The 144,179-nt window shown below is 45.9% G+C and overlaps 4 protein-coding genes across 11 annotated transcripts; 2 read left to right on the top strand and 2 right to left on the bottom strand.

Moving 5' to 3' along the window:
• Positions 1-16,574: 16,574 nt before the first annotated feature.
• Positions 16,575-26,332, top strand: LOC142301608 (acrosin-like). The gene is made up of 5 exons (XM_075342637.1): positions 16,575-16,722; positions 17,000-17,198; positions 18,183-18,448; positions 25,695-25,840; positions 25,948-26,332. Exons 1-5 carry the CDS (start codon positions 16,641-16,643, stop codon positions 26,236-26,238), a joined length of 984 nt encoding a protein of 327 aa, XP_075198752.1. The 5' UTR covers positions 16,575-16,640; the 3' UTR covers positions 26,239-26,332.
• Positions 26,333-44,250: 17,918 nt separating this feature from the next.
• On the bottom strand, positions 44,251-85,418 carry RABL2B (RAB, member of RAS oncogene family like 2B). 3 transcript variants are annotated; one of them, XM_075345432.1, is made up of 9 exons: positions 85,347-85,418; positions 83,147-83,355; positions 76,239-76,268; positions 71,254-71,333; positions 59,171-59,250; positions 58,580-58,691; positions 57,304-57,401; positions 49,876-49,959; positions 44,251-44,337 (listed from the first exon to the last, which is right to left on the bottom strand). In XM_075345432.1, the coding sequence occupies exons 2-9, from the start codon at positions 83,251-83,253 to the stop codon at positions 44,257-44,259; spliced, it is 672 nt and encodes a 223-aa protein (XP_075201547.1). In that variant the 5' UTR covers positions 83,254-83,355; positions 85,347-85,418; the 3' UTR covers positions 44,251-44,256. The 3 variants fall into 3 exon arrangements, with proteins under 3 accessions (XP_075201547.1, XP_075201544.1, XP_075201546.1); XM_075345429.1 differs by lacking the exon at positions 85,347-85,418 and adding an exon at positions 85,146-85,338; XM_075345431.1 differs by lacking the exon at positions 85,347-85,418 and adding an exon at positions 85,191-85,338.
• Positions 85,375-125,797, top strand: NME6 (NME/NM23 nucleoside diphosphate kinase 6). Of its 4 annotated transcripts, none has more exons than XM_075345433.1 (7): positions 85,375-85,561; positions 102,344-102,411; positions 102,695-102,800; positions 107,921-108,023; positions 110,105-110,144; positions 111,733-111,893; positions 122,075-125,795. In XM_075345433.1, exons 3-7 carry the CDS (start codon positions 102,714-102,716, stop codon positions 122,221-122,223), a joined length of 540 nt encoding a protein of 179 aa, XP_075201548.1. In that variant the 5' UTR covers positions 85,375-85,561; positions 102,344-102,411; positions 102,695-102,713; the 3' UTR covers positions 122,224-125,795. The 4 variants fall into 4 exon arrangements, with proteins under 4 accessions (XP_075201548.1, XP_075201550.1, XP_075201549.1 ...); XM_075345434.1 differs by having other exon boundaries at positions 85,542-85,561; positions 102,358-102,411; XM_075345435.1 differs by lacking the exon at positions 102,344-102,411 and having other exon boundaries at positions 85,515-85,561; positions 122,075-125,796.
• On the bottom strand, positions 122,573-143,120 carry CIMAP1B (ciliary microtubule associated protein 1B). Of its 3 annotated transcripts, none has more exons than XM_075345426.1 (7): positions 142,983-143,120; positions 129,141-129,295; positions 127,423-127,626; positions 126,848-126,949; positions 125,920-126,041; positions 125,698-125,838; positions 122,573-124,721 (listed from the first exon to the last, which is right to left on the bottom strand). In XM_075345426.1, the coding sequence occupies exons 2-7, from the start codon at positions 129,247-129,249 to the stop codon at positions 124,629-124,631; spliced, it is 771 nt and encodes a 256-aa protein (XP_075201541.1). In that variant the 5' UTR covers positions 129,250-129,295; positions 142,983-143,120; the 3' UTR covers positions 122,573-124,628. The 3 variants fall into 3 exon arrangements, with proteins under 3 accessions (XP_075201541.1, XP_075201542.1, XP_075201543.1); XM_075345427.1 differs by lacking the exon at positions 142,983-143,120 and adding an exon at positions 133,631-133,677; XM_075345428.1 differs by lacking the exon at positions 142,983-143,120 and adding an exon at positions 133,444-133,489.
• Positions 143,121-144,179: the final 1,059 nt, after the last annotated feature.

Below are 144,179 nucleotides of genomic sequence, written 5' to 3'. Positions count from 1 at the left end.
GATGTTTGTGTGTGTGAGATCACTGCAGGTCCTCCCGCTCGGCGTCTGGTGAGTGTGATTGTGGGGTGTCCGCTGTCTATAATGAAGTGTCCTGCAGTATTCTTTAACTTTTTTAGATGAATGGACACTTCATTATTGAACCGCGGCTAGGGCTTATTTTTGGTTTAGGGCTTATATTTAAGCCTTGCTCCGAAAATGCTGAAAATCCCTGCTAGGGCTTATTTTTGGGGGAGGTCTTATTTTTTGGAAAAACACAGTATTCAGTCTAGCTCTAGAGACAGGCTAGGCCACTCAAGGACCTTGAAATGCTTCTTACTGAGCCACTCTTTTTTTGCCATGGCTCTGTGTTTTGGGTCATTTTCATACTCGAAGACCCAGTTATGACCCATCTTTAACCCCTTCTCGACCCTTGATGTACCTATATGTTATAGAAGACGATCCGTGCCTGACCAATGATGTATAGGTAAGTAATAGCGATCGCAAGGATTCCTGCACTGTACCCCCGGTGTCTTCAGCTAATGTTACAGGTGAGACCCTGCTGTCACTGCCAGGAACGGTGCCTGTGTTGATCCTGGCAGATTAACCCTCTAAATGCTGTAATCAATGTGATTGCAGCATTCAGGAGGCAGGGAGAGGGATTGCTTACCTCTCGCAAGCGATCGAGTCCCCGTAATGCAATCACAATGACCCAATCACTGCCATGGTAACCCTGGGTCATCACCATGACGACCCCGGCTTACTGAGCTACGGATCGCCTCACAGACCATGTCAGATGCACAGTGTGGGAGGCGAACTGTCAGTGCTGCGAATGCAGCACTGACAGATATAATCCACTGCAGTGGATTAGATCAGTGATCAAAGTGTTAAAAGGTGATGTCTCATAAAGGGACTAAGTAAAAGAAAAAGTTGAAAAAATTGCTAAAAATATTAAAAAATCTGAAAGTAAAGAAAAAAATAAATATTCCAATAAATATGTAAATTTATGTAAAAATATAAAACAAAAATAAAAGACAAACTACACATATTTGGTATTGCTGCGTCCGTAATAACCTGAGCTATAAAACTGTCACACCAATTAACCTCTTCAGTGAACACTGTAAAAAAAAAACAAAAAACTAGCAAAAACTATGTCTTTTCATCATACCGTTGACAAAAGCGCAATAAAACGTGATAAAGTCATATACAGAAAAAATAGTACCACTGAAAATGTCATCTTGTCCCACAAAACTCAAGCCACCACAGCTTCTCCTCCATCAGAGGAAAAATAAAAAAGTTATAGCTCTCAGAATACAGCAAGGCAAAAACTTTTTTTTTGCAATAAAATCGTTTTTATGGTATAAAAGCGGCAAAGTAAAAAAAGAAACTATATAAATGCGGGCCTAAACCAGAGTTAGACTCCACATGTTTTGCTTGTGTTGCGGTGAGCAGAGCCCGCCTAAAATGTACAGGGCTGCAGTTTACAGAAGCACAAGCTGAGCACAATGTATGGGCACTACAATGTACTGGGCACAACAAGGACTTCTTTGCAATTTTTAATTCTGCAACATTCACTTTGTCTTCCAGAGACTAAATCGTCACTATACCCATAGATGAATTCCCAGAGGGGTGTAATTTCCAAAATTTGGTCACTTGAGGGGGATTTCTTCTGTTCTGGCACTTATAGGCTTTGCAAATGGAGTCCACAAACTATTCTAGGAAAATCTATGCTCCAAAAATCAAATGGCACTTTTTCTCTCCCAAGCCCTGTGGTACAGCCAAACAGTACTTTACAGTCATGTGGGATATTGCCACGTTAAGGAGAAATTGTGTAACACATTATGGGGCCTTTTTTTTTACCTATTCCCCTTGTGAAAATTGGAAATCTGGAGATAAAACAACATTTTAGTGGTAAAAATGTAATTTTGTTTTGTTCACTGCCCAAAAGTATAAAATTTTGTGATGCACCTGTAGTGTCAATATGCTTACTGCACCCCTGAATGACTTCATTGAGGGGAGCAGTTTGTAAAATAGGGTCACTTGTGGAGGGTTTCTGTTATTCTGCTGGCACCTGAGGTGCTCACCAACTATCTAGATAAATTCCTTGAGGGGTCTAGTTTCCAAAATGGGGTCACTTGTGGGGCAGCTCCACTGTTTAGCACCTCAGGAGATCTCCAAATGCGACATGACGTCCACTAATGATTCCAGCTAATTTTGCTTTTAAAAATTCAAATGGCGCTCCTTGTCTTCCGAGCCCTGCCATGCGCCCAAAGAGTTGACTTCCACCACATATGATGTATCAGCAAACTCAGGAGAAATTGCACAATAAATTTTATGGTGCATTTTTTTTCCTGATATCATTGTGAAAAAAGCTATCTGCTTGAAGTAACAATTTTGTGGTAAAAATGTATTATTTTATTTTCACGGATGAACATAATAAACTTCTGTGAAGCCCCAGGGGTTCAAGGTGATCACCAAACAGTTAGATAAACTCCTTGAGGGGTCTAGTTTCCAAAATGGGGTCATTTTTGGGGGAGCTCCACTGTTTAGGCACCTCAGGGGCTCTCCAAATACGACATTGCGTCCGCTAATGATTCCAGCTAATTTTGCTTTCAAAAATTCAAATGGCGCTCCTTACCTTCCAAACCCTGCTGTGCGCCCAAACAGTTTATTTCCACCACATATGAAGTATCCGCATACTCAGGAAAAATTGCACAATAAATTTCATAGTGCATTTTTCCTGACACCCTTGTTGAAGTAACAATTTTGTTGTAAAAATGTATTTTTTTTATTTTGATGGCTCAACATTATAAACTTCCGTGAAGCCCTTGGGAGTTCAATGTGCTCAACCAAACATCTAGATACATTTCTTGAGGGGTCCAGTTTCCAAAATGGGGTCAGTTGTGGGGGAGCTCCCCTGTTTAAGCACCTCAGGGGGTCTCCAAATGTGACATGGTGTCCGCTAATAATTCCAGCTAATTTTGCTTTCAAAAAGTCAAAGGGCACTCCTTCCCTTCCAAACCCTGCTGTACTCCCAAACAATTGATTTCCACATCATAGGAGGTATCAGTGAACTCAGAAGAAATTGCAAAATACCCTTGTGAAAGTGAAAAATGTTATTGCTAAAGTAACATTTTTGTGAAAAAAAAGTAACATTTTCATTTTTTTCTTCCATATTGCTTTCGTTTCAGTGAAGCACTTAAAGAGTTAATAAACTTCTTGGATATGGTTTTGAGCAGTGTGAGGGGTGCAGTGTTTAGAATGGTGCCATGTTTGAGTATTTCCTGTCACTTAGGCCTCTCAAAGTCACTAAAAAAATGGTTTTGCAAATGTTGTTGGAAAAATGAGAAAATGCTGATAATCTTTAAACCATTCTAACTTCCTAGTAAAAAAAAATATTTTTCAAACATTGCACCCATGTAAAGTAGACATGTGGCAAATGTTATTTAGTAACTATCTTGTGTGACATAACTCTTGGATTTATGGGCAGAATATTTAAAAGTTTGAAAATTGCAAAATTTTCTAAATTGTTGTCAATATTCCGATATTTTCACAAATAAACTAATAAAAAATCATCCTAATTTTACCACTTTCATGAAGTACAATATGTCATGAAAAAAACAATCTCAGAATCACTGGGATCCGTTGAAACGTTTCAGAGTTATAACCTGTCAAATTGACACTTGTCAGAATTGCAAAAAATAGCCTGGCCATTAGGGTCAGCACACACAGCAAGTAATACGGAGCGAGTGGAATGCGATAAAAAATTGCATTCCACTCGGATCAATATTACTCTATGGGATTGATCGAGAAAACATTCGCAGCATGCTGCGCGTGGAATGCGATCTTATTCCACTCGCACCCATTCAAGTCTATGGGGTGAGAGAAACATCGCATTGCTCTTGCGTTACACTGGTGGAATGCGAGAACAGTGCGATTTTCGCATCAGCTGGCAACAGAGGAGATAGGGAGATAAATCCCTCCCTCTCCTCCGCAGCACTGGCCCTCACTTTCGCAGCGCCGGCCCTCCCCTCTGCAACTGTGGTCTGATCGCACTATCGGACCACAGTCGCATGACACTTGCATGACACTTGGCTCCCGCTGTGCTGCGAGCACAAGCTGAGTGTCATGCGAGCACTCGCAGTAATCCCCGTGTGGCCTCATCCTTAAGGTGAAAATAGGCTTGGGGGTAAAGGGGTTAATGCTCTCAATGAGAGAAGGAGGTTGTTGGCCAAAATCTCGCAATAATGACCCAATCCATCCTCCCTGCAATATGGTGCAGTGATTCTGTCCCCTTTGCAGAAAAGCTCCCCCAAAGTATGATGTTTCCACCCCCATTCTTTAAGGTTGATGGTGTTCTTGGATTTGTAGTCATCCTTCTTCTTCCTCAAAATACGAAGAGTGGCATTGATACCAAAAAGTTTTTTTTTGGTCTCATCTGATCACATGACCTTCTCCCATGCCTCCTCTTGGTCATCCAGATGGTCATTGGCGAACTTCAAAGGGGCCTGGACATGTGCTGGCTTGAGCAGGGGGACTTTGCATACCCTGCAGGATTTTAATCCATGACAGCTTTGTGTGTTACTAATGGTAATCTTTGAGACTGTGGTCCCAGCTCTCTTCACATCATTGACCAAGGTCTTCCATGTAGTTCTGGGTTCATTCCTGACCTTTCTCAGAATCATTCTTACACCACGAGGCGAGATCTTGCATGGAGTCCCAGACTTAGTAAGAGTGACAGTCTTCTTGTGTTTCTTCCATTTTCTAATACGGTAATTGCACCAAATGTTGTTGCCTTCTCACCAAGCTGCTTGCCTATTGTCCTGTAGCCCATCCTAGCCTTGCTCAGGTCTACAATTGTGTCCTTGGTGTCCTTAGACAGCTCTTTGGTCTTTGCCATGGTGGAGAGGTTGGAGTGTGATTGATTAGGTAGTGGACAGGTGTCTTTTATATAAGTTATGAATTAAAACAGGTGCAATTAATACAGGAATATTAATATTTCTTAAAGGAAAAATAACAGATCTGTGAGAGCCAGAATTCTTGCTGGTTGGTACAGTGCTGGCCAAAAGTATTGGCACCCCGCAAATTCTGTCAGATAATACTCAGTTTCTTCTTGAAAATGATGGCAATCACAAATTTTTTGGTGTTATTATCTTCATTTAATTTGTCTTCAATAAAAAACAAAAAAGAATAATGTCATAAAGCCAAATTGGATATAATTCCACACCAAACATAAAAAAGGGGGTGGACAAAAGTATTGGCACTGTTTGAAAAATCATGTGATGCTTCTCTAATTTGTGTAATTAACAGCACCTGTAACTTACCTGTGGCACCTAACAGGTGTTGGCAATAACTAAATCACACTTGCAGCCAGTTGACATGGATTAAAGTTGACTCAACCTCTGTCCTGTGTCCTTGTGTGTACCACATTGAGCATGGAGAAAAGGAAGAAGACCAAAGAGCTGTCTGAGGACTTGAGAATCCAAATTCTGAGGAAGCATGAGCAATCTCACGGCTACAAGTCCATCTCCAAAGACCTGAAAGTTCCTGTGTCTACGGTGCGCAGTGTCATCAAAAAATTTAAAGCCCATGGCACTGTGGCTAACCTCCCTAGATGTGGAAGGAAAAGAAAAATTGACGAGAGATTTCAACACAAGAATGTGCGGATGGTGGATAAAGAACCTCGACTAACATCCAAACATGTTCAAGCTGCCCTGCAGTCCAAGGGTACAACAGTGTCAACCCGTACTATCCGTCAGCGTCTGAATGAAAAGGGACTGTATGGTAGGATACCCAGGAAGACCCCACTTCTTACCCTTCTTCTGACATAAAAAAGCCAGGCTGGAGTTTGCCAAAACTTACCTGAGAAAGCCAAAAACATTTTGGAAGAATGTTCTCTGGTCAGATGAGACAAAAGTAGAACTTTTTGGGAAAAGCCATCAACATAGAGTTTACAGGAAAAAAAAAGAGGCATTCAAAGAAAAGAACACGGTCCCTACAGTCAAACATGGCGGAGGTTCCCTGATGTTTTGGGGTTGCTTTGCTGCCTCTGGCACTGGACTGCTTGACCGTGGGCATGGCATTATGAAGTCTGAAGACTACCAACAAATTTTGCAGCATAATGTAGGGCCCAGTGTGAGAAAGCTGGGTCTCCCTCAGAGGTCATGGGTCTTCCAGCAGGACAATGACCCAAAACACACTTCAAAAAGCACTAGAAAATGGTTTGATAGAAAGCACTGGAGACTACTAAAGTGGCCAGCAATGAGTCCAGACCTGAATCCCATAGAACACCTGTGGAGAGATCTCAAAATGGCAGTTTGGAGAAGGCACCCTTCAAATCTCAGGGACCTGGAGCAGTTTGCCAAAGAAGAATGGTCTAAAATTCCAGCAGAGCATTGTAAGAAACTAATAGATGGTTACTGGAAGCGGTTGTTCGCAGTTATTTTGGCTAAAGGTTGTGCAACCAAGTATTAGGCTAAAAATGGCTTTACATGCTACGAGATCACTAAAGCGATCTCGTTGGGGTCACGGATTTTGTGACGCACATCCGGTTGCTTTAGCGATGTCTTTGCGTGTGACACCTATTAGCGATTTTGAATCGTTGCAAAAACATTCAAAATCGCTAATTGGTGACATGCCCCCCTCTTCCCAAATATCATTGCTGCTGCAGTAACGATGTTGTTCCTCGTTTCTGCGGCACCACACATCGCTACGTGTGACACCGCAGAAACGAGGAACCTCTCCTTACCTGCATCCCGCCAGCAATGAGGAAGGAAGGAGGTGGGCGAAATGTTCGTCCCGCTCATCTCCGCCCTCCGCTTTGATTGGGCGGCCGCTTAGTGACGTTGCGGTGACGCCGAACGCACCTCCCCCTTGAGGGAGGGATTGTTCGGCGATCACAGCGACGTCGCAGAGCAGGTATGTGCGTGTGACGCTGCCGTAGCGATAATGTTCGCTACGGCATTGATCACCACATATCGTTACAACGACGTAGCGTGTAAAGCGGCCTTAAGGGTGCCAATACTTTTGTCTGGCCCATTTTTGGAGTTTTGTGTGAAATGATCAATGATTTGATTTTTGCTTCATTCTCTTTTGTGTTTTTTCATTGCAAGCAAAATAAATTAAGATAATAATACCAAAGAATTTGTGATTGCAATCATTTTCAAGAAGAAACTGAGTATTATCTGACAGAATTGCAGGGGTTCCAATACTTTTGTCCAGCACTGTAGGTGATCAAATTCTTATTTCATACAATAAAATGCAAATTAGTTATTTCAAATTCATATAATATCATTTTCTGGAATATTTTTTGGATTCTGTCTGTCACAGTTGAAGTATACTTACAATAAACATTACAGACATCGTCATTCTTTGTAGGTGGTAAAACCTGCAAAATCAGCAGTGTGCCAAAAACTTATTTTCCCCACTTTATGTGTGGTGCTTTCATGAGGACTATAATACTGCGGTAAATAACAAATAATGAGGTTGGCACTGCTAGATAAAACTATTATCTTCAAATAACAATAGATACATATGTTTTGGTATCTTCATTACCATAATAACTCATACAATAAAGTGTTATTTATAGTTGACAATTAATAATGTAAGTAAAAAAGAGTAACTTAGTGGTGAGGATAAAATTGTAAATACAGGAGTAGTGAAGGTATAGCAAATAAACGTTAAAAAGGTTTTTGTCATGCGATGTTCAGCTCTGCACACTTCTGCTGGTACTTTGGTGTCAAACTCTGTTCACACCACAGATTCTGACAAGCAACGTGAGGCTTCTGGACTGTTCAGCCAGAGGTGGGCGTCAACTGGTTCAGGTTCTCTGGTCTTCAGCTCTGCAGGAATTAATCCCTGTAGACTGGTGAGCAGGACGTAAGTGCTCAGGTTGCTGATTGCAGTGTGCAGCTGTCTCCTCCCTATATTAAGAACACCTTTCTTCCTTTTTGTGCAGATGATAGCTTTTGCGATCCTGGTCTTGGTGGTTATCCTGTTTATGGTGAATTGTGCTGCTCTTTTGAGTGGTGTGAACGTTCCCCTGTTGTGCATTACTTCCTCCCCTTTTTTGTTACTCCCCAGTACACAGATTGTCTGTCTCTTCTGTGTGTATTGAGTGCTGTGTGTACGAGTTTCCATTCTCCCTTGTCCGTGTCATTTTGTGGGGTTTTGTCTTAGTGTTTTCTGGCCCACCCTAAGAGTGTGGGAGAGGAGGAGTTAGATCAGGGCCTGGACCGGAGTTAGAGTCAAGCTGGAGACTTGCACCTGGTTACCATCAAGCCTACCTTCGAAATAAGGGACAAAGCAGGCTCATGAGTCTTAGGGCTAGCCTAGGTGCCACTGTCCTGTCTCCATATACCCCATTGATCATGCTGTTTTTTCCTTTGTCCTGATGAAGAAGGCGGACATGCCTTTGAAACGCGTAGACCTGGCCTAAATAAAGAAAATATAGCAAAGAATTCATCACATCGTTTGGCTTCATGGTTTTAGCGCAGTGTTAAACCCGACTTTCTTATCCATTCATGATTCCCCATATACCCCATGACAGTTTTCCAGGTATAACTTTCTCTCCTCTGGCATGTGCAATGTCGCGCCCTGGGGCAGTCGAGCTGCTCGGATCCGGGCGGTCCGTAGCTCGAGGGGTCCCAGATCCGGGGGCACCGTTGAACAGTTTTACATAAAAGAAAAATAATAAAAATAGTCTGACTACGCCACTCGCGGTGCGCGGCCAGGGATGGACACACCCTAGGGGCACCCTAGGGACACACCCAGGTTTCGCGCCCTTTATTGTTGGCGCAGCAATTTTACAGTCCAGAAAATGGCGGCAAGTTCAAATTTTAGCGGTAAAGTCCAAAAAGGCGCGTTTGTCACCTGTTTTGGCGGGTCTAGTCTGAATCCTGCCGACTACGCCAGTTTTTAAAAGCTGTCGTGCCCTGGGGCACCCGAGCTGCTTGGATCCGGGTGGTCCGTGGCTCGAAGGGTCCCGGACCTGGGGGCACCGTCGAACAGTTTTTAAATAAAAAGAAAAGAAAAAGAAAAATATAGTCCAACTACGCCACTCGCGTTGCGCGGCCAGGGATGGTATGGACGCCGCTGCCGGTCCTTCTTGGGGATGATGGATGGGGTAGCGTGGATGGTGAGGTCCTCCACGAGTAGGGCTTTTCTCCAGGGGCAGGTAAGGGTTAACGTAGAGGCGCAGTGAAATAACTCATTCCAGACAGGGGAGTGCAGTTTGGTCGCTTTACTTACAGCTGGGTTCGCACCCTGGAGACGTGCTAGATCCCAGGTGTGCCCGAGTCCTGTGTCCCTGTGCCAGCTGACCTGGTGCCACTCGCCCACCGATGCACTCGTGTGTGTGTGGGTCCTCCCTGGTGTCGAGCACTTGGAGGTCCTCCTGATGTCTGGGTCCTGCTGCAGGCAGCTTGGACTATTTAAGGGAATATGTCCCGGTCCTCCCTTTGCTGCTGATGCCTCAGACGTTAGTGGTGGCAGATGAGTACTGGAAACCCACCGGCCTGGCAGAGTTAACAGATGGCTTGAAGTCCAGGTCTGTTCTGGGATCTGCACCCCTTGCGTACAAAGTACTGGGATCCCTGTATTTCTACTCCCACAGGATTACACTGTCCCTGGAGCTTGATATTTCGCTCTCCAGCTACTTTCTCCCTTGAGTGGCTGCTGTTTCTACTCAGGTCTTGGCGGGGTCTTTGCTACTTTCACTGTGTCTCAAGATTACTTTGTCTGTCTTGACACCTTTACTGACAACTCTCTCTTTCTTTCTCCTCTCACCTCAGACACTTTACTCTCCTACACTTAACTGGCTGTTCCGCTACCCACACCTCCCAGGCCACTCACTCCTCCCCAAGGTCTGATCTCTTCCTCCCCAGTTGGCTGCCTGTTAGCTCACAGTGCCCAGCGCTGTCACCTGGTTCTATGGGAGTCTCCCGCCTTGGTTTTGGAGTGTAAGTGTCCTGGTGTGTGTACTGCAAGGAAAAAGAGATGCCGGTCTAATGGAGCGCTATATCTGATTAAAGGAAACCAAGGGATGTTTTTTTAAAAATATTTTAAAAAACAATCCTTTTATTAATAGTCCCTTATAATCACAACGCGTTTCAACAACAATGTTGTCTTCCTCAGGTGAATAAGGAGACTTTAAAAGTAACAACATATATATATATATATATATATATATATAAAAAACCCTTTAAAACAATTGGGTGTGTTAATGATTAATACTTAATTATTTAAATTCAGTCTAAAATTAACCCTATGTTATCCTGATTAGTAAAAAGTAATAATAAATACATACATACATACACATATTAAAAATTCCTAACATATTTATATAGGTGCAAGGTGTTTATATATGTTCTATTATTCATAGTATAATGCTATATCATGGAATTTTTACAATATATTACCAAGGGGACAGGAAATCGATAATAAAAATATTAATATTGTGTTATTTTATTATTATAACACTATTTCTCAGCCTTCATTTACTATATATCACTATTATCAGGTAATTGATTTATTTAATATCCCTGATTTTCTAGTGTTTGGCAACATTATCTAAGGTGAGACATTAGCTGCTGCCACTGTTGAGGAAGGGGGCTCCATCTGCACTGGTGAGGCACTGGTTCGCCAGGGCTCGGAAACAGAGTCTGTGGTTGCAGGGGACTGCAGGGCTTTTGTAGTTCGGTCTTTTAAAACGTCAAAGTCCAAGTTTGGATGTTCTAGGGCCCACAGGCGCAGTTGTTTGCGGTCCTCCACGGATTGTAACACCGACAGGAGTTGTTCAACCATCATTTTTTTTCCTGCCTGGTTGTCAATGGGATCTATGTGTTTCAGAGCCCGTAGTGCAGTTTGCAATCTTAGCGCATAGTCTCTCATGTTATCCTGGGGCCACTGCCTGCAATTATAAAAGTCCATTTGCAGCTCTGCTTCTGTGCGGGTCTCAAAAGCAGCCTTCAGTTTTTCAAAGATGGTGGATGTGAAGCCCTACAGGTGCGGTGCAGCAGTGTATTACCCTTAGGGACTCCACGGGATGAGACGGTCTGGTCACAGGTAGGGAACCTTCGTTTTGGGATTTGTCGTGACGCCACTCTCAGAATTGCGGTCAGTGAGGACCACCACTGCAGGTTAAGGGATGCCTGGGGCTGATGGTGGGTGCAGTCAGTTGTAATAGCCTCCTGAGAGTGAGGCAAGCCCCAGGCCCCTGTGTAAGTGTGTGGGACCACAGGTCGCAGAATGACTCAAACACAGTCCAAGAAGTCTTTTAACGTGTTTACTCACTGTTTAGAGGTCACGGTGAGATGCCCAGGCGACACTGTGATAACCAGGTGGAACCAGGAATTCCAGGAGGCCGTTCTGAGGGTAGCTGTCCGCTCGCCCTCCTTGCACTCTTTTTGTTTGGGAGGATCCCTTGCTTGAAGCGTGGTAGGACTCCTCCAGGGAAGCTGTTACTACCCTGCTCCCCTCTCTCTGGCCCGTCTGCCGGCAGCGTGGCCTTGGTGGGATAGCTTCTGGCCCTGTCCCCTTATGGGCCTGGTGATTGCTGCTTGGCTCGAGCTCTGTGTAGTAGTGGTGAGGGCATAAAGTACCCCCCACCTGTAGGTTAAGCAGCTCTGGATGATTTGCTGCCTGTACTGGGGATCTGTTTCCCCTTGCGTGCTCGGATACCAGGATCTCCGTACTCAGCCACCCCTCTCTCTGGATGTCTTTCAGGCCGACCCACGGTACCCTTTCTCCCCCGCTTTCAGCTACTGCACTCCTCAGGACCTGGCTGACACGAGAGACCCTCTGCTCCCTTCCACACACTTCAACCTCCAGCTCCCGACTCCTTCCACTTCCTCTCTGTCCGGCTTCCTAGCAACCAGCCTCTGAACACACCCCTTGCTGGGAATTGAAAGTTAACCCCTACTGGTTACCCAAGGGTCCCTTCTAGTTGTGTGGGAGACCTGGTCACTATGTGTTTGTGTGTGCACCTCATCCTGGCCTTTGGAGATTACCTGGAAGCATTGTCCCCGCATGGGTGCAATACTCTGTGGTGCCTGACCAAGTCAGGGGCGCCACATGGACACAGATTCCCGATCCACATCTGACCAGGTTTCCACCTCTAGTTCTGCTGTACCCGTCAACTGTCCCAGCACAACAGATGCCCGCTGCTTACCGGTCATTACATACATGTCCAACATGGTGCATATTTTCTTTTTAAACCCGGGTAAGGCGTCCGACTTGCCTTCATATTGGGGCAGCCATGCCGCTCTGGGGATATATGGCAGGGTGATCAGCATGATTGGTGCCACCGCTCCGGCTCCGGGTGCTGCCGCCTGGTCCACCTGGCCGGGCCCCGCTGCATATACGCTATCAGGCAACTGCATTTTTCCAGTCCCTCTTGGTTTTTCTTTACCGTTTTCTTTACCACTCTCGCCGGACTGGAGCACCTCGGGAATTTCCGGGTCAGGTTACTGCCCCCTTCCGCCCGCGTTTACAGGAGTCGTGGGCTGGTTTTTCTGTTCGCACCTTTTAGTCTGCTGTGGTGCAGTACTTTTTCACAGCAAAATGGCGGCGATTTTTCAAACAATAAAGTTCAGTCCATATAATACAACTGTTAAGGCACATGTCACCCGGTTTGACCAGGTCCAGATCAATCCTGTTTGTGACGACAGGAAAAGGGTTGTAGCACCAGGGATATGGGGTACTCGGTTTCGGGCAGTGTCTCTATTGGGAATGTCACGATGGTGGCCGTTACCCGATTCCGTGCCCTGGGCCCTTTTTTAATGGGGATATTTACAGGGGATTTGTGAATAAAGTTATTCGTGACGCCACTTGCGGTGTTGCGGCTAAGTGTACGGAGCCGCCGCTGCAGGTTTTGCTGGGGCTGAAGGAATGTGCAGTTCTGATGACTTGGGCCCTCCGCAAGTAGGGTATTATCCCAGCAGGTGTATGGTGCGGTGGACGTCGGAAGAAGGAGTCCAGACAGGTATTCAGTGCAACTGGTTTCCTCGCTTAAGATGTTAACTGGTTGCCCGAGGCCAGCTGGTTTCGCCTCCAGGTCCCCTTTGTCCCAGTGCCAGTCTTGTTCTCTGGTACCTTCTTCCCCTGCAACTGTCTCTGGTAAGTGGGTCCCCATGGTATAGAACACTGGAGGTCCCCGGTTTGTGTTTTGTCCACCTCTGTCCGCCTGACGGTAGCGTGAACCCTGTGGGGATGGAGTCTCTGGTTCTGTCCCAGGCTCTCACTTTGCTACTGAGTCTTCGTATTTTTTAGGGTCAGCAACGTCCTTGATGGACCCCTTTGCTGTGCAGGTGTTAACAGGTCAGCTTGAAGCTCTTTCCTGTCCTAGGGTCCTGTACCCTGTCGATGCGTAATTCCGGGAGTACTCCACCGGCAACCACCTCTCCTGGGTACCAGGTCACCATTAACCCAAGTGAGGATGCTCCTCAGTCTCACCCTCCACCTTCACCAGACTTACACTTAGTTAGACTGACCACTGACTTCCTGTGTCTCCGACTACTCTCCACAGTCTGCCCCTCCCACCTGGTCAACTAGTGGACTGGAGTGGCTCCACCTCTAGGCGGCCATCCATGGTCCCACCCTAGCTGGGTACCATTGTATGGGGGGGAATGTTGGGGAAAACTGGGATTACCTGGGTTTTTGGTGTTACCGGCATTGGGGTTCTGGGTCTCTAGTCCTGGTGGGGATGCATAACCTTGTAGCACCCTGATGGCTTCAGGGGCGCTACATATACTGGCATCCCTGCAGCATGTGAAAGGCACTATAGTGTAGGGACACTGGCATTACAACACGCCTCAAGTCAGCTTATGTTGCACAAAGAGAAATCATGGTGTTCATGAGATTTCTATACAGGTAACTGCAATACTCTGCATTTTCTACAAAACAAAAATACACAAGTTGAGAAAAAGGAACCAAAACTCATTGTGGGAACTTGGCCTCAGTGTTACATGTTTTTTACAATGTTGTGGTCATTGTTGTATATGACATTCCCAAAAATTATTCCATTTCAATATTTTTGAGAGGTTTCTTGAGTGTTAATATATTGTTTCTTTTTCTTTTCTGCGGGAGTAATGGAGAATGCCGTAACACTCGTTAATTTTGGCTGTTTGACAATACAGTTTTTGAAATATCCGTTTTGTACAATTTTTATACAGAAAGTATTGGTATTAGCTCTGCAGATATCTTATTTCCTTATATTCTAAGTGTTCTTTCTGAGAACTGCACAAACCATGGTCTGTTTTGCTTCCTACACTTCCAGATGGAAAGCCAGCATGAAAGGACATTTACATTAGAAATATTCTAGTTCAAATGAGAACAGAGAAGGGAGAATTTGGAACATTCACATTTTGGGACAGATTCTGACAGTTAATATTTATGGACGAGTGGATATCAGGGTCAATATTTTCCGTGATTCATGTGATTTCATATCACTTGTGTCAATTGTGTCAACTCAGTATTAAAGTGGATCTATCAACAGATTTTTTTTTAACACTGCATTTATTCTTATTTCTCATGATGCTGGGGTAAATACTTAAAAAATATATGTCAGAATAGCTGTAATGATTGCAAGTTTAAACTAAGTTTCTTCCTAACTGGTTTGATTAACATCTCCCTCGTGTCCCTCCTCCCTGATTGAGATCTCACATGGCTCAGTACATGCCGCAGCTGTCAATCCGGCTCGGTGAGTGGAGACTGAATATATCTGGACTCATAAACTGTCTTTCTTTAGTTGGAATTATAAAAATCTAATTTTAATATCAGGATTATACAGCTATTCTGAAAATATTTTCAAAGTATGTACACAAGCCTCATTAGGTCCAAGAGACCTACTTAATAATGCATGCAGTTTGTATTGTAAAGTCTGATGACAGATCTTTAAATTCTTTCAAATTATAATTTTTTGTTTAATTAAAGAAAAGTGCTTTAAGTACAGGGGTTGCTATGGTACTTTTATTAACAACTAGCTGTACTACCCGGCTTCGCCCGGGTTAATAACTGCTGTTAACAAAATAGAATGTATTAACAAAAATGTATTCTGCACACAAAAACCACAAAACAAATAGATAGAAATGTAATTATAATGTCTGTCTCCCCCTCTGTATATGTCTCTCTATCTCTTTGTCTGTCTGTCTCTTTCCCTGTCTGTCTCTGACTGTCTCTGTCTCTTTCTACATCTGTCTCAATCTCTTTCCCTGTCTGTCTATCTATCTCTTTCCCTGTCTGTCTATCTATCTCTGTCACTTTCCCTGTCTGTCTCTTTCCTTGTCTGTCTCTTTCCCTCTCTTTCCCTGTGTCTCTTTCCCTGTCTGTCTCTTTCCCTCTCTTTCCCTGTGTCTCTTTCCCTCTCTTTCCCTGTCTGTCTCTTTCCCTCCCTTTCCCTGTCTGTCTCTTTCCCTCTCTTTCCCTGTCTGTCTCTTTCCCTCTCTTTCCCTGTCTGTCTCTGTCTCTTTGTCTGTCTCTTTACCTGTCTGTCTCTTAACCTGTCTCTCTCTTTCCCTCTCTTTCCCTGTCTGTCTCTTTCCCTGTCAGTCTGTCTCTTTGTCTGTCTGTCTCTTTGTGTCTGTCTCTTACCCTGTCTATGTCTGTTTCTTACCCTGTCTGTGTCTGCCTCTTTCCCTGTCTGTGTCTGTCTCTTTCCCTGTCTGTGTCTGTCTCTTTCCCTGGCTGCATTGTGACACGCCAACATTCCATATAAGGGCGTGGCTGCGCATTCTTCTGAAGTTCTGGCTGCACTGTGGCTCCCAGCTCCATTCGCTTTAATGGAGGCAGGTTTTTAGGCGAATAACTGTAAAGCGCAGGGTTAAAATTTCCCCTCAAAACATAGCCTATGACACTCTCTGGGCCCAAACGTGTGAGTGTGCAAAATTTTGTGGCTGTAGCTGCGACGATGCAGATGCCAATTCCGGACATACATACATACCTACATACATACACACACACATACACACATTCAGCTTTATATATTAGATTTGGCTTTTTGGGGTTTCCTGGTCAATTAGTGTGTGTGTATATGTGGAAACGTTGCAAAACCACTACACAAGCAATTAAATAAAAAAAAGAGAACAATAATGTCTCAGTCATAAATTGTGTCTCTAAATTTCTTACAAAATATGTCGTTGTCATGTGCCAATGAAAGACATAATAGTACATACTACATCGGGTTACCATGTATGGAGTAGGCTCAGGAGCTGAGCCCGCACCATATCCGGCAGATGCTGGCTGGGTTAAACCTTATAAAGGGGTTTTCCCACAAAGTGCATTTTTATTATTAGATCTTGGAATAATAATTAGTTCCACAATTGGATGTGTTAATAAAAATGTTCCTGTGCTGAGATAATCTTATATATGTGCTCCTGCTATGTCCATATCTGATCATACAGGGACGTGGTCAGCACATACCACAGCTTCTGGCCAGGGGAAGAAGCACAAGTCATGAAAAGTGAGTATATACAGATTAAATAACAGGGGCTCATAGAAGGACAGTTCCAAGTTCTATCATGTTGTTCTACCAGGCAACGGTTTTCCACTTTATGATGTCACAAGTGGAAGAAGAGATAGAACTATGGTTGAGAACATTTCAGAGGAAGGATAGACTTGTTATTTCTAAGCCATGTAATATTGTCCGATCCTACTGAAATGAATTAACAATGACCTCATATGCCTACTCCTCAGTCATCACATGTATTGTCACGGCGCTTATAACAGTTATCAGTGGATACAATCGTGATAGTAAGTCCAGTAGTAAAAATATTGGAAAAAATATGTATTCAATGGTGAAATCACGCTGGTGTAAGAAGAAGCATGCCAGCCCAAGGAATGTTTTATATGTTTGAATAAACTGAGAACAAATGGTTTGAGCATTTATCTGACTGTCTATGGGAACATAATGCTTAGCTACCACTGGCTGACATTTCTTGACATGCTTGAGAATATGGATGTTTATGTGAATTGTGGTAACATTGTATTTATCACTGCTTTCTGACATGAAAGTCATTCTTCCTTCAAGCCTGTGGCGCCCGTCCCCTGGTTGCAGGATATGGAGGCATGCGGATTGTGGGTGGAGTAGACGCTCAACCAGGAGCATGGCCATGGCTTGTGAGCATTCAGGTCCCAAGTCGAAGTGGTCATCGGCACTCCTGTGGAGGAACACTACTTAATCATTTGTGGGTGTTAACAGCCGCACATTGCTTCAAAGCCAACAAAAGGTAAGGAGGACTCCAAAGAAGCTACGTATTTATAGCGGAAATAATATTAGGGCTTGAAAAGTAAATTCATATAATCATCTATTAGCAGAAAAGGTCAGTATGCTGTCTGCACCACTACAAGGAAATCAGCTGTGTGCAAAAAGATATTTTGATGAATTTACAGATTTTGGTCTCTCCATAGCAAACCCATTATTGATATATGAATATAATTCATTAGAAATCAATGGAAATGTGAAAAAGTGAATTTATACATATGATTTCTTTAGAGTTTTCACCCTGCTTTGCGTAATATCACTCTGGATTGCAGAGTTAAAGGGGTGATTCACCCATATTCATTATTCACCACAACGATATTAGGGTTGAGAAACAAGGTCAAATACCTTGTGTTGCCAATAGTGCCTATGAGCAGGCATATTGCAGTCCGCTCTTCCCCATCGCGTTACCCCCGGGCTCCGTGACCTCAGGGATCCGGTGATGTCACGTCAACTTCCTGCTCACATCACCACGGCCAGTCCCAGTCTCCGTGAGTCACTGGGTTGTGGGCGGAGTTTCCCCACTCGTCACAGCGTAGCATCTATCCTGCTCACTCCTTTGTTTGCAGAGCTCGCAAGCAGGAGCAATGCTGGGTTGTGATGAGCGGTGACACTCCGCCCACAGCCCAGTGACCTCACGGAGACTGGGGCTGGCCATGGTGATGTTAGGTGAGCAGGAAGGTGACGTGACATTACCGGATACCTGAGGTCACGGAGCCCGGGGTCAGGCGATGGGGAAGAGCAGACTGTAATAGCACCACTCACAGGCACTATTAGGAACACAAGGTATTTGAGAGAAACCTTCTTTCTCAACACAATATCATTGTGGCCATTAATAAATATGGGTGAACCATTTCTTTAAGACTTCCAGTTAAGAAGTCCTACAATAAAGGCTAGCAACGTATTGTAGATATATGTATGTAACTAAAAAAACTTTTTTTGAACTTTAAAGGTCTGTGCCCAAATGGAAAATAGTCATAGGAGGTCATCAACTGTCTGAGCCTTCCGAAAGTGTGCAGATACGTTCAATCAACTCATATATTGAACATGAGAACTACAACCCACGCATAGAGGCCTCTGATATCGCCCTTATAAAACTAAATACATCAGTGGAGTATAATGACTATGTGCAGCCAGCCTGTTTACCTACTACTGCCATGAACATCACAAGCTTCCATCCATGCTACATAGGTGGATGGGGAGTGATGGCTGAGAATTGTAAGTAATAACTATCACATATAATGCTTTGGTAGAATTACTGTGGGACCTAGTTCACCAAATATGGGACAATTAACAGTATTTATTTAGTTTGGCTAGCATAGAGAACCCATTTTCATGTACCCTTTTAGGAATTAGGGGTTACTAGAGAGTGGTTCTGGGTTCAAGATGCTTATGTTTTTGCCAAACTGTTGTATGGTTCTAAACACCTTTTCTTTCTCTGGAGGATATGTATTCGACGCACAAACTATTGATTTGAATGTACATTATGTAACACTTAATTTTCACTTTGTGGCACTGTAAGGAGGTGGACTGGTTGCTGTCACATTCCTTTCCCCGAAGACACCAATCGTGTACTGATTTGTAGTTTGCATTGTGTTCTGCATCTTTTGTAAATATTGCGCTATGTACATTGTGATGTAATGTGTGATGTATAACTCTTTTGTATGTAGTTGCCAGACTGCAAGACAGAAAGTAAAGTGTTGGGACTAGCCCACATTGGGAGTGTTTATCTCATAGGGAAAAAGACGGTTCTTTTCTAGAAAGGTACTGAAGACCTAGCATGTGACAGAAACTCTATGTTGTCAAGGCCGTAAGTAGTGGGTGACTTCTGACAGAAGACTGAGGAAGGAGACTGAATTAAGATAGCGTGATCTTGAAGTGTTGTCCGAGACACAGAATGCGAGACAACGCTGAGGCTACAGACTGACCTTCTAATGAAGTGGTCACAGGTAAAAGTTAATGGGTTGGGATGGACTGGTAGGTGAATTGACTTTCCTGGGCAGAGTCTCCAGAAGCATCTGAGATCACTAGGTTCTACTCAGGCACTATTGGCTACCCCCTTACCCCCTCCTCTACGAGGAGTAAATACATGGATAAGGAAGCATATTGGAGCACAAAACTCTACTCTGGCCATAGTGATCAAAGTCCCCTACCATCCCTCCTCTAAGAGGAGAATAGACGTGGAGTCGCAGAGATGGAAAGTTACTGTCACAGATTAGACTGTTGTGCTGGGCTGGGTTGTACTGGGACTCACAGAATCAGTAAGATTGGCAACATCGCAGAGGGAGCTGAGAATCTGTCTGAAGATATGTTGGTAAACTGGAACGGCCTAGGAGTTTTGTGCCCTCTATCTAATGATTAAAGTTGTTGTGGAACAACTATTAAGTAAGAGTTGTTGTCGAAACTGAACTGCTGGTCTCCTTGCAGAAGTGAGTTGCCATCTGGTCCTGACCAGCCAAAGCCAACAGTACATGTACACACCAGCTCATGTGCAGCATCGGCAAAATCATCAGCTGGTGTCAGCTATGTATCGTAGCTGACACTGTGACGCCCTGGGCAAGCCAGGGGTCACAGGTCATTGCACCCACACACTCTACACCCCAGTTAGGCACATCAAAGCTAACCAAAATCCTTGTTGCCTTCCTCCAGAGGCTGATGTTCACACCAGGGGGTGGGCCAGGCGGTTGGCTCCGCCCACCGAGGAGGACACAGCTCTGGAGGCGGGAAAACCCAGCAGTTGAGTTTAGGAGGTGAAAGTGAAAGGAAGTGAAGTGGAAGTGGTAAAGGAGGAGTAGGAGAAGTGGAAGAAAGGTGAAAGGTGACAGAAAGAAAGCTGAAGAGAGAGTCCAGCTGTGTGCAGGACAGGGTCAGCAAAGTCAGCAACGGCGGTGACTGTCTGGAGGGGGACCATTTGGAAGTTCCTGGAAGGACCGCGGACGGGTAGTGGCCCGGCGGTCTGGAGCAGTGTACCAAAGGACAGTCAGCACCAGGGCAGGGGACTCTCGGACCCCGGCAAGGCTAGGAGTCGCCATAATTTGCCAAATCCGTCAGTGAAGGGGACGCAGATCCCCCAACAACCAAGTCCCGATTGAAGGCAACAGCCCAACCATTGTAGTAGAAACACCGCCACCGCCAGGGCACCAGTTTCTCAGGGCCAGCGCCTGCGGGCAAAGAGTAGAGCTCCTCCGGTCCAGCTTGAAGCTGGGGAGCGGGTGGGAACCCATCGCTACCAACACAGAAACAAAGGTGCAAGGAAAAGGGACATCACCGTCACCTACTGGGAGAGCAAGTGCAGCCGTCCGTGGGAACCGTCTTTCCAGCCGTGTGGTTTACCGTAAAACTGTGTCAACGTCTCAGGCTGAGTGAGTACCACAGTGCCGCAAGGCACAGCGCTGCCCCCGCGTCCCTGCGCCCACCAGGCCCTGCATCTCCCATCTCATCACCGGGCCCCGGGATCACCAACCCCTACCCACGGAGGGGCAACACAACAACTAGCTGCTCCCCCACCATCACTCCCGGGATCCCCACACCGACCAGCGGTGGTGAAATCACCACAACCGTGGGTGGCGTCACGGACAATAAACAATCCCCACACCCAACAACCCCCCTTTCACTCACGGGCGAGGAGTGCTGCTCGAGAACCCCCGGGATCCGGCCCACCGCTCGAGCCACCACTGAGCAGCAGCCACCGGACCCGAGCAGAAGGGGTGAGCGTAGTGTGCTGACACCCTCCTCCCCGCCCGCGACAACACCCTGCTGTAATGCCCACGATTGGTTCTAGGTCTCCATCATTTGCGGACATATCATTAGTGCTCAAAGGCCCAAGAGGTGAGGGGGATCATTTCTACCTCTAAACTAAGTATAATTGTGCATTATGATGAGCTATTGTATTGCAAAGGGCCCAATTACTGTTCTTGCACAGGGGCTCCCTTCCTTCGGTGTCCGCCATTGGTCTCCATGGTGACCCCGGGACAAATAATGGCCATGGGGTCAACCAGGTACAGAAGTCTGTAAGAACATGCATTGAGCAAGAACTGACACACCTCCTGCCTGTATTCAACTCACTGATCTAATGCCCTGCAATGTAAAAGCATTAAAAACAAAAAAACAAAAAAGTGAGCCGGAGTATGAGATGGTATACATGGAACTTGTGAGACAATGTTCACACTGGCCATGAGACAAAGAGAAACCAAGGAAAAAATTTTGAAAACATACCCTGCTGTAACTAAATAAAAGCATAGTGCATATAAACATAGGGTACTTAGTGAACACTGTTTTTGATCAAAAAAGCATAAAGCTATCCCACCAAACATCAAGGTGTACCCAGTTGGGATAGTACCTACACTCTCTAATATTAAAACCTTACCATGGGTCTAAAATAGGCCTCAATGTGGCTAAGGGCTGAGAGTGCCCTGAGAATGTAAAAGCATTGCAGAACATTAGATCAGGGCATCGACAGAAAAATAAAAATTATTTTTTCTTTAAAAATGTTTTAATTCTGTAACAGCGGAATAACATAAAAAAAGACATAAATGTGATTTTGCTGGAATCGTATTGACCCTAAGAATAAAGCTGTCTTAGGCTATGACCGCACGTTGCTTTTTACCTGCTTTTTACCTGCTTTTTTGCTGCTTTTTCAACTGCAGCGTTTAATGCCAAAATGGTTGTGTTCTGCTTTTCAAGCAAAGTCTATGGGAATTTGGGTTTCTAGACCGCACTATGCAGTTCAAACTGCAGCCTTTTTGTTGAAGAACTTTGGTCAAAAACTCAGCTTTGCAGTGCAAAACCCAAATAGCAAAAACCGACGAAGCGGTAGCGAAACGCGTCGAGGTGCAGGGTGGTGTGTCTGTGTGGGGGCTGAAGTCTTACCCTGGTAGGTTATCATGCCTACATTTCCAGCATGGGTTACCCCCAGTGGTCTGTAATGGCACCTGGTCCTCGGCCATCTGGCCTTCCATGGTAGTACAGGTTTATGGATTTGATCCTGTTGTCTGCAGCACTTCCTTGTAACCTGCATAGGTCTGTTTATCTGTTTGATTCATGTACCGTTCCTGTGTTATTATATGATTAACTAATATGCTATGAATTCATGAAAGTGGCTGCTGTTGTGCATTTAGACTAAGGCCGGTTTCACACATCCGGCTTTTCGCCGGTTTGCCGGATCCGGCGCTCTCCCGTACAGACAATACAGTACAGTGACAGCGCTGTAACTTCTGGGTCACATGCGCCGGTCACATGACAGCACGTGACCGGCGCTTGTTGCGCTGTCACTGTACTGTAGTCACTGTATGGGAGAGCGCCGGATCCGGCAAACCGGCGAAAAGCCGGATGTGTGAAACCGGCCTAACCTGACTACGTGGGCTGGTTATATGTTTTTGAGGACCATTCACATTGTCTTATCTAATATGTGTGATGCATTACAGAAGGCTGGATACCTGTAATTCTAATGGAACATCTTTTATATATTTATCCATTGAGTCTTCTGACCTGTTTCTTCAGACACACCTCCCTGGCTGTGATTTTACAAGCACCACTGCACTTTGTGTTCCCATGTGACATCCCTTTATTAAATTTGTATATGCATGATTAAATTTGCACCTTATGGTCATGACTTGGAATACTCCTGTAATTATTAGGATATTAGTGCAATAATCATGGTTTGTGAAGGTCTTTCTCTCTCTTTTAAACAATTATATCGCCTGAGGGATAAAACTACTGAATAATCCAGTAATGCCCGAAAGGACAGCATTGTAGTGCCAGCGAGATCCATGGCCTGGGCAAACTGTAATGCTCACGGGTGCGAGTAGGGAGAGGACACGCTAGGCTGCAGCACGCAGAATACCCGAGGGGCTTCACTAGGTTCACACCAAGTTTTCACCAGAGCCTTCTATTGTGAGGGTGTTGCGCTGCAGGTAGATACCAGGTGCCACACAGGGATACTGGTGCTGTGACAGCTGATCCCAGGGGTATGGACATGGACCATCTCTAATAAGGCAGGTGCAGGCTGGACAGCTGATACGGCAGTGTTCGGTAAAGCAGGCTTGGCCGATATGGTACGATGTAGCAGTGGCCAGTATTGCAGACTTGGTCAATAGGGTGCGATGCAGCAGCAGCTGGTATAGCAGACTTGGCCGATAAGGTACAATACAGCAGCCGCTGCTATAGCAGCCTTGGCTGACAGGGTACAATGCAATGGCGTCTGTTATGGCAGACTTGGCAGACAGGGTACAATGTAGCAGCAGCCGATATAGCAGATTCAGCTGGAGTGGATAGATGCAGCAGTAGCGAATACATCAGGTACTGGAACACAGACCAGTGTATCATATTAGCAATATGGAACAGCACTAAACAGCAGCAGCACTTAGGGACCTGACAACTAGCAACGTATAGACCACATTGACCAGGTACCTTCCTTAAGGGGAGGGTGTGTTAAATACCTGTGGCCTCTGAGCCATAGCCTGAGAGGCACTTCTGGGTTAGGGCATACTGGTCCTGTAAGAAAAGGTGAGCGTGTGCCGTAAGAGCACTCCTAGGAGGCCTGAGCGGCTTGCACAGGCCCCGGGAGATGGCAGCTGACACAGCCACCTCTGAGCGGCCGGGAAGGTGAGTGTGCCGGCGTCCTCTCTGTAGTTTCCAAAATGGGGTCACTTGTGGGGGCTTCTGCTGTTTTGGCATTTCAGGGGCTCTTCAAATGTGATATCGTGTTCGCAATTAATGCCAGTCAAAATGGTGCCTTCCCTTCTGTGCCTGTATTGTGCAATTTCTCCTGAGAACGGCCATACTCCTTATCCCTTTCATTCTCACAGCTCAACGTTATACAATTCTGTGAAGTACCTGGGGATTCAAGGTGCTCACCACACATCTAGATACATTCCTTAAGGGGTCTAAATTCCAAAATGGAGTCACTTGTGGGTGGTTTCAACTATTTAGGCACATCAGGGGGTCTGTAAATGCAACATGGTGTCTGCTATTAAGTTTTGTGTTTCAAAAGAAAAATGGTGCTCCTTCCCTTCCTAGCCCTGCTGTGCACACAAACAGTAGTTTTTCCCAACATATAGAATATCACCGTACTCAGGAGAAATAGCCTAAAATATTATATGGTGTATTTTTTCCTGTTACCCTTGTGAAAATGCAATATTTCTGATTAAAGGAACATTTTTTGTGGGAAAAATGTGATATTTTTATTTTCACGATTTAATGTTGTAAAATTCTGTGAAGCATCTGGTGGTCAATATACTCAGCACAGATGTAGATAATATTAAGATTCCTTGAGGAGTCTTGTTTCCAAAATGGGGTCACTTCTGGGGGGGTGTCCACTGTTAAGGCACATCAGGGGCTCTGCAAATGCAACATAACGCTATCAATTCCAGACAATTTTGCATTCCTAAGGTCAAATGGTTCTCTTTTCCTTCCGAGCCGTTCCCTAAAATGGGGGGGAAAATAGGGGTGTGTTTTACAAGTCGAATATAGCTCACAGGGGGGAAGCGTGGTGGTGGTGAAGCGAGATCAGAGGAAGCTGGTAACGGCACAAGTGGGGCAATTCTGCATGCCCTGGGCTGGGAGGAGTGGGTGTACTGATGGCACGAAGTACCCGCCATTGAACTCCTGACAACAGATGAGATGGACTTCAGGAAAATGGAGCCAGAGGTGGCGCATGCGTTGATTGAGATTTTGACCCTCCGAGATCTCAATCTTCACATGTGCTGCCTCAGGCACCATTTTTCTGAAGTCCATCATGTCCGTTGTTGGGAGATCCATGGCATCTGCCTCATGCTGCTGAAACACCCCCTTCTCCCAGCATCGCCCATTTGTGTCGCTGCTGGCTTCCTGTGACCCCTTGACCCTCCCTCCCCCGGTAAGCTTCATTTGGCCTATGAGACAGACCATGAGAGTAAAAGACGGACACCTATTTCAACATTAAATTTTTCCTATTTCCCTCCTCTAAATTTGGGGTGCATCTTATAGTCTGGTGCGTCTTATAATCCAAAAAATACAGTATTTATCAACTTTTTTTAAAATAACTTTTTAATAAAAATTGCTACATTTTCACCAAATTACTAATATTTTCACAAATAAATGTAAAACTATTGTCCTAGGTTTACCACTAAGTACAATATGCCATGAAAACAAATCTCAGAATCCCTGGGATCCATTGAAAAGTTCCAGAGTTATTACCGCATAAAGTGACGCAGGTCTGAATTGAAAAAATTGGCCTGGTCAGGAAGGTGAAAACAGGCTTCAGACTGAAGGCGGTTAAACGTTTCTACAGTATGATATGCATGATCAGATCCATTACAAAGAACATTATTATGAGAAAGGGCGACTTGCTGTGTTTTGAAGGAGATGATGAATATGTGAACTGTTTATATAATTCATTGATATTAAAAAAAAAAAATTCCAATGGTATATTGTGCATAGAAGCATCTCAGTGCAATAAGATATAAACTATTATATCATTATACAGCTGTAGAAACGGCAGATATTCTGCAGGAGGCTAAAGTGAACCTGGTTAATCCCCAAAGATGCAACAGCTCTCGTTGGTATAACGGTGGGATTTGGGACTACAACCTATGCGCTGGATATGAAGAAGGTGGAATTGACAGTTGTCAGGTAGGAATTAAAAAAAATCAGAATGTGTACCTATTTTTTTAATTCCTTTAAATCACATTTTAATATTAAGGAGAATTAAATACATTTTAATATCGTTCTAATTACAGGGTGACAGCGGAGGACCCCTAATGTGTCTGGATGACGTTACTTCTAAATATTATGTGATTGGGATCACAAGTTGGGGGAGTGGTTGCGCCCAGTCAAGGAAGCCAGGCGTGTACACGAACACCCAGTACTTTTTAGAGTGGATCCATGTAAAGTTGTCAGGAATCATATCAACTCTAGCAACATCAAAACCGAAAACTACCACGAATCCTGATGTTCTTAAGGGAAAAAAATTGCTCAATAAATGTCGAGTTCAGTTATTGCAACAAAATTACACTAGGCCAACTCCATGACAAATGCATGTAAAGCAAATGATAGCAATATCAAGTGCAGTAAAAGGAAAGTCGTAATACTGGTCAGCTACCATCAGATCCAAGTCAAGTATATTTTCTGAAAAAAGTTATCTGATAAATACATGATTGTTGCATTCTGTGTGTTGAGTGGATCCTTTTAGAGTAATCTATATCTCTGGCCTCTAGGCTTAGATATGTCGCTTTTGCCTTTAACAGATGACAGGGAGCTGTACAGTGCTTAATAAAAATGCTTTAAGGGAAACTGTCACATGTACAGTGTCTTGCGAAAGTATTCGGCCCCCTTGAATTTTTCAACCTTTTCCCACATTTCAGGCTTCAAACATAAAGATAAAAATTGTAATGTTATGGTGAAGAATCAACAACAAGTGGGACACAATTGTGAAGTTGAACGAATGCTTATTGCTTATTTAAAGCTTTTTTAAAAAATAAATAACTGAAAAGTGGAGCATGCAATATTATTCGTTCCCTTTAAGTTAATACTTTTTAGCACCACCTTTTGCTGCGATTACAGCTGCAAGTCGCTTGGGGTATGTCTCTATCAGTTTTGTACATCGAGAGACTGAAATTCTTGCCCATTCTTCCTTTGCAAATAGCTGGAGCTGGGTGAGGTTGGATGGAGAGCGTTTGTGAACAGCAGTTTTCAGCTCTTTCCACAGATTCTCGATTGGATTCAGGTCTGGACTTTGACTTGGCCATTCTAACACCTGGATAAGTTCATTTGTGAACCATTCCATTGTAGATTTTTCTTTATGCTTTATGCGCAGCCGCTCGGTAATCCATTGCCTCCGCACTACTTAAAGAATGACTTCCAAACAGTCCACTCTGTACTTCTCTCTCTCTCTGAGTCAATAAATTGCACTCTGTATTATTCTCTTTAACCAACAAAATTTTACTTCTGTTCTTCCAGGCATTTACAGCATATTTCTTAATAACTTTATTCCTCATCTTCACAGCATCTATAGTCTTTATCTGCACCACATGGGCACTGTCCGTGGTCCCAATGGGGTTCCCTTCAGACTCCCCTTCACAATGCAATTTAATGGCCGACCGCTTTCGTGGCACCTGGGCTCTGTAAGACACCACTAGGTCCCTAATCCTCCCGGCTGGCATGGCCCTGCATGAACCGACTACAACAGTGCTAGGGTCCATTCATCCCACCCACACGGATTCTCTTGTTCTCAGACAAGTCCCGTAAGGTAGCATTCTTCCGTTAGTACTTAGGCCAGGGCCTATTCTTCTCAGAGAAGAGCCCACTGACCTTTGGTACCGCCAAGGATGTTCTTAGGGTATTCTTATCCAGGAAACAGACGCCTTCCCCACTGACTGGACTATACCCCACTTCAGGGGATGCAGTTCCACAGTTCTCAATGTATAAAACCCCGCGTATTCATAATCAAGAGGTGACCCTTAGGATCAGCAAACAAGAATTTCAGTTTTGGCTTTTTTTCAGTTTCTCCTCCTGGGGATTCTCCTGCCCTCCCTCCCTTGTACTGTCATATTTATACGCTGCTGTTCTTCTCTTACTTAACTTCTTGACTGCCCACCCAGGTGCCAGGACTGCTGTCCCTAAGCCACATTGCCACCTGGTGGCCATTTACACGAACACAGTACATTGGGATACATTCGACCTGAGCCTTTGTGGCGCCCCTGAGGCTTCCGTCGCCACAGGTCATTGCACCCCATCCAGCGGTGTGATGCCCCATTCTGGGAGAGGAAGAGAGTGAACTCCGGTCCCCTGGTAAATCCACACTACACCCATTGTTAGGTACATACAGGGACCAGGGAAAGTGGCAGTTATCCCCCCATGCTGCATGCTGGGAGGGGCCGTAAGACCCATCCCTGCTCCTATAGGGTACAGCTTAGCAACTGGGGAGGTGGGAGGAGCCACCAGAGAGCAGACATAGAGAGGAAGGTCAAGTTTAGTTAGTCTACCTCAGGGAGTGAGAGAGTGAGCATGTAGTTGGAGGAGAAGAACGAGAGAAAGGAGGGAGGAGGAGGCCTGCTGGAGGCAGGCAAGGAGGAGAAAAGAAAGAAAAGAAAGAAAGAAGGAAAGAAAGGCTCCAAGTCAGTCAGGAGCAGAGGAACAGAAGGAGACGCTTCCTGGTGAAGATCCTGGGACCCAGAGGTCCAGGTGACACCACGTAGGAGACAGAAGGAGTCGCAGGGCCACGGGTAGTCTGTATAGCTGTCGGGGCAGTTTAGAGCTACGGTGGCCTGTTCCACAACAACATCGGTGGAGGGATCAAGCTGCGACAGGGGACGGTCCCTAGAGACTGGAGGAGTGCAAAATCATCTCCAAACAGTAAAAACCGAGGCCCAGGGAAGGTTGTAGACTCCCAGGGCCAGAACCCATAGCAGACTTCCAGAAAAGGGGTAATCAGCCGACAGGTGACCCCCCAGCCTGGAGGCTGTAGTGGAGGCCAAGCCAGGTTCATCCTAACAAAGGCAAGGCTAAGGAAGACAGCAGAAGGAAGAGACACTAAGAGAAGGGTACCGGCTTTTACTCTCTGAATCACCCAGAAACGGCGGAGGTCCCTGACAGTGGTCCCAGCAGTCCAAGGGTTCCTGCCGGCCTTGATAAGAACTGTGAGTAAAGAACTTGAACTGCACCCTTGGAGTTGTCTCTGTTATTACAGCTGCATAGACATTCACAAGCACCAACTGTGCCCCGGGCATTGCTCCACCTGTGGGGAGCAGTACCACCATTGCTGCCATAACATCATCCCGGAGGCCTCACATAGCAGCGGCGGCCTAATAGCCGCATACCACAGGTGGCGTCACGAACACAAACTTTATTCATCAAGCCATATATTCTACTGACGCCCACCAGGGCTACGGAGCAGGGCCCAGCCACCACTGACTACCAGGGGACTAGTCCGGCCCGGCACCGGGTGTCCCACAGCCCTGGGGTGGGCGAGTCACCTTCACTGTGCTGGCTAATCTTGCAGGGCATAGCCCTGACCCACTTACTGCCACACGCTGGACCTCATCTTCATTCGGCTCTGTTCCCTATTTAACCTCTCTAATGCAACTCTCCCTGTCTGACCACTACCTACTCACATTCTCTTCCCTGTCCTTTCCAAGTGCACAATCCCCACTCCACAAACTTAAATACCCTTGCAGAAATCTTAAACACCTTAATTTACATTCACTTTGAGTCTTTTTCCTCTTGCAGACATAGGTTCCTCACACGATGCAGATTTGGCTGTCACTTTATATAACACCGCAGTTAGAGTTGTGAGTTGAGGGGACAGGCCTGTCTAAAGATATGTTTTTAAAACACACTTAAAAACTGAGGGGGCTAGCTATTAGATCGTTTGTGATTGTGCATTCCAGAACAATGGCACAGCACAAGAGAAGTCTTGGAGATGGAGGTGTGATGTTCAAATTATGGAGGATGCGAGTCTTAGATCAGTTGGATTGGCACAGGTAGTGTGATAGTAGGAAATGAGGGATGAGATATAGGATGGTGCAGAACTGTGAAGAGCTTTGCGGGTGAGAGAGATGTTTGTATTGTATTTTGTAGCGGATGGGAAACCAGTGTAATGACTGTCCCAAGGTGGACAAAACAATAGGATAAAGAGTTGCACACCAGTCATAATGTATAGGGGAATAATGAAAAGCAAAACTGCAATGGGAATGCTAGACTGAAAAATACAATGGACTATTTGAAAAAAGTGAAAAACATGAAAATGGAATTTGCATAACTGCTATGAATAATAGGAAGGAGAGAGGTTTAGCCATTGTATTGATCAATGCAAAGCATCCCCAAAACCAAACGCCAAGGTAATCTCTATTTTTGGGGTCCCTAACCTATGTGAAACCTCACCTGCCGTTAAAAACTTGTTCTGTATGGGACGCAAAGGACCAAGCTATATATGTGAAATAAGACACATGGCTATGGGTGGGGCAGGGTTCTTAGACAGAAAATGCATACTAATTAAAAAATGTAGGTCTGGAACACCTATGGTGTGAACAAGGTGCAAGGCTCAAAAATATACAACTAAACAATAGGATAAAGAGTTGCACACCAGTCACAATGTATAGGGGAATAATGAAAAGCAAAACTGCTATGCGAATGCTTGACTGAAAAATACAATGGACTATCTGAAAAAAGTGAAAAACATGAAAATGGAATGTGCATAACTGCTATGAATAATAGGAATGAGAGATGTTTAGCCATTGTATTGAACAATGCAAAGGAGCCCCAAAAACCAAACGCCAAGGTAATCTCTTAGTTGTATATTTTTGAGTCTTGCACCTTGTTCACACCATAGGTGTTCCAGACGTACAGTTTTAAATTAGTATGCATTTTCTGTCTGAGAACCCTGCTCCACCCATAGCCATGTGTTTTATTTCACATATATAGCTTGGTCCTTTAATTCCCATACAGAGCAAGTTTTTAACTGCAGGTGAGGTTTCACATAGGTTAGGGACCCCAAAAATAGAGATTACCTTGGCGTTTGGTTTTGGGGCTCCTTTGCATTGATCAATACAATGGCTAAACATCTCTCATTCCTATTATTCATAGCAGTTATGCACATTTCATTTTCATGTTTTTCACTTTTTTTCAGATAGTGCATTGTATTTTTCAATCTAGCATTTCGATAACAGTTTTGCTTTTCATTATTCCCCTATACATTGTGACTGGTGTGCAACTCTTCATCCTATTGTTTAGTTGTATATTTTTGAGTCTTGTTCACACCATAGTTGTCCCAAGGTGGAGGCATCGGTGAAGCAGCTGGGCAGAAACTGCAACCCTGGCTGCTGCATTCAGTATGGATTGGAGAGATGAAAACTAGGTTAAAGGGAGACCAATCAGTAGAGTTACAGAAATCCAGATGAGAATGAATAATAGAGGCAGTGAGTGTTTTCATAGTTTCAAAACGTGAGAGAAGTTTGGATACTGGAGATGTTTTTTTAGATAGAGGTAACATGAGCTAGTTAAAGATTGGATATACCGACAAGCCATAGCATTTTGTATTAAGGTGGGGGTGATTTCAGGAGAAGAGGCGTATATTTCAGTATCATCCGCATAGGAATGGCACTAGAAACCAAATATGCTGATGTTTTGTCCAATAGAGAGAAAAAGAAAAAGAAGGTTGTGGTCAGAGAGCAAAAGAGGGGAGTCATGCCCTAAGCAGAGCTGGGAGAAGACCAGGTGCAGCGTATTCCCGTCTTTATGGGTAGGAGAGTTAGTTAGCTGCAAAAGGCTGAAGGAGGTGGTTATAGAAAAAAAAAGAGGAGTGGCAGATAGGAAAAGCGGATCATCAATGGGGATGTTAAAGATGAATGTCACAGGATAGAAAGTATGGAAGCCAGGTGTAGAAGCTGTGGAGACACGGGGCTCAGTGGGCGCTCTCGTCCACTAAAACCCGCCGCCTTTAGAAAGACAGCGTGGCTCAGGGCTCATCCCAACTGAACGCCGGCCTCCCTAACCGTGGGCGTAACACTACTCAGACAACACAGGGTGAGGGAACCACAATAATTAGACTTTATTGGATCCCCAAACAATTAACGGCACATAATACATAACCAGCAAAACACACAAATGTAACAGGCAACAGAGTCTCACCCTTCCGCTGGCTCACCAGGGATTTAGAATGTCCATGCCTCACAGGTTCCAAGCTGTCTGAGGTTTGCAAAGTCTGTAACAGGTGACTGAACTGTCCCAACCTGAGTGTCCTCCTTAGGTAGTCCTGGTTTGATGATAAAATCCTGGCAGCCGGAGTCGAAATCCCTAGGCTGTGGATATGGTCTCCAACCGGATCCGGAGTCCCTAGATTGAAGCCATAAGATGTCCTGATCCTCCAGTCAGCTCCAAAGAGCTTAGACTGAATCCATCAACCATCAACAACCCTGGTAGCTTAAAGAAGTCCCTTTTATAGCCATAACTTTCCCTTAGGATACACTGTGTCCTCATCGATTGGTTGGACAAGATTGCTTCTCCCATTGGAGGAATTTCAAGCTGCATGGGCAATGTTCATTTAAATGATATGGGTAGAAAGCCTGAGGGTGTACATGTAAACTGGGAGTCACCGTCTAGACAATGGCTACTAAGGTAATTACATTATCAATACACAACTACAATACGTCTATCTTTCAGTGGCCAACACAAGTACATTGAGTCAACAAGAGTCTTGTAAAAACAATGAGGGACTTCTCCCCCGTCTATAGACAATCTATCATGCTGTCTGGCTGGATTTTAAGAAACTTTAACCCATGTCGTCACATTCCTCCCCCTTCTTAATATTAGCCAGACATGATAGGCTTCCGATCATCCTTCTCCTCTTGTCGGGAAAGCCCATCCGCATTTCCATGATTCTTGCCTTGTTTATGGGAGATGGAAAAATTGTAAGATTGTAATGCCAGACTCCACCTGAGCAACCGTCCGTTGTCCCCGGCAGTGCGATTTAGCCAACTCAATGGATTGTGGTCAGTAAGGACTGTGAACTCATTGCCATAGAGGTAGGGCTGCAATTTTTTTAGGGCCCAGACTATGGCCAGGCATTCTTTTTCTATGGTGGCATAAGCCCTCTCTCGGTCCAACAGTTTCCGGGAGAGGTAAGCTATCGGATGTTCCTCACCGTTGTCCCCCACTTGGCTAAGTACAGCTCCTAGTCCTGTGTCCGATGCGTCTGTTTGGACAATGAATCTGCGACGGAAGTCAGGAGCAGTCAAGACTGGGCTTTGGGCTAGCCGGTCTTTCAATTGGAGGAACGCAGTTTCACATTCTGGGGTCCAGATAAGGTTACGGGCATATCTTTTGGTTGTGAGGTCAGTGAGCGGTTTTGCTATGGTACTGTAATTGGGGATGAACTTTCGATAGTAGTTTGCGGTTCCTAGAAATGCACGGACCTGTTTTTGATTGACCGGGCGTGGCCACTGGATAATGGCTTCTACTTTTGCAGGTTTGGGACGAATGCACCCACTTCCCACCCGATGTCCCAGGTATAGCACTTCGGCCATCCCCATTTGGCATTTGTCAGGTCGGATGGTGAGCTGGGCTTTGGCTACCCTCTGCAGCACCTGGGACACATGCTGAAGATGCTCTTCCCAAGTGTCGCTGAAGATAGCGATGTCATCCAAATAGGCCTGGGCATACCCCTGACATCCCTCTAGTAAATGGTCTACCATCCTCTGGAAGGTGGCTGGGGCGTTTTTCATCCCAAAAGGCATGCTGGTAAACTCAAAGAGGCCAAAAGGGGTTATGAAGGCCGATTTCTCTTGAGCGTCTTTTGTGAGTGGGATCTGCCAGTATCCCTTGCTCAAATCGAGGGTAGATATAAACCGAGACCCCCCTAACCTATCTAGTAGTTCATCCACCCGGGGCATGGGGTAAGCATCTGTAATCGTGACCTCATTGAGCCGTCTATAGTCCACACAGAAACGAGTACTCTTGTCCTTTTTTGGCACCAAGACCACACTGGCAGCCCATGGGCTATGGGAGGGGACTATAACTCCCATATTTAACATGTCATCCACCTCGGCCTTCATCATTGCCAACACAGGAGGGGTCACCCGGTAGGCGGGTTGTCTTAGTGGGGTGGCTGCCCCTGTATTGACATGATGCTGGACCAGGGGGGTTCTACCAGGCTGACTTGTGAACAGGGTTTCATATGTTCCGAGTATGTCTGATATCTGTCGCTTCTGTGATGGACAAAGCTGCTCCCCTAGTGATACATCTTTTACCCCCATTTCCCTTTTGGAGTCCACTAATAGGTCTGGGATCTGGTCCAACTCTGGATCATGTAACTCTGGACAGCAAACTGCTAAATTGGTGACTTCTCGTTCCTCATAAGCTTTTAGCCTGTTGATGTGGTAGGTACGCTCACGAACACCTGCTCGATCCAGGGCCACGGTGTAGTCAGTATTGCCACATTTCTTGGTAATGGTGAATGGACCCGCCCACATGGCTTGCAGCTTGTTTTTCCGCACCGGTACTAGTACTAGGACCTTCTGTCCACAGGCAAATTCTCGGGGCCGGGCAGTGCGGTCGTAACATCGTTTTTGCCTTTCCTGAGCCACTTCTAAATTCCCATGGGCTAACGCCATGAGGTGCCTCATCCTTTCCCTAAACTTTTGAACATAGTCCAGTATGGGAACCTCTTCTGTGGGGAAGGTGCCCTCCCAACTCTCTCGTACCAGCTCTAGTGGCCCTCGTACTTTTCGGCCGTACAGCAATTCAAAGGGAGAGAACCCAGTGGAGTCCTGCGGCACCTCCCGGTAAGCAAAAAGGAGCTGCTGCAAGTTTTTCTCCCAGTCCCCCCCCTCGGACTCCACATATCGGCTAATGAGCTGTTTGAGCGTTTTGTTGAAGCGCTCACACAATCCATTTGTTTCAGGATGGTAGGGGGTTGTGCGCATGGGGCGGACTCCATGTTTTTCCCACAGGGTGTGAATCAGTTCACTTTGGAACTGTGCCCCCTGGTCAGTCAATACTTCCTGTGGAAACCCTACCCGGCTAAAGATGTCCAGTAGAGCTTGAGCCATGTGCTCTGCATCTATGGAGGTTAAGGCAACGGCTTCTGGGTAACGGGTGGCAAAGTCTACCAGGGTGAGGATGAATCTTTTTCCACTGCGGCTGGGGATGGCTAAGGGGCCTACTATATCAATGGCAACTCTCTGGAACGGTTCTCCTATCAAGGGCATGGGTTGAAGTGGGGCACGGCATGGGGCTCCCCCCATACGCTGACACACTGGGCAAGAGGCTCTGTATTTTTGCACTTCTTGAGTGACCCTTGGCCAGAAAAAAACTACGCAGCAGGCGGGCCCGAGTCTTTTTGGTCCCCATGTGCCCAGCCGCAGGAACATCATGAGCTAAACGCAACAGTTGGGGTCGGTATGGCTGGGGTACCACAAGCTGATGTACACGGGTCCAGGGTTTTTCTGGGCAGGATGCGGGCTTCTCCCGATATAAGAGGCCTTTTTCCCATCTATATACCTCCCCCTGATTTCCTCCCCCAGGTTGGGTGGCCGCACTACGGATAAGCTCTAAGGTGGGGTCTGACAGTTGAGCTTCCCTGAACTCTTTACGATCTATCTCCCCCCAATCAATGGCCACAGTTGGGTCTGATGTACTCACATTTGTTGGCTCTGATGAGGAGGCTGAAGATTGAGGAGTTGGGTTCTCCTCTGATGGGCTGGAAGAAAGACCTGCACCAGGATGGTGTTTGGCTTGGCTGCGGGTGATGGCGGTGACAAACTGGCTGGATAGTCCTTGTCCTAGGTCATTTCCCAAAATTACAGGGGTGGGGAGGCCGTCCATGAGCCCCACTTCAACCTCTCCTTGGTCAGTTCCCCAGTCCAACTGCACTCGTGCCAGAGGGATGTTCGAGCGCTGGCCCCCAGCAAGGATGATGGTCACTTGGCGGCCAGGTAAATGATGTTCTGTGGGAACAATATCTGGGCTGACCAGGGTGATGGAAGATCCCGAGTCTCGAAGTCCCTGAGCCTGTATATCACCGACCTTGACCGTCTGGATGTGGGGATGGAGGTTAGCTGGTGTACGGTGTCCGGCCTGCCGTAGGGTGTGGACTGGATAAACCACTTCCTCAGCTATTGGTGTTTCTCGGGAGTAGCATTCCTCAGGTCTCGTTGGTTCATCTCGGCATATGTTGACTGGTAGACGGGCTCCAGGCATGGGGCCCCGGTTTTGTAGACACTCTTTGGCCATGTGTCCAAGGCGCCCACACGTATAACAGCGACGTGGGTTAGACAAGTCACCCACCCTGTTGGTAAACCTTTGTCTTGTTGGGGCTTCTGTGGGGTAACGAGTTAGTCCAGCACGTGAGTCTGGGGGTCGCTTGGATCCATGGTTGAGGGACCTATTGGGCCTCCAGCTGGGTCGGTTGGCTGTAAATTCGTCAGCCAATCGCGCTGCTTGCTCTGGGGTGTCGGGCTTCCTGTCAGCTACCCATTCTCGGATTTCCGGGTCCATCTGCACCAGCAGCTGTTCAAGCACTATCACATCACGGAGGGCAGCAGCGGAGTGGGCAGCCCGTCCATCGAGCCAGCGATTACAGTGTCGTCGGAGTTGACTGCCAAATTCGACGTACGAGACACCCTGGCGAGACATAGTCCGGAACTTAGTGCGATGTCTCTCGGGTGTTATGGTAAAAAGGGCCAACAAAGTGTCCTTAATAATTCCGTAGTCCAAGCAGTCCTGAGGCCCAAGTGATCGGACAGCTTCCTGGGCCCGGACCGGCAAGCTTGTCCACAGGTATTTGGACCACTCATCTGTGGGCACCTGGTGCATACGCATTAGCATCTCAAAGTTTTGCAAGTGTTCATCTATGTCAGTGCTGGAATCATTAAACACTGGCACATCCCTGTAGCGAAGATGACTTCCTTGGTGGTGGTCTATCCTGGAGGTAGGTGCTGATGGTGAGGAAATTGGAAATCCAAACACAAATTGCAGAACACCAGCCCTCTCTTCCCTTGAAGCTTGAGGCCCCAATGCAGTAAACAATTCCTTGACTCGGTCTGCTTGGGTTTGGTTTGTTTCCAGACTGTCACTGGATCTAGGATGAGATACAGGGTTTACCTCCTCTGATACCACAACGGCAGTGTCCTCATCATCCTCTGCATCATTCTGGGCATCCCAACAGACTAATTTCCGGATCAAGTCTGACCGAGTGTCAGTGTTCCTGTAGTCAATCTTTCGCATCTGGCACAGATCCTGTAGCATCCATTTACTGCTGCGGTCGTAACTCCTCTCTGGTCCTTGTCCCATGGCTGAGCTGGTGGGGTTGGACATGGCAGCGTCCGAAACCTGAATGCCTCCCCTATGGCCTGCTGGGTATGCTTATGTGCCTCCCTGGTTGTTGAGCCCTGGACGGTGTCCGAAAACACCAGTCCACTGCAGCTCCCCTGGGTAAACCAGGCTGAGTAGGATCCCACTGCTGCCACCAATTGTGGAGACACGGGGCTCAGTGGGCGCTCTCGTCCACTAAAACCCGCCGCCTTTAGAAAGACAGCGTGGCTCAGGGCTCATCCCAACTGAACGCCGGCCTCCCTAACCGTGGGCGTAACACTACTCAGACAACACAGGGTGAGGGAACCACAATAATTAGACTTTATTGGATCCCCAAACAATTAACGGCACATAATACATAACCAGCAAAACACACAAATGTAACAGGCAACAGAGTCTCACCCTTCCGCTGGCTCACCAGGGATTTAGAATGTCCATGCCTCACAGGTTCCAAGCTGTCTGAGGTTTGCAAAGTCTGTAACAGGTGACTGAACTGTCCCAACCTGAGTGTCCTCCTTAGGTAGTCCTGGTTTGATGATAAAATCCTGGCAGCCGGAGTCGAAATCCCTAGGCTGTGGATATGGTCTCCAACCGGATCCGGAGTCCCTAGATTGAAGCCATAAGATGTCCTGATCCTCCAGTCAGCTCCAAAGAGCTTAGACTGAATCCATCAACCATCAACAACCCTGGTAGCTTAAAGAAGTCCCTTTTATAGCCATAACTTTCCCTTAGGATACACTGTGTCCTCATCGATTGGTTGGACAAGATTGCTTCTCCCATTGGAGGAATTTCAAGCTGCATGGGCAATGTTCATTTAAATGATATGGGTAGAAAGCCTGAGGGTGTACATGTAAACTGGGAGTCACCGTCTAGACAATGGCTACTAAGGTAATTACATTATCAATACACAACTACAATACGTCTATCTTTCAGTGGCCAACACAAGTACATTGAGTCAACAAGAGTCTTGTAAAAACAATGAGGGACTTCTCCCCCGTCTATAGACAATCTATCATGCTGTCTGGCTGGATTTTAAGAAACTTTAACCCATGTCGTCACAGAAGCCAAGTGGCAAAGTGATCCAGGAACTGATGGGAGAGGCCTGGAGGGTGATACACAACCACTACTCGCAGGGAGAAGGGTTTGAAGAATCTAAAGGTACCGTCACATTTAGCGACGCTTCAGCGATCCCACCAGTGATCTGACCAGGCAGGGATCGCTGGAGCTTCGCTACATGGTTGCTGGTGAGCTGTCAAACAGGCAGATCTCCACAGCGATCAGAGATCAGCCACCAGCCACCAGCGAGCCGTGTAACGACGCTGTGCTTCGTAACCATAGTACACATCGGGTTACTAAGCAAAGCGCTTTGCTTATAGTTACCCGATGTGTACCTTGGCTACGTGTGCAGGGAGCAGAGAGCCGGCTTCTAGAAGCTGCGGACGCTGGTAACCAAGGTAAATATCGGGTAATCAAGCAAAGCCTTTGCTTGGTTACCTGATGTGTACCTTGGTTACCAGCGTCCGCAGAAGCCGACTCCCTGCTCCCTGCACATTCAGATCATTGCTCTCTCGCTGTCAAACACAGCGATGTGTGCTTCACAGCGGGAGAGCAACGACCAAAAAATGGTCCAGGACATTCAGCAACAACCGGCGACCTCACAGCAGGGGCCAGGTCGTTGCTGGATGTCACACACAGCGACATCACTAGCAAGATCGCTGTTGCGTCACAAAAACCGTGACTCAGCAGCGATGTCGCTAGCGATGTCGCTTAGTGAGACATGGCCTTAACGATGTGGACTTCAAAGGAAGGAAACACAAGTGAGGGTACTAGAGGGATAACCTGTAAAGCACATTGTGATGGTAGGAGCAGACCAACACCTCCACCTTGTCTATTCTCAGGTCTGGGGTTATGTGAAAATTGTAGCACACCAAACAAGAGTGCAAAAGCAACGGTGGAGTCAGACTACTTGATGTAACACATACAGACCAATACATTATGCCTTATGGTCATCGGCGTACATGGAAATCATGGGGCCACATAGCAGCAAATCTAATTGCCCCGCCTGGGTCACATAAGAACATATCTCACAACTTTACAGCTCTTACAAACTAATTATCCTCCTATTGAAGCCCCTAGATTCCTCTTTCATTGCACCCATGAAGTATGATGCCAGCATAAGTGCCTCTCAAACACTCCCATAGTGAACTACTCCACAGTACCATCCAAACACAGTATAATGACCCTACTGTACCTCTCAACTACCCCAGCAAAATATGGTGACGCCAATACAGTATGATCCCCAACTGTGACCCCCACACAGTCCTCCATGCAGTATAATGGCCCCCACACCTCTTCACACTATAGAATGGCCCCAAACTAACAGCCCTCAAATAGCCCTCCATAAAGTATAAGGGTTCTGTCATAGCCCTTCAAATAGTATAATGCCTACACATAGCCCTCCAAATAGAATAATGCCTCCACATAGCACTTTTACTATTATCATGGCCCCATACAAAGCCTTTAATATATTACAATCGGACCCACAATCCTCCATATAATATTACACACCCCCTCCATAGTCCTCCATATAGTATAATGGGCCCTACATTGCCTTTCATATAGTATAATGCACCATCCAAAATTCTCCATATTGTATAATGGACCCCACATAGCCCTACATATATTATAATGCAGATCCCATAGTCCTCCATATATTATAATGCACACCCATAGTCCTCCATATAGAAAACTGTAGCCGCTTACTCCTCCAAATAATATAATACACCCCTATAGTCCTCCATATAGAATAATGCACATGCAGTCTGCCAAATGGTATAATGCATCCCGCATAGTCCTCCATGCATTATAATGCATCCCACATAGTCCTCCAAATAGTATAATGCACCCCCAATAGTCCTCCATATAGAAAACTGCAGCCGCATAATCCTCCAAATAATATAATACACCCATATAGTCCTCCATATAGAATAATGCACATGCAGTCTGCCAAATGGTATAATGCATCCCGCATAGTCCTCCATGCATTATAATGCATCCCACATAGTCCTCCAAATAGTATAATGTACCCAAATAGTCCTTCAAATAATATAATGCACACCCAATAGTCCTCCAAATGGTATAATGCACCCCACATAGTCCTCATTATAGTATAATGCACCCCATAGTTCTCCATATACTGTAGTAAAATGCACACCTCATAATCCTTCATATTATGGAGGTGAATAGTTATCCACACTGTTTTCAGGTATTTTGTCCTATTTGTTTGCTTTACCATAAAATGAAAAACAAATCTTCACAGTTGTAGGCATGTTCTTTACATGAACTGATGCAAACCCTCAAAAAAAAAGTGAAATTCCAGGTTGTGAGGTATCAAAATACACAAATGCCAAGGGGAGGGGGGGGGGGGGGGGGAGGGTTAAATACGTTTGCAAGCCACTGGGTTTTCAAGCACTACCTTAACTCTCTTGGGCATGGAGTTCACTAGAGCTTCACAGGAGCCATCCCTCCATGACTACAGTAAGCCATAATCATCAACATTAACAGAAATAAACACTTGAAATAGATCTCTGTGTGTAATGACTCTATATAATATATGTGTTTCCCTTTTTGTATTGAATTACCGAAATAAATTAACTTATTGATATTATTTATTGAGATGCACTTGTAGCAAGTCAACTTGAATGCAGAACACTTGTAAACTGTAAAATGTGCTGCACTGCAATTATTGTGTGTATGCTGTATATTTTATTTATATTCTATAGATTTGGGAATGCAAAAAAATATTTCCACAATTTGCACCACCGCCATGATGATCTTTTTTTAGCCAGACAAATAAGTTGGTTTCCATCTCTCGCAGAAGTTACACTAGAAATCTTTTTTTGTAAAACATTTGTGGAAAGGCGCATGCCACTTTTTACTGACACTTGATTCATTAAGAGGAACCTCTGACTCCCACACTCCCGCTCATCAAGCTTAGCATGATTATCGGTTTTGGTGAATCGTGGTCAAAATCCTGCTAAAATGTTCCTATATCATACATTCATCTGTCGTTGGAGCATCAAGTGCTAGGCCATCCTGACAACTTCCTCAGTAAAAGGCCACAACGCTCGTACAGTGTCCTACCAGATCTTTGCGAAACCTGTACAGTGATGCCCACCTCACAGTGCTTTATCTCCGTCCCCGACACTGATCCGTTAATTTCGGAGAAAGAGAGGTATTATATATATTATATTATATATATATATATATATATATATATATATATATATATATATATATATATATATATATATATATATATATATATATATATATATATATATATACACATATATATATATATATGCAAGCAGGGCCACATGCAATGCCACCTCCCCATTGGTTTGTCCTAGGTATTTTAGCTGAAGTCTTTATGTTGTTACAACAATTATTCCTAATTTCCTAATTCCACTGAGTAATTATCATGAGAATGGATAGGGTTTATTTCAATTCTTAAAATACAGAGGTCCAAACGACTCAGGAACATAGTAAGGAAATGGAAGAATACAGGTACAGTTCTTGTTAAGCCCAGAAGTGGCAGGCCAAGAAAAATATCAGAAAGGCAGAGAAGAAGAATGGTGAAAACAGTCAAGGACAATACACAGACCACCTCCAAAGACCTGCAGCTTCATCTTACTGCAGATGGTGTCAATGTGCATCGGTCAACAATACAGCGCACGTTGCACAAGGAGAAACTCTATGGGACAGTGATGCGAAAGAAGCCGTTTCTGCAAGCACGCCACAAACAGAGTCGCCTAAGGTATGCAAAAGCACATTTGGACAAGCCAGGTACATTTTGGAAGAAGGTCATGTGGACTGATGAAGCAAAGATTGAGTTGTTTGGTCATATAAAAAGGCGTTATGCATGGAGGCAAAAAAACACGGCATTCCAAGAAAAGCACTTGCTACCCACAGTAAAATTTGGTGGAGGTTCCATCATGCTTTGGGGTTGTGTGGCCAATGCCGACACTGGGAATCTTGTTAAAGTTGAGGGTCGCATGGATTCAACTCAGTATCAGCAGATTCTTGACAATAATGTGCAAGAATCAGTGACGAAGTTGAAGTTACGCAGGGGATGGATATTTCAGCAAGACAATGATCCAAATCTACTCAGGCATTCATGCAGAGGAACAATTACAATGTTCTGGAATGGCCATCCCAGTCCCCAGACCTAAATATCATTGAAAATCAGTGGGATGATTTGAAGCGTGCTGTCCATGCTTGGCAACCATCAAACTTTACAAAACAATTCCAGTTCTGTTAACAGGAATGGTCAAATATACCTTCATCCAGGATCCAGGAACTCATTAAAAGCTACAGGAAGCGACCAGAGGCTGTTATTTTTGCAAAAGGAGGATCTACAAAATATTAATGTCACTTTTATGTTGAGGTGCCCATACTTTTGCACCGGTCAAATTTTGTTTAAATACGGATTGCACATTTTCTGTAAGTACAATAAACCTCATTTCAATCCAGAAATATTACTGAGTCCATCAGTTATTAGATATATGAAACTGAAATAGCTGTTGTAAAAACCCAAATTGTTATAAAGAAAAAAGGTTAACATTAATAGGGGTGCCCAAACTTTTTCATATGACATTATATATATATATTATAGCATTTTACTACCACACAACCTTGAATTTCACTGTTTGTTTGAGGGTTTGTCTCAGTTCATGTAAAAGAACATGCCTACAACTGTGAAGATTTGGTTTTCATTTTATTGTGAAGCACACAACAAATAGGACACAATAACTGAAGAATTCAGTGTGCATAACTATTCACCCCCCTAACATCAGTACTTTGTAGAACCTCCCTATGTGGCAATTACAGCTGCAAGTTGCATTGCATAAGTCTGTAAGCTTTCCACATCTTGCCACTGGGATTTTTGCTCATTCCCAAAAGGCAGAACTGTTCCAGTTCCTTCAGGTTAAATGGTTTCTTCTGGCGAACAGCAATCTTTAAGCCTGATCATAGACTCTCAAGTGGATTAAGGTCTGCACTAGGCCACTCCAATACATTTAAACATTTCCCCGTAAACCACTCCAGTGTTGCTTTAGCAGTATTCTTTGGGCCATTGTCTTGTTGGAAGATGAACCTCAGCCCTAGTCTCAAATCCCTGACAGACTGAAACAGATTTTGCTCAATAATATCCCTGTTTTTCTCATCATCCATCTTTCCCTCGACTGGTTCCATATTAGTTCGGAGATCAAAAAGGCTCCATCTTATCTGGTTTTAAAAATATCCAAAATACAAAAAAAAAAAAAAAAAAAACATTATGAAGGAGACAAAAAGAAGCCCCCTCAAACATAGGGCATCACCTGGAAATGATGTGGGGGTTGTAGTGATACTCCACGTGTGGACGTGGCCTTAATGTGTTTGTTGATTTTTGTTAGCTTCGTATCTGTAAGCCAAAGCTAGAGGTGGGTGTAAAATACAGAAGTGGTGACGTGTTTCTATTATATTGTCCCTCTGACTGTTCCACTCCAACTGCTGATTTTTATTTTATTTTTTATAAGTATTGAGGTAAAAAAACCCTCACTAAATACTCAACGTGTGCACATGGGCTAACCTGGTATAGTTGTGTAAGTGCTCACTTGACTCGCACAGGTAAATTGGACAGATACAGCCTATAAAGGGTGAAGTACATCCAGTGGCCTCTGATATGGTTCGCTTCCTTGGCGCTGCTGGTGGACACCAGTAGGTTCAATGGTGGGTTTCAAGGAGGATGGTAGATGTGAAGCGATGCCGTCTGTTGTATGGAGACACTTCAACCCACTGGTGTCCAACAACAGCGTATGTACAGAATATCAAAGAGACACTGAAGAAAGGTTATGAATTATAATAATTTAATAAGATCTAGTAAACCCAGAAGATACAATAGCAAATACAGAAATAAGAAAAAAGCGTCACATATCTGAAAGTTTAGTGTTACATTCTAATGTGATCACATTGTAGGTTATCGAGCAGATATTCGAGTCACTTGTATAATGCAAGTCTAACATCACCAGCAGCTACGGCTGCGCACAGTAAGTAAAGTGACCAGGCTTCATAGTATTTGGTTCCAGTTGTCCGTTAGGTTTCCCAATATTGATCCAAATAACATTGTAACAGAACATCGCAGAAGGCTCAGTTTCCTTGGATTCTTATAAATAAAATGGTAAAAAAGTTTTGGGTTTTATTCAAACAGTTTTTGGTGACTCGGTGCCCTCAGATATTTCCTCTTTATCAGATGCATCTTCAGGCTTCTCCAGCTCAAAGTTCTGTACATAAAAGAAGAGATCTTTAGTTCAGGATCATCTAAAACAACAAAAACAACCTATCACAGTAAGGCAAGTAAAGAGTCTTTTTGTTGAGTTTTTGTAGTGAAAATTAAGCAGACTCCAAGGAGTTCTGCATTTTTTGGCTACTTTTTGCAGCTTCTGCTTCAAAAACTCCCCCCTAAACCCCCCCCCCAAAAAAAGAGGATCAAATTAAGATACATAACCAAACTCCCGCCACAAAAACACTTCATTAAACGGAACTTGTCAGCTGATTCATCCTTCCCAAACCACAGACAGCGGGAATCAAGGGTCGGCTCCTGAATTTCAAACATATATGATTTCTGCTAAAATAAATGTGGGATGTCCCCTAATGAAGAGGTGAAATGCGCGTTGGGACGACTTGGGAGGCTTTATACTACCGCAACTTACGGGTTAGTACTGGTTCATAATTATTTATTGTATTGGAGGAGATTTAGGAAATAATTGACAGTATATTTAACAATGGGTGATTATACATAATGGTTATACTGATAACATTATAATTCAGGAATTATTGATAAATTTACAGAAGAGTTGTCAATTATATTGTTTCCCCCTATATCCCCTTTATATATTTTGTCTATTAAATCAGAAAAATTGAACCAGTATGTTTATATAACTATTATATTGCCATTGTTTTGGTATAGCCAACCTATATGGACTTCTTGCTAATTTTATTAATTTTATATGCTTGTTATAAATAAATAAAAATAATTTTTTAACAATTGGGTTTAGTACCCCATTTTTCGTCGTTATCTAGTGGGTATACATGTAGTGTGTCAAAGGTGAAGTACAGAGAACAGAGTAGGTCGCATAAAAAAATAAAATAAAATAAAATTCAAAAAAAGTACGGCAACAAAAGGATAATTGTTAACTGTATCACAATGAGTAATACTGGTATTAAAAAAAAAACACATTAGGAGAGTCTGTGAGAGCAACAAATAGGTTGTAACAAAACATAACATCCTGGTGCATGGCTATATTGGGTGCAGGGGTTGCAGTCACCCCTGGAACCTGGAGCTTAGGGGGGAAAAGTAGATCACTTTGGCCTAAATGCCAAGACTGATACCAATAAAAATATGTTCTAGTCGGCCCTGTTGCAGATTTTGCATAGAGTCCCAGAGCTTCACAATATGTGACAGTATTTACTAGATCCCGTACCAAAAACGTAGGCATCGGTACAGACCATAGATGTGATGGACACAGGGTATGGAGGGAAGTAAAAAGGGCTCGGTTACTGGTACGGTAGGCAGTGGGAGAGTGGACATACAGTATACAATCGGGCCCAACCCCTTTGGAATTCATTAGAAGTATCACGGTACAAATATATCAGCATATACTGTATAATCGGGCACTTTGTGTTCATGATCCCCTGAGCTACTTTATCAGGTCATAATGTGGCTGACGCGAGGCCCATTCTTGGCTGCATTACCTAATACCACTCTAACATCTGACCAAGAAAATATTATACTATGGTAACTATTGTTTTGTTTCTCATCATCACAAAATAACAATAATTCCTTAGCCAATTGTAGGTGAATATTACATGTATTACATCCATTATGGTGTCCTTTGAAAATACTTTAACATTTTGGGCTGGTTTATTACTCCCATAAAGTTAGAACTAGAAGAAGGGACAAAATCACCACAGTGGTGCAGGGTGTATGACGGATTTGCCCCCTGTTAGAAACGCTATTGAGAATGTTTAGCAAGGTACAAAAAGCATCTAAGAATCTATATATATATAATTGCCTTATTCTGTCTGTCTGTCTGTCTTGCTCCAAAATTGTGTCCTTACTGTGACATGTCCTTACGGTGACAAACAGCGGATTGGCCGTCCCCCCGCACGGATTGGCTGCTCGCCTCGCCTCGGGTCCGCCCCCCCCCGCACGGATTAACCGCTCTCCTCGGCTCCGCCCCCCCGCACGGATTGGCAGCTCGCCCAGGCTCTACCCCCCACACGGAATGGCTTCTCGCCCCGAGGTGAGCGCATCAAGGTCCTGCAGCGGCGGAACACACACACACACGCACACACATAAGAACAGACACACACACACACATCAGATCACACTCACTCTCACACACACCTCACACACACATCAGATCGCATCCACATACTCACAACATCCCGGGATATCGCTTGCTTCTCGGCGGCGATACTGTGCAGTGATCTTCCAGGACCTGCCGGAGGATCACATGGCCGGAAGCATGTGGTGTCTCCGGATGTTGTGATTGTGTCAGCGCGTATGTGCGATATCGTCAGTGTGTGTGTGAGTGTATGCGATCGGATGTGTGTGTGTGTGTGTGTGTGTGTGAGTGTGAGTGTGTGAGTGTATGCGATCGGCTGTGTGTGAGTGTATGCGATCGGGTGTGTGTGAGTGTATGCGATCGGATGTGTGTGAGTGTGTGTGTGTGTGAGTGTATGCGATCGGATGTGTGTGAGTGTGTGTGTATGCGATCGGATGTGTGTGAGTGTGAGTGTGTGTGTGTGTGAGTGTATGCGATCGGATGTGTGTGAGTGTGTGTGTGTGTGTGTGAGTGTATGCGATCGGATGTGAGTGAGTGTGTGTGAGTGTATGCGATCGGATGTGTGTGTGTGTGTGTGTGTGTGAGTGTATGCGATCGGATGTGTGTGTGTGTGTGTGTGTGAGAGTGTATGCGATCGGATCTGTGAGTGTCGGCAGAGGAGCACGGCGTGCAGCACAGCTGCTGAGACCGCCCACCGGTGGGCACAGGGAGAAGTGGGGTGTGTGTGTGAGTGTATGCGATCAGATGTGTGCGTGTTTACTGTCTGATGTGTGACTGTGGAGCACGATGGGGAATGCGCAGCATGGGGGATGGAGAACAATGGGGAGTGGGGATGGAGCACGATGGGGGGTGCGCAGCATGGGGGATGGAGCACGATGGGGGGTGCACACCTCCCCCCAAAACACACACACACACACACACACACACGCACTGCAAAACACACCACACACACACACACTGGGAACCACAAACACTGCCCTACACAGACACCCACACACACACAACGCCGCACACACACACAACACCCAACACACAAACACCGCGGCACACACAAATATACGCACATACCGCACAACACACACATTGCACAAAACATACCTCCCCCAAAACACACACATACACACCAACACAAACCGCGCAACACACATACACAACGATACAGACACACAGCGCTCTACAAACAACACAACACACAAACAACACCGCTCTCACCCCCCGCCACACCCAGAACATGTACAGCCCCTACACAAACACTTGGTAACTACACACAACAACATATAATATATATATATATATATATATAACAAAAATCATACATTAACTACACAATACGTAAATTCTAGAATACCCGATGCGTAGAATCGGGCCACCTTCTAGTAATTAATAAACTTAACAGAAGGTGAGAACACCAATGTGTGGTGCAAGCAGACTACAATTCTGTTGCATTTAGCTTAGTAAATAGCCTTCATATGTTTTTTTTTTTTCTCGCCATGCCTTTACAGTGCCTTTGACCAGAACTCAACGCCAACCGGATGACACCCCCCTCCCCCACTGGTGGCTCTTTTCCCATAATACAGCATGCAGTCTAAGGCTGGAGTGACACTTATGATTGGAAAATCGGACCGATTCTCATGCTAGAAAGTAGAATGAGCTTTGTCCGAGCGTTGATCCGTGTGCAATGCAACTGAAATGCGATTCTGTGATTCCGTATGTGATCCGTTTTTATTTTCAGCAGCTATGTCATCTGCCATTCAGCTCTGCTACATGGCAGCTGACATCAGACACAGACAGAGCCGCGCGATCAGAATGAACTCGGATGAACTTCACCCGACTTCATTGTCATCCTGCGGCTCTGTCTGTGTGTCGTGGTCTGATTTTCCCCTGAGTGACAGAAGTGATCTGCGTGATCAGCGGTGCCGTCACTGAGGTTACCCGCGGCCACAGCTGAAGTCCTCCACCTGAGATCTGTGGCCGCGGGTAACCTGAATGACGTCATCGCTGATAGCACGACTCACTTCTGGTCGTGGTCTGTGTCCACTCTCTGTCAGCTTCCAATGTAGCAGACCTGAAAGCGTCGTGGGACCTCTGTGGATTACGCAGGACCAGGAGAGGGATTTGGGGGAATATAATAAAGTGGTGAAACAGGTTGTTTTTTTTGTCATTTATTTCAAATAAAAGGATTTTTGGGTGTGTGTTTATTTTCATTAACTTACAGGTTAATCATGGAAGGTATCTCGGGGAGACGCCTGCCATGATTACCCTAGGACTTAGTGGCAGCTATGGGCTGCTGCCATTAACTGCTTATTACCTCGATTGCCACCACATCAGAGCAATTCGGGATGAGCCGGGTACAGTCCCGGGACTGTCGCATCTAATGGATGCGGCAATTCCAGGCGGCTGCTGGCTGATATTTTTAGGGTGGGGGGCTCCCCATAACGCGGTGCTCCCCATCCTGACAATACCAGCCTCCAGCCGTATGGCTTTACCCTGGCTGGTATCAAAATTGGGCAGGACCGCTCGCCGGTTATTTTTAATTATTTATTTTACTGCATGATATAGACCCGCCCACCAGCAGCTGTGATTGGTTGCAGTGAGACAGCTGTCACTCATCGTGGGGGCGTCTGACTGCAGCCAATCAAAGGCGCCGCTGGGCGGGGAAAGCAGTGAATACGTGATGGAATAATGAGCAGCTGGCTTTTTCAAAAGAGGAAAAGCCGCCAGAGCTTTGTGACAGCCGTGCAGTGCCGCGCTGGTGATCGGGGATCGGTGAGTATGAGAGAGGGGGTGGGAGAGACCGACTGACAGAGAATAGAGACCGAGAGGGAGAGACCGACTGACAGAGATAGAGATTGACAGACCTCACTCATTTCCAGTGTTCTCTGCAACATGCGATAAATGTATTTAGAAAAACGCATGTTACTAGGATGGTGTGTGTGCCATCCATGTGACATCCGTTTTTTTTTTCACGCACCCATAGACTTGCATTGAAGTGCCTCGTGCGAGAAACTCTACAAATGCAGCATGCTGCGATTTTTTTCTCAGTCCGATTTAAGCTGAGAGAAAAAAAATAGCAGATCGGAGCTGCCTCATTGATTAACATGGGGCCGAGTGCAATGCAAGTTTTTCTCGAATTGCACTAGTGCGATTTAATCACAAGTGTGACTCCAGCCTAACAGAGAGAAACTGCAGCGCCCCCTTCCTCCCCGACTATGATTGTAGCGATATTTGGGGGTAATGAGGAAGGAGCTGAACATTTACAGATAAGCGTACTACAGGCCTTTGGCAAAGTTTAACCAAGGTATTAAGGATTCGAATAGAATAAATACCAAACAAAAAATAATCATGGGTATGCTTTATTTGTGAGAGTGGAAAAGAGGATAGATTGTTGCTATCAAGCAAATAACGGTTTACTCCCTCACGATCAAGCAATTGTGATAGCACAGAATCATTTACTACATTGGTGGCGTGTACCTCTAACTCCCGCATCACTTCATCCAAAAAGTCCCTGGAGTTCTGCTTGTACGATACAGCTAGTTTTATGGCATCTGAAAATAGCTGTGTAGTAAAAGAAAAAAACAAAAAAAAACACAAACAGAATTGATAACAGCATAATTGATGTCAATTAAAAATAATAACTTTACGTCTTGCTCACATAACAGCGGTTTAAACTTCTTCTCCCATTGGGATCCATTTGTGCTCTCAGCTATTGTACTGAAGTGACAATGTGTGAAGGAAGCCTAAAACGTCAATATTATTTCTAGCATTTAAATTACCGTATTTTTCCGCTTTATAAGATGCCCCGGATTATAAGACGCACCCCCAAATTTGGTGAAGGAATGAAGGGAATTTTGTTTACTTACCGTAAATTCCTTTTCATCTAGCTCCTATTGGGAGACCCAGACAATTGGGTGTATAGCTTCTGCCTCCGGAGGCCGCACAAAGTATTACACTTTAAAAAGTGTAACCCCTCCCCTCTGCCTATACACCCTCCCGTGGATCACGGGCTCCTCAGTTTTGGTGCAAAAGCAGGAAGGAGAAAACTTATAAATTGGTCTAGGGTAAATTCAATCCGAAGGATGTTCGGAGAACTGAAAACCATGAACCAAAAGAACAATTCAACATGAACAACATGTGTACACAAAAGAACAACCAGCCCGAAGGGCACAGGGGCGGGTGCTGGGTCTCCCAATAGGAGCTAGAAGAAAAGGAATTTACGGTAAGTAAACAAAATTCCCTTCTTCTTTGTCGCTCCATTGGAAGACCCAGACAATTGGGACGTCCAAAAGCAGTCCCTGGGTGGGTAAAAGACTACCTCAATAAAAAGAACCAAAACGGCCCCCTCTTACAGGTGGGCAACCGCCGCCTGAAGGACTCGCCTACCTAGACTGGCGTCTGCCGAAGCATAGGTATGCACTTGATAGTGTTTCGTGAAAGTGTGCAGACTAGACCACGTAGCTGCCTGACACACCTGCTGAGCCGTAGCCCGGTGCCGCACCCACGGCTCTGGTAGAATGGGCTTTCAGCCCTGAAGGAAGCGGAAGCCCAGAAGAACGGTAGGCTTCGAGAATCGGTTCCTTGATCCACCGAGCCAAGGTTGACTTGGAAGCCTGCGAACCCTTACGCTGGCCAGCGACAAGGACAAAGAGCGCATCTGAACGACGCAGGGACGCCGTGCGAGACACGTAGAGTCGGAGTGCTCTCACCAGATCTAAGGAGTGCAAATCCTTTTCACATTGGTGAATTGGATTAGGGCAAAATGAAGGCAAGGAGATATCCTGATTGAGATGAAAAGGAGATACCACCTTAGGGAGAAATTCCGGGACAGGACGCAGAACCACCTTATCCTGGTGAAACACCAGGAAGGGGGCTTTGCATGACAGCGCTGCAAGCTCAGACACTCTCCGGAGTGATGTAACTGCCACTAGAAAGGCCACCTTCTCCGAAAGACGTGATAAAGAGACATCCCGCAGCGGCTCGAAAGGTGGTTTCTGAAGAGCAGTTAGCACCCTGTTAAGATCCCAGGGTTCCAGCGGACGCTTGTAAGGTGGGACTATGTGGCAAACTCCCTGCAGGAACGTGCGGACCTGCGGAAGCCTGGCTAGGCGCTTTTGAAAAAATACGGAGAGCGCCGATACTTGGCCCTTGAGAGAGCCGAGTGACAAACCCTTGTCCATTCCGGATTGAAGGAATGAAAGAAAAGTGGGTAAGGCAAACGGCCATGGAGGAAAACCGTTATCAGAGCACCAGGATAAGAAGATTTGCCAAGACCTGTAATAGATCTTGGCGGACGTTGGTTTCCTGGCCTGTCTCATGGTGGCAATGACATCCTGAGATAACCCTGAAGACGCTAGGAGCCAGGACTCAATGGCCACAAAGTCAGGTTGAGGGCCACAGAATTCAGATGGAAAAACGGGCCTTGTGACAGCAAGTCTGGGCGGTCTGGAAGCGCCCACGGTTGACCCACCGTGAGAGGCCACAGATCCGGGTACCACGACCGCCTCGGCCAGTCTGGAGCGACGAGAATGGCACGACGGCAGTCGGACCTGATCTTGCGTAACACTCTGGGCAGCATCGTCAGAGGAGGAAATACATAAGGCAGTCGAAACTGAGACCAATCCTGAACTAACGCGTCCGCCGCCAGAGCTCTGTGATCCTGAGACCGAGCCATGAATGCCGGGACTTTGTTGTTGTGCCGTGACGCCATGAGATCGACGTCCGGCGTTCCCCGCCGGCGACAGATCTCTCGAAACACTTCTGGGTGTAGAGACCATTCCCCCGCATCCATGCCCTGACGACTGAGAAAATCTGCTTCCCAGTTTTCTACGCCCGGGATGTGAACTGCGGAGATGGTGGAGGCTGTGGCTTCCACCCACTGCAGAATCCGCCGGACTTCCTGGAAGGCTTGACGACTGCGAGTGCCGCCTTGGTGGTTGATGTATGCGACGGCAGTGGCGTTGTCCGACTGGATACGGATCTGCCTGCCCTCCAGCCACCGATGGAAAGTCAATAGGGCTAGATACACTGCCCTTATCTCCAGAACATTGATCTGAAGGGAAGACTATCGGAGTCCAGGTTCCCTGAGCCCTGTGGTGGAGAAAAACCGCTCCCCACCCTGACAGGCTCGCGTCCGTGGTGACCACAGCCCAGGTTGGGGGTAGGAAGGATTTTCCCTGCGATAGAGAATTGGGAAGGAGCCACCACTGAAGAGACGTCTTGGTTGCAAGGGAAAGAGAGACGTTCCTGTCGAGGGAAGCCGACCTCCTGTCCCATTTGCGGAGAATGTCCCATTGGAGTGGCCGCAGATGGAATTGCGCGAACGGCACTGCCTCCATCGCTGCCACCATCTTCCCCAGGAAGTGCATGATGCGCCTTAAGGGGTGTGACTGACCCCGAAGAAGAGATTGCTCCCCTGCCTGCAGAGAAAGCTGTTTGTCCCGCGGTAGCTTGACTACCGCTGACTGGGTATGAAACTCCATCCCGAGGTAAGTCAGTGATTGGGTCGGTGTCAACTTGGATTTCGGGAAGTTGATGATCCACCCGAACTGCTGGAGAGTCGCCAGAGCGACGGTAAGGCTGTGTTGACACGCCACCCGAGAAGGTGCCCTGACTAGGAGATCGTCTAAGTAGGGAATCACCGAGTGGCCCTGAGAGTGTAGGACCGCCACAACGGATGCCATGACTTTGGTGAAAACCCGTGGGGCTGTCGCCAGGCCGAAAGGCAATGCCACGAACTGAAGGTGTTCGTCCCCGATGGCGAAACGCAAGAAGCGTTAATGTTCGGGTGCGATCGGCACGTGGAGATAAGCATCCTTGATGTCGATCGATGCTAGGAAGTCTCCTTGTGACATCGAGGCGATGACCGAGCGGAGAGATTCCATCCGAAACCGTCTGGTTCTCACATGTCTGTTGAGTAGTTTGAGGTCCAGAACGGGACGGAATGATCCGTCCTTTTTTGGCACCACGAACAAGTTGGAGTAAAAGCCACGACCATGTTCCTGAAGGGGAACGGGGATCACAACTCCTTCTGTCTTCAGAGCGTCCACTGCCTGAAAAAGTGCGTCGGCCTGAGCGGGGGGCGGAGAGGTTCTGAAGAAACGAGCCGGAGGACGAGAGCTGAACTCTATCCTGTAACCGTGAGACAGAATGTCTCTCACCCATCGGTCTTGAACATGTGGCCACCAGGCGTCGCCAAAGCGGGAGAGCCTGCCACCGACCGAGGATGCGGCTCGGGGATGCCGAGAGTCATGAGGAGGCCGCCTTGGAGGCAGTGCCTCCTGCGGCCTTTTGGGGGCGTGACTTGGACCGCCACGCATAGGAGTTCCTCTGGCCTTTCTCCGGCCTGCTGGACGAAGAGGATTGGGGCTTGGCGGAGGGACGAAAGGACCGAAACCTCGATTGTATTTTCCGTTGCTGAGGTCTCTTAGGTTTGGACTGGGGTAAGGAGGAGTCCTTTCCCTTGGATTCCTTAATAATCTCATCCAATCGTTCGCCAAACAAGCGGTCGCCAGAAAACGGCAAACCGGTTAAGAACCTCTTGGAGGCAGAGTCTGCCTTCCATTCGCGCAGCCACATGGCCCTGCGGACTGCCACAGAGTTAGCAGATGCCACCGCTGTACGGCTAGCAGAGTCTAGGACTGCGTTCATGGCGTAGGAAGAAAAAGCTGACGCTTGAGAAGTCAAAGACGCAACTTGCGGAGCAGAATTACGTGTGACAGCATTAATCTCAGCCAGACAAGCTGAGATAGCTTGGAGTGCCCACACGGCTGCAAAGGCCGGGGCAAAAGACGCGCCCGTGGCTTCATAGATGGACTTCACCAGGAGCTCTATCTGCCTGTCAGTGGCATCCTTTAGCGATGAGCCATCTGCAACCGATACCACAGATCTAGCCGCCAATCAAGAGACTGGAGGATCCACCTTGGGACATTGAGCCCAACCCTTAACAACTTCAGAGGGAAAGGGATAACGCGTGTCAGTGAGGCGCTTAGTAAAGCGCTTGTCCGGAACCGCTCTGGGCTTCTGGACAGCATCTCTGAAGTTAGAGTGATCGAAAAACGCACTACGTGTACGTTTGGGGAACCGAAACTGGTGTTTCTCCTGCTGAGACGCCGACTCCTCTACAGTAGGAGGCGGGGGAGAGAGATCCAACACCTGGTTGATGGACGAGATAAGATCATTCACTAAGGCGTCCCCTTCAGGTGTATCAAGGTTGAGGGCGACGTCAGGGTCAGAGCCCTGAGCTGCGACGTCCGCCTCGTCCTCCAGTGAATCCTCAAGCTGGGAACCCGAGCAGCGTGAAGAAGTCGGGGAAGATTCCCAGCGAGCCCGCTTAGCCTGTCTAGGACTGTGGTCCGGGCAGGAGTCCTCCACGTGAGACCTAGGGCCCAACCTGGGAGCGCGCTGCGGCGCAGACCGAGAGGGGCCTGGAGGCGACGATCCAACAGGGGCCGGGGCCTGTGTAAGGACCGGTCTGGACTGCAAAGCTTCTAGCAGCTTGGCAGACCATTTGTCCATAGACTGAGCCATGGATTGTGAAAGTGACTCAGAGTTTCTCAGCAAAAGAGGCGAACTCTGTCCTTGCCGCCTGGACAGGGGGAGCAGGGGGGTCTACATGAGCCGAGGGGCCCACTAGTGACCGAGGCTCCGGCTGAGCAAGCGAAACAGGGGTCGAGCATTGCTCACAGTGAGGGTAGGTGCAACCCGCAGGTAACATAGCCCCACAAGAGGTACAGGCCGCAAAAAAACCCTGTGCCTTAACAGATTTGCTCCTTGTGGACATGCTGTTGTCTCCTAGGAGAATGATCACTGAGGGTATATGGGCAAAAAAGGGTATACAGCCCGACCGAACAGAAATATATATATAAATAGGTATCTATTCCGGCACCCTAGGGGGACCAGCACCGGGTGACCAGTGTGGCTTACCGACCGCTAAAAAGCGGAGTGTGTGTCCTCCAGATTCCCTGCCTTAGGTCCCCCGGAGCTGCAGAGCTCTTCACTGAGAATCCTCCACCGGCAGAATGCCAAAAAAAATGGCTGCCAGAGCTCTCAGGGGAGGAGTGGAGCCGTGGGCGGCGCCAGGAAAGTGCGGGAATCTGGGGTCCCCACAGTGATCAGTGAGGGGGGAGGAAACATACAGGATGCTCCGGCCCTCACATCCGACGTCAGGTCGACAGTCCCGCCCTTACCCCTGACAGGCAGGCCCGGGGGCGGGATTTTTGCTACTAGGCCGCGATGAAGCCGGGGACTAAATTTGAGACCGCGCTCGACAAGCAGGCACGGTCGGCGTGGAAGTCCGCCGGCCTTCTCAATTCAGCAGCTGCCGCAGCGTCCGGGAAGAAGATGCGCTCCCTGCACAGTCCCCATGGGGACACAGAGTACCTTAGAGTTGCAGGGCCCGGTCCCTAAGGTTGAATAGACTCCGGTCCGGCAGATTCCCACAGGGGCTGCGGAGGGAGCACGGTCCCAGTAAATGGATGACCGCTCAGGATCCCACTTTTCCCAGAGCCGCTAAGGGATGGTGAAGGAGACGGCATGAGGCTCCGGCCTTTGTACCCGCAATGGGTACCTCAACCTTAACAACACCGCCGACGTAGTGGGGTGAGAAGGGAACTTGCCGGGGGCCCCGTGGGGGCCCTCTTTTCTTCCAACCGATATAACTAATATGAGAATGCATGAGTGGATGTGTGCCTCCTTTCACACAAAGCATAAAACTGAGGAGCCCGTGATCCACGGGAGGGTGTATAGGCAGAGGGGAGGGGTTACACTTTTTAAAGTGTAATACTTTGTGTGGCCTCCGGAGGCAGAAGCTATACACCTAATTGTCTGGGTCTCCCAATGGAGCGACAAAGAATGGGAATTTTTTTTTAATAAATCGGCTCAGTCTTATAATGCCAGTGTCCGTCTAACAAATCATATAAAGTATATGTCCCTCATAGCCCCCCCATCCTAAAATTAGCCCCCTTAATCTGGATATGGCCATCTTATATTGAATATAGCCCCCTATGGCTGGCACACGGCCCCTATGGCTGACACACACGGCCCCCTGTGGCTGGCACACACGGCCCCCTGTGGCTGGCACACACGGCCCCCTGTGGCTGGCACACATCACCCTGTGTTAGATATCGCCCCCATGCTGCTGCTTTTAGTAAAATAAACACTTTCCTTACCTTCTCCAGCACTGTGCTCCCTCGTGTCCCCCTCCTTGGGGTTGAGCTCCGGCCTCCTGCACTTCCTGGTTCACGGTCCCGGTCATATGATCGGCACAGCAGAGTGAAATCTCTGCGTGTATGATCACAGCACCAGGAGGGAGACCGGGGAGACACGCTGGAGGGGGTAAGTAAAGAGTTTTTTTTATTTTACTATGGGCAGCAGTATGGGGGCCATATCTAACACAGGGGTGCATGTGCGATCAAAGGGAGCACAGGCAGATATAATATGCGCAGCTCCCCTAGCCCATCGCCGCGGTGTGGTGTCAGCACCACAGTGATGGACAGCGGCTGTGCATATTATATGAGAGGGAGCATGAGATCAAAGGCTCCCTCCTGCAGCTTCACCAGCCTCCACCAGCCCCCAGCACCGCTCCAGAGCGGTCCCCACCTCCCCTGGACCCTGCAGTATATAATCCGTATATTCGGTTTATAAGACGCACCCCCTACTTTCCCCAAAAATTTGGGGGAACAAAAGTGCGTCTTATAAAGCGAAAAATACGGTAAATACAGGAAGAAAGAACAAACCCATCCAAAAAAAACTGCACAAAAAGCAAGTACAATCAGCGGCAAGTATTTCTTGGAGTATTCAGTAGTACAAAGCTGTGCACTCACATAGGTCTGGTCCTTGGTATAAGTAAATTAAATAAAAATGTGAAAAACATAAAATCAAACAACCAAATATTTTGTTTCTTACCTTTACTACATTGGTGCCATCAGCGGCAGAAACAAAGTAAAATGGCAGGCTGTGCTTCTTGGCAAAATTAAATCCTTTCTGAGTCACTCGGCGATCAGCTAGAATAAGAATGACCACAAAGGACGATATTGATAATCAGCACAAATTAGAAATAGTAGTGGACAATATGGTCATTGTCCCTTTTCACGATTTATCGTACCATTGGATTGCAGAGGTCTAAAATAACAAATGGGGAAATATTATTTCCTCTCAGAGTCCAGCGCTGCCTCTCTGCTGATGCTCAGATGTTAGTTTACATGCTGAAGCAGTGAGGTCACATCTACAGTGTAACCACTAGGCTCAGGGTTCATGCCATTACATTGGTAGAAGTGCTGAGCACAATTGGTTATAGTGAATACTAAGGCTGCTTTCACACATCCGGTTTTTGCTGAGCGGCACAATACGGTTTTTTTTTTGCCGCCGGTTGCGTTTTTTCCACATAGACTTGTATTAGCGCCGTATAGTGCCGCATGGCATTGCGTTGCGTCCGTTTTTTGCCGGATGCGGCATATTTAGCCCATGTGGCGGCCGGATGGAACATTGCCCGGCACGTTTTTTTGTGCGGCGAAAAAACCGCATCATGCCGGATCCGGCGTGATTTACAATGCAAGCCTATGGACGTCGGATTTGCACTGCGCATGCTCAGTATCAAGCCGCATCCGTCAAAAAACGGATGGGCCGCATGGAAAAAACTTATGCAACGGATCCGTTTTTTTCGCCGCATCCGTTGCATCGGCTCAAAAACCTATGCAACGGATGCGGCGAAAAAATGTAGTCATGCACACTTATGGGGCGAGGATCTGCTGATGACACCCAAATTCTCTACTAAGGTACCCCATCATGGTAATGATCCTCCTGCCTTGTATATGATCCCCATCCTTGTATATATGTATCCCATCCTGGTATATATTCCCATCCTGCTATATACCGCCATCCTGGTATAGCCCGCATCCTGCTACATAGCGCGATCCTGGTATATGCCCTTATCCTGCTATATACCCCCATCCATCCTGCTATATACCCCCATCCATCCTGATATATACCCACATCCATCCTGGTATATGGCCTGTATCCTGTGGCACACAAAAAAACCCCAAACGTTTATACTCACCTTTCCTCGCTCCATGCAGCATCACTCCTCCTCCCCATTCTGCCATATATCATGAACACTTCTTATGGTTTTAACTATACTCTTGCAATTCTCCCTTTTCCAAAATTAAAAATGGGATTGCCTCACCGTCAATCTTGTTAGCCACAACAATACATGGGATTTCTGGCCGGTACTCCCGTAGCTCCTGGTACCAGTTGGACAGATTTTTATATGTAACTTTGCGCTGCACATCAAATACCTTTAAAATAAAATAAAAAAAAAAAAAAAAGGAAAGAAAAAAAAAATATAATATAATATATGTTATAATATATATTTACCTGACCGGGGAAAGAATAGACAATCTATAAAAAGAGATTAGTGATAAAAGGGGAAAAAAACAACTATGACAAGAGGTGAACAAGTGTGTTCTCCCTATAATAGGAGAAATCATCTCTAAATAAAGATTCATAAACCGTGCAATACAACTTAGCATTTTCCTAGTAAAATACATGTCTTGGAAAAAGATGACAGGAAGAATTGCTACTCCGCCAATCATTCAGGAGTCATTGAACGATGCGTGATAACAAAAATGACAGCTCTGTGGTGGCCATAATGATTGCTATACTGAATCAGATGTAGATTCAGGACTACTGAACAAATGGCATGACGGTAGGTCAATTTCAAGGAGTGGTTGGAAGTGTTAATGCCATGTGTGAACTGTGACACAGAACGCCATACCATGATACAAGCATGGGCCTTGTGGTAATAGGAAGCATGCATGCTCTGGAATCTCTCCTGCCCGGCCGTATCCCAGAAATCTGAAACATACAAGAAGTAGAGCTGCACACAATCAGCGCTTTAGAAAACATTTCCCATAATGTTGCTTGGCTATTTTGTCAGCCCCATAGACTTTCATGCTTAAATAGTAACCGTCGTTTTAATGTATAATTCCATAGATCAATAGTACACATAAAAATAAGCAAGTCTGCAATATATTCTAGCAGAGAGAATGCTTCTTTCTCCAACTGGATTCATCATTCAATCTTAAATTCACTGGCAAAATCTGTTTTCAGTGAAGACAGATTTTCACCCTGAGGCTATGTGCGCACGTTGCGTAAATTCATGCAGTTACGCTGCGCTTTGTAGCGCAGCGTAACTGCATGCGTCCTGCGTCCCCTGCACAGTCTATGGAGATTGTGCAGGGGCCGTGCGCACGTGGCATATTACAACGCAGCGCTTCGGCTACTGCCGAAGCGCTGCGTAAAAAGAAGTGACATGTCACTTCTTCCGTGCGCTTTGCCGGCAGCTCCTGCTCGGTCTATGGCAGGAGCTGCAGGCAGAGCGCACGTTCTCGCCGGCACCATGCGCTTCAGAACGGAGCTTTTCAGCTGCGCTCTGAAGCGCACCTTTTACGGTGCTGGGCTAGTACGCAACGTGCGCACATACCCTAAAGGCTACTTTACACACTGCGATATCGGTCCCGATATCGCTAGTGTGGGTACCTGCCCCCATCTGTTGCGCGACACGGGCAAATCGCTGCCCGTGCCGCACAACATCGCCCAGACCCGTTACACATACTTACCTGCCCGGCGACGTCGCTGTGACCGGCAAACCGCCTCCTTTCTAAGGGGGCGGTCCGTGCGGCGTCACAGCGACGTCACTGAAGCGTCACTGAGCGGCCGCCCAATAGCAGCGGAGGGGCGGAGATGAGCGTGACGTAACATCCCGCCCACCTCCTTCCTTCCTCATAGCGGCCGGGAGGCAGGTAAGGATAGCTTCCTCGTTCCTGCGGCGTCACACATAGCGATGTGTGCTGCCGCAGGAGCGACGAACTACATCGTTACTGCTGCAGTAACGATAATCGAGAATGGACCGCCATGTTACCGATGAGCGATTTTGCACGTTTTTGCAACGATGCAAAATCGCTCATCGGTGTCACACGCAGCAACATCGCTAATGCGGCCGGATGTGCGTCCCAAATTCCGTGACCTCAACGACTCCGCATTAGCGATGTCGCAGCGTGTAAAGCCCCCTTTAGTCTATGTGCGCACGTTGCGTAGTGTCCATGCTGAACGTGATTTGACAGTGCATGTGAGCTTCAAATCGCTGCAGAAACACTGCGTAATGGATGCAGTGTGTCGGCAGAATAGATGCCAATTTCATGCGCTCTGGATGCTACCTCTCCCATAGACAGAAAGGGAGCAGCATCCAAAGCGCATGAAAGAAGTGACATGTTGCTTTTTAGAACGCAGATATTTGGATCAAAATTTCAGCATGTAAATCACTGCGCTCTCAAAACGCAACGTGTGGATGGGGACGCAGGATGCATGCGTTTACGTTGCAGTGCAATATGCAGCGTAAACGCATGAAATTACGCAACGTGCGCACATAGCCTTAGGGTTTGGTTCCACTTGCGTTTTGCACGGACGATTACAATCCGATAAACCATCGGACTGCACTCGCACCAGTGCAAAACTATGCAGAAGTGTCCATCTACAATTGATTTCTTATGCCATATCTGCCTGAGAAATGAATCTCAGCATGCTGCGTTTGGCAGCGGATCTCGGCTCATGCACCCCCATACAAGTCTATGGGAGTGAGTGAAACATCGCACTGCACTCGCATGTCATCCGACCGCAGTGCAATGTACTCAGACAGGCAGAGGAGCAGATGAGGAAAAAGTGCTTTCTCCCTCTTCTCCGCCAGTCGCATGACCTTCGGCTGACGATCGAAGAAGAGGGTCATTAGCATATCACTTCTCACGTCGGAAGCTATACGCTAGTGGGCCGTACCCTTAGGGTATGTGCACACAATCAGAACCTGCTATGTCCTGGATGCGGTGGGTCCTGACCTGCAGTCTCTCGCTGTGTTCTCCCTGCGGAGAATGCTTGTGGCTCCACAGCAATAAATTGACATGCTACAGCTCGGGAAGTCGCACCTCAGGTTATTTTTCTTTTTTTTTTTTTAAATTCTTTATTTGACAAAAGGAATCATACATATATAAAGGTACAACTTGCTCGGACCTAAAGATCCATATGCACCCATCAGAAAAGCAATTCAAGACATACATTGCTAAGAAGCATATGAAGTGAAAATATGTATAAGGTTACCAACTGTCTAAATACAATAAAAATACATATAATTCCACAAGAATTTTTTTATTTAAAAAAATAAAAAAAAAATAAAAAACACTAAAAGGTAAAGAAAAGAAAAGAAGATATAGGAGTAAGGTCAAAGATACTAAGATCTGTGAAGCCTTAAGATAGGGCAAAATATGTAGCGTTGAATGAATGGCCAGGGATGAACAAGAGAGAGGGAGAAAGAAAAAGAAGAAAATCAGGTAAGAAGGGATGGGGAAGCGGAAGGGGGTGTCCTCATCGCCTTCCACCATATGTCGATATGTATCGGTTTGTTGATAATCCATCCACTCTCTCCAAGTGGCCCACAACTTCATGTAGGTATCATGTAGTGATGAGGTGAGATCCTCCATGTGCATGAGGTCATTGACCCTGGCAATCCACTGTGCAGTAGTTGGTGGAAGAACGGAATTTTGTTTACTTACCGTAAATTCCTTTTCTTCTAGCTCTAATTGGGAGACCCAGACAATTGGGTGTATAGGCTATGCCTCCGGAGGCAGCACAAAGTATTACACTCAAAAGTGTTAAGCCCCTCCCCTTCTGCCTATACACCCCCCGTGCTCTCACGGGATCCTCAGTTTTGGTGCAAAAGCAAGAAGGAGGAAAAATAATTATAAACTGGTTTAAAGTAACTTCAATCCGAAGGAACATCGGAGAACTGAAACCATTCAACATGAACAACATGTGTACACAAAAAAACAGGGGCGGGTGCTGGGTCTCCCAATTAGAGCTAGAAGAAAAGGAATTTACGGTAAGTAAACAAAATTCCGTTCTTCTTTTTCGCTCTATTGGGAGACCCAGACAATTGGGACGTCCAAAAGCAGTCCCTGGGTGGGTAAAATAATACCTCGTAAGAGAGCCGTAAAACGGCCCTTTCCTACAGGTGGGCAACCGCCGCCTGAAGGACTCGTCTACCTAGGCTGGCATCCGCCGCAGCATAGGTATGCACCTGATAGTGTTTCGTGAAAGTGTGCAGGCTCGACCAGGTAGCCGCCTGACACACCTGCTGAGCCGTAGCCTGGTGCCTCAAAGCCCAGGACGCGCCCACGGCTCTGGTAGAATGGGCCTTCAGCCCTGAGGGAACCGGAAGCCCAGCCGAACGGTAAGCTTCGATAATTGGCTCCTTGATCCACCGAGCCAGGGTTGATTTGGAAGCCTGTGACCCTTTACGCTGGCCAGCGACAAGGACAAAGAGTGCATCCGAGCGGCGCAGGGGCGCCGTACGAGAAATGTAGTATCTGAGTGCTCTCACCAGATCTAACAAGTGCAAATCCTTTTCACATTGGTGAACTGGATGAGGATAAAAAGAAGGTAAGGAGATATCCTGATTGAGATGAAAGGGGGATACAACCTTAGGGAGAAATTCCGGAACCGGACGTAGAACCACCTTGTCCTGGTGAAACACCAGAAAAGGGGCTTTGCATGACAACGCTGCTAGCTCAGACACTCTCCGAAGAGAGGTGACTGCTACTAGGAAGACCACCTTCTGCGAAAGGCGTGAGAGAGAGATATCTCTCATTGGCTCGAATGGTGGTTTCTGAAGAACCATCAGCACCCTGTTCAGATCCCAGGGTTCTAACGGCCGCTTGTAAGGTGGAACGATGTGACAAACTCCCTGCAGGAACGTGCGTACCTGTGGAAGTCTAGCTAGGCGCTTCTGGAAAAACACCGAGAGCGCAGAAACTTGTCCCTTAAGGGAGCCAAGCGACAAACCCTTTTCCAGTCCAGATTGAAGGAAGGACAGAAAAGTAGGTAATGCAAATGGCCAGGGAGAAAAACCCTGAGCAGAGCACCATGACAGAAAAATTTTCCACGTCCTGTGATAGATCTTGGCGGACGTTGGTTTCCTAGCCTGTCTCATAGTGGCAATGACATCCTGAGATAATCCTGAAGACGCTAGGATCCAGGACTCAATGGCCACGCAGTCAGGTTGAGGGCCGCAGAATTCAGATGGAAAAACGGCCCTTGAGACAGCAAGTCTGTTCGGTCTGGTAGTGCCCACGGTTGGCCGACCGTGAGATGCCACAGATCCGGGTACCACGACCTCCTCGGCCAGTCTGGAGCGACGAGGATGGCGCGGCGGCAGTCGGCCCTGATCTTGCGTAACACTCTGGGCAACAGTGCCAGCGGAGGAAACACATACGGGAGCTGAAACTGCGACCAATCCTGAACTAAGGCGTCTGCCGCCAGAGCTCTGGGGTCTTGAGACCGTGCCATGAACATTGGTACCTTGTTGTTGTGCCGGGACGCCATGAGGTCGACGTCCGGCACCCCCCAGCGGCAACAGATCTCCTGAAACACGTCCGGGTGAAGGGACCATTCCCCTGCGTCCATGCCCTGGCGACTGAGATAATCTGCTTCCCAGTTTTCCACGCCTGGAATGTGAACTGCGGATATGGTGGAGGACGTGGCTTCCACCCACATCAAGATCCGCCGGACTTCCTGGAAGGCTTGACGACTGCGTGTGCCGCCTTGGTGATTGATGTATGCCACCGCTGTGGAATTGTCCGACTGAATTCGGATCTGCTTGCCTGCCAGCCACTGCTGGAACGCTTTCAGGGCAAGATACACTGCCCGAATTTCCAGAACATTGATCTGAAGCGAGGACTCTTGCCGGGTCCACGTACCCTGAGTCCTGTGGTGGAGAAAAACCGCTCCCCATCCTGACAGACTCGCGTCTGTCGTGACTACTTCCCAGGATGGGGGAAGGAAGGATTTCCCCTTCGATAATGAAGTGGGAAGAAGCCACCACCGAAGGGAGGCTTTGATCGCCTGAGAGAGGGAGACGGTCCTGTCGAGGGACGTCGGCTTCCTGTCCCATTTGCGTAGGACGTCCCATTGAAGGGGACGCAGGTGAAACTGCGCGAAAGGGACTGCTTCCATTGCTGCCACCATCTTCCCCAAGAAGTGCATGAGGCGCCTCAAGGGGTGAGACTGGCCTTGAAGGAGAGACTGTACCCCTTTCTGTAGTGACTGCTGTTTGATCAGCGGAAGCTTCACTATCGCTGAGAGGGTATGAAACTCCATGCCAAGGTACGTCAGCGATTGGGCCGGTGTCAGATTTGACTTTGGAAAATTGATGATCCACCCGAAACTCTGGAGAGTCTCCAGGGTAACGTCGAGGCTGTGTTGGCATGCCTCTTGAGAGGGTGCCTTGATCAACAGATCGTCCAAGTACGGGATCACAGAATGACCCTGAGAATGGAGGATCGCTACTACAGTAGCCATAACCTTGGTGAAAACCCGTGGGGCTGTTGCCAGGCCGAATGGTAGTGCCACGAACTGCAGGTGTTCGTTTTCCATGGCGAAGCGCAAGAAGCGTTGGTGCTCTGGGGCAATCGGAACGTGGAGATAAGCATCTTTGATATCGATCGATGCAAGGAAATCTCCCTGGGACATTGAGGCGATGACGGAACGGAGGGATTCCATCCGGAACCGCCTGGTCTTTACGTGTTTGTTGAGAAGTTTCAGGTCCAGGACAGGACGGAAGGACCCGTCCTTCTTTGGGACCACAAACAAGTTGGAGTAAAAACCGTGGCCCTGTTGCTGAAGAGGAACAGGGACCACCACTCCTTCTGCCTTCAGGGTGCCCAGCGCCTGCCGAAGAGCCTCGGCTCGCTCGGGAGGCGGAGAGGACCGGAAGAATCGAGTCGGGGGACGAGAGATGAACTCTATCTTGTAACCGTGAGAGAGAATGTCTCTCACCCAGCGGTCTTTTATTTGTGGCAGCCAGGTGTCGCAAAAGCGGGAGAGCCTGCCACCGACCGAGGATGCTACTAGAGGAGGTAGAAAGTCATGAGGCAGCCGCTTTGTTAGCGGTGCTCCCAATGGCCTTTTTAGGACGTGACTTAGACCGCCATGCATCAGAGTTCCTTTGTTCTTTCTGAGACCTTTTGGACGAGGAGAATTGGGACCTGCCCGCGCCCCGAAAGGACCGAAACCTCGACTGCCCTCTCCTCTGTTGGGAGAGGTTCTGCTTGGGCTGGGGTAAGGATGTATCCTTTCCCTTGGATTGTTTGATGATTTCATCCAGGCGCTCGCCAAAGAGCCTGTCGCCAGAAATTGGCAAACCGGTTAAACGCTTTTTGGAAGCGGAATCTGCCTTCCACTCCCGTAGCCACAAGGCCCTGCGGACTACTACCGAATTGGCGGTCGCAACTGCCGTACGGCTCACAGAGTCCAGGACAGCATTCATAGCGTAAGACGCAATTGCCGAGGTCTGGGAGGTAATGGAAGCCACTTGTGGCGCGGCCGCTTCAATTTTCGCTTGACCTGCTGATATAGCTTGTAGCGCCCATACAGCTGCGAATGCTGGGGCAAAAGAAGCTCCGATAGCTTCATAGATGGATTTCATCCAGAGCTCCATCTGCCTGTCAGTGGCATCTTTAAGCGAGGCCCCATCTTCCACTGCAAGTATGGATCTAGCCGCCAGTCTGGAGATTGGAGGATCCACTTTGGGACATTGAATCCAACCTTTAACCACTTCCGGGGGAAAAGGATAACGTGTATCCTTAAGGCGCTTAGAGAAACGCTTATCCGGACAAGCATGGTGAATCTGGATTGCCTCTCTGAAATCAGAGTGGTCTAGAAACATACTCTGTGTACGCTTGGGGAACCTGAAGCGAAATTTCTCCTGCTGAGAATCTGACTCCTCCGCCGGAGGGGCTGAGGGAAGAATATCCAGCAACTGATGAATGGATGCAATAAGATCATTCACTATGGCGTCCCCATCTGGAGAATTAAGATTGAGAGCGCTCCCAGGATCAGAATCCTGATCAGCTGTCTCCGCATCATCAACCAGAGAATCCCCCCGCTGAGACCCTAAACAATATGATGTCGAGGGAAATTCTAAGCGGGCCCGCTTAGTCGATCTGGGGCTAGGTTCTAAGTCCGAACCCTCCGTCTGGGATGTATGAGATACCCCGTGAGGACATTGTTGGTCCAACTGAGGGGGGCCAGGGAACAATGATTCAACAGAGTCCCTTTGCTGAGATACCGGCCTGGACTGCAAGGCTTCTAGTATCTTAGTCATAGTCTCAGAGAGTTGATCCTTAAAGGCTGCAAACTCAGTCCCCGTCACCTGGACAGTGTCAACAGGTGGCTTCCCCCTGTGCCCCACTTAGCATAGGCCCCGGCTGAGGAAGTGTCACAGGGGTCGAACACTGTACACAATGAGGGTCAGTGGAACCTGCCGGTAGCTGGGTCTTACATGCGGCGCAGGCAACATAATAAGCCTGTGTTTTGGCACCCCTGCTTTTTGTGGGCGCCATGCTATAGTTTTCCCTGAGTAACACAATAGGGTATATAGCCAGAAAGAACTGTGCTCATACAGTGTAAATTATATACAGTACACAAATAATGTACCAATACAATACAGCACCATGGGGCTAGCACCACATGTGCTGCTTACCAGCCGCCTAAGCGGTTGTGAGGCCACCAGAGACCGTGTCTGGGTCTCCCATGAATATGTCCCTCTCTGCAGCGTCGGTGGAGCTGACAGGAATGGCTGCGGCGTCCTGACGAGCTGAGGAAGCTGTGGGCGTGGCCTAGAAAGAGCGCGAAACGGGCGCTCACACTGTGCACAGTGAGGGGAGTGGAGCATGTAAATCATACTCCAGCCCTCATTGCTGCTCGCTCCGTGCACCGTCCCGCCCTTCCCCTGCCTGTCAGGGCTGAGGGCGGAAGAAAAAAGGGAAACTAGGCCGCAATGAAGCCGGGGACTGTAGTAATAAACGCGGCCGCCGTAAAAGCGCGGCTGCGTGAAAGTCCCCGGCGAACTACAAGTCCCAGCCGCGCCGCAGTGTCCCGTGGCAACGGCGGTCAGTGCGGTAGCCCTTACATATAAACACACTCAGCGACGCTGAGTGTGTAATGGCACATATAGACCCGGTCAGCGCCGCGGTCCCCGGTGCACCAGCACACCCAGCAAAGCTGAGGTGATGCCGTGCGCGGTCCCCATAGGGATACAGAGTACCTCTAAGATGCAGGGCCATGTCCCTGAACTGTATCGGCTCCTATCCATCAGGCTCCACAGGAGTTGTGGATGAAGCACGGTCTCCTGTGCCTGGAGACCGATAAGATCCCACTTCACCCAGAGCCCAGAGGGGGATGGGGAAGGAAAACAGCATGTGGGCTCCAGCCTCCGTACCCGCAATGGATACCTCAATCTTAACAACACCGCCGACAAGAGTGGGGTGAGAAGAGAGCATGCTGGGGGCCCTATATGGGCCCACTTTTCTTCCATCCCACCTAGTCAGCAGCTGCTGCTGACTAATCTGTGGAGCTGTGCTTGCATGTCTGCCTCCTTCGCACAAAGCATAAAAACTGAGGATCCCGTGAGAGCACGGGGGGTGTATAGGCAGAAGGGGAGGGGCTTAACACTTTTGAGTGTAATACTTTGTGCTGCCTCCGGAGGCATAGCCTATACACCCAATTGTCTGGGTCTCCCAATAGAGCGAAAAAGAAGCTGACTTTTCCATCTTATTGGAATACATGACCTAGCTGCCATAATGAGAAACTTTGTCAAAGAAGATTTGTGAGTTTTTAGAGGAGTCTCGCAGTGATGAAGCAGGAAGAGGGCGGGGCCCATCTCCTCTGTACCTCCGGTAACCTGACGGATAACGTTAGAAACTCCCATCCAGAAAGGCTGGATCGCCTAGCACTCCCAGAACACATGGAAGAGTGTGCCCTTCTCCTACCACATTTCCAACAGACGGGATCCGCTGAAGAAAATATAGCGTGGATTTTGGAAGGCACCCTGTACCATCTGGACAGCAATTTGTAGCTGGCTTCCTGAAACCTGGAGCTGATGGAGGAGCTATGCGCAAGGGAGAGAATGCGGTCTCTCTGCTCAGGTGTAAGGTTAATGTGAAGATCACGTTCCCACTGCAGTAGAAAAGGAGGGGGAGGTTGGTCAGTGGTAGAAGATAACATAAGATATGTTACTGAGAGTGCATGACGTATTGGGCCAGAGATAAGTTCAAATTGTGGCTTGAGGCGGTGGGCATCTCCACTGTTCCAGCGAGGTTGGGGTTTTTCTAGTAGCTAGCCTTATTGCTGAAGGCCATTCCATGTAATCTCCAAAACCCTCCACCCGATCTATCCCACTCTGTATCCAGAGGTGGAAAATGGGGTCTGAGCCGCCCGGTCCAAAAGGAGGTGTGGCTGAGGACAGGAGTCAACTTTGAACACATGGGGAGCATCTCCAAATGTACTACCTCATTATTACAATAATTAACCGTTGGGCCTATAGTCGGGTGTGCTTTCAGCTCTGCAGAGGCTTTCGAAAGAAGCCCTGGCAGTTTGTTTAGGGGTATTGGAGAAAATGTTTGTTCTATTTGTACCCATATCTTCTGTTTTCCATTTCTACAGCAGTCTATTATCCTAGAAAGATGTCCCGCGAGATGATATTGTTTCACATCAGGTAAACCAATCCCACCTCTATGTTTGGGTCTAGTCAGAATCGTTCTCTTGATTCTCGCTGGCTTGCCCGCCCATATAAAGGAAGACTGGATTGATGTAATTGTCTTAAAAAAGGCAGGTGGAATCTTTATCGGTAGGGCCTGTAAAAGGTATAAGAGTCTAGGTAAAATGTTCATCTTGTAAATTTGGCATCTGCCGAACCAAGAGAACAGCGATTTCACCCATCGATCACAGTCCTTCCTAATAGAGGCGATCAGATCGGGAAAATTGAGTTGGTAGAGGAGACTGAGGTCGCTTGTGAGGCGTATCCCCAGGTAGCCGAGAGTCTGGGATGCCTACCTGAAGCTAAAGGAGGATTTCAAATCCTCCACCTCCCGAGAGACAAGATTTATGTTCAATGCCTCTGACTTCGAGAAATTAATTCTAAAATTTGATAATTGAGAGTAGGTTTGAAACTCATCAAATTGGGCAAGGATATTCTGGGTGAGGAAATAAAAACAAGAGATCGTTCGCATATGCGGCCACTTTGTGTATGGTTTGACTGACCTTGATGCCTGCTACATTTTCATTGGCTCTTACATGTCTGAGGAAAGGTTCCAAAGTGAGAATGAATATTAAAGGCGACAAAGGGCAGCCCCAGCGGGTACCCTACGTGATAAACAGGTTAGTTTTCCACTGCGGGCCATACTCGCACAGTGGGTATGAGATTTCTAGAAATCCCAACTCCTGTGCTTGTTCTGTACAACGCAGCATATTAGACACAGCGAAAACACGATGCATCCAAAACGCTGTGAACCCTGATCGTGGGCACACAGTCTTTCTGAGATAGATGACAGTTGATGCTTTTAAAATTCTTTGGAGGAGGGGGGCAGTGCTAGAAACAGACACAGACATTCTGCTGCAAGTACTCCTAAAATGACAGTTAGACTATGTGCACACGGTACGTTTTTGATGCGTTTTCTGCACCAAAATCTACATGCCTATGCAGAAGCCAGCAAAGTCTATGAGATTTCTGAACTGCTGTGTGCATGTTGCTATTTTTTTTCATCCTTGTAGATTTGGTGCAGAAAAAAATATGCAGCAATGTCCGTTGTTGGGGCGTTTTTTTCCTGCGTTTTTTAGCTCTAACAGCCAATGACTTGACTAAAAAAAGCGCATGGGGAAAAAAAAACGCACCAAAAATCACATACAGTTTTTTTGGTGCATGTTTCTGCTAGAAAGTGCTGATTTGATGCAGAAAACATCTGCACCAAATCTACAGCATGTTCACATACCCTTACAGTTCTTCCTAGAACTTATTGAGCACCAACTGCCATCTACTATCTCAGTAATGGCACAATCTGTATTCACTGAATACACATTTCATCCAGAAATCTAAAATTCTGAGAGTGAAAGATCATTCCTGGAAGAAAAAGAAGCAGATTGCTCGGATGAGATATATTATAATGTTTTTTATTTCCATGTGTGCCAATGATTTTTTTTAAAGAAAAATGCTAATGACTGTTAGGGGTACTTTGCACGCTGCGACATCGCTAGCATCGGTTAGCGATGCCGAGTGCGATAGTACCCGCCCCCGTCGCACATGCGATATCTTGTGATAGCTGCCGTAGCGAACATTATCGCTACGGCAGCTTCACACGCACTTACCTGCCCTGCGAAGTCGCTCTGGCCGGCGACCCGCCTCCTTCCTAAGGGGGCGGGTTGTGCGGCGTCACAGCGACGTCACACGGCAGGCGGCCAAAAGAAGCGAAGGGGCGGACATGAGCGGGACGTAAACATCCCGCCCACCTCCTTCCTTCCGCATAGCCGGTGGAGGCAGGTAAGGAGATGTTCCTCGCTCCTGCGGCTTCACACACAACGATGTGTGTTGCCGCAGGAACGAGGAACAACATCGTATCTCCTATTGGTACGACATTATGAAAATGACCGACGCTACACAGATCACCGATTTTTGACACTTTTGCAATCGTTTACCGGCGCATCTAGGTTTTACACGTTGCAACGTCGTGACCGGATGTGCGTCACTTTCGATTTGACCCTGACGATATCACAGTAGCGATGTCGCAGCGTGCAAAGTACCCCTTAGGCTTTAAGTGCTTCCCCTGCTTAGTTCAGCAGGGGATTCGGGTCTCCTGTTCTACATTAATCCCAGTGATCACACCTTTCCTTGACGATAATGAATACAGGTTCTATATCACTAACCAGTATAGTATTAACCCATTGTACCCTGAAACTAGAACAACATGATTACCCGTTACTTACCAACAAGGATGGTCTTGTCATCCACCGTCGTGGTATATTTATAGAGAGTTAGAGCAAAAGTTGAAAGCTGCTGAGGACGACTGGGAAATGTTAAGGCTTCATCACATATACTTATCTAATATATACATCATGAAGCAAATGTTATGTCTCTCGAGATATGAAACAGGATAAATGTCGGCGCCATTTTCAAACACGATAGAAAGCAGCATGCAAGTCACTACACTCAAGAATACTGACCTGGTTAGGCGAGCGGCAAGATTGTCTTGCTGCAGGTCTAGAGGAACCCCATTGAGGGAGCCCCTGATGAACCCTGGAGACTTTGTATGCCGGGGGAAACGCGTAGGAAGGATAGTGGCAATCTGGCTACCTGGAGCTAAGTACCAGTGTTAATTATGGGATTTGCTGGCTAATTTTGGTCTTTTTCTCGGTGATAATGTCTGTATATAGAGCTTTATAATATCATGAAGGCTTACTAAGAGGCTTAGAAATCCATCTCTGCTTTTGTGTCCTTGTATTACATTGCTGTTCTATTTTTCTATATAATACGGATTAGACTCATGTTTATATCTATGAAAATTGTTGGATGATAGATCTGCATGCTTTAAATTGCTGCTATGAGAAAAATATGTTTGTTTTTAGAACCTGAACCCAAATGTTGAGTTTGACAAAAAGGACAATGTATTGACATTTGTCATATGTATTGGTAAAAAGCATAGAAGCCATATAGGACAGTTTATCACTGAGTATTTTGTTTCCTGTCCCCTGAATATTAGGGACTTTTTGTGTGTCTGATTTTGAATAATATATAAGAAAAATATTGTGTCTCCTAAAGACCAATAGGGGTTTGCTGATTTGTCACTGATCCTTTGGGTTTGGTGTTTGACTCACTTTTTGAAGAATTAATAGATGTGATGTCGGTATTTATATAGAGGTAATCCCAGCACTCTCGGAATTCCCAGATTAGCTACACGCTTAGACCAGTGCAGGGGAAGAGGGGCAAGCTGTCGTTGAGAGGGGGCGCCATTTCGTGACCTTAGGGTGCCAACCTCCGCGGTTAGGTAGGGGAAGAAAGAGGGCTATTGGCCCAATCCCTGCCAAAAAATATTTGAGCACTTTACCCAAAATATTTATTGTTTTTTGGAAACCAGATTTTAAATTAATCTAATAAAAATTGTTTTTAGCAGGTTTCACTATTGAATTGCAATTTTTATATCTACATAATGGACCAAAGCTGTAGATTTTGCATTCTAGCTGTATAAACATATTTTACAGTAGAAACTAAATAAATTATGAAATAGATCATTTAAAACTGATGAGCTTTGTGTACTTACACTGAAAAAATCAATCAATCAATCAATCGCAGGGTGGTTGAACACTCTTGATATTAAAGGAGCATATTATGAGTCCAGCTTAAGAGTCCAAGTGTATTCAGCGTCTGCCCACCTAGCCTGACTGATAGCCACAGCTTGTACTGAGAAACGTGAAATCTGTGCAGCGGCAGGGAGGAAGGACACTGAGGAACTGTGGATTAGGCTAATGGGAGGAGATTGAGTGGAAACTTGCAGAGAGGATTATACTGCCATTCTGTCATGGACTCGTAAGGCTGCCTTACACGCAGCGACATCACTAGCGATGTCGCTGGTGAAAACACCCGCCCCCCTCGGTTGTGCGTCACGGGCAAATCGCTGTCCGTGGCGCACAACATCGCTAGGACCCGTCACACGTACTTACCTGCCTAGCAATGTCGCTGTGGCCGGCGAACACCCTCTTTTCTAAGGGGGCGGTTCGTGCGGTGTCACACGGCAGCTGTCCAATAGAAGCGGAGAGGCGGAGAGCAGCCGAAAAAAAAGTGACGTCCACCTCCTTCCTCATTGCTGGAGAACGCAGGTGATGTTCCTCGTTCCTGGGGTGTCACACGTAGCGATGTGTGCTGCCTCAGGAACGACGAACAACCTGCGTCCTGCAACAGCAACGATATTTAGGATTACAACGACGTGTCAACGATCAACGATTAGGTGAGTAATTTTGATCGTTCGCGGTCGGTCGTACGTTTCACACGCAACGACGGCGCTAACGAGGCCGGATGTGCGTCACGAATTCCGTGATCCCAACGACATCTCGTTAGCGATGTTGTTGCATGTAAAGCCCCCTTAAGGCCCTGTGCGCACTTGCCGTTTTTTGCCGCGGATTTGCTGCATGTTTCGCTGCAGAAAATGTTCATAACATCTCTGCAGTGATTCACCAGCAAATCCTATGGGGGGAAAAAAAAAAATGCTGTGCGCACTATGCTGATTTTGACAGCTGCATGTTCTGCTGCGGGATTCCCGCAGCAAAAACAATTACATGTCACTTCTTTTCCGCTGGTCCCTGCGGTTTCGAGGGCTGGCAGATCAATCACCTGCTGACACTGGGTCGGCGGAGGATTGATCCCCGGTATCTGGCCAGATGCTGCTACCCATATAAAGTTTATGGGGAACAGAATCTGGCCCAAAGGGGTAGGAGCAAGCGCTTCATACTCACCGATAACCGGGCGGCTGTCACACTGCTCCCGCGGCGTCTTTCATCTTCCAGAGCTGGCTCATTATTCCATCTCGTATTCACGCCTTCCCTGCTCACCGGTGGCTGTGATTAGTTGAAACAGCTGTCACTCAGCGTGGAGGTGTGTCTGCCTGCAACCAATCACAGTGCAGTGCAACCAATTCACAGCCGCCGGTGGGCGTGTCTATAGCGTACAGTAAAATAAATAAATTAAAAAAAACGGCGTGCGGTCCCCTCCAATTTTGATAACCAGCCAGGATAAAGCCTCACAGCTGGGGGCTGGTATTCTCAGGATGGGGAGCCCCACGTTATGGGGAGCCCACCACCCTAACAATATCAGCCAGCAGCCTCCCGGAATTGCCGCATCTATTAGATGCGACAGTCCCGAACTTTTCCCGGCTCTTCCCGTTGCCATGATGCGGTGGCAATCGGGGTAATGAAGGAGTTAATGGCAGCAGCCCATAGCTGCCACTCAGTCCTAGTTTAGTGATGGCACCCCAAAAATCCTTTATTTAAAATGAAAGACAAAAAAGCCCCCTCTTTCACCACTTTATTAATCCCTAATAACAGCCCTCCAGGTCCGACGTAATCCACAAGATGTCCCATGACGCTTCCAGCTCTGCTACACCTGGCACTCACAGTGAGTGCCATAGACCATGACTGCTCACTGTGAGGGTCAGGACGCAAGTGAAGTGAGCCGCCGGGATCAGCGGTGTCTTCAATGATGTGCTTTGCAGTGACAGGTGGAGGACTCCAGCGGTCACTGCACAACAGCTGACTGAAGTCACCGCTGATCTTATACTCACCTTCTCCTGCGAGGCTGCCTCCGGACACTGCTCTCCTGCTTCCAGGCCGCCTCATGCATATTCAGTGCACAGCTGACCCGCAAACAGCAGAGCGCCGGAGGCAGACGCGGGACAAAAGCACGGCCCGGAGACTTCAACACTACGGACAGGAGGAGTGGGGAGAACTGTGAAATCCCGCAGGGAACAACCTGCGGCAATTCCGCACCAAATCCGCAGAAAATCTGCAACAATACGCAACATACCGCATGCAGATTTCGGGGCGGATTTTTTGCGTTTTTTCCCCGCAGGCGCGGAAATCTTTAAGAGCCTGCTGAATTTTCTTAAGAAAATTCCATTTTCTAGTGCTTACAGGGCCTTAAGGGTGCTTTACACGCTGCGATATCGGTAATGATATATCGTCGTGGTCATGTCGGTAGTGACGCACATCCGGCGCCGTTACTGACATCGCAGCGTGTAACACAAATGAGCGACGATCAACGAGCACAAAAATGTGAAAAATCGTTGCTTGTTGACACGTCGCTCATTTCCTTAATATCGTTGCTGCAGCAGGCACGATGTTGTTCGTCGCTCCTGCGGCACCACACATCGCTATGTGTGACACCGCAGGAATGACGATCATCTCACCTGCCTCCATCGCCAGTGAGGAAGGAAGAAGGTGGGCAGGATGTTATGTCCCGCTCATCTCCGCCCCTCTGCTTCTATTGGCCGGCAGCTTAGTGACGTCACGGTGACACCGAACGCACCTCCCCCTTGAGGGATTGTTTGGCCGTCACAGCGACGTCGCTGCACAGGCATGTGCGTGTGACGCTGCCGTAGCAATAATGTTCGCTACGGCAGCGATCAGCACATATCATGCCACCGACGGGGGCGGGTGCTATTGCGCACGACATCGCTAGCAATCGCTAGCGATGTCGCAACGTGTAAAGCACCCTTTAGGCTATGTTCCCACAATGAGTAAGTGAAGAGTTTTTGGTGTTGCAGCATTTCTGCACCTATTATGTTAATTAGGTTGCAATTTTGATTACTTTTTTGAGATGTTTTTCTTTCATGCGGCTTTGTTGCTGAAGGTTTTTTTTCTTTTTCTTTTTTCTGTATATCATGCTTTAAATAAAGTGGCTTTGCATTTGATACTTGCTGGTATTTGACTGTGACAAAACCTTGTTGATACATTCATGTGCGGATTACATGGATTCTTTATCTGTGGATTTTCTGCATCTAATGCAAATCTATGGGGAAAATCTCAAGAGAAATTGACATGCTGTGGATATGAAACACGCACCGCAGGTCACTTTACGCTGAGTAATAAGGAAACAGAGGACAGGAGATTTCTATAGATCCCATCCACTGTGCTGGAACTACAAGATGCTGCGTTTTGATACAGCAAAAATACGCAGAATAAAAACGCTCATCATAGGCACACAGCCTTAAAGTAAGTACACCGGCACACATCTATTCAATATTGTATTATCTTTTGGACATTGTAACCTGGTGACAGATCCATTTTAATAGTGACATATATATTCCGACGTATTGTATTTTCTTTCTCATAGTAAGGTTAGGGTTCCACGTTTTTCCATCCTGCTTTGTCACTATGTCACATTATTTTATGAATGAAAGAAAGACGCTGTTCATAAAGGATACAAGCCATCCATTAGGAAACGCTCCATCAATCTGTAAGCACAACATGGAAGAAACTATGAGAATTTCTGCTTTTACTAGAATAGTCTTATTTATTTCACTGTGATTGACTTTCATGGTGGAATCTAAACAGCAATCTGTATGTCAAGGTGTCTGAAAGCGCACCAATCACCAGGATTTTCCTATATAACCTAAAGCCAGTGCTATACTGGCACTATCAGGCTGGTTCTATACATACCTGTAGTGGTCAGCTCGGATGTTTAGGTTTTGAAATCTAAGAAAGTAAAGTTTATAAAATCAGCTGCTTGTTGAGTGACAGCAGCTGAGGATCAGATAATAACGTGCGGGAGGGGGGGAGGGGGTATTCATAGTTATCCCCTCCCCGTTACTTATGCTAATTCTATTATACAATAATTTTACTTTGTGATGAACAGGACCTATGCTGATGTCATACCCATGTGGCCAGAAGGGGCGGGGCCTCAGACTTCATAGCTAATACCAGGAAGCAATATTTTTTCTGTTGGCCGAGACCCCGCCCCTTCTGTCACATGGATATCACATCAGACAGAACAGGTCCTTTTAGTCACAAACTATAGCAATTGTATAATAGAATTAGCATAAGTAACGGGGGGAGGGGACAACTATGAATACCCCCCCAGTTATTAGCTGATCGGCAGCTGCTGTCACTCAACAAGCTGAGGATTTTACAAACTTTACTTACTTGCGTTTCAAAACCTAAACATCCGAGCTGACCACTACAGGTATGTATAGAATCAGCCTGATAATGCCAGTATAGCACTGGCTTTAGGTTATATACGAAAATACTGGTGATTGGTGCGATTTAACTCATTAAAAGGGGGTTGCCGATCCATTTAAAGAAATTATTAATACTTACTTACTGACTACCACGTGTCACTGTTATAGCCAGTGATTTACTGCAGGGCTTACATGCCCGTCCAGCCACACAAGCATGACAGGGAGTCCATAAGTATTTATTGCCTTCTTACCATGGTGGACAACCCCTTTAAGTACCTCTTGCAGGTCATGATTTTAGATTTTACATTTACAGAGATCACCTGTTAAATACTGTCAGTACATAATGAAGTCTATCATCTCTGCAAAACTAAGGAGTTCCTGAATACATGGCCTATGGGAAATACCATAGAACTGGAGTTGGGCCACTCAGCTATTCTATGTAGAAAAAAAGAGGAATAAAAAAAAAAAAAAATTGCATCTACATTTTATAAACTTTTAAGTCTTATAATGACAGGCATATATTATGTGTGTTAAAGGGAAGCAGTTGCATTGAACCTGCAGTCCAAACTATGGACAACATGGTATAAAGGAGAAGCAAAACTGAATGATATATAGGTTTGTAGGAAAGGTTTCAGTATATGAAATCCCTGGTGTTTAAACAAAAGTCCAGTGGGCGGTCCTACTAGTGATTGACAGCTATCTATACATGCAGTCAGACAGGGAGGCCTGTCAATCACAAGTTAGGACCGCCCACTGGACTCCTATATACATATTAGGGATTTCAATGAATAAAATACAAGTGTTAAAGGGGTATTCCCAATATGTAGTAGGTGTAATAATATTATTAGCAAATACCTCCAATTGGTAATGTTGACTTCTCTTGATCAGCTATGTCTCTTATCTTAATTACAGGTATTACAGTAGCTTAGGTATCTGTGGTGACGACCACTTATATAGTGACTGTTTCTTTTGGTCATAACCATGCATATCTACTACTGTTAGGGGTACTTTGCACACTACGACATCGCAGGTGCGATGTCGGTGGGGGTCAAATCGAAAGTGACGCACATCCAGTGTCGCTGTCGATATTGGAGTGTGTAAATCGTTTTTGATACGATTAACAAGCGCAAAAGCGTCGAAATCGTATCATTGGTGTAGCGTCAGTCATTTCCATAATTTCAGAAGGACCAATGTTACGATGTTGTTCCTCGTTCCAGCAGGCAGCACACATCGCTGTGTGTCAAGCCGCAGGAGCGAGGAACATCTCCTACCTGCGTCCTGCGGCTCACGACGGCTATGCGGAAGGAAGGAGGTGGGCGGGATGTTTACGTCCCGCTCATCTCCGCCCCTCCGCTTCTATTGGCCGCCTGCCGTGTGACTTCACTGTGACGGCGCACGACCCGCCCCCTTAGGAAGGAGGCGGGTCGCCGGCCAGAGCAACGTTGCAGGGCAGGTAAGTGCATGTGAAGCTGCCGTAGCGATAACGTTCGCTACGGCAGCTATCACAAAAGATCGCAGCTGCGATGGGGGCGGGGACTATCGCGCTCGGCATCGCAAGCATCGGCTTGCGATGTCGTAGTGTGCAAAGTACCCCTTAGGCCTTATGCACACATTGCTTTTTTTAGCATTTTTTCTTGCTTTTTCTAATCAATAAAAGCAAAGAAAAATCATCCCAGCAAAGTCTATGAGAACTGTGACTTGCTGTGCACACGCTGCTTATTTTTTCCCTGCAGATTTTGTTGCTGAAAAAAAGAAGCAGCATGCCAATTGTTTCTGCTTTATTTCCTGCTTTTTCACCCAATTTACTTCAATGGAGTCAGGAAAACACACAGGAAAAAACACATGTGTATTGCTCACGTTGCTTTTTTGTGTGTGCTTATTTTTAGGCCACTAGGGTTCCCTGCAGCCTCATCTCACGATCTTTACCACGAGGCCTAGGTGTAAGGAACTCCGGTGACGTCACAAGGTGAATCCAGTTTATGCCGGTGGATCACTGGGGTTTCCTGCAGATCCACCGGCAAGAACGCAGTTCACCTCTCCCTGCTTCCATGGCACCTATGTCACCAGAGATCCCTCCAGCAAGGTCCCGCGATAAAGACCGCAAAGCCTAGGTGCAGGAAACCCCGGTGATCAACCGGCATGAACTTGATTCACCTTGTGACGTTACCAGGGTTCCCTGCACCTAGGCTTCGCGGTCTTTATCGCGGGACCTTGCTGGAGGGAACTCCGGTGACGTACGTGCCCTGGTCCGTGAGGCGATCCGTAGCTCAGTAACATGGAGTCGTCATGGAGACAACCCAGGGTTACCATGGCAGCGATCAAGTCCCTGTCATCGCATTACAGGGACTCGATTGCCAGGGAAAGGTAAGCGATCCCTCTCCGTGCCTACCGAATGCTGCAATTGCATTGATCGCACCATTCAGGAGGTTAAACTGCCGGAAGCGGTGTGGGCCCTGCCCCGGGCAGTGAGAACTGGGTCACGGCTGTATCATCAGCCGGAGACACCGCCGCAATCGCGGGAGGCACAGCGCTGAACCCCTGCAATTGCCATGACAAACAAAATACAAAAGAAGCATGTGAAAAAGCACATTTTTTCAGCAGCTTTTTCCTAATAAAGCAGGCTTTTTTTGGTGCACACAAAAACGCTACGTGGGTACATAGCCTAATGCCTTGCACATGAGGTGAGACATAGTGAATCAGGAGAACTATGCTACATTTCTAATTGGAGATATTTGCTAATATTATTATACCTACTACATATTGGGATAGGATCTTGGAAATGGGAATACCTCTTAGGCTCTGTGCCCATGTTGCGTATTTGCATGCAGTTACGCTGCGTATTGCACTGCAGTGTAACTGCATGCGTCCTGCGTCCCCAGCACAATCTATGAAGATTGTGCATAATCCATGCCCACGTTGCGTTTTAGAACGCAGTGATTTGCATGCTGCCAAATCGCTGCGTTCTAAAAAGCAACATGTCATTTCTTTCGTGCGCTTTGTATGCTGTCTCTATTCTGTCTATAGGGAGAGGCAGCATCCAGAGCGCACGAATTCTGCAGTCACCAAAGTTTCAGAACGGAGCTTTTCAGCTGCGCTCTGAAGCGGACATGCAGTGACGTTACGCTGCTGTGCAGAGCGCACACACATGGGCACATAGCCTTAAGGAAACTTCTACCACAAAAATATATATATCCCAATCTGATCAGCTCCTCCTGCTATATACCATCCAGCCTGCAGATCAGATAGAATTTTTCATTATATGTTCCCTTTAGCCATCTGGTGTAATCCATCCTAGATTCAGCACAACAGAACTTTCACCAGCCTAGATCCATGAGTGACCTAAGTGTTATATCCGGAATATAGAGACTATACTACGCCCGTCTACACGAGGCCTCAGCCTGCAATCAGACGTCCATGCCAGGCTCCAAATGTAAAAGGACAAGGGAAATGAAAGGTTTGGACCCAGCACCGATTCCTTTCATTTCCCTTGTCCTCTTCACGCTGGCCTGGAGTAGCCAGCAAACTTTGTGCACCCCTGGGATCTTGCTGTATTGGGTGACAGGTGAGCTGAATTCTTCTCTTTTCATTCCAAATGTAAAACACAGCACTGGACACAACATGGATACTTTCCACTGGTTTCCCTACTCTGTCCCGACAGGATCGGGTCCTGGTATTGGGTCCTGGTATTAGGTCCTGCATACAGACGTTTGTCGGTCATCTGATTGCAGTCGCCGGTCTCATGTTCATTTCCTACCCGAGCTTTCTCAGATAGGCACATCGCTATTACAGTGTATAGGCACATTCACATGGTTTTTAAAGGACTAAAGGGGGCTTTTTACGCTACGATATCGTTAATGTTTTATCATCGGGGTCACGTTGTTAGTGATGCACATCCGGCGTCATTAACGATATCGCAGTGTGTGACACGTACCAGCGACCTTAAGCGATCTCAAAAATGGTGAAAATCATTCACCATGGAGAGGTCGTCCCAAAACCAAAAATCGGTAATGGTTGATTATCGATGTTGTTCGTCGCTCCTGCGGCAGCATACATCGCTATGTGTGACACCGCAGGAGAGAAGAACGTCTCCTTAGGCTACTTTCACACATCAGTTTTTTTCCATCAGGTACAATCTGGAAAAAACCGGGTTAAACGGATCCAGTACCGCATCCGTTTTATCCACATAGATTTGCATTGTTACCGGATTGTACCTGATGGCTTTGCGTTGCATCCGTTTTTTTCCGGATGCGGCAAAATTAATCAAAGCGGCGGCCGGAGGCAACGTGTCTTGCAACGTTTTTTTGTCCGGCAAAAAAAACGCATCGCGCCGGATCCGGCGCGATACGGCGTGTTTTACAATGAAAGCCTATGGACGCCGAATCCGGCGCAATGCGGTAAAAAATGGATGCGGCTACCGAATCCGTTTTTGTAAACTACGCATGCACCAAATTAATTAAAAAAGCTGATCCTTCAAAAAAAACGGACAAACCGGATGCAAACCGTATCCACCGGATCCGGTTTTGTACGCATCCGGCATAACTGATCCGTTAAAAACCGGATCCGGTGGATACGGTTTTACATTTTTTTGCCGGATCCTTTGGATCAGGAAAAAAAAGGATTGTGCCTGAATGCAGAAAACTGATGTGCGAAAGTAGCCTTACCTGTCGCCGGCCGCAATGCGGAAGGAAGGAGGTGGGCAGGATGTTACTCCGCTTTGATTGGCCGGCCGCTTAGTGACGTCGCTGTGATGCCGAACGTCCCTCCTCCTTGAGGGAGGGATTGTTCAGCAGTAACAGCGACGCCGCCGACCAGGTAAGTATGTGTGACGCTGCCGTAGCGATAATATTCGCTGCGGCAGTGATCACACGATATCGCATGCACGACGGGGGCGGGTGCTTTTGCGTACGATATCGCTAGCCGATGCTAGTGATGTCGCAGCGTCTAAAGCCCGCTTAATTGTCTTCAAAACAAGAGATAAAAAGTGTGCAGTGCCCATTTTGTGTATCAAAATGACATCCATATAAATGGGTCTGGGGGAGGGTCAGCACACAGATGCCATCCATGCCGGTGTGGAAATCACGGTCCGTACGTGGACTTGTGAATGCAGCCTCAGACGTCTGGAGCTTTCATGTGTATGGGAAAGTGGGCATATTGTTAATCAGTGAAAATAAACTATTAACACATATTTTTGATGCATTTTCTCTACACTCTACAGATTAAACTGTAATGAACAGACGGCACTCAGATGATATCCGTATGTTTTCCTTTTCATCACGGACCCATTGACTTTCACTGGGTCCCAAAACAAAGAGGGCTCCTTTTAGTTTTGCAGACACTTGGTCGTGTAACAACAGACATGAGAACAGCCCCATACACCATAGTGGGCTCCTGATCTATCCTGATACACTGATAGGAGGCATTTGTGGATGAGGCCATCCTGCACATACTATAACACGGCTCCACTGCTGGACGTTCCCTGCAGATTACCAATCACATGTGACTCTATAGATCACCCTAGAACTCACGATCTCCACGATTTAGGCTAGTTTCACACTTGTGTTGGACGGCTTCCGTAGCATTGCGTTGTGTGACGGATGCAACGGATGCGTTGCATATAGTGGCACAACTGATGCTACAGATCGTACAAAACAACGGAAAGCTTTTTTTAAATTTTTTTTCTTCTTTACAGTTTTACCAGCAGCAGACTATTGTGAACGATCAGCTGATCGCTCTCTAATGCCGGCGGCCGGGCGCTCAGCTGATCGCTCTCTAATGCCGGCGGTCGGGCGCTCAGCTGAACGTTCGGCCACCGAGAAACAAAATAAAGTTTCTGTGAGTAAAAAAAAAACAAAAAAAACAAACATGCGCAGTGAAAAATAAAGGTTTCCGTCGCTCAAAAAAAACGTTACATGCTGCGTTCCTTCCGCCCGGCGCAGCATCATAATAACGACGCTGCGTCGTCCAGCGGATGCAACGCTGACACTTGCGTTACAGTGTGTCGTCCATACAAGTCTATGGAGATGCGCAGTGCGTTAACGGACTGCGCTATTCTCCATAGTGACGCACTCCGCTGAACGCAAGTGTGAAAGTACCCTTAGTGACTGTCATTTACAATTTCATTGTGGAAAACAGAAGTATTTTCAGGAACTACTCACTTTGACTTTCCAACTGCGCTGTCCCCAAGACAGATGATTTTGACATTTTCATCAGCGTCATATTTCTCCTGGTCAACCTCAGTGACTCCCTGATCATCTCCAGCCATAGCGATGATGATGAGCCTCAAAATGTACAGGCACCGGATTAAAAGCCAACCATGACTATGCGGGGGCGACTGTGCTCAGAGCGCTCACTTTAATGGCTTCTTCTATAGAATAAAAAGCATGTTAAATAAGCGATTACCATAGCAAAAACATACCATCACATCCTCCACCAGGACAGTCTCAACAAATATATCCTGGCAGCCTCAACCTACACCAGGGTTCCTCACTAACAGACTGCAGCTTCAGATGTGGGCAATGCCGCGGCCCACTGCGATGTGACATAGAATACCTGGGGGCAGCATGATGCAAGAAAGTCTGCTCCAACTGCGGCAATATTCTCACTGTAGGAGCAAAGCACATCCACTGGAGGTAATGGAGACCACTGCAGGTTGGAACGTCTACTGGAGTACATGGCATCAAAATAACGGGCACAACCCCCTGGCTTCATTATGTCCATCTATAACCTCTTTAGAGGTGTGGGCAGCAGAATGCCTGCAGCATTACTCTTAAGGATGCTTTACACGTTGCGACATCGCAAGCGATGTCGCGTGTGATAGCACCCGCCCCCGTCGGTAGCACGATATGTGGTGATCGCTGCCGTAGCGAAAATTATTGCTACGGCAGCATCACATGCACATACCTTATCAGCAACGTCGCTGTGACGACCAAACAATCCCGCCCTCAAGGGGGAGGTGCGTTTGGCGTCATAGCGACGTCACTATGCGGCCGGCCAATAGAGGCGGAGGGGCGGAGATGAGCGGGACATAACATGCCGCCCACCTCCTTCCTTCCTCATTTCCGGTGGAGGCAGGTATGGAGAGGTTCCTCGTTCCCGGGGTGTCACACATAGCGATGTGTGATGCCGCAGGAGCGACGAACAACATCGTACCGGCAGCAGCAACGATATTAAGGAAATGAGCGACGTGTCAACGAGCAACGATTTTTTGCGTTTTTGCGCTCGTTGATCGTCGCTCATTTGTGTCACACGCTGCGATGTCGGTAACTGCACCGGATGTGCGTCACTACCGACGTGACCCTGACGATATATCGTTAGCGATGTCGCAGCGTGTAAAGCACCCTTTAAGGCCCTGTCACACACAGAGATAAATCTTTGGCAGATCTGTGGTTGCAGTGAAATTGTGGACAATCAGTGCCAGGTTTGTGGCTGTGTACAAATGGAACAATATGTCCATGATTTCACTGCAACCACAGATCTGCCAAAGATTTATCTGTGTGTGTGACAGGGCCTTTATAATGGCACCAAGGTTGCAATCACTCAAGTCATCATACGATTCAGGAACCATCATAGTATGCAGAAAAGGAATGAAATTATGGCTGTAGGCAGGCATCCCCACCATACAATCAGGGCACCACAGCTGTAGGCGAGTATTACCACCATACAATCAGGGCACCACAGCTGTAGGCGGGCATCCCCACCATACAATCAGGGCACCACAGCTGTAGGCGGGCATCCCCACCATACAATCAGGGCACCGCAGCTGTAGGCGGGCATCCCCACCATACAATCAGGGCACCACAGCTGTAGGCGGGCATCCCCACCATACAATCAGGGCACCACAGCTGTAGGCGGGTATCCCCACCATACAATCAGGGCACCACAGCTGTAGGCAGGCATCCCCACCATACAATCAGGGCACCACAGCTGTAGGCGGGTATCCCCACCATACAATCAGGGCAGCACAGCTGTAGGCAGGCATCACCACCATGAAATCAGGGCACCATGGCTGTAAGTGACATCACCACCTTACCCCCTAGCCGAATCACTGCTCCTAATCCCCAAGGCTTTGCTGATAGAAAGTAGGAATCTGAGCACTAACACGAGGAGATGGCTCAGTGACAGACACATGCTGATCCTGCACACAGACATACTTACTGTGTAATCAGCCTGGACGCACACCCCCACCCCGGTGCCACCGACCTGCCTGCGCTTCCCTCTGCTTAGCAACGGATGCTCCCGGCGTACACTGTTTGCACTCCGCGCATGCGCATTGGTGCGCCTCCCACGTTACAAGTCTTGCATTTTCTAGAAGTGTAATCATGCTCCTCCTGCGCACACCCGTGATGTCTCTCGTACCCTGCAGTTATTATGCCAAGAAGCAGCTTAGTGCAAGCAATAATGTCAACTTCTGTAGACTCCAACAAAATGGCGTTCACTGTCGGCACTGCCGACCTCTAGGTGAAGCACGGAACACTGGTGCCGCAGCCGCGCCTCCATGGTGCTCTAATCACACGGGGACGGAAGTTGTGGGAGGACGCGTCCTGCGTTACCATAGAGGCCGGCTGTGACAGGTGAGGAGTGGACGTGCCACGTGGGAGCATTGAGCATGGCCGCCCAGTGCGGCTCCCATACCTGGCCGCTGTGTACACGGGTCACGTGATGCGAGCGCCATCCGGCGGATTGCGACCACAGAGTGTCCTGACCTGTGCTGAACCATTTGGCTGCTTTCACACCTCCGGTTTCTGCAATGCGGCACACTCCGGCACTTTGCAGAAAAATCGCAACCGTTTTTTTTTGCTACCGATTGCGTTTTTTCTGTATAGACTTTAATCAGTGCCGCATTGTGCCGCATGGCCTTGCGTTCCATCCGGTTTTTGCCGCATGCGGCAGATTTAGCCGATGCGGCGGCCGGATGGAACGTTGCCTGGCACGTTTTTTCGTGCGGCAAAAAAAACCGCATCGCGCCGCGTTCGGCCGATGCGGCGCATTTTTCAATGCATGCCTATGGTGGCCGGATGCGGCAAAAACCGCATCCGGCCGCCGCATACGGTTTTTGCCACTGCGCATGCTCAGTAGCATGCCGCAAGCGGCAAAAACCGGACGGGCCGCAAAGAAAAAACGTATGCAAAGGATGCGGTGTTTTCACCGCATCCGTTGCATAGCTTGCACAGCCGGATTGAGCCGCAGAGCTCAAGCCGGATGTGTGAAAGCAGCCCAAGGCTGCTTTCACACATCCGGCTTGAGCTGTGCGGCTCAATCCGGCTGTGCAAGCTATGCAACGGATGCGGTGAAAACACGTCCGGTTTTTGCCGCTTGCGGCATGCTACTGAGCATGCGCAGTGGCAAAAACCGCATGCGGCGGCTGTATGCGGTTTTTGCCGCATCTGGCTGCCATAGGCATGCATTGAAAAATGCGGCGCATCGGCCGAATGCGGCGCAATGCGGTTTTTTTTTGCCGCACAAAAAAACGTGCCAGGCAACGTTCCATCCGGCCGCCGCATCGGCTAAATCTGCCGCATGCAGCAAAAACCGGATGGAACGCAAGGCCTTGCGGCACTAATTAAAGTCTATGCAGAAAAAACGCAACCGGCAGCAAAAAAAAAACGGTTGCGATTTTCCTGCAAAGTGCCGTATTGTGCCGCATAGCAAAAAATGGAGGTGTGAAAGCAGCCTCACTGGACACTTGGCAGGCCTAGGGAGCTACATAAATGGCTCATTATGTAGAAATGGGTCTGCGTATGTAATGTGTACGAGTGTCATCCAACCCTACTGACCCAGATGGATGCCCAGACTGCGCTGGGCAGTGACTGGCTGAGCTCGGGTTCATACTGGGGTATTGCAGCCAAGGGCCCAAGATATAATGACCCAACTGCACCCTCAGGATCCATGGCCGTAAAGGGGGCTTTACGCGCAGCGATATCGCTAGCGAGTGTACCCGCCCCTGTCGTTTGTGCGCCATGGGCAAATCGCTACCTGTGGCGCACAACATCGTTAGGAGCTGTCACACAGATTTACCTGCCTAGCGACGTCGCTGTGGCCGGAAAATCGCATCCTTTCTAAAGGGGCGGTTCGTGCGGCGTCACTAAGCGGCCGCCCAATAGAAGCGGAGGGGCGGAGATGAGCGGCCGTAACATCCCGCCCACCTCCTTCCTCCCTCATTGCCGGCGGCCGCAGGTTAGCTGTAGTTCGTCGTTCCCGAGGTGTCACACATAGCGATGTGTGCTGCCTCGGGAACGACGAACAACCTGTGTCCTCAACAATCAACGATTTTTTTGAAAATGAACGACGTGTCAACGATGGACGATTTGGTGAGTATTTTCCATCGTTAACAGTCGCTCGTAGGTGTTACATGCAATGACGTCGCTAACTATGCCGGATGTGCGTCACGGAATCCGTGACCCCGGCGATATAACGTTAGATACGTCATTGCGTGTAATGGGGCCGTCCCCCAGTCTTGTTTTGTATGAATAACGACGGCCCCGTCATCCTCCACGCTGATGCCGAAGTCTCGCGCAGTTAGCAGAGGCCACCGTCGCGGGCGTTAGCAGAAACTATCCCTCTCGCGCATCGGTGATGGATTTGCGCAGGCTCGAGATTATGGGTAGGTACTAGGATAACGCTGGTGAGTTCATCCACAGCGCCGCCCATAATCTTGAGCCTGCGCAAATACATCACTGGCGCGTGAGAGGGATAGTTTCTGATCAGGCCCGCGATAGTGGCCTCTGCTAACTGCGCCTGCGCGAGACTTCAGCAGAATTGGCTAAAAGATAAGAAACAAAGAGTAGTGATAAATGGTACATTCTCTAAATGGGCTATAGTCAGCAGTGGGGTGCCGCAGGGATCTGTGCTAGGACCAATTCTTTTTAATCTCTTTATTAATGACCTTGTGGATGGGATTGATAGTAAAGTGTAAGTCTTTACTGATGACACCAAACTACATAGGATATTAAAAACTGACCTGGATAGTACAGTAATACAAAAAGATCTGGATAAGATGTCAGAATGGGCAGATACTTGGCAAATGAGATTTAATGTTGATAAATGTAAAGTAATGCACCTAGGACGGAGTAATCCTATAGCTGCGTATACATTAAATGGAAGTAAACTCGGGACTACAGAACAGGAGACGGACTTGGGTATTCTCATTACAAATAAGCTGAGCAGCAGCACTCAATGTCAAGCAGCAGCTGCTAAAGCAAACAAGATTCTAGGGTGTATAAAAAGAGAGATTAGATCCCGGGATCCCAACGTATTGTTACCCCTCTATAAATCACTTGTAAGGCCACACCTGGAATATGGGATCCAGTTTTGGGCTCCACATTTTAAAAAGGACATTCAGAAGTTAGAGTCAGTTCAAAGGCGGCAACTAGACTATTACAAGAAATGGAAGGCCTCACATCTCATTTATATGTATAAATACATGTGTGGTCAATATAAAGGACTGGCACATGACTTATTTCTTCCAAAGACAATACTAAGGACCAGGGGGCATTCACTGCAAGTGGAAGAAAAGCGATTCCGACAGCTAAATAGGAAAGGGTTCTTTACAGTTAGACCAGCCAGACTGTGGAATGCCCTACCACAAGAGGTAGTAATGGCAGATACTATAACAGTATACCGATTCCAATATCAAGGTAAATTAATTATCAAACACCAATCCGAATCATATTACCTTAAAAATGTATTACTTTATTTACATATATGCCACAAAGGTACACACATTTAAACGAAAAGTGATGAGAAGAAAGGTGGGAAACAATTCCCCTAGTTCTCACCCTTCCTATCATACAGGGGTCGGCGTCCTACAGTTCATTGACTCCCCCGTTCCTCGTCGACTTGAGTCCTGTCCTGACCCTCCACTCACACTAAAGAAATTCCCATGTGTCTAGATAATAAGTGGGTAAGGTGAAACACCCAAGAAAAGACCAACAGGGATAGTGTGTGATATCATAAGACATTTAATCACTGTCAGTAAACGTCACGGATAGTCTATGGGATGGGTTATAACTCAGTCGACTGTCAATCAGTATAAATTATAAAACTTTTGCTGCATTTTAGTCCAGGATGCACCCTACGCGTTTCGCCCTCTTATCAAGTTAATAGGGCTCATCAGGGGTACGGCGGCATTGATCCTTGACACTTATGTCACAGCTACAACCTAGAACATAAACATAATTTGAGACCACTATTACCAATTCTGGAAGTCTGTGATTGCAATATACCGTAAATAGAAAGACAATACTGACCATTAGTATTGCGTAGATACCAAGGAATCTATACTGTTAAAGGATTTTTCCTCCTCCGGGAACCAAATCAGGACATTGTTTCTGATGATTTAAGCAATAGAGAGTATATAGACAGAGTACATCATTGTGCATAGAATAAAACCACATATATACACACATATATATACCTAATACACAGGATTCGGGGTACATATATATATCTCAGCACGTCTGAAATCCAAGCTCAACCACAGATGCAGTTGACAGTCTAGGAGAATCAAAATATACACATAAACAAACTCCTGCCTTTGAAAATTTTTTTCTAAAAAACCCTCATGTATATTTATGCACACACACATATGTCCAGGTATCCATATACCTACTGTAAACGCTTATGGGTATGTGTCAAGAAATCTAGGAACTAATCCAATGGTCCAGGCCCATTCACCTGTACCTGACAATTTAGACAATCAAAATGTAAGCAACATGCGTGCATATATACTTCCCTAGATAATACACATATATACACATATACCTGGTGTGGATAGATAAGACTAGATATCAACACGCCTGGGGATTCATCCCATAGTGCAGGCTCATTTACATGACAGTACAATCTGTCCCCCTTGGAAAATATACAAAAATAACATTAGAGCATTTCAGCAGTGTGGATATAACAGCACTCCAGAGAAGATAAATACTCAAAAATGCTACAGCCAGATTCCAATAGTGTCCCACATACCTAGAGTAATCCTGGTCCTGGAAGACCCGATGATAAAGGACCACGACACCTCTGAAAAGCCAAAAAGACATATGTCCAGGCTCAATCAACCCATGTCACCCACCAGCGGTGTATATGTATCTCCAAAGCAGGTATACATTTCGGTGTAGGTGTAGTACATCTAATAATAAAATCATACCTGAGCGGTTAATGTCACCTGGGTAGCGGTACGCCTCCAGTGCGGGTATCTGCTTGACCACTAGCAGACCCAGCCAGCTTATAAACCTTAAAATTCGCGCCAAGACCGGCTGTAAAGCCACTCCCACCATCGTCATTTCCGGGAGTCGCAGCAGGGAAACGAATCCCACAAGGCACAAGACTGGAAGGATGGTTCCGTGTGGTAGAACGTTCCTACCCACTGCGCATGCGCGCATCGCAAAGGAGCGCGCACGCGCACAATCCCAATCAGAGCTCTTAGAAGAATATGGGCATTAACTCATAGCAGTACGCACGCGCGAACTAATCACTACGCGCGTGCGCTGAGACCCCATTCCTATACACAGCAGCACTGCGAGTCTGCGCACCCGTGTCCAAACCAGAACACATGTGTATCGATCTAAAAGTGGGCATACATTGTTACCTGCACATCCGACAGGCCCAGACGCTCAAGAATATAGGAGGACATCACCTCATAGAAATGTGCACGTGCACTTAAATCACAGCGTGCCCCATTGGTACATAAATAGAGATATCCCGTACAACTGCGCATCTGCGTTCCAAACATAGTGCAAGCGCGTATAGTGCCAATGTGGAGAAACCTACATCATTGGACGCATATAAGGCAGGCATGATTGCCCATAAGGCTATAAATGATGACATCATGTTGGTCCTAGTTTACACTGCAAGGAGAGAATCATGATTTTTCAAGGCGATACAGGGTGAGAGTGTTAGATAAAAATGTTCATACAGAACAACCACAGAAAACCAAAAAGGCAACAATATTCAGATCCCAGAATCAGCATTTAAGCAGTCAAATTAAAAACGGCTACCCAGTTGTGTCACATACTAGAAAATATAGATAATGGTGTCCAATCCCAAAGATTATAAGGGTGGACAATGTATTCATTCACAGGTCTACTACGGACCAATTATATTAGTAGGTATGGCTGAATTTACTTGTATCAATTTAAATGAAGCTAGTATAGCTAATTTGCTCATTCAGGCCATCCGGATACATGGACTCCATCCAAAAAATCCACCTGGCTTCCCTCTGTAACAAGATCTTATCCCAATCTCCCTTCCTCTCTGGCTCTGGGACAGATTCAATGGACTTAAACCTCACATCATCATACTGGCCATTATGTTCCTCATTCATATGCCTAGCTATAGGCGTATCCCTTTTATTACGAATATCCCCCAAGTGCTCTCCTATCCTGACTCGCAGTTGTCGTTTTGTTTTCCCAATATAGTTTTTGGGGCAGCCGCAGGTGAAGAGATAAATGACCCCTTGGGTGCGGCAATTCACAAAGGTACGATTCTTGTATGTTCTGCCTGTTGTTACACTTTTGAAATCCTTTGATACATCGATATAATTACAGAACTTACAAGAGCGGCACTTAAAAGTACTGCATTCTCTTTGTGACAGCCAGCTAGTCCCGGTATTTTCCGGAGGACATAGTGGCTTTTTACCAAGCGGTCCCGTAAATTGCAGCCCCTTCTGAATGTTACTGAGGGAAATGGATGAATGGTATTCACTATATCTTTATCTTGTCTGAGGATACCCCAATGGTTCCTCAGAATCTTCATCACTTGAGAATTTTGATCGTCATATGTCGCAATAAGACGAGTCTTATTCTCTCCCTCCTTATTTTTCGTCATATTTAAAAGACAATGTCTCTCACTCTGGGCTGCTTGAGAAAAGGCTATGTCAATAGTTTTTCTTGGGTACCCCCGATCGACAAATCTCTTGCTAAGTTGGACCGCTTGCCTATTAAATTCCTCCTCATCCGAACAATTTCTACGTATACGTAAAAATTGTCCCTTCGGGATCCCTTTTCTTAAACTTAGGGGATGATGGCTCTCCCACTTCAGGAAACTATTTGTAGCACTCGGTTTCCTAAACAGTGTGGTGTCCAACAAACCGTTCTCCCCTTTCTTGATGAAAATGTCTAGGAAGGATATTTTATCAATACCCACTTCGTATGTGAATTTTAGTCCCAGATCGTTTATATTAAGTTGCCCCACAAAATCCTCAAAGGACTGAGTACTTCCAGACCAGATGACAAATATATCGTCGATGTATCTCCCCCAGAAGTATATCCGGGGGGACCAATCGACCGCCTCATCTCCAAAAACTACCGTATTCTCCCACCAGCCCAGGAGCAAGTTAGCGTACCGGCGTATAAGACGACTGGGCGTATAAGACGACCCCCAACTTCTGCCCTAAAAATATAGAATTTGGGATATACTCATTGTATAAGACTACCCCGCTCCCAAATGAAAAAAAGTCTGCTTTGATTGCAACATGTTAATTTTAATTCCGCGAGAGCCGTACAATATGTTTTTAAAGGGCCATTGACAGATCAATTGCTCCAATGTTCACTTAGTACAGCAAGGAATGCTCCTCCCTGCTGTATAAAGCCACAACTGGACTGAAACAATGGTACTACACTCTGCTACAAACAGACACACACAACTCTGCTACAAACAGACAAACACACACAACTCTGCTACAAACAAACACACACAACTCTGCTACATACAGACAAACACACACAACTCTGCTACATACAGACAAACACATACAACTCTGCTACATACAGACAAACACATACAACTCTGCTACATACAGACAAACACATACAACTCTGCTACATACAGACAAACACATACAACTCTGCTACATACAGACAAATACACACAACTCTGCTGCTCTGTGGGGCCTGCACCCGCGGCTCGGTGGGTACAGCACCCGCGGCATCGGCGGGGGGGGGGGATTGGCAGGGCATACATCTGGGGGGTTAGAAGCAGCTCACCGGGGCCCATAATGGGCACAAGTCCCCCTGTGTTAGATATCTCCCCCATAGTGCTGCCCATGGCCCCTATATACATCGCACAAGTCCCCCTGTGTCAGATATCGCCCCCATAGTGCTGCCCATGGCCCCTATAGATCGCTCAAGTCCCCCTGTGTCAGATATCGCCCCCATGCTGCTGCCCATAGTAAAATAAAACCCTCTTTCCTTACCTCCTCCAGCGCTGAGCTCCCTCCTGTCTCCCTCCGTGCTTCTGTTCTTCCACTTCCTGGTTGTCAGTGCGGTCATGTGATCGGCACAGCAGCCTGAGATCTCTGCCTGATCACAGTGGAAGCAGGGACACAGGGAGAAACGCTGCAGGGGTAAGTAAAGCTTTTTTATTTTAGAATGAGCAGCAGCATGAGGGCCAAATCTAACACAGGGGTGGGCATGTGCGATCACACTGGGACGCAGGCTCATATAATATGCACCGCTGCCCCAGCCCCTCACTGCGTGCGATTTCAGCACCATTGGTGATGGACAGCGGCTGTGCATATTATATGAGCGGGTGCAGGAGATCAAAGGCTGCAGGCCGCAGCGTTCCCCTGTGCTCCAGAGCTGCTGCCCCCACCTCCCCTGGACGCTGCAGTGTACATACACCCCCCCCCCCGTATATCCGGCGTATAAGACGACCCCCCACTGTAGTCATTATTTTAAGGGGGTAAAAAGTCGTCTTATACGCCAGTATATACGGTAAGTGGGGGCACAGGGGCTCCCCATCGCTGTGCCCCTGAGCTGGTGGTAGACTTTGGAGTTAAAAAGAAAGATGTTTTTAGTGAGGATAAATTCCAGAAGTTCCAATATGAACTTGTTATGAACTTCAAACTGGTTCCCTCGCGTCTTCAGGAAGTACTCAGTTGCAAATAATCCAGCAGAATGAGGAATGCTGGTGTATAAAGATTCAACGTCAATAGACATAAGAATCATATCATCATCGAGTACAATCCCTTCTAATTTAGTTAAGAGATCCATTGTATCCCTAATGTATGAAGGGAGTGAGGTTACAAACGATCTTAGAACACGGTCCACATACGTGCTACAATTCTGGGTGAGAGAGTCAATACCCGAAACAATTGGCCTACCCTTAATAGGGTTCGTCCCCTTGTGGACTTTGGGTAAGGCATAGAAGGTTGCTATCCTTGGAGATTTAGGGTAGAGGAATTCAAATTCAGTTGAGGAAATAACTTTATTATCCCTGGCCCTAGACAAGATTTCCTTCAATTGTTTTTGATAGCAGACAGTTGGATTGTCCCTCAAGCATTCATAACTAGACCGATCTTTGATCAGGGTCTCGCACATTCCTGTGTACATGTCATGGTCCATAAGTACCACATTTCCTCCTTTATCGGAGGGTTTAATTACCACCGATTTATTTGCTTCGAGGGATTGTAAGGCTTGCCTTTCTTGCTCAGTTAAATTTGGTAAAGAGGCATTTCTCTTCGGGTAGATGTTCCTAATTTTATTCGTCACCATTCTACAAAAGATATCAATGGCTGCATAATCCCCAATAGGGGGGGGGGGTTTACTTTTATTCCTCAGGTCTGTAAACGGACCTTCACCTTGAGCTCTATTCCCCTCATTTTCCAGCTCTACTAGTATGTCCAGATCTTCTAACATATCCGGTGTAACCCCAAGTTCAGAGCACCTCTTCCTCTCAGATATAGCAAAATGCTTCCTCCATTTTAGCTTCCTTACAAATAGGTTAATATCCTTAATCCAATTAACCCCTTAACGACCCATGACGTACTAGATACGTCATGGATCGTGTGCCGGTAAGCCCCGCCCCCTGCCGCCGGCGGGCGGCGGCGAGACGCGCACATATCAGCTGTTATCAACAGCTGATATGTGTGCCTGCTAGCCGCGGGTGGAATCGCTTCCACCCGCGGCCATTAACCCCTTACACTTCGCTGCCAAAGTCTTGGCAGCGATATGTACATGGGCGCCGCCATGACAGTGACTTACCCCGCCCCCACCGGAAGTCACGTGACATGATCACGTGACTTTTGGCGGTTGCCATGGTAGCACAGGGTCATGTGATGACGCCTGTAGCTAACATGAGTCACTTCCTCTCAATGCCGGAATACAGCCGGCATTGAAAGTGAAGCAGCAAATCTGCAGTTCTCAGCTCTGTAGCTGAGATCTGCAGATAGTGCAGAGCGATCGGATTGCTGATCGCAATAGCCCCCTAGGGGGACTAGTAAAATAAAAAAAAAAAAGTAAAAAAAAAAGTTTTAAAAAATTAAAAAAAAATAAACCTAAAAGTTCAAATCACCCCCCTTTCACCCCATTGAAAATTAAAGGGTTAAAAAAATAAAAAATACACACATATTTGGTATCGCCGCGTTCAGAAATGCCCGATCTATCAAAATATAAAATCAATGAATCTGATCAGTAAACGGCGTAGCGGCAAAAAAATTCCAAACGCCAAAATTACGTTTTTTGGTCGCCGCAAATTTTGCGCAAAATGCAATAACAGGCGATCAAAACGTAGCATCTGCGCAAAAATGGTACCGTTAAGAACGTCAGGTCGAGACGCAAAAAGTAAGCCGTCACTGAGCCTCAGATCCTGAAAAATGAGAACGCTACGGGTTTTGGAAAATGGCGCAAAACGTGTGCCACGTTTTTTGGACAAGCTTGTGAATTTTTTTTAACCCCTTAGATACAAGTAAACCTATACATGTTTGGTGTCTACAAACTCGCACCGACCTGAGGCATCATACCCACACATCAGTTTTACCATATAGTGAACACGGTGAATAAAATATCCCAAAAACTATTGTACAATCCCACTTTTTTGCAATTTTTCCGCACTTGGAATTTTTTTGCCGTTTTCCAGTACACTATATGGTAAAACTTATGGTTTCATTTAAAAGTACAACTCGTCCCGCAAAAAACAAGCCCTCATATGGCAAGATTGATGGAAAAATAAAAAAGTTACGCCTCTCGGAAGAAGGGGAGCAAAAAACAAAAACGCAAAAACAGAAAGTGCCCGGGGGCTGAAGGGGTTAAAAGCATCAAATCTTGTCGTAGGGACAAAAGACAGGCCTGTTCTCAATACCCTTTCCTCAGCCTGAGATAGCCGATATTTTGATAAGTTGATGATTTGCATATCATAATCTAATTTGTTGTTGACCTCTCTTTTTGTCGATGCTCCCCCCCACTTCTCAGATTGTACGTATTCGTACTCATTTGCTCTAAAAAAGAGGAAGAGATAGATGAGGCCGAGGATGATGACGCTGAGGGTTTTAGAGTGTTTGTCTCCACATGGGTTCTGTAGCCTTATAAGGCTCACTTATATACGCATATAAGGCAGGCATGATTGCCCATAAGGCTATAAATGATGATATCATGTTGGTCCTAGTTTACACTGCAAGGAGAGAATCATGATTTTTCAAGGCGATACAGGGTGAGAGTGTTAGATAAAAATGTTCATACAGAACAACCACAGAAAACCAAAAAGGCAACAATATTCAGATCCCAGAATCAGCATTTAAGCAGTCAAATTAAAAACGGCTACCAAGTTGTGCGCTACTCACCGCCGCTCCGGTCACCTCCACGCAGCAACTGAGGTGAGTAGCGCGATCAGCTGAGCTGTCACTGAGGTTACCCGCGGCCACCGCTGTATCCAGTGACAGCGGGTAACCTCAGTGACAGCTCAGCTGATCGCACGGCTGTCTTCAGTTGCTGTGTGAAGCTGACCGGAGCAGCGGCGGTGTATTCTGCAGCTCCGGTCACCTCCATGCAGCAGCGCTGGAAGCGACGCTGGAGCATCCTGGATTCCGCCGGACATGGAGGGCTTTTTTGGGGCTGATTAAAGTGGTGAACCAGGGTATATGTTTGTGTTTTTTATTTCTAATAAAGGATTTTTTCGGGTGTGTGTGTTTATTTACTGTAATTTACAGATTAATCATGGAGGGTGTCTCATAGACGCCTGACATGATTAATCTAGGACTTATTGGCAGCTATGGGCTGCCATTAACTCCTTATTACCCCGATTTGCAAATGCACCAGGGCAAATCGGGAAGAGCCGGGTACAGTCCCAGAACTGTCGCATCTAATGTATGCGGCAATTCTGGGTGGCTGCTGGCTGATATTGTTAGGCTGGGGGGATCCCCATAACGTGGAGCTCCCCATCCTGAGAATACCAGCCTTCAGCCGTATGGCTTTATCTGGCTGGTTTTAAAATTGGGGGGGGACCGCACGCCGTTTTTTTTAATTATTTAATTATTTATTTCACTACACAGTATAGACACGCCCACCGGCTGCTGTGATTGGGTGCAGTGTAACACCTGTCACTCAGCGTGGGGGCGTGTCTCACTGTAACCAATCATAGGCGCCGGTGGGCGGGGAAAGCAGGGAATACGAGATTGTTTAATGGGCGGCCGGCTTTTTCAAAATAGTAAAAGCCGCCGGAGCAGTGTGAATGCCGTGCAGAGCCGGGGATCGGTGAGTATATGAGAGAGGGGGATAGACTGACATGGACAGAGAGTGAGGGACAGAGATAGTGACCGACTGACAGAGATTAGTGCATGACAGACATTGTGAGGCGCTTCAGAACGCAGCTTTTCAGCTGCGCTCTGAAGCGAACCTTTTTTAAGCTGCGGTGCAGAGCGCACACCTGCACACATAGCATCAGACACCAAAATCGTATGATGGATGTCACACGTTACAATTGACTAGGTTCGTGCAACAAAACGCTCAATTCTAGACAAAGATACGATGTGTTTGCGAACAACGGTTTTGCGTTCAATCCTGATCGCACGTAGATGTCACACGCAGATACCTCACAAACGATGCCGGATGTGCGTCACTTACAACTTGACCCCAACGACGGATTGTGAGATATATTGAAGCGTGTGTAGCGGGCTTTAGTGACCAAATGTAGAACTGGTGGAGGAAGGTTGAACTAGATGGACCTAGGTCTTTTTTCATGTGCCAGTCCTTTATATTGACCACACATGTATTTATACACATAAATGAGATCTCCTCTGAGACGGCTTTTTTCTAAGCTAAACATATCTAACTTTTTCAGTCTCTCATTATATGTGAGGCCTTCCATTCCTTGTAGTAGTCTAGTTGCCGCCTTTGAACTGACTCTAAGGGGTACTTTGCACACTAAGACATCGCAAGCCGATGCTTGCGATGCCGAGCGCGATAGTCCCCGCCCCCGTCGCAGCTGCGATATCTTATGATAGCTGCCGTAGCGAACATTATCGCTATGGCAGCTTCACATGCACTCACCTGCCCTGCGACGTCGGGGGCGGGTCGTGCGGCGTCATAATGACGTCACACGGCAGGCAGCCAATAGAAGCGGAGGGGCGGAGATGAGCGGGACGTAAGCATCCCGCCCACCTCCGTACTTCCGCATAGCCGGCGTCAGCCGCAGGACGCAGGTAGGAGATGTTCCTCGCTCAAGCGACTTCACACACAGCGATGTGTGCTGCCGCAGGAACGAGGAACAACATCATACCGTTGCAGCAGCGTAATTATGGAATTCCCCGACACTGCACCGATGATACGATTACGATGCTTTTGCGCTCGTTAATCATATCATCTAGGATTTACACACTACGATGTCGAGAGCGACGCCGGAAGTGCGTCACTTTCGACATGACCCCACCGACATCGCACCTGCGATGTCGTAGTGTGCAAAGTGCCCCTTAGTTCTGAATGTCCTTCTTAAAATGTGGAGCCCATGCCATCCACAAGGTCATTAATAAAGAGATTAAAAAGAATCGGTCCTAGCACAGATCCCTGCGGCACCCCACTGCTGACTATAGCCCATTTAGAGAATGTACCATTTATGACTACTCTTTGTTTCCTATCTTTTAGCCAATTCCTTACCCAGTTGCATATAGTTTCCCCTAGTCCTTGCTTCTGGAGCTTTAATATAAGGCTATTGTGTGGTACAGTGTCAAATGCCTTTGCAAAGTCCAAATAAATCACATCAGCTGCATTACCAATATCCAGGTTTGCACTTACCCCCTCATAGAACCCCAACATGTAGGTTAGACACAACTTATCTTTCATGAATCCATGCTGTCTCTCAGTTATTATATTATTTTCTGCAATATATTTTTGCATGTCATCCCTTAAAATGTCCTCAAAACTTTGCATACTACTGATTTCAGGCTTACTGGACGGTAATTGCCTGGATCTACCCTCTTACCAATATCTGTACTACATCAGCAATCCTCCAATCCTGAGGCACCAACCCTGTTACAAGCGAGTCTAAGGGGTACTTTGCACACTACGACATCGCAAGCCGATGCTGCGATGCCGTGTGCGATAGTCCCCGCCCCTGTCGCAGCAGCGATATGTGGTGATAGCTGGCGTAGCGAAAATTATCGCTACGCCAGCTTCACATGCACTCACCTTGCCCTGCGACGTCGCTCTGGCCGGCGACTCGCCTCCTTATTAAGGGAGCGGGCCGTGCGGCGTCATAGCGACGTCACACAGCAGGCGGCCAATAGAAGCGGAGGGGCGGAGATGAGCGGGACGTAAACATCCCGCCCACCTCCTTCCTTCCACATAGCCGACAGGAGCCACGGTGAAGCAGGTAGGAGATGTTCCTCGCTCCTGCGACTTCACACATAGCGATGTGTGCTGCCGCAGGAACGAGTAACAACATCGGACCGTCGCAGCAAGGTAATTATGGTTTTCGCCAATGCTACACCGATGATACGATTACGACGCTTTTGCGCTCGTTAATTGTATCATCTAGGCTTTACACACTACGATGTCGAGAGCGACGCAGGAAGTGCGTCACTTTCTACATGACCCCACCGACATCGCACCTGCGATGTCGTAGTGTGCAAAGTACCCCTAAGAAGATGACATACAGTGGTCTGTCGATTGCGCCGCTTAATTCCTTCAATATTCGTGGATGAATGCCATCTGGCCCTGGGGATTTGTCAATGTTTAATTTACTCAGACGCAGGCATACATCTTGTTGTGTTAAATTAATTATATCGGGTAGTGAACTTTGATTTTTCACTTGTTAAATGATCCCTGGTACAGTCAGTTCCTTGGTGAACACAGATGAGAAATGCCTATTTAATATCTCAGTCTTTTGTTTTTCCTCTATAACTTACTTGTTATTATATTTTAAGGAGCCAATACTATCATTTGTTTTCCTTTTGGCATTAATGTATTTATAAAAGATTTTGGGATTTATATTAATGTCATTGGCGATTTTTGTTTCAGTAGCTAGTTTTGCTTGTTTGATTTCTTTTTTTACATTTCCTATTGAAATTTCCTTTTCTTTATTTAAATATTGCGCTACGATTGCAAAAAAAGCTTTATAGTTTTTAGTTATTAGGTTGGGGGACTTAGAATTTAAAATTTAATTTAAAAGTTATTTACAGCACTTCTGACACTGACTATATCATCCATTGTAATGAGGTTGTCCACTACTTTAATATTGAGGACCTTTCCTTATTTGAATAGGAGCTGATCTGCAGTTTTCAGCAGTTGACATATATATATATATATAAAATTAGTACAGACCAGAAGTTTGGACACACCTTCTCATTCAAACAGTTTTCTTTACTTTCATGACTCTGAAAATTGTTGATTCACATTGAAGGCATCAAAACTATGAATTCACACATGTGGAATGAAATACTTAACAAAAAAGTGTGAAACAACTGAAAATATGTCTTATATTCCAGCTTCTTCAAAGTAGCCACCTTTTGCTTTGATTACTGCTTTGCACACTCTTGGCATTCTCTTGCTGAACTTCAAGAGAGGTAGTCACCGGAAATGGTCTTTCAATAGTCTTGAAGGAGTTCCCAGAGATGATTAGCACTTGTTGGCCCTTTTGCCTTCACTCTGCGGTCCAGCTCACCCCCAAACCATCTCGATTGGGTTCAGGTCTGGTGACTGTGGAGGCCAGGTCATCTGGCGTAGCACAGCCTGGAGGTGTGTTTGGGGTCATTGTCCTGTTGAAAAATAAATGATGGTCCAACTAAACGCAAACCGGATGGAATAGCACACCGCTGCAAGATGCTGTGGTAGCCATGCTGGTTCAGTATGCCTTCAATTTTGAATAAATCCCCAACAGTGTCACCAGCAAAGCACCCCCACACCATCACACCTCCTCCTCCATGCTTCACTGTGTGAACCAGGCATGTAGAGTCCATCCGTTTACCTTTTCTGCGTCGCACAAACACACGGTGGTTGGATCCAAAAATCTCAAATTTGGACTCATCAGACCAAAGCACAGATTTCCACTGGTCTAATGTCCATTCCTTGTGTTCTTTAGCCCAATCAAGTCTCTTCTGCTTGTTGCCGGTCCTTAGCAATGGTTTCTTAGCAGCTATTTTACCATGAAGGCCTGCTGCACAAAGTCTCCTCTTAACAGTTGTTCTAGAGATGTGTCTGCTGCTAGAACTTTGTGGCATTGACCTGGTCTCTAATCTAAGCTGCAGTTAACCTGAGATTTCTGAGGCTGGTGACTCGGATAAACGTATCCTCCGCAGCAGAGGTGACTTTTGGTCTTTCTTTCCTGGGGTGCTCCTCATGTGAGTTAGTTTCTTTGTAGCGTTTGATGGTTTTTGCCACTGTACTTGGGGACACTTTCAAATGTTTCCCAATTTTTTGGACTGACTGACCTTCATTTCCTAAATTAATGATGGCCACTCGTTTTTCTTTACTTCGCTGCTTTTTTCTTGCCATAATACAAATTCTAATACTCTATTCAGTAATACTATCAGCTGTGTGTCCACCAGACGTCTGCACAACACAACTGATGGTCCCAACCCCATTTATAAGGCAATAAATCCCCCTTAATAAACCTGACAGGGCACACCTGTGAAGTGAAAACCATTTCCGGTGACTACCTCTTGAAGCTCATCAAGAGAATGCCAAGAGTGTGCAAAGCAGTAATCAAAGCAAAAGGTGGCTACTTTGAAGAACCTAGAATATAAGACACATTTTCAGTTGTTTCACACTTTTTTAAGTATTTCATTCCACATGTGTTAATTCATAGTTTTGATGCCTTCAATGTGAATCTACAAATTTCAGAGTCATGAAAATAAAGAAAGCTCTTTGAATGAGGTGTGTCCAAAGTTTAGGTGTGTGTGTGTGTGTGTGTGTGTGTGTGTGTGTGTGTGTGTGTGTGTGTGTGTGCGTGTGTGTGTGTATATATTAGATAGATATCTATATTTATCTATGTGTTCTACTCCGTAAATTTAGTAAATCTGGCTGCTGGAACTGAAAAGTGTTAAAGTAGGGGATAACTGGTTTTAATTGCTCAAATAACTTTATTATACAAGTCATTATGTGCCAGATATTGTATTTGATAAAACCTATTTAGTAGAAATCATTTTTCAGTTTTATTTTTTTAGTCCAGCCGCCCTCCAGCAGGTCCAGCGCCTCGCCACAGTCTCCGTCACATACATGTAAGTCAGAATGAGGGAAAAGGTCCATTACTGTAACATACAATATTGAATATCATTTTGTGGTTGTTATTGGTCAGCCGGTGGCATTATACATATTTGATATTTTTAATGCTATATTCAGATTTTCATTATGGGTTTAATTCCATTACGTACAGCTGCATCTGTCCAGAATAGATTCCAATGATCCGCTGGATCCCAATAACTTCTAATGTGATTTGTCACCTCTGATTGCAGTAATTTATTTCCGATGCGTTTCATTATGTATGATATTGTGTCTCTACAGCGTGTTCCTCTATGTGATCATGTCCACATTTCGCTGGACTCGTTCTCTTCAGCTGACTTTGGCTGTAGTTAAGCCAGACGCAGTGGCGCATCCCATCATATCTGACGTAAGTATTTTATGGGATACATATACACTGCAGATCAAAATTAGAGAACAATGTATAGTCACTTTCTTTTTTCAGAAATAATGTAATCTACATTGATCAACATTTGAAGGTTTTCTGTTAGGGGTACACCATGCCACTAGAACAGTGTTTTACAAAAGATCCAAAGTTTATCACCAGAAACCCTTTATTTTGCCAAAAACGTGATGACCATAATTAGAGAACAATGACTGTAGCACAGAGAAAGATTATAAATAAATTTTCTGAAGGTAACAACACTCACCAATCAGTAGGACATGTACAGGCCTTTGCTTTGAATGACTTCAGCACATCTGTGGCCACAGGACATCACTAGTCTCTCACACTGCTCTGGTGTGATTTTGGTCCACTCTTCTTCCAGTTTCTTCCACAGTTTCTTCCACATTTCTTTGACTGTTGTGGGTTGCTTGGCCATAACTTTTTCACCAAGGATTTTCCAGAGGTTTTCTATTGGGTTTAGGTCAGGATTCTGGGCAGCCATTTTATTATTTCAATGTTTTTTGTTTCAAGGTATTGTCCTGCATGAAAATTGCTAGCTAATTGACGAACGCAAGTAAGGAACCACATGTTGTTGAAGAAGGTTCTGATACACACTTGCATTCACTCTGCCATTTAGCTGTATGAGAGGTCCATCTCCTGCTGCAGAAAACATTCCCCAAACCATAACACTTCCTCCACCATCTTTCACTGACTTCTTAACACACTTTGGGTTCAGTCTTTTTCCAGTTTGTCGACAAACATAATGTTTACCATCAGACCCAAATAAATTAAATTTGCTTTCATCACTACAATGAACTGTGGACAAGTTCTCCTCTGTCTACACAACATGCTCCTCACCAAAGACGAGTATAGCCTTTTGACTATTTTTGCTAATGAGCGGTTTAGTCACTGCAGAGTGGGCTTTCAGTCCAAATGCTGTTAAACATCGTGACACTGTATGATGAGACAGATCCTTACTCTGTTCAGTGCTGAATTGGCGAGCAATTCCAGCTGCACTGTTGAAACGATAACCCATGACGATTTTCCTTATTAACCTGTCCTCTCTTGCATTTGTCTTTCGAGGGCGACCAGTCTTCCTGGGGGACTTGAAAGCATTTGTGATGTTGTAAAGAAGCAATATTCTTGAAATCACAGACTTGGAACGACCAACTTCTCTTGCTATAGCTGGTAGGGTCACCCCTTTGGCCTTTATTTGAACAACCTGCTGCTGAAGGGTTTCAGTTGTTTTGGAACGGCACACCATTTTTGCAAAGTCGGTGGAAAGTTAGGCTGCCAGTTACATAGGGTTTGTCAGATAATTAAGGAAATTAGCACCAGGTGTCAGTTTAACACAAATAACTTGCAGGTATCTGAAAGTGTTCTCTAATTTTGATCAGTGTTCCTTTATACTTATCTCATTTACATTTTAATTATGTGCTTTTATAATAAATTCCATTTATAAAATCTTAAAATACCGCTAGATTACTCATGTTAGGATATAATCACATAGGACTACACAATGACCTTAACATTTAGGAAATTGTGTGCTGTTCTCTAATTTTGATCTCCAGTGTGTATTTCTAGTATGGATTTGTCTATAATTGATAGCGTGGTTTAATTGTATCTAATAAATGTTAAGTTTTAAAAGATAGCTGAGACATCAAAGCGCAGACTGGGGGTTATCCAGACAAATGCGTTAATAAGGTGGAACAACTCTTTTAACTCCTTCATCCTCCAGCGATTTTTCATTTTTGTTTTTTCCTCTCCTTCTTCCAAGATCCATAACTTTTTTGTTTTCTGTCAATATATCCACATGAGGGCTTGCTTTTTGCAGGACAAGCTGTACTTTTAAACAACACCATTTATTCTGCCCCATATTGTAATGAAAATTCCAAGTGCAGTAAAAATGCAAAAAAAATGCAGTTCCACAATTGTGTTTTTTTGTGATTTGTTTTTTTTATTTACCATGTGTCCCTATACGGTAAAACTGATGTAGGTCAGTCTCCAGGTCAGTGCGAATTTGTAGATACCAAACGTATAGTTTTACTTTTATCGAAGGGGTGGAAAAAATTTCAGAAGTTTCTAAAAAAAAAAAAAAAAAAAAAATAGCATTTTTGTTGCCATTTGTCTTGCGCTGATTTTTTTTTAATGGTACCATTTCTGGGTAGATGTGATGTTTTGATTACCTGTAATTGGATTTTAATATAATGTTGTGGCCACCATAAAACTTAATTTTGGCGTTTGGAATTGTTTTCTCACTATGCCCTTTACCAATCAGATTAATTGATTTTCTATTTTACTAGATCGGGCATTTCTGATAGCGACAATACCAACTATGTGTATTTTTTTTATTGTTTTATTTTCAATAGGACAAAATGGGGCTGATGATTTTAATGTTTAGCTTTTAATTTTTTAATATATATATATATATATATATATATATATATATATATATACACATATATATATATATATATATATATATATATATATATACATGTGTGTGTATATATATATATATATATATATATATATATATATATATATATATATATATATATATATATATATATATATATATATATACACATATACACACACACACACACACACATGCACACAGGGTGGTCCAAAAGTAGGTGGACAGTATGTGTACTAGGGTTATCAAACATGGTGTAAAGTGAAACTGACTCAGTTGCCCTTGGCAACCAATCAGATTCCACTTTTCATTCTTCACAGACTCTTTGGAAAATGAAAGTTAGAATCTGATTGGTTGCTAAAGGCAAATGAGTCAGTGTCACTTTACACCATGCTTGATAACCCTATTACACATACTGTCCACCTACTTTTAGATCACCCTGTATACGTGTGAGTGCGTGTGTGCGTATATGTGTATGTATATGTATGTGTGTATATATAATATATATATAATATATATTCTAATATAATAATTTATTTATTTTTTTTATACTGGTTTCCCAGTGGACTTTATGCTTGCAGTCTCTGATCGCTTCTCCTGATCAGAGCAGTGCTTCAGTATCGCTCTGATCAGCATAAATGCACTGCTCCTGTGAGTGCCAGCGCTTTATTTCTATTATACTTTTCCTCTGATTGTCCCACTTCTTGTTTTGGCTTACAAATACTGATGTAAAATACTGACCAAATAATGAACATGTGAACATGGCCTAATGCTTACATTTTGACCTTTTTGAAAATTGAATATGTGTTTTGGGCTCTATGAATTCACAGGCAATATAATCTGACAGCATATCATATAGTAAGATGCTAACACTGTTTGCAGCTGAAGTCACTGTGATGTAAGTAATTGGAAAGAAGCATCCAGCATTTATGCTCAGTGACTCGTTCCATACTTGGCCCAATCTGATCTCGGTGCCCCATGGGGGTTATACAAAACTGTCGATGGGAAATTACCAGAAACCATTAGACTGTAGCAGGCAATCTTTTTAAATATATGCAAAAGAGTTGAATTTCATGTGGCTCCTATAAAATGTATATATTGCTTATCATAATTACATAGCCATAGCATATACTGTTGCATTGCTGTAAAGCTTTGATCTATGGCAGTGTGCAATAGATATAACAAATAACTGAAACGTTAACTCTTATAAAGACATAGATATAGACATAATCTAGAATAAATCAGCACAGAATTTGGGTTATTCCCATCTTCAAACATCGTTAGTGTTGGAAAGTGATGATGTGGGGGGAAAAAAAGCACTTTCGCACTTTACTGTTTGTTAAAAAAAAATTGCTGCCCTTGAGATATAAATTTTTCCTTTTGTATACAGCTTGTTGCCTACCGAGTTTTTCCAAAAATAAGACACTGTCTTGCACTTTTTTGTTGCCGTGAAAAACGTGCTAGGGCTTATTTTTGGGGAAACACTGTTGGGCTAGATTTACTCCCACCCTCAAAATAGCATACCGCCCTTCTCAGGAGACTCCTGCTTACGAGACCCTGGACGTCTGCGTCGCTCCCAGGTCCTCCTGCGATCTTCGGCGGGCGCTCTCAGCTGGTATGCTCCATGTGGTCCTCCCCTGTTTTCAGCTGACACACGTACATCAGATCACACACATACATCAGATCACACACACACACACACACACTCAGATCACAAACAGTCATATATTAGATGACACACACTCTCACATCTGATCGCACACACACAATCACCACATCCGGCAATACGAATTGCTTCCAACCAGCAGGGGAAAATAGGACAAAGTGCAGTAGAACGCATGGAGGACCCAGTGGTGGAACGCATCGATGAGTTCCACCGCAGGTCCTCTATGCGTTCCACTGCACTGCATCCCAGGATTTTCTGCCGGCCAGAAGCAATGGGTATCACTGGATGTGGTGAGTGTGCGATCTGATGTGTGTGGGTGTGCAATCTGCTGCAGGTCGTCCTGTTCAGCGTCTGGTGAGTATGATCGGGGGTTTTCTCTCTTTGGCTGCATGGACACTTCATTATTGAACCACAACTAGGGCTTATTTCAGGGATCTGCCTTGCTCCGAAAAGGCCGGAAATTCCTGCTAGGGCTTATTTTTGGGGATGGCTTATTTTTGGAAAAACACACGTGCAGCAGCTTTACCAAACATGCAGTGCTTACAAGCTCTTTTCTGTTGATCTTGCAAGCCCTGCTTTTAAACTAGCAAGATCATTGTAGCTCCCTGTTGTATCCTAATCTCTGCTAACTTCAGTCGCAGTGCTTGCAAGCTAGACAGTAGCAGTGGTCGGTCTCCTGGGCAACGAGATGTAAACACTTATGGACGGTCAAGTGCAAAAGTGCTTTTTTTTTTTTTTTTACAAGCACTATACAACAATACTCATTGATGAAGATGGGAATAAACCTTTCAACCAATGACACTTATAACAGCTTTAGATCTTTGCTTTATAGTTTTATAAGCTGTAAATATTTTGACCTAAATAAGACGTCACCTGCCTCGCTCTCTTCACGATACTGAAGTAAATGGAGGAGAAAAAACCTTCAAGATTCCCTCTTTCCCAGGTGAAATGCACATTGGCCTGTATTGTTTCCAGTCCCTGGTCTGTCCTGTATAGTAATTTTTCTTTTATATCCCTTAGGCTGTACATCAGAGGATTATAGACAACAAATTTCTTATAGTAAGAAATAAGGAACTTCAATGGGGAGCAAACGATTCTCAGCGTTTTTACCATGAACATGCAGGTGAAATATGTTTCTAACACGGTCACTGGGGGGTGACGGAGAAATATTGGGATGGCTCACCCACAAGCGGTGCACTATAACTTATCATTGCAGACAAGTCCTATAAATAAGGACTTTTACGTTGATTGATTGGCGTTTATATCATGTTTAGATTGTGGGGCAGAGACTGGACATTTACAGGGGAGTTTTGTGCTTTTATTTTTAACTAGGGTACACTCAAACTTCTCTTGGGTAATGAAAACAGAAATGGAGCACAAGTATAGGCAAAGTGAAACGTGGAAATAGAAAACTGATGTTGATAATAATTAATAAAGGTCCCTCAAGTTACAATATTAATTGGTTCTCGGATGACTGTTATAAACTGTGACTATTGTAACTTGAGACCATAACTCGATGGAAAAATAAAGGGTAGAGGTTCTCCTTGTGGAGAGTACCAAGTCAGTATAAGGAGGCCTATAAGCCATACAATGCTCCTCTGAGAACTTAAATATGCAAATATCGTCTTCAGAGAGAAATGGGAAAAGAACTCTAATGCCACCTATTGGATGTAGAAATCCTAAAAAACAATATTGCCCCATTTTAAAGGGTCTCGCTACATGAGTTGGAGTAAGACCCCCAAATCAGAAACTCTATTTACTGATGTGTTTTTTGGGGTGTTTGCCCCTCATCAGTGCAAAGCTAGAAAATTGATCTGGCTAGGTTACAGAGCTATACAAGGCAGATTAATGGGTAAAATGTGTCCTTGTGAGGAGTGCCAAGTTAGCGCAGTGAAACTTAGTCTATTTGCATATGTACTTTTCCAGGGGAGCAATGTATGGCTTATAAGTCTCCCTACGCCGATTTGGCTCTCTTCTCAATGAGAAACATAATGCCTTTTATCACCTATCAGAGGCCTCTCACTCAGCCAAACCAGTTCTGTCCTGCTTTGCACTGATGATGGAAAAATGCCCTGAAACGTGTTTGAAAATGGATTTTCTGGTTTGGCTTCTTATCCCAGGTCATCAGGTGGCGCTAGTGTTCACGTCCACTTCCTCTCTAAAGAAGCTATTTTCATATAGAACAATAAAATAATTGATTACAAAACATGTAGTACTGCACTGAAGAGAGGCGCTGTTACACAGCCAGTTAGTGTTTGTACTTCAATAATACAGCTGTTTTACCAGTGAAATATCCGTGCTGATTGGCTGGATTTTCCATCAAATGCCACAGGCAGCAGATCGGCATTATATGTGGCTTTGTAATACATTACACTGGCCCAGGATGTAACATTTGTATGTTGAAGATTTCGTAATTTGGAGGCCTCTATAGCTGACATCATTCATTTGTATGAAGAATAAAAGCAGTCATGTGTTTTGATTAGTTCCTTTGAATGGGCCTAGAACAACAAGTGTTTTTATGTCTCTCCTCTAGTGTAAATTTCTTTTTTTTTTTGTATATCATGTTATGGGATTTGTTTTGTGTGTGTACTATACAAGCGCATCTTAACCAGTGTAAAGCCAAAGGGTTATGTCACGAGTATAAATACACCTAAAATCGTTTGAAATGCGTCTGATTAGCTTGCATTACAATAAAAAAAACAATTGGACCGATTCCTTACAACTGTTATTTAATATAAAAATGAAGGAGACTCTGGAATATGATGCGCCAAATTCATTAAGAATCACATGCAACGTAATGGATTCAGCGCATCTTCTCAATGGGGGGCACATCCATGCACCTTCCTAGAAATGCTACCCCAGTCGGGAAATGGGGCAGCATTTCTAGCGTAAAAAATACCAGCAATTTTGCAGAATTTGATGCGTGATTGTAGCCATGCCCCATCCCACCCACTTAAGCTAGAATGCTTTAAACCGGCATGACCGCCAAAAGTCACAAAATGTTGGGGTAACTCACCACTGAGCAAAAATGTTGAAACTTTTTATAGCTTATTCAGTGTAAAAGCTTTGATGAAGCACATCTAAAATATTTAAAATACAGGTTGTTTTTTTTATGCTATTACAGTTATAGAAGCATGAAGTTGTACAGCAACTACTGATCCAGGTCTTTTTATTATTTTTTCATACTGATTTCTGTCATTCTAGGGCGCTTCTTCTATCAACGGTTGGTTGAGTTCATGTCAAGGTAAAGAATGGTATATTAAAAGGGAAAGTGTCATTAGAAAATGTACGATTTTTGTGTTGTTTTTTTAAAAAAACATTTTTTTGCCTTTTTTTTTTTTTTTAACTTCACAACCTGTATTAAAAATAGAAAAAAAACCTTACCGTTTTCACACTGGCCAATGGGGCTTTCTTAAGGGTACTTTGCACACTACTACATCACAAGCTGATGGTAGCGATGCCGAGCGCGATAGTCCCCGCCCCCGTCGCAGCTGCGATATCTTGTGATAGCTGCCGTAGCGAAAATTATTGCTACGGCAGCTTCACATGCACTCACCTGACCTGCGACGTCGCTCTGGGACGTAAACATCCTGCCCACCTACTTCCTTCCTCATTGCAGCCGGGACGCAGGTAAGGCGATGTTCCTCGCTCCTGCGGCTTCATACACAGCGATGTGTGCTGCCGCAGGAACGAGGAACAACATCATAACATCGGTCCTTCCGAAATTATGGAAATGCTCGACACCACACCGATCATACGATTTCAATGCTTTTGCGCTCGTTAATCGTAGTAAAAACGATTCACATACTCCGATGTCGACAGCGACGCCGGATGTTCGTCACTTTCGATTTGACCCCACCGACATCGCACCTGTCGTAGTGTGCAAAGTACCCCTTAGACTTTATATTCAGGAAACAACACTTGTTGATATCCACAATGGTAAGATCCTGACTCTGTCTTTTGTGTTAAAGTATCAAAAGAGCCAGTGCTAAGGTCATTGTAAAGGAAGGGGGAGCAGGGTCGGCTGTGACATTGCCTATTGTGATTGGTGGATCTTGTGCTGGCCGCTTTGTTTAGCAGGGTTAACTGACGTTGTAATCCTGCCTCTGATGATGAGGAGTCTCCTGTAAACTCTTCCTGAAAATCATGAAGTATAAAATAGGGAGACTAAAAAAAGCCCCAGCAGCCAGTGTGAAAATTTGTAGAAGTATGAATAGTTTTTTTTCATCATATGACAAAGAAATGTCAATTTATTTTTACATGTAATATAAAAATTTAATTTTAACAATAGGTATTTTTCTATTGATTCAATCCCTATAACATACAGTATCCATGAATATTCTGTAAGCTGTGTTTTGTAGTTGCCAAGAAACGTTAATGAAACTTTTCATGTAATAAATGACAGGTAAATGTGCTTGTGGCAAGCAAACACTCATGTATGAATATTTCCATATTGTCATGTGGCTTTACATGGTAATTATGAAAATCATAACTCTGATGGCATTTAAAGCAGTTAAATGTAGAAAATTTTGGAAAGGAATATTGCTATCTGACATTGTCTACATTGTACAACATCTTTAAATGCGATCAGAAAGATAGGATCTTCAGTGAGCCATGTAATGACTGACAGGCTGCTCTGATGATATACATCATGTCTCATACTTGTAACATCCCTTTCATTTAAAATCATCCCTGGAGGCAGATTTTCAGGGAGATCTGTGTCCAGCCCATAGATCTTAACAGCTCAATGTCTTCCGATTGCACATTATTCACAAATTTGTAAAGATTTTCTTGAACTTTCCAGTTTTATTTAAATTCATTTATTCTGGCAGTGGCCCAATGCGTGCATATATACTAGCCCATGAGGATGCAGTTCAACTGTGGAGAAAAATGATGGGTCCAACAAAAGTGTTCAGGGCTCGGATTACAGCACCCGACAGTATCCGAGGTCATTTGGGATTGACAGACACTCGAAACACAACTCATGGCTCAGGTAAGTTTGTAGCTTATTTTCCCAAGGGGAAACACAAAGTAATCAAAGAAAAGTCGTTCTGGTGGTGCACTGGTGGCAGAAACAATGATGATTGGGTGATAAATCACAAGCATAATGAACGGATTCTCTCCTGGTGCTGGCTCTCGCTTTGGGTGTAGCGGAGGGGTGTAGGTGCGCTACCCGATGAAGAGAGGAGAGTATATAGCGAATAGTAAATGACCATCATTTCAAATCCTTAATTCACAAACTGTTTTTCCGCTCCGAATCAGAGCCTTTGTCAGGTGATTGGCCATCGGAACAGATCACACATGTATTTCTAATGCTGTAGATCAGGGGTCTCAAACACGCGGCCCCTGGGCCGCATGTGGCCCGCCAGCCTGATTTATGCGGCCCGCAGACACACAGTGCAGAACACTTGGTATTTGCCCTCCACTGCCTCCAGTCATTTAGCGGTCGCCAGCCGCACTTTCACATTGCAGCCGCGGCCGGCTGCACTTCCGCATTGGAGAAGCCGCCAGGGAGAAGCAATCAAAGCCGGAGTTCAATCAGATGTCAGGGTGAAGCAATCGACGGCGGCATTCAACTCGAGCTCAGCAGCGCGACCCGAGCAGCGCTGACGTCAGCTGCTTTGCCGGCGGGTGCAGCGGAAGGAACAAGAGCATAGGGCACGTTAGAACGTTTGTGGTGTCTGTGCGTGTGTGTGTATGATGATGGCTGTGTGTGTGATGTGTGTTGTGTGTGTGGATGTGTGATGTGTGTGTGATGTGTGACGTGTGTGTGTGTGAGGTGTGGTGTGTGTGTGTGTGTGTGTGTGTGTGTGTGATGTGTGTGTGTGTGTATGATGATGGCTGTGTGTGTGTGTGTATGATGATGGCTGTGTGTGTGTGTGTATGATGATGGCTGTGTGTGTGTGTCTGTGTGTATGATGGTGTGTGTGTGTGATGATGATGATGATGATGGCTGTGTGTGTGTGTATGTGTGATGATGATGGCTGTGTGTGTGTGTGATGATGATGGCTGTGTGTGTGTGTGATGATGATGGCTGTGTGTGTGTGTGATGATGATGGCTGTGTGTGTGTGTGTGATGATGGCTGTGTGTGTGTGGATGATGATGATGGCTGTGTGTGTTGATGGTAATGATGGCTGTGTGTGTGTGGATGATGATGATGATGGCTGTGTGTTGATGATGAGGATGATGATAGCGGTGGTGGCTGTGTGCGACTGATGATGCTAATGGCGGTGGTGGCTGTGTGTGACTGATGATGATGATGGCGGTGGTGGCTGTGTGTGACTGATGATGATGATGATGGCGGTAGTGGCTGTTTGTGACTGATGGTGATGGTGGCTGTGTGCGACTGATGATGATGGTGGCTGTGTGTGACTGATGATGATGATGGCGGTGGTGGCTGTGTGACTGATGATGATGATGGCGGTGGTGGCCGTGTGTGACTGATGATGATGATGGCGGTGGTAGTGGCTGTTTGTGACTGATGATGATGGTGGCTGTGTGCGACTGATGATGATGATGGTGATGGTGGCTGTGTGTGACTGATGATGATGATGGCGGCGGTGGCTGTGTGTGACTGATGATGATGATGGCGGTAGTGGCTGTTTGTGACTGATGATGATGGTGATGGTGGCTGTGTGCGACTGCTGATGATGATGATGGCGGTGGTGGCTGTTTGTGACTGATGATGATGATGGTGGTGGTGGTGGCTGTGCGCGACTGATGATAATGATGGTGGTAGTGGCTGTGTGTGACTGATGATGGTGGTGGTGACTGTGCAACTGATGATAATGGCGGTGGTGGCTGTGTGTGACTGATGATGATTGTGGTGGTGGCTGTTTGTGAGTGACGACGATGATGATTATGACGATGGCTGTGTATGATGATGCTGATGATTGCCGTGTGTGTTTGTATGATGATGATGGTGGCTGTGTGTGTAGGATGATGTTAAAAATGATTTTGATGGTGACTGGAAGACCGGAAAATGTTACTTTCAGTCTCAGCCTTCTTGTCGGTCTGGACAGACGCTCATCTGTTCAGAGCGATGAAGCTGAGCTGACATTGACTTTGGACTACGTCAGAGGGAAGCTTTTTTTTTTCTAAAAAAGATTGAGTCCCTAAATGTGTTTTTTGTTTCATTTCTAATAAAAATATTTTTCTGTGTTGTGTTTTTTTTACTGTTTACTAAAAATTCATGGTGGTCACATCTAATTTGACATGACACCATGAATTTCGGGTTTACTACCAGCTGAGAATACAAAGCTGGTATTAAACCCCCATTATTACCCAGCGTGCCACTGCCACCAGGGTCGCTGGAAGAGCCAGGTAAAGCACCTGGAAATAGCGCTGTGATGAATGCGCCATTTCCAGGGGCGGTTGTGGGTTGCGGGGGGCCCAAAATGCTTGGGCCTTACCACGCTGAGAATCCCAGCCCTCAGCTGTCTGGTTTTACCTGGCTGGTGATCAAAATATGGCGGGAGCCCACGCATTTTTTTTTTTCCATTATTTAATTAAAAAAATAATTGGGCTTCCCTGTATTTTGATTGCCAGCTAAGGCAAAGCCAGGCAGCTGAGGGTGGCAGCCCGTACCTGTCTGCTTTATCTGCTCTGAGAATCAAAAATACTGCGGAGCGCTATGTAATTTTTTTAATGCTGTGACAGAGAATGAGTGTCTGTGCTTGGCTGTTGGAATAACCTGGAATCTGCTTATACATTTTGATGCTGATGCCAATCACAGATGCCCACTCTCTTTGACAAATAAATAATATAAAAAAAATGACGTTTCGCTTCACGGTATTTTTGATTCTCAGCGCATACTAATGTAGCATTGTTATAATAGTTGAAATAATTGATTAGCAATTATATTGTATTGTATTAAATTTGAAAGGAATGCGGCCCTCTGCCTTAAATTTTTTTTATGTGCGGCCCACTTACTCTGACGAGTTTGAGACCCCTCCTGTAGATAAATGTCCTTAAAAGGGTAAACCATGTTAAGGTTTGCTGGGGGGTTTGACCTCTGTTTATTTTACCATTTCAAAGAACAGGAGGCACCAAATCCCTTTACTAAAGGTGGTGTCACACACAGCGACGATGACAACGACGTCGCTGCTACGTCACCATTTTCTGTGACGTAGCAGCGACGTCCCGTCGCTGTCGCTGTGTGTGACATCCAGCAATGACCTGCCCCTGCTGTGAGGTCGCCGCTCGTTGCTGAATGTCCAGCTTCATTTTTTGGTCGTCGCCCTCCCGCTGTGAAGCACACATCGCTGTGTGTGACAGCGAGAGAGCGACGAAATGAAGCGAGCAGGGAGCAGGAGCCGGTCGTCTGGCAGCCTGCGGTAAGCTGTAACCAGGGTAAACATCGGGTATCCAAGGGAAGACCTTTCCCTGGTTACCCGATATTTACCTTCGTTACCAGCGTCCGCCGCTCACGCTGCCAGTGCCAGCTCCCTGCTCTCTGCACATGTAGCTGCAGTACACATCAAGTAATTAACCCGATGTGTACTGTAGCTAGGAGTGCAGGGAGCCAGCGCTAAGCAGTGTGCGCAGCTCTCTGCACATGTAGCACAGCGATGCGTGTCGTTATGATCGCTGCTGCGTCTACTGTGTTTGACAGCCAAGCAGCGATCATAACAGCGACTTACAAGGTCGCTGTTGCGTCACAGAAAATGGTGACTTAACAGCGACGTCGTTGTCGCTGTCGCTATGTGTGAACCCAGCTTTAGTCATAGAGTTGGAAGAACCACTGGGATTTATGGGAGCTAAATTGGAAAACAATGCTTCCTGAAAAGTCAATTTTTAACAGTTGTGAAAACGAGTTGGATATCGTGAAGAAGTGTTGTCTAACTATTATTATTATTATTATTATTTATTATTATAGCGCCATTTATTCCATGGCGCTTTACATGTTGGTACAAGGGATGGGTGAGGATACAGTAGGTTAGGGTAGAGATGTTTGAGCGTCGCTGTATCAGACTGAGGGTTACTGCAGGTTGTAGGCTTATCGGAAGAGGTGGGTCTTCAGGTTCCTTTTGAAGCTTGTCAAAGTGGGCGAGAGTCTGATATGTTGTGGCAGAGAGTTCCAGAGTATGGGGGGGACACAGGAGAAATCTTGGAAGCGATGCTGGGAAGAGGAGATGAGAGGGGAGTAGAGAAGGAGATCTTGTGAGGATCGCAGGTTACATGCGGGTAAGTACTGGGAGACTAGGTCACAGATGTAAGGAGGAGACAGGTTGTGAATGGCTTTGTAGGTCATGGTTAGGGTTTTGAACTGGAGTCGTTGAGCAATGGGAAGCCAGTCAAGGGATTGGCAGAGAGGAGAGATCGGGGAGTAGTGGGTGGACAGGTAGTAATTTCTTATATTCGTATTTCTAACAATTGTTATTATTTCAGGCAGAGTGAGTGGTTTTGCCTTAAAACTAGCTGCAAAACTTTTGGTATATAGGGGTATTAGCACTGACCTCCACCCTTATGGGTGTATATTTTCATAGTTTAGAATAGATAGTAGAGGTGCGAGACAGTTAGAAGGGAGGCCACAGAGCAGGAGGTTGCAATAGTCCAGACTTGAAAGATGGTTCCATATTTGTTTATGGGCCTGTTAGTCAAGTCAAGTTGGGAGAAGTTGGAGAGGAGTCTTCTCCCTGTGGGAAGCTTATTCTTCAAATGGTGCTTAAGGCCGCTTTACACGCAACGACATCGCTGGGGTCACGGAATTCATGACGCACATCCGGCCTCGTTAGTGACGTCGTTGCGGGTGACACCTACGAGCGACCGCTAATGATCAGAAATACTCACCAAATCGTTGATCGTTGACACGTTGTTCCTTTCCCAAATATTGTTGCTCATTTTGGACGCAGGTTGTTCGTCGTTCCTGAGGCAGCACACATCTCTACGTGTGACCCCCGGGAACGACAAACAACAGCCTTCCTGCATCCTCCGGCAACTAGGTGGGAATGACATGAATGCGGCTGCTCTCCGCTCCTCCGCTTCTATTGGTGGCCCGCTGAGTGATGTCGCTGTGACGCCGCACGAACAGCCCCCTTAAAAAAGAGGTTGTTCGCCGCCCACAGCGACGTCGCTAGGAAGGTAAGTATGTGTGACGCGTACCAGCGAAATTGTTCGCCACGGGCAGCGATTTGCCCGTGACACACAAACAACGGGTGCGATTGCTAGCGATGTCGCAGCGTGTAAAGCGGCCTTTTCTCTGGAACCTTACAGCATTTCTGAGTAAAATGTAAGGGGACAGTCAGGATTTCTTGCTGCCTATAGTTCGATCTGTATGAAAATTATAGTACATCCCCTTTTATATAATTTTGTTTTTGCCAACATAGTGGCAACTGCAGTCAGTCAGGATTTTTTTTTTTCATTTTACTTGTACCTGTGCAGGGTATTTTGTGGGGAAAAAAATAAATCAAGGGGTAAAAAGCCAGCAACCACAAAAATAGAGAAATTAAAACATCACATTTAGTAAAGTGTGTTCAAATCCAAAGGGGAAAAAAAGTTAATACACATAAGCAGATGAGACACGGGTCTATTTGCTTTAAAGAAGTTGTCCAGTTACCAAAACTGATTTTTTTTTTTCCTGATAAATCTTGCTAATATGTGCCCCATAACACATCTATTATGTTTTTTCAGCAAAATTACCTTTTATTGTGCACTAGCAGCACATGCTCATTGCTGGCTCCAGCTCTGATGGGGTTAATCTCTCCTCTGACTTCCTGTGTTCAGTTCCTACAAGTCCCAGAATTCTTTGTGGCTCTAGGGCGGTGTCTGGCTTATCTAACACACCCATTGTGTCTAATACACCCACTCTGCTCCCACCCAAACCCTCCTCCCTGCCTCTTCCCAGTGGATGTGCACTGAGATCAATTACACAGAGACAGCAGCAGCTCTACACAGCCAGGGGAAGAAAGTGTGTGTGCGCATATATACAGTGTGTGTGTGTGTATATATACAGTGTGTGAGTGAGTGTGTATGTGTGTGTGTATGTCATACTCACCTGTCTGCAGGGTCCCGGTGCCATGCCTGCTTCCAGCCCCTGTCTCGGTCCCGCCGCTCCGGCTGTGTGCAGTCTCCCCGGGGCACGCATGAAGCTTGCAGGACCTGGCCGTGGATCACCTGATGCAGTCACCTGACGCATCAGCTGATCGTAGTCTCGCCGGCTTTTTCTTGCCCGGCCGGCTATCAGCTGATCCTGCCGTCAGGGGACTTCATCAGCTGATTACCGGCAGCTCCTGCAGTGATGGGACAGGATCAGACTCTCATCCGATCGCTGCAGGAGCTGCCGGTCATCAGCACAGACGTGAGCATTTATTTATTTTTATTTTTTTTTTTGCACTGATGCTTCAGCTGATTGTATAATCGGCTTTTATACAATCAGCTGATGTGTGATGGGATTCACGTAGTTTAACCTGACACATCATCTGATCGCTTTGCCTTCCAGCAAACCGATCAGATGATATTGGATCCGGATTGGACGTCGCGGGACCCTAACCCAGGATTACTGCGGAGGGGGGTTTATTTCAATAAAGATGGAGTCACTAATTGTGTTGTGTTTTATTTCTAATAAAAATATTTTTCTGTGTTGTGTTTTTTTTATTTTTTTTTTATCATTACTAGAAATTCATGGTGGCCATGTCTAATATTGGCGTGACACCATGAATTTCGGGCTTAGGGCTAGCTGATAATATACAGCTAGCCCTAACTCCATTATTACCCGGCTAGCCACCCGGCATCAGGGCAGCTAGAAGAGTTGGATACAGCGCCAGAAGATGGCGCTTCTATGAAAGCGCCATTTTCTGGGGTGGCTGCGGAATGCAATTCGCAGTGGGGGTGCCCAGAAAGCTTGGGCACCCTTCACTGTGGATTCCAATCCCCAGCTGCCTAGTTGTACCCGGCTGGACACCAAAATTAGGCGAAGCTCACGTCATTTTTTTTTTTTAAATTATTTCATGAAATTCATGAAATAATTAAAAAAAAAAAAGGGGCTTCTCTATATTTTTGGTTCCCAGCCGGGTACAACTAGGCAGCTGGGGGTTGGGGGCAGCCCGTACCTGCCTGCTGTACCCGGCTAGCATACAAAAATATGGCGAAGCCCACGTCATTTTTTTTTTCTTTTTGGGTAAAAAACTGCATACAGTCCTGGATGGAGGATGCTGAGCCTTGTAGTTCTGCAGCTGCTGTCTGCTCTCCTGCATACAATGAACATTTTAAATAAGGAAATGACATCAGACCTTTTTTATTTTTTTCATCAACAATCTTTAATGGCATTGTGCACTGATTAAAAACGCAGTGAGCAAAAACGCAGCAAAAAAGGCACCAAATCGCGGCAAAAACGTGACATGCAGCACCGCAGGTGACAGAGCAGAGCAAGATGGTGACATGCTCTGCTCTGACACATAGTGTGCTGCATGTCACTGTATCCACTCTGGGACTTGTTGTGCAGGTGACCGGATGATACATGTCACTAACTGCCCCACTCTGTGATTTCTGCTGCATAGTACCAACTGCATACACTCTCACCTGCACAACAAGTCCCATAGTGGAGACAGTTAGTGACATGTAGCATCCGGTCACCTGCACTACAAGTGCCAGAGTGGAGAAAGATAGTGACATGCAGCACACTGTGTGTCAGAGCAGAGCATGTCACTGTCTCCACTCAGCTGACCTCACAGCCCGTACACGCTGCGATGGATGCAGGGGGACACAGAACAAGTAATCGGCCGACACTGGAGTCATCTGATTACTTGGGATTAATTGAGCAGTAAAATGCTCTGGTGCTCGATGGGCGAAGCCCATGCCGATTTTTTTTTTTAAAAAAATTCATTAAAAATAAAAAAACAAAAAAATCACATTGTTTGTGGGCTCCCGCTGCATTTTCTGTTGCTAGGGGTAACCAAAGCAGCTACTGGCTGCTAGCCCCCGCTGCTTGGTGTTACTTTCACTGGCAATAGAAATGCAGGGAAGCATTTTTTTTTTTTTATAAAGGTTTTTCCCTGAAAACGTTTTTAAGAAAATGACGTGGGCTTCGCCATATTTTTGTATGCTAGCCAGGTACAGCAGGCAGCTACGGGCTGCCCCCAACCCCCAGCTGCCTAGTTGTACCCGGCTGGGAACCAAAAATATAGAGAAGCCCTTTTTTTTTTTTTTATTTCATGAATTTCATGAAATAATTAAAAAAAAAAATGACATGGGCTTCGCCGAATTTTTGAGTCCAGCCAGGTACAACTAGGTAGCTGGGGATTGGAATCCGCAGTGAAGGGTGCCCAAACTTTCTGGGCCCCCCGCTGCGAATTGCAGTCCACAGCCGCCCCAGAAAATGGCGCTTTCATAGAAGCGCCATCTTCTGGCGCTGTATCCAACTCTTCCAGTGGCCCTGGTGGCAGGTGGCACGCTGGGTAATAAGGGGTTAATACCAGCTATGTTTTACCCGCTGGTATAAAGCCCGAGATTCTTAATGTCAGGCCAAGGTTGACCTGGCCATTAAGAATCTCCAATAAAGGGTTTAAAAAAAAAAAGACCACACAGAGAAAAATACTTTATTAGAAATAAATACACAGACACAGTAGGGACTCCATGTTTATTACTCCCTCTCACCCCTCCACGATGGAGAGATTTCTGTACTGACCATGCCAGGAGAGAGCGAGGGAAAAGAGAGAGAGCGAGGGGGGGAGGAAAAGAAAGCGAGCGGGGGGGAGGAAAAGAGAGCGAGCGGGGGGGAAAGAGAGCGAGCGGGGGGGGAGAACAGAGCGAGGGGGGGGAGAACAGAGCGAGGGGAGGAAAAGAGAGCGCAGGGGGGAGGAAAAGAGAGCGCAGGGGGGAGGAAAAGAGAGCGCGGGGGGAGGAAAAGAGAGCGCGGGGGGGAGGAAAAGAGAGCGCGGGGGGAGGAAAAGAGCGCAGGGGGGAGGAAAAGAGCGCAGGGGGGAGGAAAAGAGCGCAGGGGGGAGGAAAAGAGCGCGAGGGGGGAAGAGAGCGAGGGAAAAGAGAGGAGAGAGGGATAAGAGGGGGGCAGAGAAGAGGGGGAAGAGGGGAGGGGGAGAAGAGTGGGGGGAGAGAAGAGAGTGGGGAAAGAACAGGGGGGGGGCAGAGGTGCTCTGTCACCAACTGTCTCCACTCTGTGACTTGTGGTGCAGGTGACAGAGTGCAGACAGTTGGTCCCATGCAGCAGGACAGATGGCAGAGCACAGCGGTGACATGCCTGTCAGTGTCTTGCTGCTGGGAGGAGCAGATGATCACACTGCCCGACACCGGCCGCTCTCCTGACATCGCAGCAGAGCGGGCGGGTGGACAGTGTGATCACATACTTACGTGCAGGGGGGGATTCAGCTGAAGACCCCCCCCCCCTGTACTGCACACTGGCGCCCCATGTCTCACCATCTGCAGGACGCTAGCCGGCTCCACACAAACGTCCTCCGGATCCTCCCCTCGATGCTGAGCTGTGACGTGCGGTAGTCACCGCCCACAGCCCTGTCACTCAATCTGAGTGGCGCCGGCATCCTGTGACGTACCCGTCTTGTTTGAGAGCCCGGAAATGCCGGGACGTCAGAGGATGCCGGCGGCCACAGCTCCAGGGGGTCATGTGACAGGCACTGAGCGTGCAGGATAGCGCCACTCAGTGCCAGAACTGGAAACAGAAGCCAATGGAGAAGACGCCTAGAAAGGTAAGTAGAGCTCATACAGAAAATAAAAAAAATGGGTGAACCACCCCTTTAAGATGTGATATCTCTTAGTCATGACGAAGACTAAGATATGATATCTTGAAACTCGTAGACCTGGTGTCTCGTCTGCTTGTATGTATTAACTTTTTCCTTTGGATTTTAATGCGCTTTACTAAATGTGATGTCTCATTTTGCCCGTTTTTTTTCCCCTCAATGCCTCTCTACACCCAGGAACCGGTCTGACTCTGCCGTGTACCGCACCTTATTTTGGGGTATTTTCCTACTCAGTGAACTGATGTTTCCTCTTCTGTTCACAGGCTATTTGGTACATTGTGTATCAGAATGAACTGCTCAGTCCTTTATAACGAGGTGATAAAAAATGAATCACAGGGAATTGTGCACCTAAAAATGATATAGTGTTAAATGTTTGACAAAATATTCCTCCATTTTTTTTACTTTTTTTTTTTTTTTCAATGGCCACCTTATTTGTATTCTAAGTTCCCATATTATTTTTTATAGACTCTGTGGAATCTGCCTGTAGAGAAATCTCCTTCTTCTTTCCGGATTTTGATGTTACCCGCTGGTATCGGGAACAGGAGCCTTTATATCGTGCCGGACCTATATGCTATGACGAACAGAGACTTGAGCACAAACTTGTGGAAAAGTGAGCCAAACACTTGGACTAGTGTGCAGCTTGTGGTCCAAAGCCAAAGTGGTCACCACAGTGGAAGAAGGTACAGCAGAGCCATACCCAAAACCTATATCGCCTTCATGCAACCAGGATTGAAAAGAGCCATGACAATATAAATGACCACTTCATCGTTCCATTTTTATTCCTCGGTAAAAGTTTTATGTATGTCAATGGAAAGAATATTCCTGAAGCTGATATAACAGTATGTTTTGGGAAACTGTCACAAATTGCTAATATGTTGACTTTCATAAGCGTTTGCAGACCAACCTGTACTTTCTTTGTAATGACATAGGGGCAGGTAACTATTGAACACGCCCAATACAGGGTTAAGAAGTTCAGATTTAATATTGGCACATTGATTACATGAGATATAGACACACAGAGATGTGGAGAAGATGGTGGATTTTGGCACATGGGATATGTTAGACAATAATCGGATGCCGTAGTGAGTGGATTATTACATGATCCCTGAAAACGTAGACTTTGGATGTTGCACTTGTAGGTCTTTTCTGGCTGTGCAGCTTCTCAATTTAATTACATCAGAAAGATTTACAATTCCTACAGATATTAGTGTAAAATCTATTAAACTATCAGACAGTTATAGAAAAGTATAAAAGATTTACTAAAAAGCGTAGACGACCTTTCCTATGACATGCACTGTTTTATATTCCTACGCGTGATCATGCAGATTAGATGTCTGCTAAACCTGACTATTTCAGCAGGGCCACTGACGCTCTAAAGTGTACGGGGCTTTCATTACTTCCCCTCGCTGGGGAAAGAAGGGATGTGAATATTAGATTTCAACCTGTCTGATCTTTTCTGTCGTGTGGACATAAGATGCTGCCATTACTGAATGCCAGCAGGTTTGTCCTCTGGGGGTTTTTTTTTTGTCCCATTTTAAAATGCATAAAACACTGGATTTAGCTTGAAAGTTGTCTTAGGGGTACTTTGCACACTACGACATCGCAAGCCGATTGTTGCGATGCCGAGCGAGATAGTCCCCGTCGCAGCTGCGATATCTTATGATAGCCTGCGTAGCAAACATTATCGCTACGGCAGCTTCACATGCACTTACCTGCCCTACGACGTCGCTCTTCTTAAGGGGGCGGGTCATGGGGCGTCACAGCGACGTCACACGGCAGGCGGCCAATAGAAGCAGAGGGGCGGACGTAAACATCCCGGCCACCTCCGTCCTTCCGCATAGCCGGCGTGAGCCGCGGGACGCAGGTAAGGAGATGTTCCTCGCTCCTGCGGCTTCTCACACAGCGATGTGTGCTGCCGCAGGAACAAGGAACAACATTGTACCTGTCGCTGCCGCCACATTATGGAAATGACCGACACTACACCGATGATACGATTTCGACGCTTTTGCGCTCGTTAATCGTTTACACACTCCGATGTCAACAGCGACGCCGGATGTGCGTTACTTTCGATTTGACCCCACCGACATCGCAGCTGCGATGTCATAGTGTGCAAAGTACCCCTTAGTTTATAACTTTTGTGGCTATGCTAAATAAGAAGTTGTATAAACAGATTCATAATAACGGATGTGCACATTCTGAGATATAGTAGGCTGATAACACCCCTAAGGAGTTCTCCAGGAATGTGGAAAAAAAAAGCCCCCATCACATAATTCAAACGTCAGTCCGTCCTAACTAAGGTCCTAACTACAGTCTGAAGAAACTCCGCTCCCAAGACCTGTGTCTCACTGAGAGAAGCAGGATCATAAGCACACATACTGAAGGAAGAGTTATTTTTTCTCCTGTCGCACACTTCTCCTCGGGTCACTTACGTGTGCTTACCATACAGCTCCTCTGTCAGTTGAGACAGGATACAGATACAGTATATCAGAAAAGTGAATACACCCCTCATGTTTGTTGCCAGCGATTTACACATTAATGGCTGTGTGTTGAGCTACTTAGAGGGTACACAAACTGTTATACAAGCTGCACACTGACTACATTGTATCAAAGTGTCATATCTTCAGTGTTGTCCCATGAAAAGATATAATAAAATTTACATAAATGTGAGGGGTGTACTCCTTTTTCTGATATACTGTATAAGGCTGCCAGACTTCGCGTATTTTCAACAGACAGGTTATAATCCATAGTGGATTCCATAGGATCATATAAAAGTCAGTCTGATCCAATTCACATAGCCCGTGTATTATCTCTACTGAATAGTGATTTTTGAGTTTTGTGCTGTGGCCATTACAGCTTCACTAGCAAAATATTTTTCTGTGCCTGAGATTAAATCTCCAGAGCCCCTACACCACAGCATAAAGTGACCAATACATGTGCATCTGCAGTGACTGTTTTTATAGCCATTGTCCCCCACTGCTTCTGAAGGTAGCTCCCTGCTGCTTTGGTTTTCATCCACTTGTTAATCTGCTACCTCCACAATCAAGGGAGCCACGTATTCCGAGTGACGGATTCCAAAAGAAAAGTTAGGTGCTTGAGGCCGGGACATCACAACCTACAGGAAAATGACCAATACAGGTAAAGGTTAGGATCTCTGGTTTATCAAACTGCAGCAAAGCCTTTCTCTCACCCTGTGAAGGTATTTTTACATTGAGCTCAATTATGGAAATACCTTTTTTATAGCGATTGAAAGACACTAATAAGATTTTTTCCTTAAAAAATTTAAACTGTGTATATGACCTAGAATAGGTCAAAAATATCAGATCAGTGGAGAACCGACACCTGGCAGCCCCCCCCACTAATCAATTTATAGCAATGGTCGGATGTCAATAGTGAATGGAGCTCAGCTGTAGTACCCGAGAGTGGCCACTAAATAGTATGATGGCGTATTGGTGTTCCACTACGTCACACTGTTTACGGCCGGCTAGAGTCATTAGCAGCTGCCTAGTGTTGGCCCCACATTAATCTGATATTGATATCGGTATAGTGGAAAAATCCTTTAAGATGGTGCTAAAATGCAACATTAGCATCATCACTGGTAACTTATTTGTGCAAGGGGGAGGGTTCTTCCTACTACATAGTAAACTGACAGCATCCACAGTATAATGCTGCTATGTGCCAACATTGTGACTTCTGTATACACTTAAAGGTGTTTTCAATGTACTACTATCATTACGATAGGCCCTCAATATTAGATTAGCGGGGTCTGACTCTGCACCTTCCCCGATTAGCTGTTTAAAGGGGGTAAACTACTTGTGTGATGGCTGCATCCTCTTCAATGTGTACATTGTTCTGTAAAAATTGTGGCTCTACAGGGTATTACAGCACTATAGAGTGAATTGAATAGTGCTGCAATAGCCAGGAAAGCTAATAGACTGCTTGGAGGTAGATGGCATGATGGACACATTGAGAAGCCTGCAGCACTCGCACTGTCGCCCCTTTCAAACATGGCTCTAAAGTGATAGCTGGATAATGTCGCATGTATTGTTGTGTATTGACATTAATAAATAAAGTTCGGAATGTCCGGATACCTTTTCTGGACTGTGGGCCCCAGGTCCTGGCTTCTGTGTGGTATCTCCAGGCAGAGAGTTCCTGGCGGTCATACTGTATTGAGGTGGTTTGTATTTGTAGGTAATTGGGTCAACCACTCGATATGTTCCTGGACCTGGTGTCTAAAAGAATGTGGCAGAAAACAAGGTCAACTTGGGTTAACTGAACGTTGTCTGCTATGTGATAACAGGACAGACACTCACTCTCTGCAGATCTTCGTGGAAGCTTCCAATTTTGCTCCTTCCCGTCATTGAGTAGTTTGGTGCTGATGATCTATTAACAATTCTTGGTCCCAGCACTGATGGAAGCAGGTATGCGGCCGGACCTGGGGAGATAAAGCATGTGACCTGTGCTGACCTGGAACAGACGGTCTTGATTAATCGGGGCCAAAATATTCTGTAATTATGAAACCTGAATTTATACTGCCCATGACTTGGGCTTAATCAAACAGCCGAGCCCGGTAAGACAGGGTTACTCTACATACGCTATTGCCACATTTAGGGGGACACCCCTCCGCCTTTTTTTTGAGCATGCTTGAGAAATGTTATAGGGAACCTGTCAGCAGATTTGGTGACTATAAGCTGTGGCCACCACCACTGGACTCTTGTACAGTATTCTAACATGCTGTAAATAAGAGCCCAGGCTGCTGTGTATAACGTAAAAAGCACGTTATAATACTTACCTAAATGGTCGCTGCTGTGGAGTTGGGTCATATGGGCGTCTACATTCTCTGGTGTCGGTGCCTCCTCTTTCGGCCATCTTCGTCCACTTTCTGAAACCTGGGTGCAAGACACCACCTACGTCATACACACTAACCGGTCCTGCGCAGACACACTACAATACTTTGATTTTCCCTGCTCAGGGCAGATCAAAGTGCACCTGCACAGGAACTCAATGCCAGCGAGTGTGGATGACGTAAAAGTGATTTTTACATTTTACACAGCGGTCAAGGCTCTTATATACAGCATTCTAATATGCTGTATATAAGAGCCCACTGGTGGTGGCCGTAGCTTATATTCGCCAAATCTGACAGGTTCCCTTAAATATACTTACAATGAATATATGAGAGCTTTCTATTTTGCATAAAATGTGACTTGATAAGACCGATAGGTTGGTGCATTGCATCTTTACCTGGAGTTTGGTCATTGCTGAATGTCTTGGTTCTTGCCCCTAATGAATAAATTGGCGCTGATCGGTAGGCAGACTTGCCAGCACGCTCAGGAGAGTAGCTGCCTATGAGAAGACACAAATAGAAGTGGTAATAACTGAGAATAATGTAAAACAATAATATAAAACAAATCCCCTCCACTTTTCAGGAACTGTAAGACCTCATGCACACATTGAGAATTTGGGGAGGTCTTTTTTACCTCAGTATTTGTAGCCAAAACCGGGAGTGGGACAATCAGAGGAAAGATATAATAGAAACACGGCACCACTTCTGTATTATTCACCCACTGCTGATTTTGATAACAAATACTGAGGTAAAGAAACTCACCAAAATACTCAATGTGTGCCCGTTGCCTAAGAGGAAAATGGATTTTGAATGTATGCACTACATATAAATATATATATTTTAATATGATTATTTAATATTTTTTTTTTTTATTTGGGGGGGGGGGGGGGGGGGGGGTTCCTTTGCCAAACACTTAGCAGTACAAACCCTGGGCCTGCATTAAATCAGACCCTATTTGTTGTAGCGTCTGCACCTGGTCCTGGAGTCCTGAACATATTGAAATCCCTAGGTCTGCCATACAGAGAATATGCAGGCGTGCCATCTTTCCCCCTCATGGTGATGTTAGCTGGGACAAGGTATCCTGGGCCTGGAGAACAGTCATCAACAAACTTGAACCGTCGACTTCCAAAGCTGTAAGCCGGTGCACGATATTTACACGGATCATGTTCTACAAAACCTGTAGGGAAAAAATACATAACAAGGACCAGAGAGAAAGCAGAACTTGGTAAAGAGGTTTTCCCACTAAATACATGGGATAGATGAAAAATGTGTGATCAGTGAAGGTCTGACTGCTAGGAAACCCCTGGTCACAAGAACTAGGGTCCCAAAGGCACCTTTGTGAGTGGAGCCATAGTGCGCACTTATATGAATGACAATACATGGTGCAATATGCTGTTACAGCGCCTACACCAATATGATAAACTGTACCATGCTAACCTGAGATCTATTATGTACCAAGCAACTATCCCAGGTAATAAGAAGCAAATGATGTATATCACAAGTTCAAGGGAATACCCACCATAGATGTAGCCCTTGTGGCTCCTGTCGGCAGATTCCATCCTCTAGAGATATTAGGAGCCAACAGCGGCAGTGCAACATCAGTAAACCAAGGGATCGGAATTAAAAACAACCTGATCCTCCTGAACACTGGGGTAACACCAGTGGTTTAGGACCCCACTTAAATATTTTCTATGGGGCTTTACTGCCTCACCATGTGCTCCCCAGATCCACCTTAAACTATAGGCTTGTTTAGGAAAATGATCAACATACCCCATAAGATGCAGAAATTCTCTACCCAGTTCAGGACAAGACATTCTCGTTTTATTTTGTACATGTGATTTAGCTCTAACATTTTTTCTTGTCTATCTTCAAGTGCTTTTTGTGTCTTGTCTTTTAAAATTTGTTCCCCATTCTGGAACAAATATGCTTATATTGTGGACATTTTTTTTTTACAGGGGTGGGGCTAGTAATAATTTAAAATTGAGTGTCATTTTTTTAAAATTGTTTTTACCTGTGATTTTTATTCATCATTTATTTTCCATGTTGTGCCCCTCCCCCATAAGGTCATACAAAAACTTTGGTGGACGTTTATTTTTATCTTCATCTAATTCACCTCGTAACTGGATCTGGTATATAAGCCCCAGTTACAGGGTAAATGCAACCTCCTGGCTGTATGGCAGCACTGTGTGGGTCTCCTATGACTCCGCAGCTCCTGCTCTCTCCCTATATACAGAGATCACATGACCAGGATGTATGGAGGAGGACATGCCATAATCACTTCCTATTACTGCATACACAGTGCTTGTTTAGTGCTGAGTATAGAACGAAGAAGGCAGAGACGGTAATAAGCAGTCGTGAAATCGCTGCTGCGGTTTGTAAATAAAAACTGAGGCAATTTCAACAATGCATTTCTGGACCTGGGAAAGGTGAGTAAGCACGGTTTGTTATTTTAATTGTTTGTGAGACTATGATGAAATAAAAATATATCCTGACACCCCCTTGAAGTCATGCCCACTTTTCACTCCGCTTTTGCAAACTGTTAAACAAATTTTGATACACATGGCTAACATACAGGTCATACAGAAAATAAGATGTGGCATGCAATGCATGATGATGCACAAATCCTAGATAAATGTGGCCCCATGTATTCTTGGCCTGTTTTAAAATAACCCGTACACACTTAGTATTTACCTGTGTTTCCCGGCAATGCATACTTGGGTCCTGGGCTGCTATATAAAGCTGCAATTGGGCCCCGTGGCCTGTGGGGCTTCCAAGGCCCAATCTGCACCTCAGTAGTCATGATCTAATGCTGGATTGGCACAACCATAAACACGGATGGAGTATTACTGGAAAACAGAATAGATTTATATTATACAGTCACTCATCTCCTAAATGTACAGTACTCTTCAAGGGAATCTGTCAGGGGATTTTGTAGTACATTAATAATGTTATTTTTAAATAGGGCTTAAGGAAACCTTTCAGAATCAGTAACTTTTATAGCTCTACCTCTTCCTGTTATCTTGTTATAAGCTCCATAGAATTCAGTGTGACATAGTAACTGGTCAAGCATATGTAACTACAAACTGCATATTCACTGCTACCCCCTCCCACCTCGGGGAGACGCCTGACATGATTAATCTAGGACTTATTGTCAGCTATGGGCTGCCAATAACTCCTTATTACCCCGATTATTGCCAACGCACCAGGGCAAATCGGGAAGAGCCGGGTACTGTCCCAGAACTGTCGCATATAATGTATGTGGCAATTCTGGGCGGCTGCTGACTGATATTGTTAGGCTGGGGGGCTCCCCATAACGTGGGGCTCCCCATCCTGAGAATACCAGCCTTCAGCCGTATGGCTTTATCTGGCTGGTATTAAATTTGGGGGGAACCGCACGCCAGTTTTTTTTAATTAATTTATTTATTTCTATACTCCATAGTGACACGCCCACCAGCTGCTGTGATTGGGTGCAGTGAGACACCTGTCACTCAGCGTGGGGGCGTGTCTCACTGCAACCAATCATAGGCACAACAAAGAGCCAGCACCAATGTGCACTAAGGCATCAAATATTCCAAACTGCATTATAAAAAATTTTTTTTTGAGATTTTTGGCAAAAAATTGCAATTTCTTGAGCTGCTTCGCCACGTCACGGCAAATCTCATTTGAAGCAGTCCTACACTAAAATATTTTTATAAAATGTGCCATGCGGCCTCACATATAAATAGCAGAACTGCTCTCAGCAGCACTCACCTGGTCTATTGCAGTCCCGTACCCATGACTGAGTCATGGCTGTGGGCGGGACAGGTCCAGGGAAATGCTGCATGAAGTATATATATAGCCTGTGGACAAAGCCTGATGACCCAATGTGAACAGTCACCAAACGCCAAAATCTATACAGATGGAATACATCCCAAATTGGGGTGCATAGCAAGGTGGAGGTCAACCACCGACCAATTCAACAAAGAAACAACAAAGAGCCAGCACCAATGTGCACTAAGGCATCAAATATTCCAAACTGCATTATAAAATTTTTTTTTGAGATTTTTGGCAAAAAATTGCAATTTCTTGAGCTGCTTCGCCACGTCACGGCAAATCTCATTTGAAGCAGTCCTACACTAAAATATTTTTATAAAATGTGCCATGCGGCCTCACATATGAATAGTAGAACTGCTCTTAGCAGCACTCACCTGGTCTATTTCAATCCCGTACCCATGACTGAGTCATGGCTGTGGGCGGGACAGGTCCAAGCAAATGCTGCATGAAGTAAATAGCCTGTGGACAAAGCCTGATGACTTAATGTGAACAGTCACCAACCGCCAAAATCCAGACAGATGGAATACATCCCAAATTGGGGTGCATAGCAAGGTGGAGGTCAACCACCGACCAATTCAATGAAGAATCCAATTTGGGATGTATTCCATCTGTATAGATTTTGGCGGTTGGTGACTGTTCACATTAAGTCATCAGGCTTTGTCCACAGGCTATTTACTTCATGCAGCATTTGCTTGGACCTGTCCCGCCCACAGCCATGACTCAGTCATGGGTACGGGATTGAAATAGACCAGGTGAGTGCTGCTAAGAGCAGTTCTACTATTCATATGTGAGGCCGCATGGCACATTTTATAAAAATATTTTAGTGTAGGACTGCTTCAAATGAGATTTTTTGCCAAAAATCTCAAAAAATTTTTTATAATAAGTACAGTTTGGAATGTTTAGTGCTGTAGTGCACATTTGGTGCTGGCTTTTTGTTTTTTCTTCAACCAATCATAGGCGCCTGTGGGCGGGGAAAGTAGGGAATACGAAATTGTTTAATGAGCGGCTGGCTTTTTCAAAATAGTAAAAGCCGCTGCAGCAGTGTGAATGCCGTGCAGCGCCGCGCCGGGGATCTGTGAGTGTGAGAGAGGAGGGGAAAATGACCGACAGACTATGAGAGAGGGACAGAGATAGTGACGGACCGACAGAGAGAATAGAGACCGAGAGGGAGAGATCGACTGACAGAGAATAGTGATTGACAGATATTGTGACACATCACTCGTTTCCAGTGTTTTAAGTCCCCTTTACACACTGAGACTTTGCTGCACAGCGGGAAACAAAGGACCAAAGAATGGTCTTGAACGATTTGTAGCGATCAGCAACTTCACAGCAGGGGCCAGGTCGCTGATGTGTTTCACACACTGCAATGTCGCTGGGGAGGTCTCTATTACGTCACAAAACCGGTGACGTTACAGCGATGTCGTTTGCGATGTTGCAGTGTGTAAAGCCACCTTTACAGCAAGATAACAGGATAAGGTAGAGCTATAAAACTTAAGGAATCTTTTCAGGATCAGTAAGTCCACTTTAAAGATAACATTAGTATTGTACTACAAAATCACCTGACAGATTCCCTTTAATCATAAATGTTACATTGGCATTACTGAAGAATCAGCTACAGTTCTGGATATGAGAACTACAAAACGTTTTGACTATAATGGGTATAATTACACCAGTATGATTTGGCAAACACGAATTCCAATTTCTGTCAAGCTGGTAGTACACACAGTGTTACAATAAGTTTTTGAAGAATTAGGAACCAAAATGATGAAGGCCGATGGACTTGGTGACAGCATTTTTGCTCTTTTTATTCACAGAATACAGGCTGCCATGAACAGTGACTGTATTCTGCTACTGTATATACAATTAGCTAAATGTTGCAAGCAGAAAAAGGCACATAAAATATTACTGGTCTGAAACTCTATATTTGTGCCTAAGCATGTGTCATGGAAATAATGATTGTCAAGCACAGGACTATAAAGAAGTCCTACAAAAAAAGAGAACTATACAACGCCAAAGCATAAATAGCTAATAATTTTACTGATATATAAATGTGACCTAAAACAAGTTAAAAAGTGGGAGGCCAGTAGGTGGCGCCACACTACCACATACGGAAATGTGACATCATTAAAATACCTGCAAAGAAATTATCCAATGTCCCCAAAGGATTATGTACTGTATATGGGCAGACTACCAATAGATATATTATTGCATATACATAAAATTTATAGAGCAAAAAATTATCCAATATGTTTGTCCAAACTAGGGAAATTAAACTACATTGGTAAGAATTCAGAAAAACACAGAATTTCAAGTATATGCAATACTATAGCTATTGGTAGCCCGCTCAGATACATTATTCTTTGGGTCATTGGTAGCTTTTTTTGCATTTATTATAATGATGTCACGTTACCATATGTTTTAGTGTGGCGCCACCAACTGGACTCCCACTTTTTAACTTGTTTTATGCATATGCATTTTTCCGAAAACTGTACCCAAAATAAAATTAAAGGTAATCTGTCACCGGCTTTTTGTTACAGAGCAACATAATATCTAGACATATTGTTATATATTATATTGTTGAGAGCAGCATAAAATAGAGACATAGTCCCTGATTCCAGCGATGTGTCACTTACTGGGCTGCTTACTCTTATTTTGATAAAATCCCTGTTTTATCTTCTGCAGATCTAGCAGTTCTCTGAATGCTGAGCTCTATAACTCCGCCCACACCACTGATTAGCAACTGCCCAGGTATAGTGTACACCGAAAGCTGCTAATAAGTGGTAGGAGCAGGAATATACAAAGCTCATGAATAAGGAGGACTACATGGCACTAGGTTTACTAGTCCTCATAATCTTCTGCAGATAAAATAGTGATGGCTTTCAAAACCACAGCAAGTAGCCCAGTAAACGACATCACTAGAATCAGGGTTTCTGCCCTTACCTTAGGCTGCTCTCAGATTAGGTGGCAAACACTTGGTGCCAGATTCTCTTTAGGATGAAACTGGTTGACTATATCCCTAATGTGTGAATTTTCCATTATTACTGTCTCCTATTTTTGCAATAGTTACAGTTGTGTCTGCAGCACATTTCGTCTTGCTTCTGGCAGGGACAGCAACCACAAAGGTTAAGACCTAAAGCACATGACCCCGTCCCCCCATCCTGACATGTTTCGCCTAACTTGCCTTCATCAGAAGAGAACGGGCATACAATGTATTCTGCTGCTGGTGCCTATAAGAGAATTTTATTATTGCTGTTGCAGAAGGAGCTATTCTTATTATTTTAATAGTATGAAAGTGCTTATAATATTCTCTGGCATATGTAAAACGGCTCCAGATGATTAGGATACAGTATACAAGATTATATGAATACCTCTACATAAGGGAGATTCAGGAAAACTGTCCAACAGAAAAACTGACTTTGTTGTCTATAGCAGCCAATGACAATGCAGCTTTCATTTCTAAATACCACTTTGAGAAATTAAAGCCTGGCTGTGATTGGATGATATAGACAACAAAGACAATTTTCTTATTAGGTAGTTTTTGGCCCATATTTATTGATACTGATGGGCCTGGTGCAGGTGTATGCACAAGGACATTGTTCCAGTGATATTAGTGACGGTGCTCGCATGATATTGCTCTGGCACGTGAGCGCTGCAGCCCATAGACTGAGAGACTGCAGTGCTGATGTGGCATAATGTCAAGCAAGTAGGCAGATATCGCTGGAATGGCACTGGTGCAAGGGATTAGTTCTATACACAAGAACTACAGCATTTAAAGGGAATCTGCCAGAAGGATTTCACCTCCCGCAAACTATATGTTCATGTAGCTCTTCCAAGGAAAAGTCCAGCAATATCTGTACATGGCCAGTCCATTCCTCTGTAATGCAACAATCAGTGTTTGAAATGCAAATAAGGCTATAGATCCGAAGCCTCTGTCACTCCAGCTCTATTCCCTGCCCAGCAGCGCCCGTTCCTACTTATCTGACAACCTCTATACTGTGTGACGTCAGGCAAAGGAGCCGTCAGTCAAGAAGGAGAAGTCAGCACTGGGCAGAGAATAGAGATGGAGTGACGGAGGATTCAGATCTACAGACACATTTGCATAAGGCTATGTGTCCACGGTAGAATGTTGCTGCGGATTTTTCTGCATGAAAAACCGCGACTTTCGCGGCAAATCCGCACCTTTTTTTTGCCGCGGATTTACCGCGAAATTGCCGTGGATTTTGATGCGGATTTTTTTTTTTCCCCCCATTCTATAGCCAAAATCCGCACCAAAATCCGCAACAATAATAGACATGCTGCAGATTTTTCCGGATCAAAATCCGCGGCAAATCCGCAGCATGGACACAGCATTTCCAAAATGCCATTGAAATGGCTTGGAAGTGCCGCTGCTGCAGATTTTCGGAAAATCCGCGGCTTTTCCGCGAGAAATCCGCGGCAAAATCCGTGCATTTTCCGCAGCGTGGGCACATAGCCTAACAGTTCAAATGCTGATTTGTCAGTATTGGAGGAACAGACTGGCCATGTAAAGATATTTCTGGACTATGCCTTGAAAGAGCTACTTGCATATATACGGTAAATAGAATGAGGTGGCCGAAATCCTGCTGCCAAATTCCCTTTAAGAAGGGATTGTCAAACTAAGGGACAACTCTAACTAGGGCCAGAAGATAGTATAAAATGTTCTGGGTGACTTTTTACTTTATTCTCATATCTTCCTAACCCATCTCAGACTTGCAAAAATCCCAAAAAATGTTAAGAGGTGTGCATCTTTTAATAAAACTCTACTCTAATATTTTAATTTTTTTACTGGCATATGAAACAACAGTCGTAGGCCCTCTTCACACGTCCGTGATAAAAATTCATGTTTTTTGTGGTTCATGTTGAAGGTGCGTATGGCCATCCGTGTGCCGTAATTTCGTCACTCGTGTGTTCTCTGTGTGCTATCCATGATAGCACACGGAGATCAGAAAGTTTTTACTCACCTGTCCCTGGGCACTGCGGTCTCTGGTGCTACTGCTGCTTCTGGGTCCACAGTGCAGTGAATATTCATGAGCATAATGAGCAGTCACAGAAGCAAGTGAGAGCAGCGCCGAACAAAGCAGTGCTGGAGACAAGTGAGTATAAATATCATTTTATTTCAAAGACATGCGTTTTCTCCTGTACGTGTCACATGGATCACATCAGTGTGTGGTCCTAGTGACAACAGTGCTGCCGGAGAAAAACTCACTTGTCTTCATGTGGAACACAGTGACATGGAAAAACACTGATGTGTGCACAGACCCATTGATTTTAATAGGTCAGCGTATGTTCGTGTCTCTGGTACGTATGAAAACGGACATCATATGTACCGGAATCAAGGACGTGTGAAGGTGGCCTAATGGTGATAAAAGTGCCCTGTTCTGCAGAATGGTACGGGTCGCACAGGTCATGTCTCCATCATGCAATAAATTATTACCTGACAACCCCGTTAAGTATGCCCTTACAAAAAGAATCAGGAACAGACAGCAGTTGGGTCCCACTAAGTTGTCTTTGTGTTGCTAAAGAGAACCTGTCAGCACGATTTTGTGTTTTAATGTAAAGACTTGGTTGTAACGGTGCTACAATGCTGATTCAATTGACAATTTTGGTGAAGAAATCTGTTTTGTGGTTCTTCTGCAATCAGCATTTTAGCTTTTTTACTATTTAGGTCTTCTCCTCCCTATCTGTGATTCACCAGTTGCTCCATCTGCCTCCAGTCTCTGAATGACAGGTCACTGCTGAGATTTGAAACAGATGAGCCAGATCTTTCACAAACTAGAGTCATGCTGAGGGTATGGGGAATCACAGACAGGGAGGAGAAATCCAGTGCACTGAAATCTAATTTGCAGAAAACATTGTGGTGATTAAAAAGAGCAACACAGTTGATTTCTGCATCAAAGATATCAATTTAATCAGTATTATAGCACCATTGCAGACATGTCTTTACATTACAAAATTGTGCTGACAGGTTCTCTTTAAGTAAAGGGTTATCCGTAGACATAACAGGGAGCTGTCGTTTGCTTTCCTCTTCTGTGCAGCAATCTGCTTTAATTGTGACATACTAGGAATAAAACAACAGAAATGTCCATCTTCTCTAATCTCCATTGTCATAACCAGACCATGGCCATGTATAAGAGAAGTGGTCCTGCTCCTGATTTTGTGAGCATCATGGCCATGTCTGCACAAGGTCCTCTGCAGACTTCTGCCTGTGCAATATTAATATGACGTAGTGGTTTAAGATGCAATACACATAATGATGAGCGAGTTTAGAAAAACTCGGATTTGCGATACACATAACGAGTACTGTCTAATACTCGCATATGCATTCCGATGTATTGTTTGGCATTTGACTTTTTTTTTTTTGCATTTTCTGACATTTGTTATATTTACCCCTTGTGGCCTCATCGCCTGACCGCTGTGCGCATGCGTCGCTGCCGTGCTGTCTGCTGCCCGCCGCTTTCGTTTCTGTGTCGCTTTGCTGCGCATGCGCGAAAGCTATGGCCATCTGCTCTTGTGCATGTGCTGCTGGCGTTGACTCTCGGGGGCGGCGCTTATTTTGCGGGCCTGCGGCAGGTGTACGCATGCATCGTTCGCGCGGTCATGTGACTGGGTTCATGGTCACATGGTTTTTCCATGTGACTCTTACCCATGTTGATGTATACTTACGGTGGGTGCGCACATGCCCTGTGTGATGTGGTCATGTGATCGGCAGTGTGGTCACATGACTTCTCCAAATGCCTATTTAAAGGGGCTATGTCTGCAAGCAGGCGCCATTATCCCGTCTCCTCTGATGAACCTTTATACTTTTAATATGCGAAACGTACGTTAGGTGTTTTCTCTCCTTTTTGGCCTCCACTCCTGTCTGCATCACCACCGGCTGGAAGTGTTTCCTTTGTTCACATGGGCTATTTTGCCCTTCTCTGACTAATGTTTGACATTTATGCCTCTGTTGATATTTATGTCATTATACTGTGACTCTTTATGGTTTTCAGGGCTTATGTCGACATGATTTCAGACTTTTCACTGTTGCACTTACCGTACTTCTCCTGATGGTTTGCTTTTCTGCTTTGTTGCTTTTTTTGATTCCACACTACCCTTGGTATTGTACCATTTATTGCAGCAGGAACCGGCCTTTTTGTGTTTCCCTTTTCTTTGCCCCCCTCGCCCTTTCCCCACTCTTCTGAATTTGTGGATCATTTCACTCTAATGATTGATTTTACCTGATTTTACATCAATAAAGTTTTGTAATTTTTCACTACTTTAATTTTTCTGTGCTTTTGTACTCAATTTCTCCCTTATTTATTGATACACATTCTGAATAGTGTGTGCAATGCAAGTCAATGGGGAATACTCGCAAAGTAACGAGTAACCTGAATTCCGCAATATTAGCTACTCGCACGAATTATATGGCATTCGGGTTACTCGTTACTTTGCGAGTATTCCCCATTGACTTGCATTACACATGCTATTCGGAATGAATACGCGAGTATTAGACAGTACTAGCTATGAGTATCACGAATCTGAGTATTTCAAAACTCGTTCATCATTAAATACACAGTCTTGTGATTTCTGGGAGAAGTAGCATTTTTTTCTCTTTACAAAACAGCATGCTCTGGGTATGGTATGTTTCCACATATGCATCTCTATCAATGCTGTTAGTGACATCTAATATATAAAGCTGTGTGTGTGTGTGTGTGTGTGTGTCCGCTAAAGGAATCCGCACCGTCGCATTTACAATCACGAAATTTTGCACAAACACTCCATGTGACTCAGGGAACGTCATAGACTATGTTTGGACGGGAAAATTTAACCCCATGCTTTACAGTTACTCCAAAAATCCTGCCTCCATTAAAGTCAATGGAGCTGCGAGCTATTAGGTTATTAATAGGAGCTGTGAGTGGTTGCTATAGGAAAAAAATTGTTAGTATAAGAAGATTATGTGTGAGGTAATAAGATGTCAGTGGGGAGACGGATAGAAACAGAGAGAGAGACTGACAGTGAAAGAGGCAGACAGGGAAAAAGACAGACGGGAAAGGGACAGGGACAAGGAAAGAGACAGAGACAAGTAACCAGACAGGGAAAGAAACAGAAACAAGCAAAGAGACAGAATAGTAAAGAGACAGGGAAAGAGACAGAGACAGACAGACTGACAGAGAGAGACAGACAGACATAGATAGAGAGGGCCAGACAGAGAAACTTATACAGAGACAGAGAAACTGATACAGAGACAGAGTAACTGATACAGATACAGAAACAGAGACAGACAGACAGAAACTCGAATACAGACAGAGAGACAGTTACTATCCCGGGCAACGCCCGGGTACTACAGCAAGTGCTTTATATAATGCACATATGATGGAGCGTTACAACAAATATTAGGACTATTGGACCTGTGTTGGTAAAAATGTCTATCCCGCCATCTCACCGTGGCTCCGAGTATAGGGTTAATAAGAGAAAATCAGTATGGAAAGCCTGATACAATCCCAGCGCCGGTATCCAGCATCTTCAGTGAAACAATGTGTCCCTGGTTACCAGGAAATCTGTGAGGCTGTTACTAAAACAAACTATTCACCGCATTCACTCCAGAAGCAAAAAGGGGCATAGCAACACGGCTCAACACAAAGCGCAGAATGGCAGCATCCAGACCAAAGAGATGGGGAACCCGACACCATAAATTAGTGACAAAATGAACAGTGCATGTTAGAAGGGGATATCAACACCTCTCCTGGTATAACGGCTATCGAAAAATGACCTTTATCCCCATCAGCCAACTGCTTGTGACTTTCTAATGTGGATTTTGATCTATGATAAAAATAAAAATCAGACGCGTTTCAATGATCTTCACAGACACGTGACCAGCCCCATAGACTGTAATAAATACATGAGGTATGCGAGAAAATCACAGAACGTGTACGTAGCCCAGGCTGTGTGAGTGACCCGTGACTCTGATGTAAGCGTCCGCTCACATCGGCTTTTCTGATGTGGATTTTAAAGGGCATTGTGTCCCGAACCCACATGGAAAAACGATTGCAATACTCTGATTCATATCTACAGGAAACTGCACCAATTCTGCCCATGGTGCTATGTATGTGAAGAAGGCAAAACCGGCAACTCTGGAGATGTCTTTGCTTAACAAAAAAAGTCCAAATTTTACTACGGAGTCAATGAAGCAGAAAAAAAATATACACAAAAACATTAAAAAAAGGTGCAAAACTGTTTTATTTTTTAATGGATTTTTCCGCTGTCAAAAAGGCTTATATAAACATAACTTTGTAAATAGTCTGAAAGACACAATTTTCTAAAAGTATGTCTCCAGCGCCTATGCAGACCTATATGTCTTCATGGAAACAGGCAACAAACACGCAGAACAATGCAATCCTGCCGTCATATGGTAGGACCTTCCATCTCGCCCTATAATTCTGCATTGGCCCGACATAGAAAAATGTAGTCAGCTGTGCTTTTGTATATGGTATAAGAATGGTAAGAAAACGCATACTATGACACAGGACAAAAGGGCTCTCCTGACTACCACCAGGGGAATAGAGGCAAAGGCCAAAAGGCCTCTCCTGACCACCACCAGGTGAATGGTGGCAAACAACAAAAGGGCTCTCCTGACTACCACCAGGTGAATGGAGGCAAAGGCCAAAAGGGCTCTCCTGACTACCACCAGGTGAATGGAGGCAAAGGCCAAAAGGGCTCTCATGACTACCACCAGGTGAATGGAGGCAAAGGCCAAAAGGGCTCTCATGACTACCACCAGGTGAATGGTGGCAAAGGCCAAAAGGGCTCTCCTGACTACCACCAGGTGAATGGTGGCAAAGGCCAAAAGGGCTCTCATGACTACCACCAGGTGAATGGAGGCAAAGGCCAAAAGGGCTCTCCTGACTACCACCAGGTGAATGGTGGCAAAGGCCAAAAGGGCTCTCATGACTACCACCAGGTGAATGGAGGCAAAGGCCAAAAGGGCTCTCCTGACTACCACCAGGTGAATGGTGGCAAAGGGCAAAAGGGCTCTCCTGACTACCACCAGGTGAATGGAGGCAAAGGCCAAAAGGGCTCTCATGACTACCACCAGGTGAATGGTGGCAAAGGGCAAAAGGGCTTTCCTGACTACCACCAGGGGAATGGTGGCAAAAAACAAAAGGGCTCTCCTGACTACCAGCAGGTGAATAGTGGCAAAGACCAAAAGGGCTTTCCTGACTACCACCAGGGGAATGGTGGCAAACAACAAAAGGGCTCTCCTGACTACCAGCAGGTGAATAGTGGCAAAGACCAAAAGGGCTCTCCTGACTACCACCAGGTGAATGGTGGCAAAGACCAAAAGGGCTCTCCTGACTACCACCAGGTGAATGGTGGCAAAGACCAAAAAGACTCTCCTGACTACCACCAGGTGAATGGTGGCAAAGGCCAAAAGGTCTCTCCTGACTACCACCAGGTGAAGGGTGGCAAAGACCGAAAAGACTCTCCTGACTACCATTAGGTGAATGGTGGCAAAGGCCAAAAGGGCTCCCCTGACTACCACCAGGGGAATGGTGGCAAAGGCCAAAAGGTCTCTCCTGACTACCACCAGGTGAAGGGTGGCAAAGACCGAAAAGACTCTCCTGACTACCATTAGGTGAATGGTGGCAAAGGCCAAAAGGGTTCTCCAGACTGCCACCAGGTGAATGTTGGCAAAGGCCAAAAGGGCTTTCCTGACTACCACCAGGGGAATGGTGGCAAAGACCAAAAGGGTTCTCCAGACTACCACCAGGTGAATGGTGGCAAACAACAAAAGGGCTCCCCTGACTACCACCAGGGGAATGGTGGCAAAGACCAAAAGGGCTCTACTGACTACCACCAGGTGAATGGTGGCAAAGAACAAAAGGGCTTTCCTGACTACCACCAGGTGAATGGTGGCAAACAACAAAAGGGCTCTCCTGACTACCAGCAGGTGAAGGGTGGCAAAGACCGAAAAGACTCTCCTGACTACCATTAGGTGAATGGTGGCAAAGGCCAAAAGGGCTCCCCTGACTACCACCAGGGGAATGGTGGCAAAGGCCAAAAGGTCTCTCCTGACTACCACCAGGTGAAGGGTGGCAAAGACCGAAAAGACTCTCCTGACTACCATTAGGTGAATGGTGGCAAAGGCCAAAAGGGTTCTCCAGACTACCACCAGGTGAATGTTGGCAAAGGCCAAAAGGGCTTTCCTGACTACCACCAGGTGAATGGTGGCAAACAACAAAAGGGCTCCCCTGACTACCACCAGGGGAATGGTGGCAAAGACCAAAAGGGCTCTACTGACTACCACCAGGTGAATGGTGGCAAAGAACAAAAGGTCTTTCCTGACTACCAGCAGGTGAATGGTGGCAAAGACCAAAAGGGCTTTCCTGACTACCACAAGGTGAAGGGTGTCAAAGACCAAAAAGACTCTCCTGACTACCATTAGGTGAATGGTGGCAAAGGCCAAAAGGTCTCTCCTGACTACCATTAGGTGAATGGTGGCAAAGGCCAAAAGGGTTCTCCAGACTACCACCAGGTGAATGGTGGCAAAGGCCAAAAGGGCTTTCCTGACTAGCACCAGGTGAATGGTGGCAAAGACCAAAAGGGCTTTCCTGACTAGCACCAGGTGAATGGTGGCAAAGACCAAAAGGGCTTTCCTGACTACCACCAAGTGAATGGTGGCAAGGTGTAGGTGTACATTGCCTGCCTAATTCTTCATCTGGATTTCATCATTTTTTATGTTTCAGCTGCCCATAACACATAAGAAATGGCGGAGAGTGGGGAAATGAGGGGTTAGGGTCCTGTTATATCTCTATACAGCCCTCCAGGACAGTAGTAGATAACATACCACGCTGGCACATGTATCTACAATCCACCGGTACTGATATAGCGGGCATGCTCAGTCACAGGGCTACACAATTCTCTGCTGGTACTTTGGTGGGTCGGACGGTCGGATTCTGCTGGACCCACAGAGCGAAGCAGCAGTCTACAGATCATATGGCACGTAGTGAAGCTTCTACACAAGGAAGAAGACCTTCTCTACAGATTATTGGGTTTATTACATTGTGCTCAGTGCACATCCTTAATTATAACCCATACCAAGCCTGAATCCGTAACCTCCCCCGCCCCATCAGGACTATTCCTGCAGGTGGTTACAGCTGTGAATACCTTACAACGTGACCTTTAGGAAAAGACCATCACAAGTGGAGCCATTGTCTTCTGTGATAATATCAATCAACGTGGGATTTCCTTTCATCTGTAACTGACCACTAGTGGGAGACCGACCACTGGATGGGATGTTCTATCTATTTACATCTATTGTTACATGCTACTTCCCGCTGATACAGCACAGGCTATGTGGGATTTGATATAATAACATCTATTGTTACATTCTATAATCCGTCCCAGGCTGAGCCATAATCCGTCTGCCAGTATAATCCCTGCACACATCCTGCTTTGGCATAATCTGGCCTCACAGATCGGTGTCCTATCACGATAGCACAGCTGATTGGTCACGATCAGATGTGATCAGGATCAGGGCTCCCTGTGGCATTTTCACTGCAGATCGTTGCACTTTTATAAACATGACAGATTATATCAGGGCTGATTTATAATAATGCCGCTGTATCAGATTACTAGGCTCAGAGTCACGATCAGAATTCGGAAGACTACATTTCCCAGCATGCTTTGGCGTTCAATCTAGCACCGACCGGAGCAATGTCTGACCTGCAGTGTGTCCTCCCCTCCTGCGTCCGCCGCGCCCGGCTCCAGCACTGACTGATCTAGTGTCTGCCGAGTCCCAGGCTTTACCACGGCCATTGTTTGTGGTCTCCCAGTAACAGTACCCGTAGTAACCGCTACCATGGTAACGACGCTGCGGCCTGCTCCAGGGCAGACCAGTGCCATGGCAGGACGTCAGGCTTCCCAGCAGGCACTGCGCCACATTTCTACTGTGTTTCTGTATAGCAGCCCTCCTACAACCTGCCCAAACATGGCCCAAACTGCAGAGTGCGGTCACAGCAAGCTTCACTGGAGACTGCAGAGAAAGGATGATATTATTGTGCTGGATGGTCATTGCAGGTATAGGCCACGTGCACACATTCAGTATTTGGTGCGTTTTTTACCTCAGTATTTTAAGTCAAAAGTAGGAGTGGGTGAAAGATACAGAAGTGGTGCTCGAGTTTCTATTATACTGTTCTTCTTGATTGCCCCACTCCTGGTTTTGGCTACAAATACTGAGGTAAAAAACGCACCAAATACTCAGTGTGCACATGGCCCAAGAGAATATGCACATATGGCTGTCAGGCAGCCGCTCAGGAACCTGTAATAAGTGCCATACAAGAAATAAACACATGCGCTGCAATGGAAAAATGGCTCCTTGTCTTGTACTTTTGAGCTTCTTTTAGCTGCTTCAGGCTTCTAAAGCCATGAAAGACATGACCCGACCGTTTACCAAGAGGCCGCTCACTATGGTGTACATAATAAAAAGGCAAGAAAGTCACAGCAAATAATGTGCAAGCATTCACTTCAGGAGAAACACAATCATAAAAGACGTCCTGTGCACGAACCCTAGAGAACGTCCTCACAGTATGGTGCTCCCCGCTGGAGGCCAGGAAAGGAGGACGTTCCCAACTGGAGGCCAGGAAAGTAGGACGCTCCCAACTGGAAGCCAGGAAAGGAGGACGCTCCCAACTGGAAGCCAGGAAAGGAGGACGCTCCCAACTGGAAGCCAGGAAAGGAGGACGCTCCCAACTGGAAGCCAGGAAAGGAGGACGCTCCCAACTGGAAGTCAGGAAAGGAGGACGCTCCCAACTGGAGGCCAGGAAAGTAGGATGCTCCCAACTGGAAGCCAGGAAAGGAGGACGCTCCTAACTGGAAGCCAGGAAAGGAGGACGCTCCCAACTGGAAGCCAGGAAAGGAGGA

This window comes from Anomaloglossus baeobatrachus, chromosome 4 (assembly GCF_048569485.1).
Source record: "Anomaloglossus baeobatrachus isolate aAnoBae1 chromosome 4, aAnoBae1.hap1, whole genome shotgun sequence".
Lineage (NCBI taxonomy): Eukaryota > Metazoa > Chordata > Amphibia > Anura > Aromobatidae > Anomaloglossus > Anomaloglossus baeobatrachus.
This window is presented reverse-complemented; position numbering and strand designations above follow the sequence as displayed.

Bases quoted from the DNA above. Each gene is read 5' to 3' on its own strand.
- LOC142301608 (XM_075342637.1), top strand. From the start codon at position 16,641: ATGACCTCATATGCCTACTCCTCAGTCATCACATGTATTGTCACGGCG. The intron at 17,199-18,182 runs GTAAGGAGGACT...TGAACTTTAAAG, and splicing joins TGCTTCAAAGCCAACAAAAG to GTCTGTGCCCAAATGGAAAA. The intron at 18,449-25,694 runs GTAAGTAATAAC...ATCATTATACAG, and splicing joins GGGAGTGATGGCTGAGAATT to CTGTAGAAACGGCAGATATT.
- RABL2B (XM_075345432.1), bottom strand. From the start codon at position 83,253: ATGGCTGGAGATGATCAGGGAGTCACTGAGGTTGACCAGGAGAAATAT. The intron at 49,960-57,303 runs GTAAGAAACAAA...TTTACTACACAG, and splicing joins ATGGCACCAATGTAGTAAAG to CTATTTTCAGATGCCATAAA. The intron at 44,338-49,875 runs GTACACGCCACC...TTTTATGTACAG, and splicing joins AAGTGATGCGGGAGTTAGAG to AACTTTGAGCTGGAGAAGCC.
- NME6 (XM_075345435.1), top strand. From the start codon at position 102,714: ATGTCCACATTTCGCTGGACTCGTTCTCTTCAGCTGACTTTGGCTGTA. The intron at 108,024-110,104 runs GTGAAATATGTT...CTGTCATTCTAG, and splicing joins TTTTTACCATGAACATGCAG to GGCGCTTCTTCTATCAACGG. The intron at 111,894-122,074 runs GTAAGTTTGTAG...TATTTTTTATAG, and splicing joins AAACACAACTCATGGCTCAG to ACTCTGTGGAATCTGCCTGT.
- CIMAP1B (XM_075345426.1), bottom strand. From the start codon at position 129,249: ATGACTACTGAGGTGCAGATTGGGCCTTGGAAGCCCCACAGGCCACGG. The intron at 125,839-125,919 runs GTGAGTGTCTGT...ACATTCTTTTAG, and splicing joins TCCACGAAGATCTGCAGAGA to ACACCAGGTCCAGGAACATA. The intron at 124,722-125,697 runs GTATCCGGACAT...ATTTTCCTGTAG, and splicing joins GGGCCCACAGTCCAGAAAAG to GTTGTGATGTCCCGGCCTCA.